Consider the following 121,295-nt stretch of genomic DNA (forward strand, 5'->3'; position numbering starts at 1 on the left):
GCCATCAGAAAAGATGAATACCCACCATTTGCTTTGACGTGAATGGACCTGGAGGGTATTATGCTGAATGAAATAAGTCAATAGGAGAAGGACAATCATCATATGGTTTCACTCATACGTGGAATATAAGAAATAGTGAAAGGGATTATAAGGGAAAGGAGGGGAACTGAGTGGGAAAAATTAGAGAGGGAGACAAACCGTGAGAGAATCCTAATTCTGGGAAACAAAAGGTTGCATAAGGGGAGGTCGGTGGTATAGGGTAACTGGGTAATGGGCACTAAGGAGGACACTTGATGAGATGAGCACTGGGTGTTATACTATGTGTTGGCACATTGAATTTAAAAATAAATAAATAAATAAATAAATAAATAAATAAATAAATATTAATGACTATGACCCTTCGCTCTCAAAGATCTCAATTAACAATACTAGTAGTTAAATCTTTTCATGTATTTAGGTCTACCTTAATCTCATATACAGCATATTGTTGTTTGACAGCATAAGACCTGGTGATTTTATTTTCATTCAGTCTTAGTTTAGTATGTTTTGCGAAACAGAATAATACAGCTTTGGAAAAATCAATGGCTCTCGCATGATCTATCAGCACTTTTCCTACATATGTCAGCTTCTGTTTACATGGTTCTTTACTGTTCTGGTTGTTTCTGCTTGCTAAGCAAATTCTGTCAATAAATAAATAAATAAGTAGTAACTAGGAAATAATAGGGCCCAAACCGAACTTGTTCATTTACTAAAAGTGCTCAGAGATTGTCAAGTACAGCTATTTATTTCAAAGAAATTCTGTTGGGGGAAGATTTTCTTTATAAGGACTATTTAGCTCTGAGATAGGTTCCCTAGAATAATGTCAAGGGAAAATTACTTTTTAGTTTACTTATCTTTTACGTAGAGTGAATACATCTAGTGTTTGCTTGGATAATGTAGTTTGATAAACAATTTTGCACAGGAAACACAAACTTTAAAAAGTGAAGTTTTCCTGGTGTGTGGGGTATTTCCAAAATCTGTGTTTCTGCATGTGAGGAACACTTGTACCTTTAGCTCCTGACAAAGTCCATCAACATGTTTTGTGCATATTTACTCCTACTTGCCAGAAGCCTAACTAGGTAAAATTCCTATATACTAGGAATAGGGGCAGTGCTTGAAACTACTTTTGGGAGAATTTCTTATTTTATGTAAATTTCAACATCCGAGTGATGAAGTTTTGGAATATAGGTGAGGTCTGGAGCCGACGACCAAGAAAGAATTCTTGAGGTGTCTTTGGTGCAAAATGATGGTTTTATTAAAGCCCGGGGAAAGGACCCGTGGGCAGGAAGAGCTGCTGCCCTGGGCCTGGGAGGGGTGGCTGATTATATACCTGGGAGTTGGGGACAGGGGTGGGTGTTTGAGGATAGCATACTCTCTAAAGAATTTTGGAAACAAGGTTTCCAGGACCTTAGGGGGCTAGCTGTTGTTGGGAAAAGGTCACTTATTACCCTCTAATAAAACCTGAGGGTCGTGAGACCCTTCAGATGTGTTTATCAGTGGGCCATGTGGTTGAAGGATGATTGCCAATGTATCTTGGGGGTTTAGAGATAAAGGAAAATTCTAAAGGAATTTTTATATGTTAAAGTAGACTTACAGGCTCCTGGGGGTTGCAGTAAGATTGCCTTTTGCCCTTAGCAAAGTATTAACGTGGAGGCTAGAGGAATGTTCCTTTGCCTGTTTTAAGGACTCTGCCTGTGTCTCTCATGAATAAATAAAATCTCAAAAAAAAAAAAAAAAAAGAACTTGTCAATTGTCAATGTGCTGCCTGCCCGAGGCTCGTACCTTATCCTCAGCTACCCCTGTTCCTCATCAATAGAATGACTTCTCTTAAAAAAGAAAAAACAAAACTATACTCATTCTAGCTCCTGTCTTCCTTCTTTTAAAACAGCACTTTTTTTTAAAGATTTTATTTATTTATTTATTTATTTATTTATTTATTTATTTATTTATTTATGAGACACAGAGAGAGAGAGAGAGGGGCAGAGACACAGGCAGAGGGAGAAGCAAGCTCCATGCGGGGAGCCCGATGCGGGACTCGATCCCGGGACCCCAAGATCATGCCCTGGGCCGAAGGCAGGTGCTGAACCGCTGAGCCACCCAAGGATCCCTGCACTTATTAACTTTATGTCATTTGCAAAACTAATACAGACTCAACGTGGAATAGGGGGAAGATTCAGTAAAGTATAAACATTTTGCTTCCACCATCTAGAGGCCGCGATGAACATTTTTCTTTAAACGGTAGTGGAGTGTCGTGAACTGTTTCGTAAACTGTTTTTTTTTCCCCTGGTTTACCATTTTCGACTATTTTTACCACGACTGCTGTCCTTGTCCACAGTCGGTCGCAGGCCCCGCGGGGGGGTGGGGGGGGCGCTTATCTCTCCCCGGATCTCCTTCCGCAGCAGGAGGCTGCCTCGCTCACTCTGCAGCTGCGCGGCCGGCGGGGGCGCGGTCCCTTTAAGGGGCGGGCACAGGGCGGGGGGGGCGGGGCGGTCCCGGCGCCGATTGGCCGAGCTCCGAGCCACGTGGCCGTCCTGGCTGCGCAGGCGGCGGCCCGGCTCCGGACGCAGTGTGGGTGCTCCCCGCGGGGTCCCCGGGAAGGGGCGCGGGTTGACCCATGTGCGTGAGGAGGTGCCTGGTGGGCCTCACCTTTTGTACCTGCTACCTGGCTTCTTACCTCACGAACAAGGTGAGGGGGCGGGCGTGGGGTGGCGATGGCTGCACGCGGGAGAGCTGAGTCCGCACACCGACGGGGAGCTGATGCAGCCTCCCGCATCCTGGTGGCGGTGGAGAGGAAGCCTACTCTGTGGCATCCGCAGGTGGAAATAGGATGTGTTGAACCGTGCCGGCCCTGCCTGCTTCCCGTCCTGTAAAGCATCCCTTGCATCTGCAACACCGAAGTTTTTGATTGGCGAATTTCCAGGAAATTAATTTGGGGTTGTGCATACTACCTTTTTTTTTTTTTTTTTTTAAGATTTTATTTATTCGAAATTGAGAGAGAGAGAGGCAGGCAGAGGGAGGAGCAGCAGGCTCCATGCAGGGAGCCTGATGCGGGATTCGATCCTGGGACTCCAGGATCACCTGGGCCGAAGGCAGGTACCCAGCCGCTGAGCCATCCGGGGATCCCCTGCATACTACTTTAAAGGGAAATAAAGCAGTTGGTTCTTGTCCTCTCGGGGAAGGCGGAGTAGAAGAAATCTGACAAATCTGTCTTCTTTTTCTACAACATACCCCTGCTCCTAGAAACCCACAGAGTTCAGGAAGCTTTTAAAAAGAAGAGATCAATCAATCCATTTCCATCTCCATCTTTCCCTCACACCACAGACTCCCAGACTTTTTCTTTTTTTCTATGTCTCCATCCCAGACACTTCCAGTATATTCAAGAGGTTTTCGTGAAAATATTTTGGAAAATAAAATGTGAAATTAATTTTATTTAAAGTAATGTCACGTAATTCATCTTAATGAAAAGGCAGGTAAGCAGTGGTACCATGTTTTTATTTTGTTAGGAGGGGGAAGCTGGCCTTGGATTTAGTACCATGCAGGGAAATGTTGGACCCCTGTGGGGTAGAGTGGGGCAGCTCCTCCTGTCAGGGACATTGGGCTGGACACCAAGGTAAAGTGGTGATACCAGGCCCAGGATCACCTCCCACCATAAGGTCTCCACGCCCCCACCCCCACCCCCAACCTCAAACCCCTCATGCTTTCTGGAAATAAACTATTAACAAATAACATTTCCTTATACCTGTTCTCTTAATGTGAGTAGCTATCTTCAGGGCACTCAGAGGATGCTCCAGAACCCTCTTTCCCCATGTCCAGTTGATTTTTAGTTCTAATGATGAAGATCCATAAATAGTACCTTCCTGGGAGGCAGTGATGGGTTTACATCCTGGCTCCACTCAACTTGATCTTTGGGACTTTAATTTCTCTAAACCTAAGTTTTTAAACTTTAAGGTAGGATTAGCAAGTCCTCTTCAAAGAGTCGTTCATTAATGGAAATTACGTTAGTGAGGTGGCTGGACAAGTGCCCAACATCATAGTAAATTAGGTAAGTGGTAAATACTCTAGAAGAAACGGAAGAAAGGAAAGACAGTCTTTTGCTTATGGTATGATGCAGTAATTATTAGCTTTTAACAGATTTGTTTCTTCCTCATTGAATAGATAGCTAAAGTAAAAGGTTTATTTTAGCACCTTTTCTGGAAGATGTGAATTTGTGAAATCCTGGCCTTTTCACTTTCATATTCTAATTTGTCTAGTTAACCTGATGAATATATTGGTAACATTTCACTTAAAAACAGAATGACCTTCCTTTTATTTTCATATAATCATCAGAAGGGAAGAGTGAGAAGTCTTCATGAAAACCCACAAGCAGCATTATTGGTTAACAAAGGAAGTACCCAAGTAAAACAGTCCTGCAGGCAGATAGCATTTAGTTCATAGCAATTTATACCCTCTCTGGATGCACATTGCATCTATGGAATTATTTTCTATTTACTGGGGCCTCTCACCATTTTGCAATCAATGTAATAAAGACAGTAGTACATTCCATGTGCATCATGCCTCAAGGTGCTAGATAAAAAAACAAAAAACAAAAACAAAAACAAATTGTCATGTGTTTAGGAGAATCTGATTTGAGTAATAGAAATCGTAGATTCCCAAGGACCCTCAGAATTTCAATAATAAATCCTTTTCCATTTTCCACAAAGGTTTGGAGTGCTTTGGTTCAGGGCTCTGGGGAATGTCAGAGTAGATGGAAAGCAGAAGAACAGTAAAAGGCAGAGAGAAAGGGAGGTGAGATTATATAAAGGAGAAAGAGGAACTGGAGGCAAGAGTAGCAGAAAGCAGGTGTGAGGCCTGGGTAAGGTTGGGAGAGGTAGTCCTTCATAATGGGACTCTGGTAGGGACTTTGTAACTCTTAGATTATGCCATTGTTTCACCCCAGGACAGTCATGCTTCTTTCTGGCCTCCATGGTAGTTTGGCTTGGACCCAGTAGGGGCCAAATGAGAAGGAGCTATGCCCTGGGCTCCCCAGCACATAGTGACTGCCAAATGAATTTTCTCTTGAATCAATGAAGATTATTTTATGTTTATAGGACAGGAAACTCTCTTCCAGTTTTTAGTAGACTCTGTGCTGGTTTTTTTTTTTTTAATTCTCTATTTCTCAGTATAGTTTCATCTGCAAACTATCTCCCTGTGTTTGTAAAAAGAAAATTGATTAAAAACAAACAAAAAACCTTGTCTATTTTAGGCTTATTGCTTCTAGTGTTAAAAGAATGGTTGATTTTGGTTTCAACAGCAGGTGTTGTGGCTCTCTGGACCTAGTCTGAGTGACACGTTGCTCCAGCCTGTGGAGATTCTGGTGGTAACCAGCCCTGTGGGGCCCAAGCAGCTACTGGTCTTTTTTCCTCTTACAGCTGTTAAGCTTTCAGCCTGGAGTCAAAGTCCACATCTGTTCTCCTTTCAAAGGCTCCCAAATTGCTCCTTCTTTTTCCTACGAAGTGCTCACGGCTGTTCCATTAAATAGCATTTTGCCCTGAGCAACACTTTTCAGTGACATGAAGAATTGCCGAAAGAATAAATATTAGGACTTAATTTCATTTTTCAGAGATTTCTTTTTTCACTCTTGTTTAACAAGGTAAGGTAAGAACTTCAGCATTTTCTATCTTCACCCTCAGTATCTATGACAAAGTTCAGCACACAGTAAACTAAATAAATATTCATTATCTTCATGAAGGTTTTTTTTCTTAAAGATTTTATTTATTTATTCATGAGAGACAGAGAGAGAGAGAGGGGTGGAGAAGCAGGCTCCATGCAGGGAGCCCGACATGGGACTCCATCCTGGGACGCCAGGATCACGCCCTGGGCCGAAGGCAGGCGCCAAACCGCTGAGCCACCCAGGGATCCCCTTCATGAAGGTTGTTAAGGGTGATGTAATGCATGGCCCAGATGCTCACTTTATCCTTTCTCTGTCTCTGTTTTTTTTTTTTTTTTTTTTAAGATTTATTTATTCACGAGAGAAAGAGAGAGGCAGAAACACAGGCAGAGGGAGAAGCAGGCTCCATGCCAGGAGCCCAACGTAGGACTCGATCCCAGGACCCCAGGATCACGCCCTGGGCCAAAGGCAGGTGCTAAACCGCTGAGCCACCCAGGGATCCCCTGTCTCTGTTTTTTTTTTTTTTTTTAAGATTTTATTTATTCATGAGAGACACACAGAGAGAGGCAGCAGGCACCCTGTGGGGAGCCTGATGCAGGACTTGATCCTGGGATCCCAGGATCATGCCCAGAGCTGAAGGCAGATGTTCAACCACTGAACCACCCAGGCATCCCTCTGTCTCTGTTTTAGAATGAAAATATCAAGGAAGAGTGGGGAGGAGCATACTGAATTATGTGAATAAGTAGATTTCGGAGAAGAAGAAGGTCCATCTCTAGTGAATATTGATCAGAGCACAGCAGTTAGCCGTAATTGTGACATTTAGGAGCTCATACTAGAAGGCATTGGTGTAGTTTAAAAACAAGTATGTAAATTTGCCCAACCCCAGTCCATTCTGTTTTTTAGATCATGTGAAGAATCAGTAGAGTCCTTGCCTAAAGCCTTTAATGGTTTTTAAACTTTCCAAAAATTCTTAGTGTTCAATAGTAGGAAAAGATACCCAGGAAGACAAAACATAGTCCCCTCATTCATGAAGTGTTGTAAAAGACAGACTAGAAATACAAGTTGACCTTGGTCAGGTTGGTTTGAAAAAATCCTTAAAATGCTAAAGCACAGAAAAAATTAATGATACCTACGCAGAATTAGCTAAAAAGAAAAAAAAAAAAAGGATCTTTAGAATGCAAAAACCAAATTCTCCCAAATGGAAGAAACATGAAGGAAACAGAGTATGATGCAGTTCTTCCTTGAAGAGAAACAAAGGAGGGGTTTGGATTTTTAGGTAAATTGGGCAGTAGATAACGTGAATACTTTGAGAAAAGAGACTGTGTCCATTTTTCTTGAGTTTCTGCAGCTCCACCATGGCACTTCTGGGGTCTGGAAAGAGGCTGAATGGTTGGGCATCCACAGCATCAGACCCAGCTGCTGGGCATCCCAATTTGCTAATGATTCCAGTTCCATACCCCAACTGAGAGGTGGTCAGGCTTCTGATGAGCCTGCAGAAAAACAGACCCACTCTTTCTCATATGACTTGGAAGGTCATTTTTTAATTTTTGCCCAGTATGTGATTTTGAGGGGAGAAGGATAAAAGTCTTTTTGAAATTCGAGTGTACTTAGGTTTCTTCAATAAGAATTTCTTTCATTATATGATCAGTTCTCTATAATTTGTTCATTACTCTGGTATTTGTTTTTCAGTATGTCCTGTCTGTCTTGAAATTTACCTACCCTACATTGTTCCAAGGGTGAGTATCTTTTATGCTTTTTGTACACATTTGTGGGACATGTCCAACCAGCATCATTAGCTGTACTTTGTACTATTTTTAGGGGTGCCTGAGTGGCTCAGTAAGTTTAGTGTCTGACTCTTGATTTCTGCTCGGGTTCTGATCTCAGAGTCTTGAAATGGAGCCCTGCTTTGGGCTGCGGGCTCAGCAGGGAGTCTGCTTGAGATTTTCTTTCTCTGCCTCTCTCGGCTCCTCCTTCTGCTCACGTGCTATCTCTCTCCAATAAATAAATCTTTAAAAAAATGTTTTTAATGACTATATAGATTTTCTTTCTTTTTTTAAAATCAAATAGACATACTGTAATTTATTTAACCATCTTATTAATGGGCATTTAAATTGTGTCCCATTTTGAAGGATAAAAACAATAATATTATCAGACATTTTTTTGCATTCAAATCTATCAAATTTCTAGCTATTTCTTTGGGATAGATTCCAATATTAGAAATTTGGGTTAAAGCATATGAACTTCTTTAGTATTCCTCTTGGATATTAAGTTCTTTTCCAGAAATGTGTTACCAATTTACATTGTCACCCAGCCTCTATATGAAAGCTTCTATAATATTGTACTCAAACCATGACTGTTTTTTTTCTCTCTGATGATTTCATGAGTCCCAAATGGTATAACACTTTTTGTCTTATCATTTCATACATTATTAATGAAGTTGGACAGTTTTCTTATGTGTGTTACCTACTTGTATCGATATTATCAGTGAATTGTCTATTTGTGCCTTTTCTCCTTTTATTTTTACTGGGGTGTTAGTATTTTTTCTTATTAATTTAATGACTTCCTCATATTTTAAGATGCCAACCACTTGTCCATCACGTTTATTAGAAATTTCTCTTTTTTTTTGCAGTTTGCCCTTTGCCTTTCATTTTGTTCATAATTATTTTGATTTTTCAAATATATTTTTAAGTAATATCATAGAGAATTTATTGCTAAAACATAAGAAGGAAGTAACAGAGAAAACTACAGATAAATCTAGCATGTGGTCTTATTTTTTTTTTAAGATTTTATTTATTTATTCATGAGAATATGCACAGAGAGAGAGAGAGAGAGAGGCAGAGACACAGGCAGAGGGAGAAGCAGGCTCCATGCAGGGAGCCCGATGTGGGACTTGATCCCCAGTCTCCAGGATCATGCCCCAGTCAGAAGGCAGGGGCCCAACCGCTGAGCCACCCAGGCATCCCCCTAAATTGTTTTAATTATTATAACATTTAAATATGTCATACAGCATGACATCCTTCATTCTTTTTTTAAAAAAATATTAGACAATTGCAAACAAAAAAGCAGGGTAATGATCTTTGCTAGATGAGGTTCAGGACAAAAAGCACTAAACACATGAAGAAAGATGTGTTATGATGCTAAAGCATGCAGTTAAAAATGAAAAGACATGTTATGGGGCACCACGGTGGCTCAGCAGCTGAGCATCTGCCTTGGCTCAGGACGTGATGCCAGATCTCGGTTCTGGCTGTACATGGATCTGCAGTGGCAAATTGGTACAGTATCTGTGAGTGACACTTTGGCAATATGGGACACTATTTCAACAGTCTGAATCCTTCAATTGCACGATTCCACTTCGAGGAATTTATTTGAGAGATTTACTTGCACTCACATAAATGAAATACGTATGAAGATGTACATGTGAAATGTTGCAGCTCTTTGACAGCAGGCATTTTTAAACAACCTCATTTTCATCTCTACAGACCCCATTAAATAAATTATATTATGTCCTTAATGGCAAATGTCAAAAAATAATGACACTCAGGTGCTGAAATAAAAAGATTTTCAAGGGCAGCCCCAGTGGGTGGCATAGTGGTTTAGCGCCGCCTGCAGCCTGGGCTATGATCCTGGAGACCTGGGATCGAGTCCCACATCAGGCTCCCTGCATGGAGCCTGCTTCTCCTTCTGCCTGTGTCTCTGCCTCTCTCTCTTTCTCTCTCTCTCTCTCTGTGTGTGTCTCTATAAATAAATAAATAAATAAATAAATAAATAATAATAATTAATTAATTTTCAAGATACATTTAATGGGGGACAAAAGCAAATCTGTTACAGGGTAGTACAGTACTATCATGTAGAATAGTGTGTGTATGTTTTCCTTATTTAAAAAATAAAGGTGGGATCCCTGGGTGGCACAGCGGTTTAGTGCCTGCCTTTGGCCCAGGGCACGATCCTGGAGACCCGGGATCGAATCCCATGTCGGGCTCCCGGTGCATGGAGCCTGCTTCTCCCTCTGCCTATGTCTCTGCCTCTCTCTCTCTCTCTCTCTCTCTGTGTGTGACTATTGTAAATAAATAAAAATTTAAAAAATAATAATAATGGTGAAGAAATTACCAAGAGTGGTTACCCATAGGAAAAGGTGGAAGCTGTGCAGAGAGGGGACAGGCAAGGGAAGAAGACTTGCACACTTCTGTTTTTATGCACACTTATGGATTTTTGTTTTTTTATCATATCACCAGTACATTATTTCAGGTGAACTTCAGAATTACTTTGTCAGGTTTCCCCCTACTATTTCATAGCAAAACTTTAAAAATATTGTTTATGATCATGTATACAGTAGTCCCTCCACATCCGCGGTTTCTCTTTCTGCGGTTCTGATCACCTGTGGTCACTGTGGTCTGGAAGTAGATGATTCTCCCCTGACTTATTATCAGGGGTGAATGGTAGCCTAAGGCTCTATCACAATGCCTACATCATTCACCTTACTTCACCTCACCATCTAGGCATTTATCATGTCACAGAATCGCAAGAAGAAGGGGGAGTACAGATATTTTAAGAGAGAGACCACATTCACATTACTTTTATTACAGTATATTGTTACAACTGTTAAATTTTATTATTGGCTATTGTTTTTTTTTTTTTTTTAAAGATTTTATTTATTCATGATAGTCACAGAGAGAGAGAGAGAGAGAGGCAGAGACACAGGCAGAGACACAGGCAGAGGGAGAAGCAGGCTCCATGCACCGGGAGCCCGACGTGGGATTCGATCCCGGGTCTCCAGGATCGCGCCCTGGGCCAAAGGCAGGCGCCAAACCGCTGCGCCACCCAGGGATCCCCTATTATTGGCTATTGTTAATCTACTGTGCCTAGTTTATAAGTTAAACTTTATCATAGGTATGTGTGTGTAGGAAAAAACATATTTGGTTTGGCACTATCTCCAGTTTCAGGCATCTGCTGGGGGGTCTTAGAATGCATCCCCCCACAAGTAAGGAGGGGCCCACTGTATTTCAGTTAGTAAAGCTGGGATATTGTTTTCTCTGTTAATGAATAGGAATCATTTCTTGGTCCTAACTGTCTTGTAGTCCTTCCAGGTTGAGACTTAGGGAACTTAGGTGGGAAAGAAGGGTCTCTAGATCTGGATTGCTTTTTCCCCTGTGTATCAGTGGATATGACATGCTGACTTTTGTTCCTCCAATGGACTGTAAGGTCTACAAATGGAAGACTTTTAAAAAAATTGGTCTTGCCACTGGAGTGTGACACCCCAGTGCTTAGAACAATGCCTGGCACATAGGAGTTACACAGTAGGGCAGCGTAATTCATTCTATAAATCCTTATTGGGTGCATACTATGTGGCACTGTTTTAGACATGTGGGGTACATCAGAGGAGAAAGCAAAGATCTCTGCTGTTGTGTAACTTTCTTTTCTCTGCTGCCTGCCCCTTAAATTTACTTGCTGTGAATGGTACCTTCTATCTAGTTGCCCAACTGAGAAACTCCCAGAAACCTGGGAGTTGATTCCTTTGTCTTCTTCATCCTTAACATCTAGTTAACCACCAGGACACCCTGAACATCTTCAGAATCTGTCCTCCTTCTTCATCCAAATAATCCCTTCCTGGGCCACTGTCATCTCTCAAATTACTATTGACATTTTGGGCTGGGTAATCCTTTGTTATGAGGCTGTCCTGCACATTGTAGGATGTTTGGCAGCATCCCTGGCTACACTCACCAGATGCCAGTAGCACCCTCCCTTCTCCCACCACAGTTGTGACAACTAAAAATGTCTCTAAATACTGCCACATTTTCCCAGGGGAGAATATCCATATGGTTGAGTGCCGCTGCTCTAGATCATACTGTTGGAGGGCATGACCCATATCTGTCTGCTCTGCTTGGCTGGGTCTGTGAAGGTTTCACAAAGAGGCATAAAAACTGGGTCTTACAGGATGAGCAAATGTTCACCAAGACACAAGGAAATGGGAGAATATTATGGGTCAAGAGGACAGCACATGGAAACTCTTAGAAGTATGAAATGACCTGGCACATCCAAGGCTGTGGGTTGTTTAGTATGGCTGGAATGTCACTGCCCATGGCAGATGGACAGGAGCTGATCCTGGAAGGGGGAGAGTGCAAGTCTTGGAAGGCTTGTGTGTCACACACCAGTGACTTTATCCTGTAGGCCAGCCAGTTCTCAACTGTCATGTCACAACACTTGGGTGTGTTGTAATCGCTTCTGAGGTGAGGTGTCTCAAGTCATAACTCAAAACAAGGATTTTAAAATCAATAAAGCAATAGAGTGAACCAAGGTGAAGTTATGCCTGTAATACCATCTCACTCATTTTGAATTTTGCTGTACTTTGTGCGATGGCAGGGGCAGGGGTGCTTAATTTACAACCTGTGCTCCCCCTGTACTCTGCATGCTGAGGAAGTGTGTCTCACATGAATTACATGACCCCGAGTGCGTCGTGGCAGAAAAGAGGTTGAGAACTGCTACTATCCACCCAGGAAGAATCAACCATTTTTAAAACGAATGAGTGAACAAAATTAAGTTAGCATTCTGGAACAAGCCCTTTGGCTGAAAGGTAGAGAATGGATGTTGCAGGACCATCCTGGGGATAGGGACACCAGTTAGGGCACTGATGCTGGGTTCAGGTATGTCACAGTGGGAGTCTGCTTGAGGCAGAGGCAGAAGAAATGAAAGTACTTGAGAACTGTTAAGGGTTTATGCTTAATAGGATTTCATGAGCAGATGAGGGAGCTGAGTGAGGAGGAAGAGCTAGGATGACATCTAGGCTCTAGTTTGGCTGATTAGGGATGCAGGAGCCGATCAGGATGGGGAAGGGAAGTTCAAGATAATGTTATAGGCAAGTTATTATTGGGAGCTTGTGGAGTATCAGGGTGGCGGTGTCCAGGTAAGCACAGTTATTATTGGGAGCAATGGGAGAAGTGGAGACAGTTGTTGAGATTGGTCAGGAAAAGTCTAGATAGAATAAGAAGACTATCAGTGTCAACCCTGGATGGTACAGCTGGACTCAAGGGTAGTACAGGTTGAGAAGGACGGAACTGGGAACTGGGATGCCAGCTAGGAGAGAATGGGAAAAGAGAGTTGGGGGAAGGCTTGGATGTGTATATTTGTGTCAGCCAATGGGTCTGCAGGGGCTGGATGGTGTTTGAGCCCATGGCATTCTCTCAAATTCACAATGGCCCTTATCCTTTCTAGGTGGCAGACACTAATTGGTGGACTTCTGCTTCACGTGTCATGGAAGCTGGGCTGGGCCGAGATCAACAGCACTTCAAGGTAGAACTACCTCTTCTTGCTTGATTCATGATTCATACCCTGCATTCTTTTCACATTATTTGATTTCTTCTGGTGTTACGTTGGGAAACACGGATGTATATTTGAGTTGCTTGATCTCTTAGTTCCTTTCTGAGATTTTAATGCTTTTATAACCGTATAGAACTCAAGGAGTTTTTAATTTAATGCTTTTAATGATTTTAATGCTTTTATAACCGTATAGAACTCAAGGAGTATTGTCCTGGTTAGTGATGTTACTAATATAATATTAGAATTAATTGAGATACATAATTTATAACACTGTATTAAGTGAGCTTTGTGTTAGGTCATAGGAGCACAGTATATGGGTTTCTAAATCAATTTAAAATTTTTTTGTAAATTTTTAATTTTGAAATTATTTACTACTTTACAGAACAGTTAGAAATAGTGCAAAGAACCTCTGTACCCTTTACTCATATTCCTCAATTATTATTTTACCTTGCTTCTTCCATCATTTTCTCTTGAGATAAATATATATAAAATATATATATATATATACATTTTTTCCTGAACTGTATAAGTTACAGATTTGAGAATAAAATGCCTGTTTTCTTTATTTCTAAATTCTTTAGTGTGATTTTTCTTTTTTTTCTTTAAGAATTTATTTAAGGGAGAGAGAGAGAGAGAGCGTGCACAAATGAGAGGGGCAGAGGGAGAGGGAGAGAGAGAATCCCTAGTGGACTTGGTGCTAAGTGCAGAGTCAGATGCAGCGCTTGATCCCATAGCCCTGAGATCACAACTTGAGCCAAAACCAAGAGTCGGTTGCCCAACCAACTGCGCCACCCAGGCACCCCTTTAGTGTGTATTTTCTAAGAGCAAGGACATTTTCTTACATGGCTGCAGCTCAGTAATCAAAATCAGGAAATTAATATTGATGCAATACTATTATCTACAGACCAAATTCATAGTGGAAGAAGAGATTGGTCAACAATGCATTAGAATTTTTAAAATATTTTATTTATTTATTCATGAGACACACAGAGAGAGAGGCAGAAACACAGGCAGAGGGAAAAGCAGGCTCCCTGTTGGGAACCCGATACAGGACTCCATCCCAGGGCCCCAGGATCACAACCTGAGCCAAAGGCAGACGCTCAACCACTGAGCCACCCAGGCATCTCAAAATTTACCATTTAAAACAATTTGTAAGTGTACAGTTCATTAGCATTAAGTGCATTCACAGTGTTGTGCAACCGTTACCACCATCCATCTGCGGAAATTTCCCATCATTCCAAACAGAAATTCCATAACAAACAATAACTCCCCACCTTGCCTTCCCTCCCACCAGCTCCCAGTAACCACCTTTCCATTTTCCATCTCTATGACTTTGCCTACTATAGGTACCTCATTTAAGTGGAAGCATACAGTATTTGTCCTTTTGTCAGTCATTATTTCACTTACTGTCTTCAGAATTATCACAAGTAAAAAAAAAAAAAAGAATTATCACAAGTATCAGGATCTCCTCCCTCTTTGAGGCTGAATAATATTCTGTTGCATGTATACACTGCGATTTGTTTACCCATTCATCTGTTGGTGGAATTCTTCTTCTGCCTTTTTTTTTTTTAAAGATTTTATTTATTTGTGAGAGAGGCAGAAACACAGGCAGAGGGAGAAGCAGGCTCCCTACTGGGAGCCCAATGAGGGACTCCATCCCAGGATCGCGGGATCACGCCCTGAGCTGAAGGCAGATTTCAACCACTGAGCCACCCAAGCATCCCCTTCTGCTTTTTGAGGGAGGGGAAGGAGGAATGACTTTAAACTGGATAAACTCAAAGATTCTTAGGTTCTTTGCCCTGGAAGAAGTGATCTTTCAATGTTAAAAATTTGAGACCCAGTAGACACTGTTGTCCCTCGAACTTACGTGATGCTGGGCTCTACCCATTGCAGATCTGTGGTCATACCCTCTTTCAGTCCCCCCTGCTAAATTCTCAGTGACCATCTCACTTCTGTCTCCTGGACTTTCTTAGGTGGCTTCACAGCCTTACACATGATGTCGGCTCAGTTAAGCTCCTGTCAAAGATCTTAGCATCTTAGTTTGTAGTGGATCTCGTGATTAATGACCGCTGGCACAGCTCAGGATTTCTAGTTGCCATGGACCCTTGGTAGAAGGGAGTGACCAGGTGGCTAGCAGCAAGGACCTGGCCCCAATGTTCCTTCGTGTGTTGCCAGGATAGGTTTGTGTTTGCCACGGTTGCGTTTCCTACTGGGCTTGGCTTTCTGATTGTATCAGTAGAGAACTGAAGCCCAGCTTTGCTGTGTGATTGTGCACTTAGGTAGAGATAGCAGAGGTTGGACCCTACTAAAAATAAAAACAGCAGCAGGCAGACAGCTTGGAGTTCCCTGAGGTCATTGCGGAATGGGGATTGTACCAGTGGGTGGTCCTCAAATCAATATTTAATAACATATGCCACGAGAGCTCATTTAGACTCCTTATAGCCTGGAGTATAGGAGAATCCCAGATTCCTTCTTAAAACAAGTCACAGAACCTGGCATCACATTTCCTACTTTGCAGAGAGGCCATATCTGCTGTGTTGGTCAATCTCTGGCCATGTCCTGTATTGACTCCATTGAGTGACCTGATGGAATCAATCTTCTCTAGGATTTTTACTTGGCAACCGTGATCACCAAGTGTTGGATGACACCCTGAGGCCTTCTGTCTTTAAAGAGATAGCACTGGTTTTTAGGCACAAGTTTGTCTTTATATGGCAGCTACTGCCACTGCCAGACAATCAGACAGTTGCAGAACAGCAAAGTGATTTTTCTAGCAGATGTTGAAATCCTGTGCTGTAGACTCTGTGTTTCCAAAACATGATCCAGAAAACTGACCAGACATCTGGCAGTGAGACCACGGCATTGGTTACTAGAGTCTGGAACCATTGCTTATAGAATCAGGTGTGATTTCATTGGAGACTTTTCATACCATCCTTTGGCTCCTTTATTACCAGAATACATTTTTTTTTTTAATTTTTTATTTATTTATGATAGTCACAGAGAGAGAGAGAGGCAGAGACATAGGCAGAGGGAGAAGCAGGCTCCATGCACCGGGAGCCTGATGTGGGATTCGATCCCGGGTCTCCAGGATCGCGCCCTGGGCCAAAGGCAGGCGCCAAACCGCTGCGCCACCCAGGGATCCCACCAGAATACATTTTTAAATAAAGATATTTTGAAAGTAATGTGTACATACTACTTTTTTCACTATATCTAAAACAGCAATTTTTTTAAAAGATTTTATTTATTTATTCATGAGACACACACACAGAGAGAGAGAGAGAGAGAGAGAGAGAGGCAGAGACACAGGCAGAGGGTGAAGCAGGCTCCATGCAAGGAGCCTGATGTGGGACTTGATCCCGGGTCCCCAGGATCACACCCTGGGCTGCAGGTGGCGTTAAACCACTGCGCCACGGGGGCTGCCCTAAAACAGCAAATTTTTAACTCCCAAGTTTTCAAGTATGAGAAGCTCTAAGTGAATAATTCTATGCCACAATTCTTTTGTGACCAGAGGTTTCTAACAGATGAAGAAGAAAGCCCCACTCCTTAATTTTCCACTGAGAATCTTTGCTGGAGAACCATAAAAAATTTCTTTGGTAAAACCTCCAAATTAACTCAGTCCTGTCCCTAAAGAAATGAACAGTGAACAAATCAATTAGGATAGTTCTTTTTATGATTGATTTTTTTGTTTTTAAGTGAAATAGCTCATCTTCATCAAAGTTACCAGTGGTTGGAGTTTCTCAAATATGTCTTAATGTGTTGGCATTTCATTTTGAGTGATTCTTAACAGTTTTATGAACAGTTACCTATGCTCAGAGAGGAAAATTAACACTCAAATTCTTATGTTTTGGATATTTTTTCGTTGTTTTTTTTCCCAAGGAATTCTTTATGTGTATATGTAGGAATTACTTTTTGGGAATGATAAAACCAGCTTCCAAAGCGTTTTCAGGAAAGATACAGAAAGCCACTGAAGAGACATACTATTGAATAAAATCTGATTAGTGTTTGTGTGGTGATTATGGTAGTTCTCAGGTGAAAAGCCCATGAGACCAGGGAATGGCAGAAGGACAAGATTTTTTTTCAGCTTTATTGAAGTATAATTGCCAAACAAAATTGTAAGATTTGTTTTTTAATTGTAAGATGTTTAAAGCATACATTATGGTAACACAGTATACGTATACATTGTGAAAAATTCCTTCCATCTAGTTAATGAGCATATCCATCACATCACATATTTATTTGTTTGTTTTGGTGATAACATTTAAGTTCTACTCTTTTAGGAAACTTCAATAATATGACATAGTGTCATCAACTATAATCACCATTTTATGTATTAGATTCTGAGACTTTATCTTATAGCTGAAAGTTTGCACCCCTTTATCCACTTCCTCTATTGACCCACCCTCAGCAACCACCTTTCTTTTCTTTGTTTCTGTGAATTTGAGTTTTTGTCTTTGTTGTTTTTTAGTTTTTCCTTTTTTAAAGACTCCATGTATAATTCTTAATACCATACGGTATTTTTCTTTCTTGGGATAGGAGTTTTGGACCTTCAAATTTTATAATGGCTGCAGGTCATGCCCATACCACCCAATGCGAAGGAATCTACTGAACTCACACTTTAGTGTCGACCACACTTCATATTGCTGCTGAATCCTGTCCATAGAGTGTTTTGCAACAACTTAACTCTACCTTTGTAGCAGGAAAGCCACCACAGACCGCATAAATAGATGGGTGTGACTGTGTGCCAATAAAATGGTATTTTCAGCAACAGGCAACAGGTGGGATTTGGCCTATGGGCCATAGTTTGCTGACTCTTATTCCAAGTTATGCACTGTGAAAAATTGTATCATCACAGGGTTCTTGAGTTCAGGTAACATTAAGGCTGAACTTTGTCAAGGGACTTGACCCGCTATGAGTCAGAGGAAGAATAAAGAATGAAGGAGGAAATGTCTAAGAATAGTAGGAAATAGAACATTGAGTAAAATTCTTGGAGAATCATATTCACCCATAATGGACGCCCCCGCCCCAAAATGAAATTTAGGCATCTGCTTTAAGTAGGGAGTTAATATGTGTAGAAGTCAAAAGAAAATGAAGAAGAATGTATGCAGAAGTCCTTGTACACTGTAAAGCAAATATTGACTTTACAGTTGTGAAGTATTACTGTTATAGGTAATGCCAATAGTCTACTTGAACCCATCTTGTGGCCTTGGTATTTTTGTGTTTGGAATCTGTTTTTAGCTCCACTAGGTGTCAGCATAACGCAGAGAATTTTTCAGAACTCAGCTCAAGGAGCCATTTAGGCACCCATGAACAGATAAACTTCTGAGTGTTTTGAGGGAGCAGATGTTCCTTCCATAATGCATGCTCTATTTGAAAAACAAGTGATTTAATTTAATTAGCCTTCATCTCAATAACAACAGTTTTTTAATTCATGGCAACAGACTATTGTTAGCTTCTTGTGAAATGCTTTATTCATCAGGGCTCACAGGGACAGAAGAGTGTGCACAAAAAGAAAAACAAACAAGCCCAAGACTCAAACAAGATGCCATACTTGTGCTTGTAAATCATGTAAGAAAACCTATGTATCTCCACAACTTTCAAAGCAGATCCCAGGACAAATAGTCCTTTCCCCCAGGAGTTACTGTGAGATGCCTCCCTGCGCACACAGATACACACACTCCCTGGCTCAGCAGCTCCCCAGAGGTCCTCATGCTGCAGAGACCCAAGATTCTTTCAGGGCATCTCAGGATATAATTCCGTCTTGCCCCCTTTGTTGGCACATAGACAATGAAAGAATAAACCAGCATGGGAGGCCCAGGTGGTGCCACCTTATAAATTACAGATGCAGAAAAGATGCATTCAGTGGTATGTGCCTGGTTTGTTCCCAATATGCAGGTATTTGGCTATTGTAGAATCTTAGAGTTGCAGTGGTTGACTTTATATATATTATATAATATAGGACTATATATACAGATAGTCTTAGCTCAGGCTGCTATAACAAAAATATCAGAGATTGGATGGCTTAAACAGCAAACATTGATTTCTCACAGTTCTGGAGGCTGGAGGTCCAACATCAGGGTGCCAGCATAGTTAGGTTCTGGTGAGGACCTTTTCTTGTCTATTTTGTTGTATCCTTCCATGGTGGAGGGGGAGGGGAAGGAGGGAGGAAGAGAGAGATTGGGGGCGGGGAGAAAGCATGGTCTTATCTCTTTTATAAGGGCACTAATCCCATCATGAAGGTTCCAACCTCATGACCTGATTACCTCCCAAAGGCCCCACCTCCAAATTCATCATGCTGGGGTTAGGAAGTCAACATACGAATTTCGAGGGAACACAAGCATGTAGCCCATAGCAGAGAGTGCAGTCAGGGTAACTTCTTTGGAAGGCAGTTTTGTAACCCATTCTGCACTTTGAGTCATGTATCTTTGAACAGCAATTCCACTTCAGGGAATTTGTCCTGATAGTGCAAAAAATGAATATGAAAAGGGAGTATATTCAAGGATAACGGTCATTGCATTAAAATAATGAAAAGAGGATTAACTTCAGTATGCAGCAATAGCCTATTAGGCAATTATTGATAATTCAGTGATGATTTTTTGACACAGAAAGATGTTAAGCAGATTATGGAACCCAGTGTACAGCAGGATCCCATTTTTGTGGCAGTGTTCATGTATGTGCATCTGGGCACTGTTTGGAGGGAGACCTAACAAGGTATTAACAGTGGTTATTTTTGGGTAGTGGGGCTGTAATTGTAATGTTTTTCTTGATTATCTGTATTTTGAAAATTTTCTAGCATGGATAAGTATGACTTTTTAAAAAAGAAAATGAGACAAATTATTATAGAAAACAAAATGACTGCCTCCATACAAGTTTCTGAGTTCATGTCTATTGAAAAAAACATGTTTGTTTCTCAATTCAGTTAGTTTCCCGTTGTCACAGTTATAGGTTACAACATGATTATTAGAAACGTTTACTGCAGGGCACCTGGGTGGCTCAGTCATTAAGCATCTGCCTTCAGCTCAGGTCATGATCCCAGGGTTCGGGGATAGAGCTTTAAAAAAAAATCCAATAAGCCAGATAACATTAACAATTGAACTTTACAAAGAAAAACTGTCAGAAAGTAAAAGGAGGAGATGAGGCACCTGGATGGCTCAGTCAGTTAAGCATCTGCCTTCGGCTCAGGTCACGATCTTGGGGTCCTGGGATCAAGCCCCACGTTGGGCTCCCTGCTCAGTGGGGAACTTGCTTCTCCCTCTCCTCCCTAACTTGAGCTCTCTCTTACTCTAGTGCTATCTCTGTCTCTTTCTCTTAATAAATGGATAAAATCTTAAAAAAAAAAAAAAGATTATTGCTTATTGTTAGAATTCCCCATTAGGGCCAATTCAAAGAGGCAAATGGTAGGATGTACGTACTTTTTGCTTTCATCCCTGCCCTTAAAAACCCAGTAGCTATAAACACTGGCAATTCTGTTCAGAGCAAAGTCTCTGTAGGGCTTAAGAAAAGCATAGAAAGAAATGTGAATTAGGGTCATGCCTGGAGTATTCTGGTATATTTTGTTACTGTTGTTTTCCCTTCTATCAATCTAAAGAAGGAAGGGGAAATCTCTTTTTAAATTACAAAGTAATACGTGATGATTCCTTCAGCATATATTTGAGTGTCTAGCATATATAGCAGACATTATTCTTGGTGTGTAGGGGGGTGTGTACAGTGAACAAAACAGTCAAAAACCCTTGCCCTCATAGAGCTTACCTTCTGGTTGACAAGAAACAAAGGAAAATGGAAGTACATGATATGTCAGATGGCAGTAAGTTTAGAGAAAAATGACGCCAGATAGGGGAATAGGCATGTGTGTGGGGGTGTGTGTGTGTCTGAGTGTGTTCTAGTGGATGGGAATGGGGGTGGTTACTTGACTCACAAGATAAGATAAGATAAGATAAGATAAGATAAGATAAGATAAGATAAGATGACTTTTGAGCAGAGGTCTGGTGATGTGAGAGAGTGGGCCATGCAGGTGTCTGGAGGGAGAGGGTTCCGGGTGGGGAAGCAATAGCAAGCCCCAGGGTGCTTGGCACACTTGATAACCAACCATAAGGCCAGAATGCAGTTTTATTTTCCTTATAAATGCAAACATCATTGTGGATAACTTTAACTGCCTTTAAATACTGTATAGAGTATGCATATTTTTAAAGCTTTTGGTAAGAGTAACAAAGTAGTATGTATGTGTGTGTGTATATATATATGTATATATATATATTTGTAACTTTTTTTTTTGGCTATTTGTCTTATGTGTGTGTGAGAGAAATACACACACACACACATTCACATACACATAAATACCTGGTTTTTGCCCACTATTTTTCTTTTATGGAGTTGATTTTTTTTCTTATTGAGTTGTAAATACTCATTACACATTAAGAATATGAAATTCCAGCCTGTTTTCTATGTTGCCAATAGTTGTTCCTAGCTTGTTAATCACCAGTTGATTTTTTTAAAAGACTTTTACTTATTTGACAGAGAAAGAGTGAGAGAGCACAGGCAGGAGGAGCAGCAGCAGGCAGAGGGAGAGGGAGAAGCAGGCTCTCCACTGAGCAGGGAGCCCAACATGGGATTCAGTTTCAGGACCCTGGGATCATGACCTGAGCCAAAGGCAGACACTTAACTGACTGAGCCACCCAGGCATCTCATCTCTTGATTTTCCGTATGGTATTTTTTGGCCAGTGCATTTTGTGTAGGTGGATTTATCAATCTTCCCTAATGGCTTCTGTCTTTGGAGTTATGTGTAGAAAAACCAGAACATTTATTGAGTATTGTGCCATGCACAGCTCTATTCTTGTGTGTCCTTCCTCTGCCCTCACGCATAGTGACCTAAGTGACCCTTAGGGGTCACCTACATACCTCCAGCCCTAGATGACCTGACCTAGAAGAACGGGCACAGCCCAGGAAAATGTGTGAAATTTGTCCATCCCTTAGAGCTCTTGACTAAAGTTTTTCAGCTGACTGCTGGAACATTCCTTGGCAGCAAAGAGAGCTCTTTATAATTCCCAAGGATCTGGATAACCATGTGCATGTTATAAGGTTATGCTCTTCAGTGCCCAGAACCAGGTATAATTTCCATCACTTAATCTCCCTGGAAAATAATCGTCCATTTTAGCAGAGTTAACTAGGATTTTAAAATCACAATTTCATTCTGTCCTGAAGAAATATTTTTTGTCTTTTAAAAAAGATTTTATTTGAGAGAGAGACAGAGCATGAGCATGGGGGAGGAGGCAGAGAGAGAGAAAGAAACAGACTCCCTGCTGAGTAGGGAGCCCAATGCGGGGCTCAATCCCAGAACCCTGAGATCATGACCTGAGCTGAAGTCAGCTGCCCAGGCTGAGCCCTCACAGGCCCAATATTTTTCTAAAACTATTTCAAGGGGGTGCTTGGGTGGCTCAATCAGTTGAGTGACTGACTCTGCTTTAGCTCACATCATGATATCAGGGTCCTGGAATCAAGTCCCACATTGGGCTCCACTGCGAGTCTGCTTGGGATTCTCTCTCTCCCTCTCCCTCTCCCCCTCCCCCCATTTGTGTGCTCTATCTCTCTCACTCTCAAATAAATAAATCTTTTATTAATTTTTTTATTAAAGATTTTATTGGGGCAGCCCGGTGGCTCAGCGGTTTAGCGCCTGCCTTCGGCCCAGGGCATGATCCTGGGGACCCCGGATCAAGTCCCATGTCCGGCTCACTGCATGGAGCCTGCTTCTCCCTCTGCCTGTGTCTCTGCCTCTCTCTGTTTCTCATGAGTAAATAAATAAAATCTTTAAAAAAAATAAAAATAAAGATTTTATTTATTTATTCATGAGAGACACAGAAAGAGGCAGAGACACAGGCAGAGGAAGAAGCAGGCTAGGCAGGGAGCCCGATGCGGGACTCAATTCTGGGACTCCAGGATCATGCCCCAGGCCGAAGGCAGGCACTAAACCGCTGAGCCACCCAGGGATCCCCCAAATAAATCTTTTAAAAACAAAATATTTGGGATCCCTGGGTGGCTCAGCGGTTTGGTGCCTGCCTTTAGCCCAGGGCATGATCTTGGATCTCGGGATCGAGTCCCACATCAGGCTCCCTGCATGGAGCCTGCTTCTCCCTCTGCCTGTGTCTCTGCCTCTCTCACCCTGTGTCTCTCATGAATAAATAAATAAAATCTTTAAAAAAAAAAAAATAAAAAAATAAATAAAAACAAAATATTTCATGAGATGACAAAAGGACAAGAAAGCACTGCCTTGTAGTTCTGTCCTCACCTTGTCTCCACACAGCCTGGAAAAGTATGGGAAACTCAGTTGTCATGCATTTTATTTACCCCAGGTAACTGTTGCTAGGCCTGACCTGTCCATGTTACCATAGCATATTAACTGATAGTCGTGGAAACCTTGTGGGCCAGAGATCCCATTTCTGAATCCTGAAGCAGCAAGTATAAACTATTCTTCAAATTATGTTCACCTGCCCGTGGACTATACTCTCTGCAGCAGGTCCTCTCTGGGAGGGAGACAGCATGCACACCTGTGACTGCGAGTCTGTTTCCTATTTCTCCTTCTGGTGTGTAAATTAAACAAGATTGATGTTGCAAAGAATTTAGGAATGAATAGCTAGTGAAGAACAGACTTGTGACAAAGTCTTACTGAACCTCAAGAGACTTTTACTGCTGTGAGTAATGGACCAAGGTGGGAATGTTGTATCTCTTCTACTTCCCCACCCCAACCCTTTACCCACTTCAACTTTGAGGTTGTTTTTTTTTTTTTGTATAGATAGATACATAGATAGACAGACAGACAGATTGATTGATTTGAGCAAGAAAGAGCACAAAGAAGGAGAGGGAGAAGCTAAGCAGGGAGTCTGTTGTGGGGCTCAATCCCAGGACCCTGAGATCATGACCTGAGCTGAAGGCAGACGCTTAATCAAATGAGCCACCCAGGCACCCCTAACTGGGTTTTATCTCAAATATCACTTATTAGAGGAAGGTTTCCCTATCCTCACTTACTAGATCAGATACCCTTATGGTACAGCCTAGTCCTTTACTTTCCTTAAAACATTCATCCGTGTAACATTTGACTTTTATTTATATGAGCAAAACACACAGGACTCCCACCTTTGTGAAACTTACGGCTGACTTGAGACACATTAATAATATGTCTATTATATAGTATCTGGCTTTGATAATTAATGGGTTAATTGAAAGATAAATCAAGAAATCATTTTTGGATGAAAACACTCTATTTTGATTTAAGATGTATAAATGTGCACTAGTTTGCTAATCTCATGGAAGAGCTTTTTCATGGTGTATGGGTTGTCTACTGGGTTCCCTCGAGTGTTTTCTTGCATAAACTACACTTAACATGTACCCTGTGATTTTCAGTGGAAAGAGAACTTTGATACTTTGGAGCAATGTGAATGCACAGTTCTCAATTTTTAATTATTTTTCGGCCCCCGCCCCATCCTTTCACATTGGTTTTGCCCATATGTTTTGGCAGCACTGCCCCCAGTGATTCATATTTATTCCTCTCAATAGCAGCTATACTTTTTTGTTGGTGTGTGGAGGAGGGAGGCAGCTGTCTCTGATAAGAGCTCATGAGGGGCAAGACAGGGTCAGGCAACCAACTGCTTCTGCAGGCGTTGAAATTTCCCCATTAGTGCACGTTGCTTTGGTTCTGCCCACCTAGGTGAGTGCTGAATGAGGTGATTGTGGACAACATATGCATCAGTGCCCCTGCTCCTGGTCATAGTGCCATGGTTGAATCCAAATGCTCACACAGCTGCTCTGTAACATATCCCAGAAGTCTCTTTGGTTCTACTAGATCTGTGTTTGTTTTTTATAGTTAAAATCATTTCTTTGTATTTAGGGTAGAGGGTTAAAATACAATGTGTTTCCTTAGCCATGTTTTCTCTTTCACATCCATGGTCACTCAAATGCCCTGATGTCTCTTGGAGCATATGGTTGGGCAGGTGTTTTCTTTGTTTAAGAAGGAGCAGAGCACAGATGCCTGGAGCCTTACTGAGCTCACATCCCAGAGTACTGTGCCTGCAGCAGCTAGGCACACTATGTCACAAGTGCCCGACTTCCCTCCTTACCTGTGCTCCTCGTGGCAAGTGCTCTGGGCTGCCTTCTGGTGCTCAGCGGACCAGGGGCCTGGATCCAGTCTCCCTTGACCCTTGTGAGCTTTTCCTTCTAGGAAAGCCATTTCCTAGAAGAAGAGCAATTGGTTCAATGTTCTCCTTGACCCATTAGGAAAGAGAATGGCATCTTCCTTTTTCTGTTCGCCTTTTGGGTGCAAGTACAGACATGTCTTATTGCAGTGGCACTAGTAAGAACAGAGAATATTCCTTGGGTAATTAGCTGTTTGGTCTGCTACCAGAGCAAAATCATGCTGTGTTTTTAGCTTATTTTATATAGGTCAGTGTCTCCCATTAGATTATGAGGTCTTTGGGGGCAAAGTATGAAAGGGTGGCTTAAAGCTAGGGCTTTAGAGTCAGATGACCTGAAATCAAATTCTGGTTTTGCCATTACCAGCTTTTTTGACCACAGGCACATTATTTAAACTCTTTAGGCCTCAGTTTTCTGATTTGCACAATGGAAATAATGATAATATTTTCTTCATAAGGTTGTTGTGCTGTGTTTTAAACAAGCTCCATACCCAGTGTGGAGCCCAACGTGGGGCTTGGAATCATGACCCTGAGATCAAGACCTGAACTGAGATCAAGAGTTGGACACTTTACCAACTGAGCCATCCAGGCATCCCACACTGTGCAGATTTTTTAAAGACACAGCATAGAAAACATTTAGCATAGTGCCTTGTTTGTGGCAAGTGCTCAGTAAATGTTAACTGTGATGCTGCTGTTAATAATAATTCTGGTGCTGTCAGCACCTTGCAAATTGCTATAAATATTTGCTGAATGAATATATTCAGGAAGTAGGGTTTGGAGGCCTCAGTAGAGACTAGAGACATTTTAACACCAGGTTTGCTGGGAAGCGTACAAAAGCAGGTCTGATCACAGATGGAGTGCCTGCCCATGCTAATAAAGTTAATAAAGAACATTTCTTGAACAGGCACCATCCCAGGAGAGTGGTTCATTGAGTTAGCTGGGATTATTATGTTAAATTCTGCTGGAATGGTCTCATTTATTTCTATCTATTATTAGAATAACTCTAGGGACCAAATGCGTCGGTGACGGATGGGAGTGGCAAGTTGCAACCTCCGTGATCAGGGCTCTATGTAAAAACTGGAATTTTGCTTTTCTTCAAGAGAGCAAGAATCTAAACTGTTTTGAGAAAAGCAGTTTTGGGGCCACAGCGGAATCAAAGAAATGCACCCTTCTGAAGTCCTTAGAGATTTCAGGTTAGCGGTGGAAAACGTCAGCACATGGCCACCCAGTTCGAGTTCTAGCATTCTTTTAAAAATTCTGTCCTTTGACATTTGCTTCCTTTTGTTGTAGTTCCATGGAGCTGTTTGATATATTGCCTAGGTAAATAGTCTTTTTAAATTTTTAATAATTGGGCGTGAGTTCAAAGCCCTCTGGCTACTTAAAATCCAAAGAATAATGTTCACTGCCCCTTAAAAAAAAAATCAGATTTGTTCTCTCTCCTGAACTGCAGGAAGCCCTCTTCCATCTCCAGCTTGTCTGTGCCCTGTCGTGGGACAGGGAACAGACAGGCTGTAGCTGGATAGCTTTGTCAGCCTTCCTCACTGTCAGTGGGCACAGACCATGTCACACTCCATGGGTCACTCAGAGATTTTAAGACAAGCACCATTGTCATATTTGGTGCATCCAAAGGGTCATGCCTTCCAACTAGGCCATTCGGACAGAAGATGACAGAAACATTATGGCCTCTTTCCCTCTTCCCAGATCTGATGTTTCAACGTGGCTTCCTGCTTCGGTGCTGTTTGTGGGTATAATCTATGCTGGTTCCAGAGCATTATCCAAACTGGTAAGTGTTAGAGACTTTTTAGAGAGACAGTTTCTCTTTCCTCTTCCCCTCTGCTTTTTAACTAACTGCACTTTGGATCAACAGGGGACAGAATCAACTTTCATAATGATACAGCCGGATTGGAGAGCAACATGGGGCCTTATGCGCTTCTCCCTGGATTGAGGATAACCAGATTACTGGGTTGGGCCAACTTGTTTTACAAGATGAAGAGGCATAAATGGAGGTGCAGGGAAAGAAAGAAGGGATACTTATGGAGCCTGACACAGACAGGGTTAGCCCACTCTGCCTGAATGCAGGCTGTCCTCGGGAAGCAGGGTGAGTAGGCTCAGCCTTCTCCGTGCTTCTGAGGAACTGTAATGTAACCCTGCCATTGCTGACATGGACTGGGGGTGCTGGACTCAGCACATACCCTGCAAAGCATGGGTACCCAGTACATGGCGACACTAGTAAAACAAGTGTCCCCCTGTTCTCCCACCGCAGCCACCCAGGTTTGAGCTTCCTCGAAGGAGGGAACTGTAAAGGATAACTTATTCCAGTTACATTATATGAAAATATGAAAATTTAGTTATTTTCCCATCAAAAGAAAATCCATTGATACTACCGTTGACCAGAGACTCAGAACGAGGTTTAAAAATCAGTTATGCCTCTTCCTGTCTTGTACCCCGACTGCTCATACTGTTTTTATTTCTGAGAAAATGATTGTATTCTGACTTTTGGAGAAATGTGAAATTTGTGAAGCAATTTAGACTTTTTATGCAAAGTTTGTTGTTATGTCGGTCCCTTAGGTCTCGGATACAAAAACACTAAAACAAACACAAAATCTGCCTACCTGCACAGCATTATTATTGTTAGGACAACCCTGAAGTTGCAAAATAGCAGTTGAGAGTTACAGGGGTAATTTCTAAATTAAATCATCATTTTTCTTTCATGATTCATACACTTGAGTCATTGGGATGATGTGTTCAATGGGAGAGAAACGTCCTGGGTGGGCCCAGCAAATGACCCACAGCACATATTGGTGCTCAGCCCAGAACCTGAGACTTGCCCCAGCTTCCAGCTGCCCCTTCTGGATTCTGTTGGCTTCTGGGTCTGCTGCCTCGCTTTATGCCCTCTGGCCCGTAGAGGGCGCTCCCCCTCGTGTAGCTGAATACACAGGTGTTCATAAAAACAATGCATTTTTAAAGTGGTTTTTTATTTATTTTTTTAGGATAGACATAGAGAGAGAGAGAGAGAGAGAGAGAGGCACAGGCAGAGGGATAAGCAGGCTCCATGCAGGGAGCCTGATGCGGAACTCGATCCCAGGTCTCCAGGATCAGGCCCTGGGCTGAAGATGGCACTAAACCGCTGAGCCACCCAGGCTGCCCCTTTTTTTAAGTTTTAATTTAAATTCCAGTTAGTTAACATACAGTGTAATGTCAGTTTCAGGTGTAGAATTTAGTGAGTAAACACTTGATAAAACACCCGGTACTTCTCACAAGTGCACAACTTAATCCCCATCACCTATAAAATCTACCTTCCCCACCTTCCTCCCCTCCGGTAACCAGCCATATGTTTCTTGGTTTGCCTCTCTTTTTGTTACCCCCCTATGTTCATTTGAAAAACAATGTATTTTTGTTCAAAGGCTTTTAAAATTTCTTATAGGAACTGGATAATTAAGATGCCAGAATTGTAAAGTTTGAATAACTATTGTGCTAATAATAACAATATTTTTTGTTTGTACGGTGCTTTTTTGAATGTTTCCATAGTGATTTCCTCTGTATCTTTTTATGTGATTCTCAGTCACCTGACAGGCAACGGATGAGGCAAATGTTAATCACCTGACAGAGGAAGGGACTCAGGTGTGGAAAGTCTTGGTAACCTGCCTCTGGTGCCAGCTGGTGGCAGCTCCTCTGACTCCAGACCTTTTGTCTTTTCAGATTTGGCTCTTGGGCCAATGCATATGGATTTTAGAAGAGTCCAGGGTAATCAGACATAACTTTAGACTCTTTTAGTGACAAGTTATAGAAAGCTCATAAACTGTTCTAAGCAAAAGGGAAACTAACTGGTTCATGTAATTGAAAAGTTGTAGATCAGGCAAGGCTTGATCCAAAGATTCCAATGACATGCTTAAGAAGCCAGTTTCTGTCTCTCTGTCTTTTAGTTCTGCTCTGTCTTTGCTCCATTTCATGGCCAGGCTCTCATGGGTGTTGTTGATTCTGGGCTCACATACTTATAACATGAAGTCTAATGGAAAGAGACCTTTCCTTGTAGCGCCTGCAGGAGTCCCAGGATTCACCCTAAATATACATCAGCTGGACATCTGCCCTTCCTAGGTTGGAAAGCTAACCAGGAAGATGGAATTATGCTGACTGGTTGGCCCTGGATTACGGTCTTCCAGAACCATTCACTGTGGCTGCAGAGATTCAGAGCACTGTTTGGCCAGCCCTGGTCATACAGGATCCCTGCCCAGATCCTGTAGACTGAGAGAGGGAACAGCAGATCCTTGATATTGGGATGCCTTACCAAAAGAAGGGATAAGGATGATAGGTAGCCTCTGAAGTCCATTGTAAGGGTCGGCACAGTACATTATCAGGCAGATGAGGAGTTCTGTAACCAAGAACAATGTTTCTCGAAGTGTGATCCACATGTGGTGGCAGTCTGTGAGCTTTTTGTTACCTGTCCATAAGAAGATTGTGCCAGAATGTACATCAACTTTGGCACTAAACACACTGTTTAGTTGAGCTTTTTTTTTTTATAGCAAGACTTTTTTTTTCTTTAAAGATTTTATTTATTTATTCCTGAGAGACACAGCGAGAGGCAGAGACACAGGCAGAGGGAGAAGTAGGCTCCATGCAGGGAGCCCAATGCATGACTCTATCCCAGGACCCTGGGATCACGCCCTGGGCCAAAGGCAGACGCTCAACCACTGAGCCACCCAGGTGTCCCCATAGCAAGACTTTTTGAAGAAGGATGAGCGCACTGATGTACCTTTTGGTTCAAGCTCCTTATTTTGACTGGTACTGTCATTGAGTGGCACTGGCCTAGAGCACAGCCTTCTTCAAAGGGTAAAAAGAAGCTGCTGCAATTCAGTCTTTGAGCAAAGGGAAACAACCAAAACCCAAATATACCCAATTAGGGTGGGAGGAGCAAAGGAAAGAGACACTCATTGTTTTTTAGTGAAATAATAACCCAGCATCTCTCCTTTGTTTTCTGATTTTTTTTTTTTTTTTTGTTTTTTTTTTACATAGTTGCTTACAAATTCATAGAGTGGGTTAAACACGAGGCACTCATACAGCTTGTGTTAGATAGAAAACAGGCATCAATATGCTGGTGCCAAGCTGTCAGTTTAATGAGTCCACAAGGAATTGGGGGAAGGTGCTCAGTTAAAAGCCGTGGGTGTATTGTTATGCAGAACACTTTCGAGGTAGTTCTGCTCCATAAAGCCCTCCTTTATCTGACAAGATTTTGAAGCTCTGTTCTTCTGATGTGCAACTCCTAAGAGGAAGCAGATTTAATTCTGTAAAGGCACAGCAGAGAGAATTCTTTACTGATTTTTTTACCTCACAACCGAATGATATAAAGAGTTAAGGGAAGGGGTTATTCTCGTGGCTATCCATTCAGCAAATATTTGTCAAGGATCTACTTTGTACAAGGTGCTTAAAGACAAATAAGGTATGGGTCCTGACCCTGAGGTGTTAGTATGCGTTGGGCACTTTCCATTGTCCCTCTTCATGACATATGAAGCCAGACTTAATTACTCCCACTTACAGATGAGGAAACTGAGATCCAAATTATTTGGCCAAGGTCAACAACTCATAAATGTTAAAGTGGAGGTGCAAACCCAAGCCTGTCCAAACACAACAGTTCATCTTGAAAAGTTACCCTCTTTACCCCATAAATCACATCAGCCAGGGGAGATCAGCCCATGAGGACTGAGTTGAGGGGAGTGGAGAGGAAGTGTGTATTTGCTGTCCCTTCTACTTGGGCTAATTTGGGTCAGTTTCTCCAGCTATCCTATGCTGAATAAGGTCACAGTGATGATGGTTCTGATGGCGTGAGTGTTGGTCTTTGGAGGGTCAGTATGACCTTGACCGGTCATTAATACTCTTGTTGTAATTTTCCAACCAAAGCCTGGCCATCTAGACACGATTGCCTCAAATCCTGTGGTGGTGAGTGTTTAGAACACATGTGCAAAGTCAGACGTTATGAGCTTGCCAGTAAGAGGCCATCCTGGTGTTGGTGATCTGGCTGTGCAAACCATGTCGTTTTCTTGCTCAGGGCAAGCCAAGGTCAGTAGTTGCAGGACTTTGTAAACTTAAGTTAGGGCATCTTGACAGGACTGCTCCTGGTTTCTCACCCATCTCTTTGATCTTGGTCCTTTCCTAACTGCTTGTCAGGGTTTGTCTTCCCTGGGCACAACATTCACTCCACACGTTGTGATGGAGATTGGATGAGGTGTTGGTGAGGAAATACACATGGATAATTAGACCCAGATGGAGCAAATTAGTTAAGCAAACTGGAGCCCATGAGTCCCCTCCCCATTTGTTTGGCTCTAAAATTACAGAAAGGAACTTGGATCTGCAAAGGAAAAGAATGTCATTGTTGATGTAAAATGCAGACTCTTCCTCTAATGTTCCATGTTACTGACCATTTGAGGCAGCTCTCCTCTTTCACGTTGTTTTCTTACCAGAGCTCATTTGCAAGGGCCAGAGTCTGTTTGCAAGGATAACTTTTTAATGTGTAGGCTCAGTGGCAAAATAGTAAACCCTTACTCTGGATTTTAGTTATCTTCTTGCTCCATCTAAAGATGATGTTCTCTGGATGCCTGGGTGGCTCTGTGGTTGAGTGTCTGCCTTCTGCTCAGGTGGTGATCCCAGGGTCCTGGGATCAAATCCTACATTGGGCTCCCAGGAGGGAGCCTGCTTCTCCCTCTGCCTATGTCTCTGCCTCTCTCTCTGCCTCTCTTTCTGTGTCTCTCCTGAATAAATAAATAATAAAAAAATAAAGATGATGTTCTTGGGGTTGCCGGGGTGACTCAGTCAAATATCTGACTCGATTTCGGCTCAGGTCATGATCTCAGGGTTGTATGATTGAGCCCTGCAGCAGGCTCTGCACTTAGCAGGGAGTCTGCTTGGGATTCTCTCCCTCAGCCCTTTTCCACTGCTCTCTCTAAAATAATAAATAAATAAATCTCTAAAGATGATGTTCTCCATAACCCTTATAAAATGACTTATTAAAACAGGGCTCTGAGGGGGAAAACTTTAGATTTGGCAATAATTCCTTGGATACGGCACCAAAGACACAGGCAACAAAAGAAAAAATAGATTGTTGGACTTCATCAAAGTGAAAAACTTTGGTGCATCAAAGGCCACTATCAACAGAGTAAAAAGGCAACCCACTGAGTGGGAGATAGTATTTGCAAATTACTTATCTAATAAGGGATATTGAAATATATTTTTAGGCTCAAGATGGAGCTCCTCCTTTCTGGAGTGCTACATCAGCAAGCCAAACTTTAGTATTCCTGTAAGTGCTCCACTTGACCAGAAACAGTACATCCAGACCTCTAATCCCCAAATACCAATGCAACTCTGGGTTCTGTACTTACTTCCTTGTTCCTTGATCTTCCTAAATAAAACCAGATATGCAATCCCAGCCAATCATACCATTTCCCCATTGCCACTTCTAATGCTTCATAAAACTCATTCTTGCCGAGCACTCCTTGGGAAGAGTGCTCCACTGCTTCTGAGGCACCATACTCTCCTAATCTAAGGATTGTTTTCCCTTGATTAAATGACATCTAACTTGTTACTAAATTGTTTTAGTTCTATCATTCTATAGGGATTAATATCCAGAATCTAGAGATAGGCCCTCAACTCATCAATGAAAACCAACGCAATTCAAAAATGGCCAAATGACTTGAAAAGACATTTCTCCAAAGAAGATGCACAGATGGCTAATAAGCCCATGAAAAGATGGGCTTTTTGAGCTCAGTGTTATTAATCATTAGGGATATGCAAATCAAAACTATAATGAGATACCACTTCACACCCCTTAGGATGGCTGTCATCAAAAAACCGGAAAATAACAAGTGTTAGTAAGGAAGTATAGAAATTGGAACTCTTGTGGACTGTTGTTGGGAATATAAACTGGTACAGCTGCTATGGAAAACACTATGATGGTTCCTCAAAAAATTAAAAATAGACTTACTGTATGATCTAGCAATTTCACTTCTGGGTTTGAAAGCAGGAGTTGAACAGATATTTACACATCCCTATACATAGCAGCGTTATTTACAAGAGCCGAAAGTTGGAAGCAACCCAAGTATCCATTGATGGGGAAATGGATAAACAAAATGTGGCATATGCATGCAATGGAATATTATTTGACCTTAAGAAGGAAGGAAATTCTGACATATGTAACACTGTGGATGAACTTTAAGGAGATTATGTTAAGTGAAATAAGGCAGTCACAAAAGGACAAATACTGTATGATTCTACTTCTATGAGGTGCTTAGAATGATCAAAATCAGAGACAGAAAGTAGAATGGTGCTTGCCAGGGAAGACGGAGGAGAGAATGAGGAGTTAGTATTTAATGGGTACAGAGTTTGAATTTTGCAAGATGAGAAAGTTCTAGAGATAGAGATTGGTGATGGTTGCATAACAATGTGAATGTACTTAATGCCACTGAACTGTACACTTAAAAATGGTTAAAATGGTAAATTTTACCTCAATTAAAAAAAATGTATTTATTTTAAAAACCCTGGACTCGGACTCTGATAGAGGTTTTCTTGAGGATTTATGAAGAGGAGGGGATAATAGGTTCTCACTTGCTTCACTCAGAATTTCTTTGTGTGTTGTAGGTATGCACATTTGGTTTAACTCATTCATTTCAATGCACTTGGGTAAAAAAGTGTGAGAAAAATAACAATTCACTGAGAGCAGGCCAGCCTGCTCTCTGTTCTGGCCTGTACATTCATGCCCCCAAGGGAATGAGCTGGAGCAAGCTGCTGTCCCTTGGGCCTTCTCTTATTCCCAGGCATCTCACCAAGATGAGGAATCCCTGGTACTTTAAAATGTCCATTTCTTATACAACAAGGCCCCTAGGACCAAGGCCAGCTACTTTATGTGATGAACAAATGAAGGACAGAGATGGCCTCCAGACCCCTACTGGAGATACACTGGCAAGAGGGGAGTCTGGTCCTCTGCATTCGGGGACTTTGCCGAATAATGACAGAATAGTAAAATTAATGTAAATAGGAGCACCTATTTACAGTGGTTGAACATCTGCCTTCCTCTCAGGTCACGATCCCGAGTTCTTGGGATCGAGTCCCGCATCAGGCTCTCCACAGGGACCCTGCTTCTCCCTCTGCCTATGTCTCTGCCTCTCTCTCTGTGCCTCTAATGAATAAATAAAGAAAATCTTAAAAAAAAATTAATGTAAATAAACACTTAAATTTAACTTATGCAAGTCAACTTGTGAATGTATTCATGTATATGTACATATACTTATTCAAGTACCTCACCATCTTCCAGAAAGGATCAATGGTGGCTTAAAAGAATAATTAAAATAAGAAAGATATATATATATATTTTTTTAAGTATGCTCCACACCCAGCATGGAGCCCAACCTAGGGCCTGAACCTACCACCCTGAGATCAGAGTCAGAGCTTAACTGAATGAGCCACTCCCCCAAAATAGATATTTTTTTTATAAACAATTTTTTCTTAAGATTTTGTTTATTCATGAGAGACATAGAGAGAGAGGCAGAGACATAGGCAGTGGGAGAAGCAGCCTCCCCATGGGGAGCCAGATGCAGGACTCAATCCCAGGACCCCAGGATCACGCCCTGAGCCTAAGGCAGATGCTCAACCACTGAGCCACCCAGGCATCCCTATAAACAGAATTAAAGAACTAGATGAGGCCAGAGAAAGACTTAGCATATAGAAACCTATGCTGTGGTAGCCTACAAAATAAATACAGTTGGGCCCTGAATTCAGTTTTCAGCATTCTGTAGCCAAATAAAAAGGTTATAAGACTTGTAAGAGGGATCCCTGGGTGGCGCAGCGGTTTGGCCCCTGCCTTTGGCCCAGGGCGCGATCCTGGAGACCCGGGATCGAATCCCATGTCGGGCTCCCGGTGCATGGAGCCTGCTTCTCCCTCTGCCTGTGTCTCTGCCTCTCTCTCTCTCTGTGACTATCATAAATAAATAAAAATTAAAAAAAAAAAAAAAAAAAAGACTTGTAAGAGTCCCTGCTACACCTGTCATGAGCATAGCATAACATAGAGCAATGTTGACTCACCCAAAACTAATGTAACATGGTGTGTCAGTATCTTCTGATTGAAAAAGTCAAAAGAAAAACAAGAGTGAAGTCATTGCTGGAGAACAGCAAAGTTTCCCTCAGGTTCTGAGTCCTCAATAAAAGGTAGACTAGGCCATTTAGTGAGGCAGGCTCTTCAACAACACCCTTATAACAAACACAGCGACAACCTAGTTTCTAGGATTCTTACAACATTTTGGATGCATGATGAAATAGATCGGTTCAGTAGGAGCTGTTGTCTGAGGCTAAAACTGCTACCCTGCTTATCTGACTCCCTTTGCTCACTGCCCTGAGGCAGCCCTCCAGGAGCATTGTTTCCAGCCTGCAGGATTTTGATAAAAATTGGGTAGCCAGCAGGTCAGGCCTGGAGTGCAGTTATCCTGTCTTGTAGATTAAGCCCACACCTACATATTTAAAAATCGCCCCCCCAAAAAAAAAATCGCCCAAAGGGAAGATGGGATTGACATTCTTTCACAAACATTCAGAAGCTGACCCAGGATTCCTGCTTGAAAAAGGGAGGCATCTGTGTCTGCAGAGTGACCCAAGGCCGTGCCAGTGCGCAGGGCCAGGATTTTCTATAGGAAACTGTTCTCACTCAGGCCCAGCACCTGAGCAAATAATAATCAAGGCCTCAAAATTCCATTCTGGAAAGCATGGGAATAATGAAAGACTTTAGGTAATAGATACCAGTTTCTCTTCACAACCAGAGAAAAATTTCCAGTAGTACACATGGAAAAGATGTTGAATTTTAAGCTAATGGAGTCTAAGGATAAATTAGTTGCAAACTGTGCCCCTAAGTAACTAAATGAATTGGCCTGCAGTGTACTTGAATTTGATTAATTACATTTTATGTAATCTTGGCCATTTTTCCTGATGAAGGATGGTAGGACCTTTTGTTGTTGAGAGCATTCCTAGAGTCCCTGACAATGTGGAAAAACGCTTATTTTTCTGTTCTATTTAGCAGCAAACAAATACATAGATTTTCATAGATTCTCATAGATTTTCATAGATTTTTCTGGTTTTCAGATTATTAAGAGGTGGGTTAAAAAAGAGAACCAAAATATATTCATCCATTTTCTTGTCTGCGTAATGGGGATGTTAATAGTATCTACCTCATAGAGTTATTATGACAATTAAATATGCAAAAGCAGTTAGAACAGCAGCTAGCACATAATAAGCATTCGGTATATCTTAGCTATTATTGCTATTATAATTTCTCAGAACTTTTGTCTGATTGAACAAAATTAAGTCCTGCTGAACCTCACTCCATAAGATAATAAACGGCAGGTTTTCTTTTCTTTTTTTTTTTTTTTAAAGGACAGGTTTTCTAAAAGAATCAGTCACTCGTGGGTCTCCTGAACTGATAGCATAGATCACAGACTGGGACTTATACAGAGTTAGAGGCTGAGGAAAATCAGTAATCAAAGTTTGTGAATTGCATTAATTGTTTTTTATATACCTCTATGGAGGCTGAGATGGTCAATTATAGAATTACTGTTTCTAAAGCCTGCTAGCTTCTCAGTAGAAAAATGGCTTGAGAAATCCAGATTTTTTAAGGTAGAAACGGAAGCTATCTTTTAAAACATGTCACAGAGTTTACTCAGAGTTCATGCATTTTATTTTATTTATCTATTTATTTATTCATGAGAGACACACAGAGGCAGAGACATAGGCAGAAGGAGAAGCAGGCTTCCTGCAGGAGCCTGATGTGGGACTCCATCTCAGGATCACGATCTGAGCCTAACGCAGATGCTCAATCACTGAGTCACCCAGGTGCCTCAGAGTTTATGTATTTTAGATCATACCAGTTTTCTTACTGGAGGACGCAGACTGGCAGGATTTGGAACACACTAGTCCTATTGGACTTTGGATAGTTGTAGGGCCAGGAAGATTACCCTTGGGGCTTACTGTAATTGAGGTATCATAGCATTGAGGTTAGGGGCATGGGCTCTGCAGTTAGAGAAGCCTGGATGGGAGCCAGGGTCTGGCCCTGAACTAGCCATGAGCACTCAGCAAATTGCCTCATCTTTTAAGCATCAGGTTACTTGTCTATAAATCAAGGTAATAGCACCCACTAAATGAGTTGTTGGAAGGAGATTTAAATAAGAGAATGTAATTAAAATAATTAGTACTGTGTCCAACACATTGTTGGTAGTTATCTTTAGTGTACTTGAAAATCAATTTGGTGTGTATTGATAGATCCTTTTCCAGAATGTGATCAGAGCAGGGCCTAGGAAGATTGAAAAACCTAGTCATGGTTTATAAAATTGAGAAAATTAGCCTCCTTGAGGAAGGCTCAATCTGGTCTCCTTGCTGGTTTTATAGTCAAGGAGACAAAAGCATTTTTTAAAAGGTCTTAATTTTAAGCAAATAGCATCCGGGTTACCCTTTCATATTCATTTTCATGTACACATAATTAACTTGTCCCAGATTTTCTTTGCTATCTCCTTAAGCCAAGAACTGGAAGGCCAGGCCCTAAGTTTGCCAAACATAGGCCTAATGAATATAGCCAGTTAAAAAAAGATCTCTTTAACAATCTTAAAACACATAAGAATTCAAAATATAAAAATTTGGGACGCTTGGGTTGCTCAGCGGTTGAGCGACTGCCTTTGGCTCAGGGTATGATCCTGGGGTCCTGGGATCAAGTCCCACATCGGGCTCCCTGCATGAAACTTGCTTTTCCCTCTGCCTGTGTCTCTGCCCCTCTATATATCTCTCATGAATAAATAAATAAATCTTTAAAAAAAACCCAAAATATAAAAATTTAAGAGGAATAAAAAGCACAAAAAATAAATGAAAAATTAGGAAACAATAAAAATAACGTATGATTTTTTTTTAACTTCACTTCTTTTTTTTTTTAATTTTAATTCCAGTGTGGTTAACATACCATGTTGTATTAGTTTCAGGTGGACAGTAGAGTGAACAGTTCTTTACATCACCCAGTGCTCACCCTAAATTCACTCCTTAATCCCCATCACCTGTTTCCCTCGTCCCCCTATCTCCCCCCTCCTCTGGTAACCATCAGTTTGTTCTCTGTAGTTAAGAGTGTTTCAGGATGCCTGGGTGCCTCGGTGGTTGAGCGTCTGCCTTCAGCTCAGGGCGTGATCCCCAGTCCTGGAATCCAGTCCCACATCAGGGTCCCTGCAGGCAGCTTGCTTCTCCCTCTGTCTATGTCTCTGCCCCTCTGTGTGTGTCTCTCATGAATAAATAAATAAAATCTTTAAAAAAAAAAAGTCTGTTTCTAGGTTTTTGTCTCTTTCTCTTTTTCCCTTTATTTTGTTTCTTAAATTCCACATGAGAGCAAAATCATATGGTATTTGTCTCTCTGACTTATTTTGCTTAGCACTATACTCTCTAGCTCCATCCATGTTGTTGCAAATGGCAAGATTTCATTCGTTGGTATGGCTGAATAATATTCCATTTGTGTGTGTGTGTTTGTGTGTGTGTATCATCTCTTCTTTATCTATCCGTCAATGGGCATTTGGCTGCTTCCATAATTTGACTATTGTAAATAATATTGCCATAGACATCAGGGTACATGTCCCCCTTTGAATTAGGGTCTTTGTGTTCTTTGGGTAAATACCCAAGAGTGTGATTGCTGGATCATAGAATAATTCTATTTTTAACTTTTTGAGGAACTTCTGTGCTGTTTTCCACAGTGGCTGTGGGAAACCAACAGTGCGTGGGGGTTCCTTTTTCTCCACATCCTTGCCAACACCTGTTGTTTCTTATCTTCTTGAGTTTAGCCATTCTGACAGGTGCAGGATGATATCTCATCTTGGTTTTTGTTTGTTTTGTTTTGTTTTGTTTTCATCTTGGTTTTGATTTGCATTTCCCTGACGATGAGTGATGTCGAGTGTCTTTTCATGTGTCTGTTGGCTGTCTGCAGGTCTTGAAGAAATGTCTGTTCATGTCTTCGGCCCATTTTTTAATTGGATTATTTGTTAAAGTATGATTTTGTTATTATTTATTTATTTATTTTTATGAAGTATCATTTTAAAAGGAAAAAAACAGTTTGAGTTGCACTCTTAAGGAAAGATAAATTAAGACTAGAAAACCTTACAAAGGCAGGAAAATGGAAGGCAAGAACTCCAAAAGAAATAAAACAGTGCAAGTTAGAACAAAATACTAAAATAGGGCAGAGCTACAAAGTTATAAGTTTTAAAAACAAGGTAAAAATATACCCTCCAAAAAGATAAAGAATAGATCCATCTGGAAGTAGGCGAGCGGCATGATCTTAAGTGGATCCTCCAAGCTGGAACAATTTCTCTGCCAGGGTCCTATGTCGAGGCTGCTGAGGGTGCGCTTCCCGTCAACTGATCACCTTTCATGCAGTGCTCCCGAACCACTCACATAGGTCCTTTACCTATATGTCTATCATTCCTTCTGGGTACTCTGGGTCGTAGGTATTGTTCTCCCCATACTGAGGAGCAAACTAAGGTTTGCATAAGTGCCCTGCTTCACTGGCCCCTTCTGATGCTAAAACCCATGCTTATTCTTGGTCTTTTTCTGCTTTTCAGGAAACATTATCAACCATCATCAACAGCAGAGACAATAACAAAATCCTGTGCCCTTTAATCCTTCCTGCTCACTGGGTCAAGATTAGCCATCAAATTAGGAGAGAAAGCCATTCTTCGCAAACAGCCCAGTGATAGTAAATGTGTAGTGGGTGCTCTTATGCCTTAATAACCCTCTGGAGTGTTATTTTTTTAATGTCTTTTCCCCTCCCTCCTTTTTTCTTGGTGCAAAGTTGATCCTGGTTATTCAAATATTTACCCCAGTTCAGTTTCCTAAATATTTCCTTAATGTGGATGCTCTCCATTTTCAGTGCCACTTCCAAGTTCTGGCCGCCATCTTGGCATTCCTTGGGTTAGTTTCCCATGACCTCTGTAACAAATTACCACATATCAAGAGGCTTAAAACAGTGGAAACTTACTCTCTCCAGTTGTGGAGGCCAGAAGTCTGAAATCAGTGTTACTGTGCTCAATCAAGGTGTGTCAGCAGGGCCACACTGCATTCCAGAGGCTCCGAGGACCCCCTCCTTGGCTCCTGTAGCTTCTGATGCTGCTGGCATTTCTTGGCTTGTGGCCACAGCACTCCAGTCTCTCTGGCTTTGTGATCACGTCCGTCACCTGTCGCCTCCTCCTCTGTGTGTGTCAGATTCTGTCTTTCTCTTAAAAATACATGTGTTTGCTTTAAGGACCTACCCAGATAACCTGGGGCAAACTCCTCATCCCAGGGTTCTTAACTTAATTACAATTGCAAAGATCCGTTTTTGCTCTGTAAGGTGACATTCACCGGTCCCAGGGATTAGTGTGTGACTGTCATTTGGGGGTGAGGCATCTTTCAGTCTGCTACTCTGCTAAACTTTCGTACCATCTCTGCCTTCTGCCCTCTACTACCAAGTTCCTTTCAACATGCAGATCAAATCACGTCACTGCCTTACAACTCTTCAGGGGCTTCTTGGCTCTTGGTGCTGTCTTGACTCTGTGATGTGTCTTGATGACCTCTCCACCTTCCTCTCTCTGGCTTCTCTCTTTACAGTCCACCGCTCAGCCGCACCCCCACCCCTATTCACTCTCACCCCTGCTCTTGTGTGTTCCTCTGCCTGCAGTACCCTCTGCCTCCTTGTGTTGTTTGGCTCACTCCAGTTTGTCATTCCGTCCTCATGTAGCCTATGGACTTCATTTCCTTCCTGAAGGCTTGCTCTCCCTGGGCTAGGGTAGGTGTGCCCCTTGGTGTATCTCATGAGAGCTCTTACCTGATAGGGACAGTCTCCCTATCATAGATCCACCTTTTGCACAAGCTGTGTTTCCTGCACCTGGCTCGGTGCCTGACACACAGTAGGTGCTTAATAAATATGTGTTGGGCCTCTACATCCGCCACACCAAGAATAATATTACAACAGAGAGCGCTCATCCACGCAGAAGAGTTTTTGCTGGAGAGGATTGTATATGTGAATGCCAAAAGTTCCCACGGATCTTTATTTTTAAGCAGAAATCAAGTATTATGTAATTACGGGATCAAAGAAAACATTTTCATGCTTATTACATTCTGTTTTCTTTCAGGCCATTCCTGTGTTTCTCACTTTGCATAATGTAGCTGAAGTTATCATCTGTGGGCACCAGAAGTGTTTTCGGAAAGAGGTAAATGATAATGCAAAATGCTAGTTTCGCTTCCCTTGCTTTAAATTTCAAAGGTGCACCTTGTTTTATGGCCCAAATTAGTGTCTACCTTTTCCTGCCATCTGTTTCCTGACAGTGGTCAAGACTGCCTGGCAGTCATCACTAATTTCAAGGATCGTGTTTTCGACATCCTTTCGCATCACCAAACATATGTGGGAATGCTTGTTGATCTGAACGGCCCTCGGCCGCAGGTCAGGGCACAGCAATCACTTTGGGATACAAGGAGGAATTTACCTCAGGCTGAGGTGTGGGGCCTGGGAGGCAGCGTTCCCACCCGCAGCTAATCCCAGGGCCACCAGGGAATATATGGCAGAGCTTCACATAGGGTGCTGAGAAGAGCAGTAGCCTGCCCTGGGGAAACTGCCTTCTCTTCCCAAGCCTAGCTCTGGGTCACATCAGTTGGAGCAAGTGTCTTCACCTCCTTCTGGGAAAAAGCGGGTAGTAATGACACCCAGCTCATACAGTTGTTGGGAGGACACAGTGACACGTGTTAAGTGCTTCCAGCAGTTTCTGGTGCACGGTAGGTTCTCTGTATGTGTTTGCTATGTTTATTAACCTTATTAGTGGTGGTTTTAATTTGGTTCCTCTTTTGAGATTTCTTTCTTTCTAACACCTACCCATTTGAAATGGTTTCATATAAAAAATTGGGAACTCTTCAACTAGAGAGGCTAGGTGGCCATTCAGACAGCTCACTTACAAGTGTGCAGGGGAGAGAGGTGTCCTTCCCATGGCTGGGACCACTCCGTACACGCGGGCACCCTGTCATCCCCACTTGCTGCTCGCAGGCAGCTGCATGGACTACCTCTTCTGTCCTGCAGAGTTAACCTCTCTCCCTCTCTGCAGCCTTTCTTTCCTCAGCCTGTAGACACTCTCAGTGCTCCCAGTCCACTGAGGAGAGAGCAGACCCTGGGGGACCCACTCACACTAACCTGGCTCTGAAGGCTGCGTGTCCCAAACCAACACTGGCCAGGCACGCCAGCCGACTCCCTTGCCTGAGCACACCCGCACCTCCGCCCCGCCACGTCCTTGCCCTGGCCCAGCACCATGCCTGAGGGAGGGCTGGGTTCGGAGCTGCCCATGGCCTTGTGTCCCTCTCACCTCCAAGCTGCTCCTGCTTCTGCCCCCACCGTCACCCCGAAGCTGCTCTGCCTGAGGTCACTTATAAGTGCATTTCCACCACTGTTGGCCTTTTACACCGTTCATCGCCAGGTTCATTGCTGCCTTTCCTGGAGTCTCTTGGCCCCCTCGACCTGCTGGTTCTCTTCCCCAGTGTCTGGCTCCTCCTCCTCTTTCATTCGTCTACCCCGCAGGGTCTCCGGGGGCTCTGTGTCAGGAGCCCTTTGCTCCCAAGCACACACTCTCTGGACAGCCTCCTCCACCATCCTGCCTTCAGTTCACTGGTGACTCCTGTGTCCCATCTCCAGCCCAGGCCTCTCTCTTGAACTCACATCCCCATTGCATGCTGCTGCCTCTGGCTCTCCACATACCTGCTCCCCGGGGACATGAAATGCAAAGGGACCAAACGAACTGCTCTGTTTTTGCAACCTGCTTGTTGCTTGGTGATCCTCATCCTGGTCATTACCACCCATGGCAGAAACACTGGGATCCCCTTAGAGCCCTGGTCTGGTCTTCCCACACACACACACCCTATTTCTGAATCTGTCCCCACCTCTCCATTCCCACTCTTCTGCCACCTTGGTTCAGGCCCTCATCTGTTTTTCAGAGGTCAAATGAGATCTTGCTCCCCTGAGCCCTTGGGCAGCCAAGTAGGGCCTGGGGTGAGCAGTCCTGGCTTACATAGTTATTGTGTTCTGTGTGCACCATCACCTGCCTTCACCTGCCAGATGTGTGGTAGTGCCTGGCTGGTTTTCCTGCCTCTGCCTCTCCCCACGCTCACCTTCCTCCACATTGCACCCAAGTGACCTTTTGAAACTGATCCGATCATGTCCCCCCATGTACATGGGGAGGGCTCATGACCTCCATGGAGGCATGCAAAGCCCATAACCACCTAGATGCCATACACCTCTTGGGTTTTAGAAAATCCAGCCACAACCAAACTTCTTATTTTTCCTAGACCATGTCATGATGTTTTCTTTCCTCTGATTGGTCAGAGAACCTCTTATAAGCACTCTTCATTCATTCTGAGTATTTTTATGTACCTGTGTACCGCCCACCGTGCCAGGCTATAAGCCTACAGTAGTGAGGGAAGGGCATGGTCTTACTGCTCTGGGCAACTCTTATGGAGCATCAGCTGAGCAAAGGAGACACAAATATGACACTCCTCTGCTGGATTATATGGCCAGAGAGGCCACTATGGGGAAGTGACATTTAAACACAGATAAAGGGGGCACCTGGGTGGCTCAGTCAGTTAAGCATCTGCCTTCAGCTCAGATCATAATCTCAGGATCCTGGGACTGAGCCTCACATTGGGCTCCCTGCTCAGCAGGGAGTCCATGTCTCCCTTTGCACCTCCCCTGCTCATGTTCTTGTGCACTCTCTCTCTCACTCAAATAAATAAATAAAATCTTTAAAAAAAAATAAACACAGACAAAGGCTGAGCAGGAGTTCTGCAGGTGGGGTTAAGGGGAGGGCTCCTGGGAAGAGGAAGCAGGAGATGCAAAGGACCAGATGTAGGAAGGGACTTGGCAGGAGTCACTCCGGGCTAGTGTGGCTGGAGCTTGGTAAGAAAGAGAGAGGGTGCCTAGGGATGAGGCTGGAGACTTAGGACAAGCCTTTGAGGCTGAGCTAGGAATTTGGGGGGTGTGCTGAGTGCAGTGGGAGGCCAGGGTTGGCTGAGAAAGCCCAGAGAGACTGATCAGATTTACTGTCTCTGGAACTGTCTCTGGAAGGGACAAGAATGCAGGAGGTGAGAGGGGACTCTGGTGACTCTCAAGGTCTCACGAGGGAGGCTCTCAGTCTTTTAGGCTGGTCTGCATGCAATTGGAGCCTTCCCGACACCTCAAGGAGCATGAGCACCACTCTCTAACCTTTTTTTTTTTTTTTTAATCACACCATTGTGTGATTTCTGTATTTCATCAATTCTAACACGTGCTGCTTTTTCTCACGTTAAAAAAATTTTCACTACCTACACTTGTGATGCTTCTACAATCAGTGGAATGCCCTGGTCAAATGCTTTCTTTCTTAGTAATATATAAAGAATGAGAGATTTTATACTCAGTGGTACCTAAGGTTCAATGAACCTTAGGTGGGAGTTTCTCTGGGTCTCTGCCTGCTTCCTCTAAGCCGCCTCTTGGCAGGGACCATATGGTTGTTGTCTTCATAGCTCCAGAGTCCTGCCCTAGAACTGCTGCCAAGCCGAATATTCACTAACTAATCACTGAGGTTCAGAAACTCACCAAGAGCTGCTGAGGTTCTCGGAGACTTATGCTTTTGTGTGTGAATTGAAAAATTAAGATTTATTGGATCTGGAGAAGAGATCCAGGCATCTCAACAGGGTACTGTTTCCTGATGGATAAGTCGGGGTAGAGTAGGAAACAGGGTTAGAGCATCCTCAGAGCTATTTCCATCAGGCAGAGACCAGGGGGTAGACTTTTAGGCTGAGAGGACCTGTCCTTGGAAGAATAAATTGGATGATAAATACCAAAATATTTTGAATCTTCATCTCCATTTCATCCCCAACACTAAACATCATTTCTCTTTTTAAAAATTTTAATTCCAGTATAGTGAACATAGCATGTTATATTAGTTTCAGATATTAAATATAGTGATTCAACAATTCTGTACCTTACTCAGTGCTCATCATGATAAGTGTACTCTTCATCTCCTTCACCTATTTCCCCGTCCCCCCATCCACCTCCCCTCTGGTAACCATCCGTTTCTTCTCTATAGTTACGAGTCTGCTTTCTGCTTTATATTTTTGCTATGTTTGTTTTGTTTCTTAAATTATACATATGATATTTGTCATTCCCTGACTTATTTCACTTAGCATTATACTGTCTGGCTGCGTCCATGTTGTTGCAAATGGCAAGATTTCATTCTTTTCTTTGACTGAGGAATATTCCTTTCTGTATATATACCACTTCTTTATCCATTCATCTACTGGGACGCTTAGGGTGCTTCCATAATTTGGCTATTGTAAATAATGCTGCTATAAACATCAGGGTTTATAAAGATATATATCTTTTTGAGTTAGTGTTTTCATATTTTTGGGTAAATACCCAGTAGTAGAATTACTGGATCGTAGAGTAATTCTATTTTTAACTTTTTGAGGAACCTCCATACTGTTTTCCACAATGGCTGCACCAGTCTGCATTCCCACCAGTGATGCACAAGGACTCCTTTTTCCCCACATCCTTGTCAGCCCCGTTGCTTCTTGTGTTTTTGACTTTAGCCATTCTGACAGGTGTGAGGTGATACTTCATTGTAGTTTTGATTTGCATTTCCCTGATGATGAGTGATGTTGAGCATGTGTCTGTATGGCTGTCTATATGTCTTCTTTGGAGAAATGTCTGTCCATGACTTCTGTTCATTTCTTTTTAAAGATTTTCTTTATTTACTTGAGACAGTGAGTGTATGTGTGCATGTGCACACGCACACACGAGTGAGGGAGGGGTAGAGGAAGAAGCTGACTCCCTGCTGATCAGGGAGCCCCACTCAGGGCTTGATCCTAGGACTTTGAGATTGTGACCTAATCATGAAGGCAGATGCTTAACTGACTGAGTCACCCAGGTGCCCCGACTTCTGTCCATTTTTAATCAGATTATTTGTTTTTTGGGTGTTGAGTTGTAGAAGTTCTTTATATATTTTAGATATTAAATCCTTTATCAGATATATGTCATTTGCTAGTATCTTCTCCTATTCAGTTGGTTATCTTTTAGATTTGTTGATTAGTTTTTTATAAACAATATCCTTTCTTGTCAGGGCAAATGAGGAAACAGTTGCATGAATTATATACCTATTTAGTCATTTTTAAAGATTTTTCTTTCCTTAAGAATGTAATAAACTATAATAAGTTGTAGAACATGCAGAGGAAAAACGTCTCAAATCAACTGTGATCCTACTTTGCATATGATACTACTATGTTCTATCAGACTTTTTTTCAGTACACGTATATAGACATACACAAATGATATAATATATTCTATTTTCTGTTGATCGATTTGTCAGGAATCTCTATTCGTGTCCTCATTCCACTCCACATGGAACATGATGTGTTTTCCTGTTTATAGACTTGTAGGTGGTTTCTAGTAGGTTGGCATTAAAATCTGCTCTGTGATGAAGATTGGCTGTGATCTATTCCCATATGATTCACTTTCCTGATCCTTTAGCCTGGAGCTTCGACAAGGTGACCAGATATTACTAGGAAGACAACTGTATGACACTTCTTAGGCTTTGCCTGTGACTCATAGTGAGGCCTCTTTTGTCTATTATGTGTCAGGTTTCACCAGACTCAACTCTGGAGAGGAAAGTTGACCTCCTCATGACCTTGTTCCCAGGTTATAAGGATAAACTCTAATTGGAACTGTGGTTCGTTGTCACCATCCATGATTCTTTGTACATGCATGTGCAATCACACGCACACATATAGTTTGACTATAAGATAATGTGTGCCTTGTGAAATTAGTCCCGTTACCTTGCAGATATACTTGTCACAGTTAAACATTAGAATGCTGCTATTCATTCTTTTGTTCATTTGTTCAACATTGACTAAATCTACGCTATATATCAAGCATCTGGCTAGGCCTACAACTATGGAGATATACACGACACCTTGATCATCCTCACAGAACTCAGGTAAACGGAGGAACCAACACGTAAACACATTCTGTGATGTTCATAGAATGCCATATGGGTTGGAACAAAGGTATGGGGTAGATGGAGAGTCTGCTTGGAAAGGCCAGGAGGCAAAATTTGAACCCAGACCTGTGGATGGTAGGAATTTTCAAAGTGCAGGGAGAAAGAGCACTCCAGGCAGGCAGAGGAAGCAGCAAATGAAGGTAGTCTGAAAGGGCTGGCAGGTGTCACTGCAGGATTGGCAGGCTGCTTGTGTCAGAATAGCATCGTAAAGGATCAGGCTCCAGAGCTAGATCACCTGAGCCCAAACCCTGTGAGCTTGGGCAACTTTACTACTTTCTCAGTGCCTTGGTATCTGCATCTCTTGCACATCCTGAGACTTAAATAACCCATAATGAAATAAGTCAATACATATAGAGGCTTAGAACAACACTGGCATAGAGTAGGGAGTCCTCAGAGTAAGTTAGCTGACCTCCGGTAATATTAGTTGTTTATTGTTCTTTTTGGCGATGTGACTTTTGAGAAGTTATGCTGACTCATTCAGAACACTGAGACATCATGAGGACTTATCACTGGGTGACTTTTGGACGGAGGAGCCTCAAAAGGTGAACACCAGACACTAACTCCTCAGTTGTTTGTGGAGACCTGGGAAGCAGAGGCTCCCTAATGCATTTATTGCTTGTTCTAATCTCTGTATCTCAGGTTCTGGATCCTCGGGCCAGAGGCGTTTCAAATAAAAAAGCAGTCTCTCCTCTGTGGAATGAGTGAACTGTCTCGAGCTCTGTATTGATTTGCTGCCCTGTGACAGAAGTCCCCAAACAGTTGCTGGATGCACGTGTTACTACTCATGGAACAGCTGGGCCATGCTTTTCATCTCTATCCTGTCTGTTCCTATTTTTCTGCCAAACTGTTGATATGTTGATTACATTTAGCCCAGAATCTTTCAGTGACACATTTTCCTGTGATAGGGCAATTCTCCAGGTGCCCAAAGTCAGGTCACCTTTTTGGGTCATCCTTCCTCTACTGAAGGGATGTGTCCCCCACCAGGTGGCAGTGGAGTCAAGGTTGGCATGGCCAGCTGAGGCGGATTCCACAGAGATAAGATTTAAGGATCTAAAGATGCAAGCCACTACTTTGCTCACAAACATGATCTATTTATTAAAACAAGGGCAAACTAGATTATTTAGTAATGCATGAAAACTGAAGATAGCCTTTATAGCAAACCATGTTTGTCAGTGCTTTACATTTTAAAAAAATTGAGATATGATTGACATATAACATTATATTCGTTTCAGGTGTCCAGCATAATGGCTTGATATTTGTGTATCTTGCAAAATGATCACAATAGGTCTAGTTAACATCCATTACCATATGTAGTTATACATTTTTTTCCTTGTAATGAGTACTTTCAAGATCTACTCCCTCAGCAACTTTCAAATCTACAATACAGACTCTAGTCACTGGAAGTTTGTACCTTCTGAGTGCTTCATTTTTTTTAATATGATTTTTTAAAAAATATTTTATTTATTTATTCATGAGAGAGAGAGAGAGAGAGAGAGAGAGAGCAGAGATATAGGCAGAGGGAGAAGCAGGCTCCATGCAAGGAGCCCTATGCGGGACCCGATCCTGGATCCCAGGATCATGCTCTGAGCCAAAGGCAGACACTCAACCACTGAGCCACCCAGGTGTCCCAAGAGTGCTTCATTTTTAAACAATATGTTCATACTTCACTTTCATGAACTGGAATCAAAGCACTGTAGTTTGTCCCCAATTAGCAAAGTAATCCTTTTGAAATGTCCAGAATTAATCTGTTATTTCTTCTATCAAATATAGAAAAATCTTGCTTCTTCCTGCTAGAACTTTATACCTGAGTGCAAAGAACTCATTCCCTTAAAATGACTAATAAAAAGGAGAGGATAAAGGTAGGGTCCTCATTAGAATTTCTTCATTTCGGGGAGTTTTAGAATGCCAAATTTTGATTTCCCCAATCCGCCCTTTCTCTCTCTCTAGCAGTGAGAGAGAGAGATTTCCCTTCTCCTTTTTCCTGTTTCTTCATTTATACATCATCCCAGAGAGTTTACAGCACTGCTGAGAGTCAGAGCTGGATTAGTGAAAGGCAAATGTAAGGAGATGGACTGGAATAGAAGTTGAATGAGAGCTTGAATTACCTTCTTACACAGGTCACATCAATTGCTCTCTCTCCCTTTCTTGGTGTGTGAGATACTTGAAGGCTTGGCCCTGGCATCATTTTGGGGTTTTGTGAGTAAACACAGTTCCAGAGGTGAGGGTAGTAAAATTGCACACCCAGAGTGCTTTGCCCAAGTGACTCAACTTGGCCTCTGAGTCATCCTTCATGTGGTCCAAGCAGGAAAAGCCTCAAAAAATACTGAGGTGCAGCCCGCTCTTAAGCCCCCAATAAGCTTACTCGAAATTTATTTGCCTCTTGATCTAAGTATTTTATTTAAGGGGAAAAGAGAATTTTTAAGACTAACTATATGTCTCTTTTTTTCATACAGAAAACTTCTCCTGAAAAGATCTGTAGGTAAGTTTAAAGAAAAAGAAAGCAAAACCCAAAGCCCTCTAAAATAGAAGATTTAACCTGATTTTAAATGTTGATGATAAACTGTTAAGATTCCTATTTGAGATTTGACAGAATTTGTTATCAACAGCTACATTCCCCCATTTTGTGTCTTATTCTAAATTTTACTATCTCTTTCTCTCTCTGGTTTTCTTCCCTGAAATATTCTGTTCCTAAGGGGAAAATAATCTGTAGATTTCATCACTGATGCCCAAAACTTCACTAAGAATTGTGCAATACTGATGGGAGAAGGACAATGAAAAACATGGAAAATGACTTCAAACTTTTAAAATAATGTTTGCAATTTATTGAGTCTTTATGATTCCTATGGTGGGAAAAGCACTGCCTGCAAGGTCAGGGATCTGAGTCGTGATCTTGGGCCACAGCAGAGTGACTAAGGGCAGGCTTCATTGCCCTTCGAGCCTGGTCCCTGGGGCGGAACCATGAGCTGAGCTGGACTCTCAGGTCCCTGGGCCCTCGGTGTGCTGACCTGTAACCCTGTTCTCTGGCTGCTACCTGCCTCCTCTGCCATAGCTCTGAAGCTCAGTCCTGAGGATAGAGAACCAACAGAAATGCTTTGACACATGGATTTAGGACTTATTGTTTCAGATATTTCTGGGCTTTCATCCAGTCTCTTATTTTGCTTTATTACAGGCTGCTACTTGCGGAAAAAACAAAACAAAACAAAACATAACACTCTCAGGACTTATCCTCTCGTTTAAAAGATTAGCAGGTGTTAAAGAGAGGAATTAAAACCCACTAATACCTGATATAATCATGTATTGCTCAAAGCCAAGGTTGGTGGGAAACCAAGTGCTGTCTCACACCTGGCAGTCCCCCATGTCCTATCAGCCTCGAGGGGCTGTCTGTTTGAGAGGACCTCTAACATTCATTGCCTGTGAATGAGGAAGCATCCTATATCCGATACAGCCTTCTACTCTATGCAGACACCAAATCTATTAGGGTTCTCGTTGTCTCCCACCTAAAACCTACCTAATCCTGTGCAGTCCCAGAAACCCTTCCCATAGCCTCTCCCCCATTCACCCCACCCTTTGCCTCTGAGTCTCTTGGCAATCTGCAGCCATGGAGTCTTTTCCGGGCTTTTTGTACATGTGTCTTAAAAGTTGGCAAGGCTATAGAAGGGGGGTGGGCTGACGTGGAGGACCTTCCTGTGCCTCGGATGTCCGGTGTCGTTCTGGGGACCCACAGCCCTGTCTTCCCAGGGCTGTGGGTCCCCAGCTCTGAGCCCACCCGGCCACACTAGGTGCATTCTGCATATTTGACAGAAATGCCACACGAATGACAATGACATTGTGCCCTCCTCAGTATGTCATGTCAGAAGGCTCAGGATGTAGGTCTGTCCTGTCATTGGAGCTGTTACATTTGATCATTTGGTGAGGATTATGCACAAAAGATTTTACTATGCTTTACATGGTGCTTTCTTTTTCCTGAGAGGTGGATCTGCAGTCTGATTAACCAGTTTTTTTACTAGTGTATTTTTGGGGATCTGCAGTTAAAAAAAAAAATCTCTTATTATCTGTTTCATGGGCATCATTGTTTTTCTTGCATGAGCCAGCCATGGTTTTGCAAATGTCCTGCAAGTGCCCGTGTCCTGGGAAATGGCCAGCTGAGCCCCAGGGAAGGGACTCTCTGGTCCCTGGTGGAGCACACAGTTGGAAATGGCCTAGGTAGTGGGGTTCTCAGAGGAGGAACAGGGGCACGGGGCTGGGTCTCACAGGGTGTCGGCCTTGTGCAAGCGCCTCCTGATGTCTTCCAACCCCCATGCTGTCTGGGAAACCCTTTGATGTTGAAAGGTGAAGCTGCCTGTGTTCTCTCCCTTTGAACAGCACCCTCTTCCTTCTGGCTGCCGCAGGATGCCTTCCCTTCAATGACCCCCAGGTAAGTCCAAGGGCATTCATTTTGCCTTCCAAGTGTCTTCTACTCTCTGCAGCCTGCGTGTGTGAGCAGAACTCCTAGTCCTTCCTTCAAGAATCGGAAGAACCCCAGCCTGTGCAAAGGCATTTAAAAGCTTCCGGGCTGGGTACCTCTTGGCCAGCTCAACACCTTTTCTGCAGGACTTTACCTTCTCTCCAGGGCTGCAGCAGAATGGCAGAGCTCTGGCCTCTGGGTGCCGTGATGGGTGCCACTAGCCCTCAGTCTGTGCTGGGAGGACCCACAAGCCCCAGGCCCCCAGGTTGAGTACCCTAGCCTACTGCATGGAGGCAAAGTTGAGTTTCCCTCTCATCCCCAAAGGCCTCATCTGCAGAGTGATTTTCGCTTGTTCGCCTGAGTTTTTCTTTACTAGGCCCTGAGGACCCACCCCTACCCCCCAGTAGTCATCTCGCGGTGGGTCTGTTTTCTCTCTTTTCTCTCCCAGCATTTATTAAGTCCCCATCAAGTGTCAGGCACTGAGCCAGGCTCTGGGGACACAAAGAAAAATTATCCTCTTGCAGGCAGAAGTCAGAGTCTCATCAGAGCAAAAGGGAGGAGGACAGATGAGAAATAGATTATTATAACACAGGGAAGCCAGGGCTCTGTCCTGGGGAGATACGGGACATAGTGAGGCACTTAAGAAGACTTGGGGCCCAGGAAGTAGGAAGAGCTAGCAATTATAAGGAGCTAGCTATGTGCCAGACTCTGTGCCAGTGCTTTACGTGCCTTATTTTATTTAAAATCTCATAGTTTCACAAGGAGAGGGACTCTTATTGTCTCCATTGCATAGCTAAAGAACAACGAGGACCCAAAGATCACCAGCCCACAAATAAGTGGGGGTTTCAGAATTTACATAGACCTTTCTAATGCTAGAACCAGACTCTGCTCTCTGGACCTAAATCTTGAAGGGTGAGGAGGTGATGGCCAGGAGAAGAAAGCAGGTGTGGGCACAGTCATGGAGTGTCCTGTATTCTGTGATTCAACTTTAGTGAGCACTTACTGTGTGTGTAACCCTGTGCAAATTCCTGCCCTGCTGGAATTTATAGGCTAGTAGATGGTGGAGAAAGAGGTGACAAATGAAATGAAATGTGTCAGATGAGATAAACTTCTACAGAGAAAAATAAGAAAGGGAAGAAGAGAGGGAGTGCCCCTTGGCTGAGTTGATGGGGGAAGTGTTTGGGCTTGGGGAAGTGCAAGGTGTGACTTTCCCTGGAAGGGGTGCAGTAGATGGGACTGGTGGGGTTGACAGGGGATTGTCATAGAGATCCTAGGGTGCCATGAGTTTGGATTTTATCCTGAAGTCACTGGGAGACTATTGAGTGATTTTAAGCAGTAGGTGACACCATGGGATCAGTGTTTTAGAGATGTGGTGTGGAGAATGGGAAAAAGGGGTGCTGGAGGCAGAGAGCCCTGTTAGAAAGATGTCATAGGCATGAGGGTGAGAATTGAAGATGAACTGGCCCAGGCCCCAGAGTCCTGTTGTGGCACCCTTGGTTGGCACTATGCATTGACAGTTAAGGTTTCTGGTTGTCACACTAGATCCCATTTGCCTCTTCTTATAGCTGTTTTATTATTTTTTTAAATCCTGTGTTACAGTTTGATCCCAATGGATATTTCTGGGCTGTAATTCACTTATTCTGTGTAGGTAAGTTTTAAAAGAATGCTTACTTAAAGAATTGAGGCTTATTACTTAGACCTTCTTATATATCCACTTTTCGGTAATCCTGAGCAATAGGAAAATTACAGATAAGGTGTCAAGGTTGAAATTAAATGAGGATTTTCTGATCTGGTTCTCCTGAAATGTTTCCGTTTCTGACATAGTCTCCTCTTTTTCTCCACAAATACTAACTCACTCACCACGGCTCTGGCCCTGCTTGCTCAAGGCAGAAGCGTGGATAAGTGCTGGTTGGTCTTCTCTCAAAATGCTGAGAAGAGATCCAGAAGTTAGTGTTGGAAACATTGTCTTTCAGCAGTATATGCAAAAAAATGTGAGCGAGTGAAATAAAAGGGCCATTTGACTTTATTTCACATCATACGTTTGGTGTTTCCTGCCTGTGGTCTTAGGGGGAAAGCAGGGCCCTGATTGTGTTACACAGGGTTCAGAAATGGAGCAGCCGTGTTCCTTTCTCCTGTGCATCCTGCAGAGGAGGTTGAAAGCTTCCTGTGAATTGTATCCTTCTCTGATCATGAGCCCTTCCAGCCCAGCAGCATTCTCTGTACCGAGTGGTTATCACTGGGGATGACTGCGTTAGCATCCTGGACATCCTCCAGAGTGTTGTTGCGCCCCCTGTCAGCCGTGGGTGACCTGTGTGGGAAGAGCAGCCTTCCTCCATGTGGATTTTGTGCTTCCCAGCAGGTGCGGGCAACCCCTTACGCAGGATGTCCTGTGCCAGTAACACCCACTGCTTCATTTTCAGGGGCTTATAAGATAGTGCAGAAGTCCCGGAAACCCAATGCCTTAAGGTAAGCTTCTAAAGTGTGCTGGGTTGTTGTTTGGTTAAAACAAAGGGATGAGACCCAAAGTGTCTTGAGCTTGTTCTGTTCAGCCAGAGACTGTGCATATGTGGGTTGTGGTGAGGGCAGCAGCCAGGGGCCCCTGAAACCTTTTCTCCTGCTGTTGGGTCATTCCAGGCAGGATCCACTAGCACCTGATCCTACTGGTCGTCAGCAATGTGCAAAGAATAGGGGGGGGGGCCCTCTGCCCTCTTACTTCATGGGCAAATTTTTACACAACAGTTTTATAAAAATTGTGTGACCCGCTGCTTAGGGGGCCCTGGTTTACTTCTTCCAGTTCAGAGGCCACCTCATTTCTCTTGTTTCCCTAGCCCCTTCCTAACTTGACTTTGTTTAGATCCAGAATTTCCTGTCATGAGCTCTGTGCTGGGGTAAAATGAGGCCTCTGTTGTGGGCAGTCAACGGAGCAGCCTTAGCAAATGTAAATGAAAAAGAGAGTGGTCGCTGCATGGGTTGTGCTGCAGCTGGACTGGTTTGCTGGCTTCTGGGGTTTGAGGCCCACCAGAAGGACCCCTGGGAGAAGGTTATACACTTGGAGGCTGTGACTTCAGGTCCGTAAAACACCTCTTGTTCCTTTAATGAAGTGTTTCTGCAGCAAGAAGCCAGTGGAGTTGCCAGATAAAATACAGGATGCCCAGTTAAATTTGAATTTCAGATAAGTAGTGAATCCTTTTTTTAGTGTAACTATGGCCCATGTGATATTTGGAATATACTTAAACATAAGTCTTTATTTGAGATTCAGATTTATTTGGGTGTCCTATATTTTTATTTGTCAAATATGGTGGCCCTAGAAGTTGGTCCAATGGCCTGAAAGAGTTGACACTCCTCTCCCAGTGGCAGATGTAGGAGCTAATCTGCCACAGGTGAAAATGTGTGTGCTACTACTAAACTAGGAAATGTTTTTTAAAAATGAACCAGGAACAAGTTTCGAATATAAAATACCCTTCATACCATTTTTAAATGTAGAAACTCAGCCATAGATATAATTTATTAGTAGAATATAATCTCCCTTTTGTGTATGTGAAACATTTCTATTATTTTACATGTTTTATCTTTTTCTTTTTTTCTCATTCCTTAGCGACATTGAGCAGCAGTACTTAAACTATATGTTCAGGTAAAATATAATTTACATTTTCAAAGAACAACTCATATCTTTCTAGAGCTAATGGATTTTTATTTCCCAATAATATTTCGATTAGGGGGTGCTGAGCCAGTATGCCTACCAGAAAGGCAAGCTAAATAATTTGTAAGATGACTAGAAGTTGAGAAAACCAAATAGCAGTTCGGTACATAGACCAGGCAAAAGGGACCTCTTTCTGACTCCCCATTTCAGAACATCATACCTCTCTCCATGAAGTATGGAGTCTATAAGGCTAAGAGGACATTTCTTCCCAGGGCCCACAGTCTCTCTTCTAATTCTAGAATTCTTCTAGAATTCTCTGCTCAGGAGGTCCTGAGCTTGATTCCAAGGTTTCCTATCTTTCCAACTCATTCCTAGACCCAAGCAGTGTCCAAAGACAGGCTGTTAGTAGGGGAGGAGGTGTTCATGGAGGGTGGACTTGCAGGCCAGTGTGCCCACACACAGGTGTATGAGGCCTCAGGATGGAGCCTGGAGTGGAGAGAGAAGGGGGCTCATTGGGAACCAGGAGCCAGGGGTTGAAACTGTCCATGCCACCATGTTCTGACATGAACCTCCAGTGACTCCAAGAATTCTAAATCTTAATCTAGACTTCCAGGTTGTTTTTGAAGGTATAGTTATTAAGGTAGGATGAAGTTCGAAGTTTGATTTATAACATTTAAATGTAGTGTATGGACTGCTGTTTGTACCCTTGCCCCAAGCCAAACAGAGGATAGAGCTCTGTCTACTAAATAGAATAGCTGCAGAGGAAGAAGGGTGGGATCTGCTGCTGGGAGCCCCAGCTTGCCCTAATGCATGACTGCTTGCAAAGATGACCCAGGCTGGGGATGTGCTGCTCAGCATTTAGTCACGCTGATTTTTGCAGAAAGTTCATCTTAAAACGTTCAACATGAGCCATATTCTTCATCTGCAGATAAAGCTCATAAATATTGTAGTTTATTAAAATGCCTTTTTGAAAGGACCCACCGCAAGCATGGCTGTGGGCCTCTTTTGTACTCTGCTGAAAACAATCATTAGTTCTACTCTGGCCAGACACACCAGTTGCCTTTTTAAGATGCGCTTCTGAAAATGCAGAAGGCCCTTGATGTTTAACATGTTCCCATAACATCAGAACACTTTGGGCAGTTCTTCTTCTCCATAGAACTTAGAGTCCACTCTAGCGGCAAAGGAATAAGAGGATGGAAAAGTGAGCCTCTGTGACCCCTGACTCATTCTCCTGCCAGCCCGATTCCCTACCACCCTCAAGTGAGGACACCCACTGCCCTTGAGCCTGGTGCTCAATGCTTCCTGGCTGGGCCTGCCACACACCTGGCTAAAGCCACAATTCTGTTTCCTAGTCTTCTTTCAGTACCTGTGATGAAGACGTGTGAATCAGAACGAGGGCCGCCATTCAATTTCCCCTGGCCATGGACACTGAGGGGTTCCTCAGATCCATGCAGCAGATGTGCTGGTTGCTGCCAGCCGGGAGCTCTGCCTGCCGGGGCCAAGAACTAATTTGGTCTCCATTTTTTTTTGAGAGAAGCCAGTGGTTGAGTGGTTCTCTACTTTGGCACATACAACTATTTTCTTGAGGGTGTATTTGCCCCCTGACGCTGACCTTCCCTGTTTCTCATATAAACAGAGGTCTAAGGCCCAAGGCAGATGGGAAAGGCTGAAGGAAGGAACAAAGGAGGAGGTTGTATCTGGGGCTGAAAATAATGTGGGCTTCACCAGCATTTTAAGAAATATAAGACATTTATAAGGAATGATTATGGGATGTATGCCTAATGCCATTTCCTTTTAACATAAGCAGACATTATTAAATATTAAATAAAAAATTATCATATGTTCCCTGCTGCTACCCCACTTTCTCATTTTGCAGGTGAAATTGTGTGTGTGTCAAAGGGAAATAGACAGGAGTTCTGTGGGGGGTATGACTTTGACTGGACTTCAGCCTGTGGAGAACATATTTTTCTCCTATTTTCCCATTATATTTCCTATAGAGGAAATATAGGAAATAGAGGAAGGCTTTCTGTTTTGCTCATTGCCATATTCCCAAATTAGAACCGTACCTGGCACTGACCAGGCATTCAATAAACAGCTATTGAATGCATTTTAAAAGTCTGCTGTTCATGTGTCATGATATGCCTTTTATATGATTTCTTCTTTAGAGTTTACATGTCACATACAGTCTTAGAAATGTAGGGGGCTTCAAGTTACACTTCTCTTCAAACATATGCCCGCCACAAATAATCATAGAGGCGATTAATTACAATTCCAAAAACCTACGCAGTGCCTGCTATATGTCTGGCCCTGCTGGGCACCTGGAATCCAGAAAGAATAAAAGGTGGCTCTTGCCCCCTAGGCGATCACAGCGTAGGAATTAGGAGTGGCATGCCACTAGATTTGCAAAACTCAGACAGAGATTAGAGAACTCATTTAATTATTTCTCCTTATTTTTATACCTTAATATTTTATTTTAGGGACATCCTTTGGGATGATGCCAGTGATGGGATTTGGGGTACCATGGCAAGCCCTCGGAGATAATATTGGGATGGAGAGGGGCCTCTTCTATCCTGCCATTGGAGTCATAACTTCTGCTGCGGAAGTTATAACCAAAAGGGGACTCAATGAGATAAAATAATGGAGTATATACAGAGTCTGTGTTTGCCAAAGAAAGAATAGATGGCAAGCAAAGGACAGAAAGTCTCCAGTCTTGCTTGTAGTGTGCGTATTTTTTGTAACTACATGTCAGGCCTGTCTTATAAACCTACAACTGCTTGAATGACCCAACGTGTGGCTCTTCTTTATTGCCTCTCTCCTGACCCTCCTCCCCTCCTGCCCCTTTGCATGATGCCACTTCTTGGAGCCATCAGACAACCAGTACTACAGAGGCAGAGCAGAGAAAGAGATGGAGAAAAACAGAAGTGGTGCAAAGAGTTAACCCAGGGGCAGGGAGGGGCAGAGCTGTCAAGCTCACAGTGGCTTCCTTGTTCAAACTGTCCTCTACACTGCCTCTAATGTCACCAACTAGGGACTTTGCTGGTTCTCCACCCCAGTGCCTTTTAGTGCACCCGGGGGTGTAACAAATGAAGACAACTGATGCCTGGATCTTGCCCTTAGAGATTCTAACCAGGGTGTTAGCTATTCTGATGCATAGCCAGTATTAAGAACTAGAGTAGTCTGTCTAGCATTAAAAATAAAAAAAATCCCCTCCTATCGTATGGGACAAAAAGTTGTATTCCTAACCTCTAACCAGGTAGCTGCTGGGGTGGCATGGAGTTGCAATGGAAGAGGTGTAGAAGGTGAGCCCGGGGCAGTGTGAAAGTGTGGTAGGCAGGTACTAGGAGATGGGAGAAGCTTCCAGAGAGGAAGATGGGACAATACCAAGGACCAATATGACCAGCATCAGAACACTTCTCCTCCTCTTCATCCTTTTCAGCTTCTATTGCAAATCAGTCCGGGTAATTTCCAGGCACATGGTTGATGGAATGGATCATTTTATGGGCTGTCTTCTTGAAAATTTAACTTAACCTCCGAGAGAATTAATTTTATGGCAATGGTAGATTTAGCTCATGCTTGACAGCTTGTTTTTCAGTTGCAGCCTATGTGTAATTCAGAGTTCGCTTTGTTTAGCTTACAAATACTCTTGGCAGATGAGGTGAGTGTGGTAATAATCGGCCATACAGCTGGCCTCGGAGCGAGGTGTGGGTCCTTGGTCCGTCCTGGAGTACAGTCCACCAACCCTCCTGCGGTTCCCAAACCTGAGGCCTCTCAGGAGATCTCACCCTCTCGCTGATGAGTGAGACCATTCGGTGCCAATAGTCTGCTTTTAGGCAGATCTCCCCGTTTCGGAGAACTAGTGGCAATGTACATTGCTGTTTTCTCGGTGCTGGGGAGGACTTCCTCACTGCTCTGCTGTTTCGTTTTCAGCGTGGTGCTCCTGGCAGTCGCGTCTCATCCCACAGGTAAGCCCGTTTGTTTGTTTGATGCTGCCCATTCCACCCAGTGCTCTGGCCCAGTTGTATCTGTGCGGGACGTTCTAGAAGAGAACACGGCTTGCCTTCCAGGACGGGAGCACAGGGCTTAGGCATCGCCCACGTACTTGAGATGGGTCTCAGTGACCCCTTGTGGGTTTACTGCCCGCGAGTTTATTCTCACCCCTTCTTGAATTTTGTCGTCTGTGTTTTCATCGGTGCGGTCTCAGCTGTCCAGACAGGTTTGTTATCTGCCCGACGAACGAGTGGAGTACTCTTCTCTTCTTCTCAAGCTCCTTCAAACATCTAGAATTGCTCTTCAATCCTAGTGTGAAAGGATTTGGTGAGAAAGTTCCGATTCATCCTACTTCCGACTGACATTCTTTCATACATTTTTATCGTGTGTGATCATACACTATTTATAATTGCAGATTAAGGAAGTCGAGGCTTAAAGCTTCCCTTTGGGGATGGTAGGTGGCTCAGCGGTTAAGTATCTGCCTTTAGCCCAGGACCTGATCCTGGGGTCCCGGGATTGAGTCCCACCTCGGGCTCCCTGCATGGAGCCTGCTTCTCCTCCTGCAACATCTCTCTCTGCCCCTCTCTCTGCAGAGTCTCTGCACCTCTTTCTCTGTGTCTTCATGAATAAATAAATAAAAATCTTTATAAAAGCTTCCCTTTGCCCTGTTGGCTGCCTTGGTGACTCTAGAATTGTTTTTCAGATTCAAGAATTGCCCACAATACTGTGTTCCATTGTGAGTTTTTTTTTTTTTCTTACTCTGAAAGGTTTTGAAGTTGATGCCAAAGATAACAACATCGTATCTGCGTGTGGTATGGCTGGAAATACACATTTTATTGGTCATGCTCCTTCAACTCATGTCTGTTGGCCATTTGCAGGGCAGAAGGCCTTTCCCGAGCCCTCAGAGTCTCAGCTGAAATGAGAAAGGTGAACTGGGCTCTTTGCAAAGCCCTTTCTAGCTCCTGTTGTGCCCTGAACAATGATTGCTCTCTGTTGGTGCCTTTAGCTACTTCAGACTGTTTGAGCTAGTCTCCTGAGGGAACTGTTGATAGTGATTCATTGTTTCTGGATTGTATATGACCCATCTGAACCCATATCTCATGAGGATAATTTGAATTATTCTTTTTTCCAAGCGTTACTCTACACTGGCCCTCACTAGGCACATGTGCTGTTTTCTGCCCATGCCCACAGCCTGGTGTTATGTCTGGACTATGAGGTTTGGTGCTGAGCGCCCTCTGCATTCTCATGTGTTGAAAGCCTATCCTTTGTAAAATAAAAATTGTATGAAACCCATGGTGTGAACCCTACCTGTTTTTGCTCACCCGAGCTGGTGCTTGTCTGCTTCTAAGTATGCCTCTTGTCATTCTTTCATGCAGCCAGGAGGTTGCCACCCAAGAGACATTCACAAACCCCTTAAGCACCCTCCTCCTTTGAAATGTGTCTTGGTCAAAGCCTTTGGAAAATTCTCTGCTTCTCCTTGGTTTGCATGCTCGTTTGCTCCCTGAGTGACAAGTGGTAGATTTTGGTGAATGATTCTCCCCTAAAGAAATCACTCTGCCTTTCAACTAAGAGGTGATGTTCGTTCGTTCATTCCTCATGATTCTCAGAACTAGAAGGAGCCTTAGTGATTATCCAAGGTGCTGCTACATTTTACAATTGAGGAAATTGAAGCCCAGAACAGTTAAGGGACGTGGCCAAGATGGTGCAGGGGAGGTGAGTAGTAGAGAGAGACCAAAGTTTAGGTCCTGACCCTTCTCCCAGGTCATTCCCCACACCTGTACTAGGTAAGACACAGTAAATCCTTCTTTTCAAAGGCTTCTTTTTCAGTGATCCTGCAGTTTATTATAAAGTTTCTGGAGTGAATGAATACTTTTATACAATGTTACTAAATTTCCTTTTGGAGCTTCTCTTGGCTTTTGGTTTGGTTTGGTTTTGAGAGAGAAAGTGTGTGCATGTGCATGCAAGGGGGCTGGGGAGGAACAGAGGGAGAAGAAGAGAGAGAGAATCTTAAGCAGGTTCTACGCTCAGCTTGGAGCCTGATGTGGGGCTCAGTTTCACAACCCTGAAATCATGACCTGAGCCGAAATCAAGAATCAGATGCTTAACCAACTGAGCCACCCAGGGGTCCCTGGAGCTTCTCTTAATTTGAGGAGCATTTGCCTACCAGTTTCTAAGCACCGTGATGCTGGTAATAGTTTATACAGTTTGACCAACATTCCCACATTTCACCTTGAGTTATTGCTAAACTTTTAGGCTAATGCAAGAATAGCTTGGGAACTTACTCTCTGGAAACACCAAGTAGTCAACAGCCTATAGTTGTAGAATGGTCTAGGCAGAAGAGTAATTTAAGATAGGCCTCAGGTTCTTTTTGAGGTGATGAAATGTTCTGGAATTCCATAGTGGAGATGGTTGTGTAACTCTGTTAATATGCTAAAAACCACTGAATTTTTAAAAATGTATAGGGGATATGAGGCACCTGGGGGCTCAGTCAGTTAGGCATCCAACTCTTGATTCCAGCTCAGATCATGATCTCAGGATTGTGAGAAGTTGTGCAGTACACAACCTGAACAACTGTAAGCAGTGGCTCTTTGCTTCAAAAAGCACCTGAGTACGGTAAAATGGTTATATTTTTGGGGGTAGAATAGATCACTAAGGTAGATAGATATTAAGGTAGAAATTTGGTATGAAAAATGATGAAAGCTCAGAATTTAGAAGAGTACTGAGGGATCAGTTTTTCTCAGCTTTATAAAGCCAAATCAGTTGATGATTTGGCTCAACTCTTTGATGGATCCTGGAGATGTTTTCTCATAGCAGTATACAATTGATTACAAAGTTTCAGCAAATAAAACACCTGAGGAAATCTCTGTCCTCCAGAAATACTCAAGGACTGCTGTCATGGGGCAGCCCCAATTCCTTCCAATTTGTTAGCTTTCTCATTCGACCCATGGGTAGTCTAGCCTGTTTTTAAGTTAGAACAATCCTTTATTCTTCCCAACTTGCTTATTACACTTTCCATCTAGAATGTCCACAGCAGAGCCTTGTATCAAGGAGAGTATATTCCTGATTCCCCACACCTGTACTAGGTAAGACACAGTAAATCCTCAAGGCCCAGGGGTGCAGTGTTTTTATGAAGGTTCTGTTAACAGTTTCTGGTTTCTGGCACTTTATTTCTTAATTTTTAAAAGTTTTATTTATTTAAGTCATCTCTACACCTAATGTGGGCTTGAACTCACAACCCTGAGATCAAGGGTCACATGTTCTAACCACTGAGCCAGCCCCACAATTGCTGACATAAAGCAGGGCTTTATTCCTTTTTGTTTCTTTTCACCTCTTCTTTTTTTTTTTTTTCACCCATATCTTAATTATTTAGTAGGACTTTTAAAACATTAAAAAGTTGAGGTATAGGGGTGCCTGGGTGGCTCAGTTGGTTAAGCATCCAAATCTTGATTTTGGCTCAGGTCATGGTCTCAGGGTCATGAGATCAAGCCCCTGTGTTGGGCTGCACACTGAGCATGGAGCCAGCTTAAGATTTTCTCTCTCCCGAAAATGAGTGAAAATATCAGTGAGGGTGACAAAACACGAGAGACACCTAACTCTGGGAAATGAACAAGGGATAGTGGAAGGGGAGGTGGGCAGGGGATTGGGATGACTGGGTGATGGGCACTGAGGGGGGCACTTGGTGGGATGAGCACTGGATGTTATGCTAAATGTTGGCAAATTGAACTCCAATAAAAAAAATAAAAAAAGATTTTCTCTCTCTCTTACTCTGCCCCTCCACACTCCCTGCTTGCACGCACTCTCTCAAAATATTTTTTTGAGGTATAATTTACATATATGAAATGCACCTGTCTTATGTATACAGGTTGATCAATTTTGACAAAGGTATACACCTTTGTAGCTTACACTCCCATTGAGAGACCATTTCTGTCACTAGTTTCCTCATGCCCCTTCCTCATTACTCCCTTCTCACCCACCACCAAACCCACCATGGATCTGATTTCTGTTACCATAGATAAGTTCTGTTTATTCTAGAGCCTTGTATAGCTGGAAACAGGCAGGAAATACTCCTTTGTATCTGGCTCTTCATTCAATATAGTGTTCAGAGATTCATCCAGGTTGTTGTATGTATCATTAGTTGATTCCCTTTTATTACTAAGTAGGGTGCTATTGTATGAACATACCACCTTTTGTTTATCCATTCACTTGCTGATGCTCACGGGCACTGTTTCCAGTTTTTGGCTGTTATGAATAAAACTTCCATGAACTTCCATGAACGTTCTCTATTTTTAAATTTCTTTTTTTTTAATTTCTTTTTAAAGATTTTATTTTTTTATAGCAGCAATGTCCACAATAGCCAAACTATGCAAAGTCCAGATGTCCATTGGCAGATGAATGGATAAAGATGTGAGATACATATATATTTTATATGTATATAAATATATATAATATATATGTATATACATACACACACACACAGTGGAATACTACTCAGCCATCCAAAAAAAAAAAAAAATGAAATCTTGTCATTTGCATGGATGGAACTAGAGGGTATTATGCTAAGCAAAATAAGTCAATCAGAGAAAGAATTATTATATGATCTCACTCATGTGGAATTTAAGAAACAAAACAGAGGATCATAGAAGAAGAGAGAAAAGAATAAAATAAGACAAAATCAGGGAGACAAACCATAAGAGACTCTTAATCTTAGGAAACAAACTGAGGATGGCTGAAGAGGTAGTAGGGGGACAGGGTAATTGGGTGATGAACATTAATGAGGGCATGTGATGTAATGAGTACTGGTGAATCACTGACCTCTACCTCTGAAACCAATAGTCTGTTATATGTTAATTAATTGAGTTTAAATAAAATTTTAAAATAATAAAAATTAAAAATAAAGATTTTTATTTTTAAGTTCTCTCTATACCCAATATGGGGCTTGAACCTACAACCCAAAGATCAAGAGTCACATGCTCTACTGACTGAGCCAGTCATGTGCCCCACCCCCGCACCCCCAACCCCTGTCCCGCCATGAACATTCTTATACAAAACTTTTTTGGGGCTTATATTCTCATGTCTCTTGGATAAATACCTAGGAATAGAATTTCTGTGTCTTAGAGCAGATGCACATTTAAGTTTTAAGAAAGTACCAGTTTTCTAAAGTGTTTATACCATTTTATACCCCTACTCAGCAATGTCTGAGAGTTCAGTTGCTCCACAGCTTCACTAACATTTGGTGTTGTCAGTCTTATTTTAGCTAGTCTGCATGGTCTCTTGTTAGTGCTCGAGCTGTCCTTCTCACTCATTCCTGAGTGACCAGAAAGTGTTTCTGTAGGAGGAGATGATGACCCTTTGGGTCATAACCTTTAGAGTGCATTGGAGATGGTGGTAGGGATCAGATGGATAGTTCTCTTTATCCTGAGTGCGGACCCTGCCACTTTTCCCCCTCGGGGCACTGCATTTGCTTCTTGGTAGGTGCAATCTACCTTGCCATCTTTATCTTTCAACCTCATGATTCACACAGAGGCTTCAAGAGTTTTCGAACCTTGTTTCCCCTTGGACCATTTTAAGCAGTAGTAAAGAAGAGAAATTCTTCCTCTGTTTGAAAGTTTGCATTTCCTGTTTGTACCAGGTCCCTCTGTTGTGTGTTCAAGAGGGAAAATTTCCAGGACCCAGAGAAGAGAGAGACCCACAGGAACCGGACCCAGAAATGACCTTGTTACCTGGTTGTGCCTTTTGTTCATATGTGATTTAAAGCAAGTACTGCTTGGTCTTGGAACCAACCTTCCAGTTTCGTGCCGGTTCTGAGGGCTAAAATGTGGTGAGAGGATGTGATGTTCAGATATCAAGCAGTCTTGAATGTAGTAAGATTGGGCTGCACTTTTCACTGTGGTGATTTCATGCTCTGATCTTCAGATAGATCGGATTCCTTCTCTCGCTCAGAAAGTCAGCAGAATTTTACTGTGGCTCGGGAAGGGTAGGGTCCTGCTGTGATGGGCACTGGGTGATGTCTGCAAGTGTTGAATCACTATATTGTCCACCTGAAACTAAGATTACACTTGTATATTCACTAACTGGAATTGAAATAAAAACTTCAGAAAAAGGGAAGGCCTAACCAGGGCCATGGTGCAGAAGGCTGCACGTTGTTGCCTCAAAACGTGTTTACAACTTGTGCATTCCACAATACCTGGTGCAGGAGCCTTGTCTTTGGAGCATCTCTACAAGGTTTTTAGGTTCCTAGATTTAGTTCTCACGAGTTTGGGCTGGCCAGCCATTCGCTGTCCCATCTTCGAGCATGGTCAGTAGCCTGTGCTGTGTGGGGGCTGGCTTGCACCCTCCTTGCTGGTGGAAGAGAAGCCAGGCTGAAGGCATCGGGGAGGGGTGGTGGAAGCATTTGAGACAGATTTGAAATTAAGGATCAGCGTAGCCAGCTTGCTTCCCCATTCTCTGCAGGGGAAGCAAGAGGAGTTAGGTGTTTCAGGTACTCTGGGTTCAGTAGTGCTTAGCCTAATGCACTACTGATGATCCTAATGCAGTGGATAGGAGGTGAGGAAGGGACAGTCCCTCCTCTCAAGGACTGGCTGGTTTCAAAAGCAGAGACAGGCATGGGTCCACTAAGTACTGTGTGAGAGACGTGTAGAGGTCTTAGAAATGGCTCAAAGATAAGAGTGAGCTCTTCTCTCTCTCTCTCTCTCTCTCTCTCTCAGTAATTTATAGGATGAGTTTTTTAGGATTTGGGTGAAGGTTATCACATAACTGGTAAATTCCCTAGGACCATGGTTTCATTCCTTTGTCTTCCTCTCTCCCAGCCCACCTCTGACCATTGCACTGCCCGTCAGAGCCCCTCTGCAGCCCACGCTGGGCTGGGAAGGCTGCCCATGCCCCAGGAACCCCCTGCTGGTGAGAGCCTGGGCAGGGGGGGGCGAAGGCAACACCCCAGGAATCTCGAGGATCCTGCCCCTGGCTTATCTCTTCTCTGCCCTTCCTCGTCATCACACTAACTGCACTGCAGTTTCCTTCACACCTTCAGGGAAGTTGGAACAGGGCCCAGGACCACAGCTGGCAGAGAGACAGAGCAAACCCCACATGGACTGTCGCTTTGCCCACCTGCACAGGTCGGGGGGGCTCTGGCCGCCCTCTGGGGCTGGGGTGCCCAGGGTCACCTCACTGTTGCTTGTGTGCAGGAAGGGACCTCCGCAGAAATTGTGCTGTTCATGCACTAGACACTTGAGCCCGATAGTGTCATTTGCAAAGCCTCTCCACCAGTGTGGGTCTGTGTGGACGGTGCAGCATTCCGGTGGAGTCGTGGCAGGAAGAAAGCGAGAACTCTGAACCGCTCGTTGGGCTGCCCGAAAACCGGATCCCAAGAGACCCTTCCCTTTGTAGTTAAGCACACACATATATGCACAAATGAAAGAAAACAAAACAATAGTTGTGATTTTTAAAAAGCAAAAACAAAACCTCTAGGGAAGTGGAATTCAGGACTTTCCTTCCCATGAGGTGGTTGAATTATTTGAAATCGGTTAGGTCTCTGAGGAAGGATAGCAGCCCAGTCTGTCTCGTTCTGAAACTCTTGATTAATAAGTGCAGTGATGTAGGAACTGCTGCCTGTATGTTGCACTGCACACCTAACATACTGTGAGTCCTTAGGAAGCTCAGCCTTTCTTGCCCTGGTCCATCCAGATGTGAGAGACCGAGGCCTGGGGGTCTGGAAGGTCTGGCTCCTCCAGAGTCTCAGAAACTCCAGATTTGGGAGGATTAGGCAATCTGCTGTAGAAATGCTTAATTCCTTTTCTCTGGACATTTTTGGAAGGCTTTCTGCTTATTTAATCTCCTGACTTCTTGTTTGTGACCAAGTTCAAATTCCAGAGGGGGAAGCAGCCAATATGTGTGATTATTTCCTCTTGCACCAAGTGGAACTAAAAGAATGAACTTACTTCACTAGAAATAAATGTACCCTTTAGACCTTAAACCCAAATGAGTAAGCACGGTCGGTCTGGCCTCTGTGCCATTTGTGCAGTAATTAAACACAAAATGAAAAAAAGATGTCAGAGGCATGCATTCACAGTCTTTTTTTAGACATAAGGCAGAAAAGAATAGAACAACCTTTTATACTCCACCTTGTGCAGGGATGGCTGCCTGATGAGGAGGAAAGATTGTAAGGGGCGCCTGGGTGGCTCAGTGGTTGGGCATCTGCCTTTGGCTCACGTCATGATCCTGGGGTCCTAGGTTCGAGTCCCGCATCAGGATCTCCACAAGGATCCTGCTTCTCCCTCTGCCTGTGTCTCTGCCTCTCTCTATGTCTCTCGTGAATAAATAAATAAAATATATTTTTTTAAAGTAAAAGAAAGAAAGATTGTCGAGTTTGGAGTGAGTGGGGTGTACCTTCTGGCTTCACTGTTCAACAGTTGTGCAATCCTAGACAGATCCTTTAACTTCTCAGAGCACCAGTTAAATGAGGATATTAAAACACCACACACAGAGTTATAGTTATTACAAGGACTGAAAGAGATGTTATGCTGTATGTAGAGGTTTTAGCATAGGGTCCTGCACGGGACAGACTCTTGCTGAAAGAGCATTATGATCATCACACTATTATTTTAAGACAGTGCCACTAACACACAGAAACCCTTGGAATGCCAGAGTGAGTTCAGTGCTGGGCAGCTCAGTGCTCAGACGGCTGCTGTGCTAAAGACCCTTGCCTGTGTTTTCTGGGACAGCTGGGGATGGGGGCACGTGTGGTCATTGTCTCACTCTTGCTGTGCCCCTCAGGTGATCTCTTCAGTGTCCTGGACTTTCCATTCCTGTATTTCTACAGATTCCATGGCAGCTGCTGTGCCAGGTAAGCTTAACACCCAAAGCCTCTGGCTCTAGTAATTTCTGTGTGTCTGTGCTACACTGTCTTCATCAAGTCCAGGGTCACTACCAGTTATCCAAATGAGAGGCATAGGAGAGTGGTTGTGAGGCAGGTCTGGGGGCAGCTCCCTCAGCTGTCAGCAGGTTGTCATGAGCATCCTTAAGGGCTCAGGGCCAGCCTGCGGCCTTGGGGACCTGTGTCCTGCGGAAGTTCCTTGGTGAGGGCAGTGCTTTTCAAACTTGCAGAAGAGCCAAGAACCCTGCACTGTGTTTCTCTCTATGAGCCATTCCTTTTTTTTTTTTTTTTTTTTTAAGATTTTATTTATTTATTCATGAGAAACACACACACACACACACACAGAGGCAGAGACACGGGCAGAGGGAGAAGCAGGCTCTATGCAGGGAGCCCCATGTGGGACTTGATCCCGGGTCTTCAGGATCAGGCCCTGGGCTGAAGGCGGCGCTAAACCCCTGAGGCCACCCGGGCTGCCCTATGAACCATTCCTAAACAGAACTTCAATGTATAAAACAATGTATCGGGTTCAGTTCAAGGGAAGATTTGGGTTCAGAATTGCCCCTGCTCAGCTTCCTCCTCGGCCCCTGCCTTGTCCCTAGAGGGGAACCTCCCAAAAACCTTGGCTGAATCCTAAGACCCTGAGAAAGAGGTTTTGGAAACCAGTGACTAGGAAACACCTAGACAACAGAGTGACCCTTACTACGTGGTCTTGGGAGGTACTCAGACCAATGGGATGGGTACATATAGAGTTTCATACCCACCCACTTCCCCCCTTTCTTGCCATGATTCCCATGTTCACTTTATCATGCTGAGAGATGAATGGAAAGGCCTCTGTGGATGGTCTCGAAGGGTGTATTTTGATAGGGTGGGAAGCCCAGTCTTGTGTTGAATTCCAGCCTTGCTGCTTGCTAATTTGCTCACTCTTTGGACAAGCTGTCCTAGTTTTCCCGAGCTTTAGTTGAGTTTCCTTATCTGTAATGTGGAAAGATAATACCACTCTAGGATGATTGCATATACTAAATAAGATGTGTAAGTCCCGAGCATCTCAGCTGGCCCAGTAAATGATGGCCATTACTATTAACTGCTCATCTGGACAACAAATAAAATGTTCACAGACCTTGAGCAATTACGAAACCATACCACTTCTTCCCACACATCAAAGGTTGTACCTTGTAAGGCAGTGATTCTTTACAAAATAAAAAAGCTGGTGTATGGCTGTATATTGTGTTTGATAGAGGTATGTTAGAACAAAAAAAATCAATATTTTGCAGGTTGCTTTTGTGGTTTTTGTGTGTGTGTGTGTTTTTAAGATTTTATTTATTTATTCATGATAGACACATAGAGAGAGGCAGAGACACAGGCAGAGGGAGAAGCAGGGAGCCCGATCGACTCGATCCCGGGACCCCAGGATCGGGCCCTGGGCCAAAGGCAGGCACTAAACTGCTGAGCCAGTCAGGGATCTCCTACAGTTTGCTTTTGCATTTGAGCTTCAGAATGACTTATTTATCATCCTCAGCTAAGTTTCGGGAAAATACTGTCAGAATTCATCTTCTCAAGATGAGTCCTTATCAGTTTGGTCAGGCCTCGTCAGCTGCCCGTTACTAGGATCAGGGGGACATGGGTGTCAGTGCTGCTCTGGTGCCGGTGGACTTGTTTCCCCATGGGTCTGGTTTTTGGCAGTGTCAGCCAACAGTGAGGAGGGGAGGGCAGCTATTGTTCGATTATTTGAAACAGAACAACACAGTTCACAGCCCGTTGGTGCTGGCTTCGTGGGGTGATATTTTAGCTCCACTTCTGCCCCCTTTAATCTGTAACTTTCTTACAACCCAGCATGAAAAATCAGGGTTTTATGCTTAAAAGAGTTGGAAATCTTTGCTTGAATTGATGTGACCCTCTACCATGTTCTAACCTCACCAACCCCGCTCCAGTACAAAGCTTGACCTTTTAAGAACGTGTCAGTTTTCCCCACAACATCTCATGACTCCTGCATGACCATATCTCAGACTAAGAGTTGTCACCTTCAGAGGCCCTGGAGAAACTCAGAAGGAGTCATGGAGGCCTGAGGGGACGGTGGGAGCCATGACCAGAGACACATTAACGGGGAGCACAGGTTCTTTTACTTCTGGGATCCTCGCATTGCTTTTAAGGTCTGCCTCCACAGCGAGGGGTAGAAGACCTGAGCATGGAGGGAGAAAGAGAGGGGCCGTGAGTTAGAAATGATTCACAAGCATACCAGTCAAGGGATGGGAAGGAGTCGTGGATGCTTTCCCAAGCATGTTGGGCACAGACTGGGAGTGGCTCTGTTCTAGCAAAGTCTGTGCTGAGGGGAAAGGGGACATGGATCATGCCCTTCCTCTAGCTGGAAGTGGGGGAAGTGGTTTGGAGGGGGTATGGGAGACAGCACAGTCACCTGCAAAGTTATTACCTCCCTGGAAGCAGGGGTAGAGGCCACCAGGAGGAGCCCTGGAGTACCAGCCACCTTATCTTCCACTCCCAACCTCGCAGTGGCCTCAGCCACCTGCAGCAATCGCTTACTATCTTTGGATCAAGAATGTATCTTCATGGTAAAGTTTGAAGCACTGCAGAAAAACCCTTGAAAGAGCGAGGAAACCTGGATTCTAAATGTGGCTGGGCCTCAGTTTGCTTGTTAATGCAGTAAGATTTGAGGCTAGGGAGGCTTTCTGTTCCGAAAGTCTCTGATTTCCATAGGATAGGATGGGAACCACTGTGCTTATTCCTGCTTTAACAACACAGAACCTAAGGCAATTAAAAAAGAGATAAAGGGGGTTTAGTCAAGGTCATGAGGGTCAGTACGCCTAGCCTAGGTCACTCAATTTCCAGCCTGCTGCTTACCCACTGAACTTCCTTGCCTTTTGGGTGTGAATGACTGTCTTTATCCGTAGCTGCCCGGCCTCCCATGACTGCAGATGCAAATCTGAACAAACTTTGATGGCTATCAAGGTCCAACAGGATGAAATATACACAAGAGAACCCTCATCCCTCATCTCCGTCTTTGGTTCTGTCCCAGGAACATGGCCATGAACTAATCTAATGAAGCGAAGGCACATGTTTCTGTGAAATTTGGCCTTACAGGTGTTTAATTCAATCCAACCTGCTTCTAAGGAAACCTATCAAACATTTATGTAATATCTACTGTGACCAAAGCACCATGTTTGGCTCTGTTGGGGAAAACACAGAGTAGCCCAAGGTTGTGCCCTGCCCTGTCAGAGCTCATGATCCAGATTGGAACCCCACAGCAGTGCCTATAATAAAGGTGAGACAGCAGGATGGCCATTGAGGCCCTGGAGGTACAAATGAGGTACAGCTCATAGGACCGGTGGTTTGGGGTACAATGGCAGTCATATCTCTTGCTTTTCAATTTCTAATAAAAGTCACATATGAGCCCCCACTTGCATATTATTTATAGGAAGTCAGCTCTATCATGGAGTCTCTCAGCTATACTCTTCCCCAATTGCCCCGCCTCCAAATGCAAGGAAGAGTAACTGTTCTGTTGAAGTGCCCTTTGCTTTGTCCTTGACCACACAGTGATGCTTTCAAAAATGGTTCCAGCACAGGCCACTACTTCCTTATCCACCTCTATGCCAGTGCCTTGCACTGCTCCAGACTCTAGAGCTCCCATGGGGCGTAGTCTCTCAGGTCATGCACATGAGCTTAGGCATCATTCCCAAAGTATAACTTCTGTGTAGCTCAGCCTGGTTTGGGGGATATCTGCTAGTGGAGCCAGCCCTCTACTTTAGATTTTTACTTTGAACCCAGGAGTCGGGCCAGACCCTCTGTCCCCATATGGTAAGTTTTGCTTTGGAAGTCTTTTTCTAGCAGTTTGTTCTGCTTGAAAAAAAGTTGAAGTTCTACCTTGGCAAGCACCAAGCTCCAGAAATAATATGAGAGGGAGCAGGAGGTATTGTCCTCCACACTTTTCTTCTTTCATGATTTAGCCAGAGACTTCCCAAGTTTCTATACTCCTTCCCCCACTACCCCCTACCCAGTGGAACTCTCTTATCATAGCTCCTTAGGAAATTAGAGCTTCATGGATTTTTAAATATTTGATATTTTTATACAGAGATGACTAGAAAACCAAGACAAGATACAGGTTCTCTAATAATTAGAAACTGGCTGGTAAAATGTAACGGAAAATAGCTAGCTATTGGCTAAAAGAAGAGAAGCCTCACTAACAAAAGAATATTTTCTCCTTCCAGTGGATTGTTAGGATTCTTTCTCATGCTCAGCACAGTGAAGCTGAAAAACCTTGTGGCCCCAGGGCAGTATGCAGCCTGGATTTTCTTTGCTAAGGTAAGAAAGAGGGAAGGAGTGAGAAAAATCAGTCTCAGGAACCTTTATGTCCAGTGTTTCTTGGAGCATGGATAACATCAGGTTTGAGCTTCATGATATCATTTCCAGGCAAGGGCTCTGAGCCTGATCCTTCAGTCATTCCGATGACAATTTCTGAGGTCCTCTGCCTATTTTAGCAGCATGATACAATCTTTGTCACACTCCTGGAAGGGATAATCCCTTTAACTTCCCTGAGCCTTAATTTCCACATCTGAACATGAGAGGTTTTGCCTGCAGAAATCTCTAAGTCTTCTCTGGTTCCACAAGACTAGATTCCTGGGGATGCCTGGGTGGCTCAGCGGTTGAGCATCTGCCTTTGGCTCAGGGTGTGATGTCGGAGTCCCAGGGATTAGGGATCGAGTCCCACATCAGGCTACCTATAAGGAGCCTGCTTCTCCCTCTGCCTATGTCTCTGCCTCTCTCTGTGTGTCTCTCATGAGTAAATTAAAAAAAAAAAAAAAAAAGATTTTTTTTTTACTGGATACGTGAGGCAGGTCTTCTCTTCCTTCCTTGGGGCTGTGAGTGTGTCCAGAGCCCAAAGTGACTTCCCTGAGAGATCTCACTCTGTCAGGGCTGGTAGAGAGAGGAAAACAGACAAATAGCCAGGTAGGAAGACTTTGGTGAAGTCTTCAAACAAGACTATTCTAAGAATGCCCATTGCATATCTGATGATCATGGTTGAGGCATAAGATAGAGAGGTGGAAAAATAAGGAGCAGAAAAAGCAGCTGTGGGATGCTCATTCGTGACTGAAACGCTTTGGAACCAACTTTCTTCTAGCGGAGCATTTCATTTCTTTCCTATCTGCAAAGAAGTCAAGATGCTGGGCCCTATGTGCTGCTTCTGAGAATGAGCATTCTTAATTTAGCTTAATGAAATCATTGTTTAAGCTCGTACCTTTTATCATCTTTATATTTATTGGTTGATGTTTTTCCCCCAGAAAACAAAAACAAACATTTTTCTTAGAAAACAACCATTTCACCATCATATTTTCACCTCCATGGGTCTGCTTTTTAACCGCATTAATAAAGTCTAATTACAGTAAAATGTAAAGAGTGGCTAAGAGACTGGCTTCCAGCATGACAAAATGAGGAGGTTGACAAATCCTCCTCCCAAAAAGTAACTGGGAAGCTGGAAAAAGATTGTCAAAAATATCTATTTCAGCTCTCTAAAAATTGACCAAAGGCATACAACAAACTGAGAAGCAAGCATTTGTTCGTGAAAACTGCAAAACTTTGGGTAGGAGCAACGTGAGCGTATGGCAGTATTACCTAAGGTTGCTCCCATCCCCTCCTCCTCAGTTCTGTTGGTGTGATATTTCAACCAGAGCAGGACAGGCTGTGAAAACCAGCAGCCTTGCTGCTGCTTCTAGAATACTCCATTTGGAGTATGTTTAGTTAAAGTGGCCATGTCAGTGGTAAATAAGTAAGAAGAACCAGTAGCCCCACTATCTTGAATTTACAGTCCTCTTTGGGGCAAGCAATGGACCAGTGGTCTAGCTGAGGACTTACTAGGTAGTTCAGGGATATGAGACAGCCAGCAGGGGCTTGATAACTCTCCATGTGTCCCAAATTGACCGCAGTCTGTGTGCACGAGCAGCAGAGATGGAGTGTGCCCAAAACACCCACATGTCCCTGGCCAGCGGAGCCTGCATGCACACACAGAGGAGATGGGAGAGAGCCAGCAAAAGCTGGGGCAGACATGAAAAACTTCAGCCTGAAGTTTGAGTGTGCTCCCTAGCCCACACACAGTCAGAGGCACAGAGAAGAAGCCTGGCTGAAGGTGTTTGACCAAAACCTCTGACTAGTCTTTGCTAGAATACTAAGCTATGCAGACATGGGGATGACTTCTAAAAAGCCAGAAAAAGCTTAAATGTAAAAACAAAAAGAAATTGAGTAAGGGACCTAATATGGGAGACTGATTTCATAGACTTAGTCCAGGCAAATTACTAAACAAGCAAAGCAATAGTACCAACAACAGTGCTCTGGGGAAAAGTAAGAATCCAAGGTTGCTGCCATATGTTATCTAAAATGTCCAATATTCAACAACAAAAAGAGTTAGGGACATTCAAAGAAACAAGAAAACATGATGCATACACAGGGGAAAAGCAGTTAATAGGAACTATGCCTGAGTGTCCTCAGAGGTAGGATTTAGCAAAAAAAAAAACAAAAAACTGCAAAGCAGCTATTTAAATATGTTTAGAGATCTAAAGGAAACCATGTTTAAAGAATTAAAAGACTCAATGAATACAGAATCCCAATAAAGAGATAGAGATGATTTAAAAAGAGAGACCCAAGTAAAAATTCTGGAGTTGAAAAATACAATGACTAAAATGAAAAATTCTCTAGAGATACTCAATAACAGGTTTAAGTGGCAGAAGGAAAAATAAGTGAATTGGAAGGTGGAGCCCAAGAAATTATTCAATCTAAAGAACGAAGACTTTTTAATAATTGGAGAAATATGAGCAGAGTCTCAGAGACCTGTGGGACAACATCAAGCATATCAACATATGTATTATAAGAGTTCCAGAAGAAGAGGAAAGTGGTGTAGAAAAAAAAAAAATACAATCAGTGGATGACTTCTCTCTCAATGGGGACCAGAAGGCAATAGGATAACATATCTAACATGCTGAAAGAAAAATCTGTCAATCAGGAATTCTACATACAGCCAAACTGTCCTTCAAATATGAATGAGAAATAGACATTCCCATATGAAGACTAAGGGTTTTATTGCTAGCAGCTCTGCCAACAGTAATATTAAATGTGAATAGACTAAATATTCTACTCAAAAAGCAAAGATAGACTGGATAAAAAAGCAAGATGTACCTATATGCTGTTTACAAAGGACACACCTTAGATTCAAAAACACAAATAGGATAAATGCAAAAGGATGGAAAAACGTCACCATGCAAACAGCAAGCCAGGTGTAGTGACTATATTAAAATCGGGCAAAATAGGGATCCCTGGATGGCTCAGCGGTTTAGCGCCTGCCTTTGGCCCAGGGCGCAATCCTGCAGTCCCGGGATCGAGTCCCATGTCGGGCTCCCAGCATGGAGCCTGCTTCTCCCTCCTCCTGTGTCTCTGCCTCTCTCTCTCTCTCTCTCTCTGTCTATCATAAATAAATAAATCTTTAAAAAATAAAATAAAATCAGACAAAATAGACTTTATGACAGAAAATGTTACTAGGGAAATACAAAGACATTTATTAATGATAAAAGGATTGATACACTAGAAAGATATGACAGTTATAAACATATATGCACCTAACAACAGCACCCCAAAATGTGTGAAGCAAAGAGTGACAGACTAGAAAGGAGAAATAAATTATTCAGCAATAAGAGAAGATTTCAGTCCTGCACTTTCAAGTTGATAGAACAACTATATATAAAAGCAAGGATATAGAAGGTATAGATGACTTGAACAACACTATCAACCAACTTGTCATAACCGACATATAACATTCCACCCATTGACTGCAGAAAATATATTCTTCTCAACACACATGAAACATTCTTCAGGATAGATGTTATGCTGTGTCACAGAACAAGTCTCAGTAAATTTTAAAAGATTGAGATCATTTAAACTATGTTCTCTGGCCACAGCAGAATTAAATTAGAAATTTACAACAGAAAAAAATCTAGGAAAAAAAAAAACATCACAAGGGAAAATAAAAATAACCAAATGAAAACAAAATCACGCAGTATGTCATAACTTAAGGGATGTAGCTAAAGTGGTGCTCAGAGGGAAATTTATAGCTATATTTACCCATATCAGAAAAAAAAGAAAGGTCTCAAATCATAACCTGAGCTTCTACCTGAAGAAACTGGAAAAGGAAGAGCAAATTAAACCCATAGCAAGCAGAAGGAAGGATATGATAAACTTTAAAGTGGAAATTAATGAAATACAAAACAAAAAACAATAAGGAAAATCAGTGTTGGTTCCCTGAAAACACCAACAAAATTGACAAACCTCTGGCCATCTGACTAAGAAAATAAGACAGAAGATACAACTTAAATAATTAGAAATGAAATGAGGGACATAACTACTGATTCTATAGAAACTAAAAGGATTATATATTATGAATAACTTTCTTCATTCTATTATGCCATCAAATTAGACAATTGAAAGGAAATGGACAAATTCCCAGAAAGGCATAAATTAGGAAAATTGACTCATGAATAAATAGAAAATCTGAATAAACTCCTAACAAATAAATAAATGTAAGTAGTAATTAAAAATCTTTCCACAAAGAGAAGCTCAGGCCCAGTGGGTTTTATTGATGAATTCTATCAAATATTTTTAAATGAAATATTTTCTCTTTACAAATTATTTTAGAAAGCAGAGGAAAGAGAATAACACCCAATTTATTCTATAAGGTGGTTACCTGGATACTAAAGCCAGACAAAAGTAAATCATAAGAAAACTATAGACCAATATTCTTCATGAACATGGATCTTTAACAAAATAGTAGCAAATTGAATATGGGAATATATAAAAAGAATTTTATGCCATGATCAAGTAAGATTTGTCAAGGATACAAAGTTGGTTTAACAAATGAAAATTAGGGCAGCCTGGGTAGTTAGCGGTTTAGTGCTGTCTTCGTCTTCAGCCCAGGGCGTGATCCTGGAGACCCGGGATCGAGTCCCACTTTGGGCTCCCTGCGTGGAGCCTACTTCTCCCTCTGCTGTGTCTGTGCCTCTCTCTCTCTCTCTCTCTCTCTCTCTGTGTCTCTCATGAATAAATAAAATCTTTAAAAAAATGAAAATTAATATAGTACCTTTGTATTTATAAAATAAAGAGCAAAAAATGTAGCCATATCAATAGGTGCAGGAAAATCACTTGACAACATCCAATGTCCACTCATGATAAAGACTCTCAACACACTACTAATAGAAGGGAATCTTCTCAACCTAATAAAAGGTATATGTGAAAAACCTGTACTTAACATTATATTAAATGGTGGAAGACTGAATACTTTCCCTCTAAGATTGGGAACAACACAAGAATGTTTGTGCTCCCCACTTCTATTGAGCAGTGCAATTAAAAAAAAAAAAAAAAAAAAAGGCATCCAGATTAGAAAAGAAGAAATTTTTTTAAAAAGATTTATTTATTTATTTATTTATTCATTCATTCATTCATTCACGAGAGACACACAGAGAGAGGCAGAGACATAGGCAGAGGGAGAAGCAGGCTTCTTACAGGGAGCCTGATAAGGAACTGGATTGCAGGACCCCAGGATCACACCCTGAGCCAAAGGCAGATGCTCAACTAGTGAACCACCCAGGTGTCCCAAAAAGGAAGAAATGAAATTGTCTGAATTCACAGATGATATTCTCCTATGTGTAGAAAATCCTAAGAAATCTATTTAAAAAAATTAATTGAACTAATAAGTAATTTTTCAAGATCTCAGGATACAAGATCAATTTTAGTATATGTGCTGCCGAAGCGAGCACTCAGGATACAAGATCAATGTACAAAAATCAATTATAGTTTTATATATTGGTAATGAACAGTTATGTTCATAAAGTAAAATTAGGAAAACAAGTTCATTCAAAATAGTATTACAATTAGGATCTTAACAAAAGTTCAAGACTGAAAACTGTAACATCTCTCTGAGGGAAATTTAAGAACTCAATAAATGGAGAGATTCAATGTTCAAACGGAAATTCTCCCTAAATTGATCAATAAATTCAACATAATCCCTCTCAAAATCCCAGCAAACGTTTTTGTACAAATTCACAAACTGATCCTAAAGTGTATTTGGAAATTCAATAGCCAAAACAGTTTTGAAAAAGAAAAAGTTGGGATTGAAAACTCACTATAAAGCTAGGATCATCCAGACATTATGGTATTGGAAAAAGCATAGGCATTTATGGTCTGTTGACTTTCTATATAGATGCCAAGACAATTGAATGGGGAAAGTATTTTCTTTACAACAAATGGTGCTGGAACAATCAAATATCTATATGCCAGAAAAACAGTACTGAGACCTTCGTCTCACATTGTCAACTCAACCATGGATCATAAACCTAAATGCAGGCACTAAAACTAGAAAACTTGGGGCACCCGGGTGGCTCAGTGATTGAGCATCTGCCTTCAGCTCAGGTCGTGATCCTGGAGTCCTGGGTCAAGTCCCAAATCAGACTTCTCTCGGGGAGCCTGCTTCTCCCTCTTCCTATGTCTCCGCCTCTCTCTGCTTCTCATGAATAAACAAAATCTTTTAAAAAATAAAATAAAATAGAAAACTCTTAGAAGAAAACAAAAGAAGTCTCACTGACCTTGGTTTAAGCAGAGTTCTTAGACACCAAAGCATGAGTCATAAAGTAATTGGTAAATTAGACTTCTTTTTTTAAATATTTTATTTATTAATTCATGAGAGACACAGAGAGAGAGAGAGAGGCAGAGACACAGGCAGAGGGAGAAGCAGGACTCCATGCAGGGAGCCTGACCTGGGACTCGATCCCGGGTCTCCAGGATCACGCCCTGGGCTGATGGCAGGCGCTAAACCGCTGAGCCACCCAGGGATCCCCCTCAAATAAATAAATCTTTAAGAAAACCCTAAAAACAAAAAAAAATGGTCAAAAGATGTGAATACATATATATGTATATAATGGAATATTACTCAACCATAAAAAGAGACACCTTGCCATATGCAACAACATGGATGGAGCTAGAGAGTATAATGCTAAGCAAAATAAATCGGAGGAAGACAGAAACTATATGACTTCACACATATGTGAAATTTAAGAAAGAAAACAAATGAGCAAAAGGGGGAAAAAGAGAGACAAACCAAGAAACAGGCTCTTAATTATAGAGAACCAACTGATGGTTACCAGGGGAGAGGTTGGGAGGGGATGGGTGAACTAGGTGATGGTTATTAAGGTAGACACTTGTGATAAAAACCAGGTGATGTATGCAAGTGCTGAACCACTATATTGTACACTTGAAACTGATATTATACTATATGTCAACTAACTGGAATCTGAATTAAAACTTTAAAAAAGGAAAAAAGATGTGGATAGACATTTCACCGAAGAAGATATATGAATGGTTTATAAAGTCCATGAAAAGGAACTCAGCATCATTAGTCATTTGGGAAATGCAGATTAAAACCATGATGAGGATGGCAGCCCGGTGGCTCAGTGGTTTAACCCTTGCTTTCGGCCCAGGGCATGATCCTGGAGACCCGGGATCGAGTCCCACTTCGGGCTCCGTGCATGGAGCCTGCTTCTCGCTCTGCCTGTGTCTCTGCCTCTCTCTCTCTGTCTCTGTCTCTCATGAATAAATACATGAAATCTTTAAAAAAAAATCATGATGAGGGACACCTAGGTGGCTCAGTGGTTCAGTGGTTAGGCCCCTGCCTTTGGCTCAGGCCATGTTCCCAGGGTCCTAGGATTGATTCCTGCATGCAGGGAGCCCGCTTCTCCCTCTGCCTGTGTCTCTGCCTCTCTCTTTCACTCTGTGTCTCTCATAAATAAATAAATAAATAAATAAATAAATAAATAAATAAATAAATAAATAAATAAATCTTTAAAAAAATAAAATAAAACCATGATGAGAGTGCCTGGGTGGCTCAGTCAGTTAGGTGTCTGGCTTCAGCTCAGGTCATAATCCCAGGATCTTGGGATAAAGCCACACATATGGCTCCCTGATCAGTGGGGAGTCTGCTTCTCCCTCTCTCCACTACTTGTGCTCTCTCTTGTGCTACAGTGGGGAGTCTGCTTCTCCCTCTCTACTTGTGCTACAGTGGGGAGTCTGCTTCTCCCTCTCTACTTGTGCTACAGTGGGGAGTCTGCTTCTCCCTCTCCCCCTACTTGTGCTCTCTCTCAATATCTCTCTTTCGCTCAAATAAAAAAGTCTTTTTAAAAAAACATGGTAAGATATCACTACACACTCACTAGGATGGCTATAATAAAGAACTATAGATGATGTAAGTGCTGATGAGGATGTGAGGAAACTGGGACCCTCATAGATTACTGGCAGGAATGTAAAATGGTAAAGCCACTTTATTATTTTTTTTAAGATTTATTTATTTATTTATTTATTTATTTATTTATTTATTTATTTATTTATGAGAAATACAGAGAGAGAGAGAGAGAGGCAGAGACACAGGCAGAGGGAGAAGCAGGCTCCATGCAGGGAGCCTGATGTGGGACTCAATCCCGGGACCCCAGGACCACGCCTTGGGCTGAAGGCTCGCTTAACCGCTGAGCCACCCAGGCCGTCCCTAAAGCTACTTTAGAAAACTGTCTGCTAGCTTCTTACAATGTTAAACATAAAGTGACTATACAACCCAGCAATTCTGTTCCTAGACATGTGCCCAAGAGAAATGAAAATAAAAAGACTTTAACATGGACACTCAGAGTAGCATTATTCATAATAGCCCCAAACTGTAATCTAAGTGTCCATCAGCTGGTGAATGTGTAAACAAGATGTGCTATGCACACGCAATGGAATACTCTTTGGCAGTAAAGAGGAATGGACTATTAATACATTGCTATACCACAGATGAATCTTGAAAACATTATGCTCAGTGAAAGATGCCAGTCGCAAAAGAATACATATAGTATGATGCCATTTCTGTGAAATTCCCCAAAAAGGCGTATTTATAGAGACAGAAAAGCATAGTGATGCTTTCCTGGAGCAGAAATTGACTATAAATAGGCTCAAGGAAGTTTTTTTTTAGGTAATGGAAATGTTCTAAAACTGGGTTTTGGTGATGGTTGCACCATCATTTAAATTAATTTCTTAAATGTGTTCATTAAAAATCATTGGATTTTACGTTGAGAGTGGGTGAATTTTATGGCATGTGAGCCATCCCTGAAAGCTGCAGAGTGCTCAAAGAATAGTACTTGAATCTTGTCTTTTAGGATTAGAGAGGATATTTTTCCTATGTGTATGGGTTTGCCTGTTTGGCCACTACTTTCATGAGCCTCCTTTTTATTTATTTTATTTTTTCTTTTCCTCTTAAACTCGGAGGAAGGTTTATAATTTCCTTCTCTGTAGTTGACTCTAAAGTGGAAGGATTTTTTTAATTGGCTGCTGTGGTTTAATGCTAATCCTCCTTAAATGTGGAAGATTGGATTAGATGAGCCACTAAGGTCTTTTCCAGCCTTCGTGCTTCAAGGCATCTCTCTTTTTTCTCCATCCCCTCCTTCTCCTTTCTCTTTTCTGTGTGAAAATAAGCTCTGTTACCCTCAGTAGCAGAATATTTACCCATTCTTTGGGCCACCTACACATCAAAATGTGCTGACATTTGAAATACAGCATAATTGTTCTTAGCAATACAACATTTCCCCATGACGTCATTATGACTCTACTGAGTGCCAGCATATTCAGAAAGTGACTCAGAAGGATGTTCCATTGGCCCCAGAGGAGAATTTAGATTCTGTGGAAAAACTCAAGATACTCAGAAAGAGAGGTCATTCAGAAGCAGCTGAGGGTACTTCTTCCGTGTACCCGATGGGCCCAGTCTCTACTCTTTTCCAGGGAGTTGTCATGTGAACTTCATCCCTTCCAAGGCATCCATGCTTCTCTCCCGTCCTTATCTTAGTGCCTTCTTTAGGTCTGAGAAATCTCAGCGTGGGAAAAAAGTGCCTTCTGAGTCACTTTATATTGTTACCCCTGTTATTGTTTTTTTTTAATCTGTGAATTTAAGAAATATTCTAAAAAGCTAAAAATAACAGAACATTTAGCAACTTTTTTTTTATTCCTCCTTTCAATTTGATAACTTCGGGTGTGTGAAATCTAACTTCATCTTCATAAAATCTTGGAATCCCTTCCCACTCATGAAGCATCGATACAAGAAAAAAAATGAATGAATTTAACAGGAAAGCAATGAAATGTATAGACATATAAGAAAGATGGGGCATGCTAATGGGTTTCTCTAGGAGATTTAAGTTCTCATGTGAGAATTTTTCCTGGATTGAATAGTGCCTTGTCTCATCCTTATTAACTTTAAACTGACTGGTGTTCTCAGCATCCATTGGGAAGGAGCAATTGAGGCCAGTGTGAGTTTCTGTTGAGGATGAGCCAGGAGAGAGCCGTTCCCAGAGAGCAGCTCCGCCCTCTATGGTCTTTAGAATCCAGTGTTTGCTCCCCATTTCAAAGCTGCCTCCATAAGAATGCTTTTTTCCTTTAAGCTAATGCTATAGTTGCTGCTGCCATTTTGTCCTGAGTCAGTGGTAGACCAGCAATCCAAGTTCTAGTTTATTCTCTTTATGGACCTGGGAAAGATTTTTTTGTAGCTTGTCTAGGATGTGTCTTTCAGTTTGGTTTAGTTTGTTTGTTTGTTTGTTTGTTTGTTTGTTTGTTTTGATTGGTAGTCTCATCATTCATGTGCACAGGGTGGAGATGAGGGTGGACCTCACTCTCAGGGCCATGCAGTGTGGGGTCAGCACCAGAGAATGAGTGCCTCCTTACCTAATGCACATCCCTTCCCTGACACTGTGCCGTGCTTGCCTGAGAGAGCTGTTAATTCCATGGGATTTTAAGATATACTAGATTTGTACAATTTGGGTGGTATATTTTGCTAAGATTTTATTTTTAAAGCAATCTCTATACCCAACATGGTGCTCAAGCCCAGAACCCCAAGTTTAAGAGTCACACAACTCACTGAGCCAGCCAATGCTCCTAAATGGAAAGCTTTTTTTTTACCCCAAGTAATCTCTGCACCCAATGTCAGACTCAGACTCACAACCCTGAGATCAGATCAGGAGTCACATGCTCTACTGACTTAGCCAGCCACGGGCCCCCTTGGTGGTATTAAAAATGCCTTATATCAAAGTACATGGTCTCTCTTTGAATGGCTTTCTTTCCAGACATGATTTTACCAATCAGTCAACATTTATTAGGGAAGTCTTTGGAGTCCAGGGTGAGGGAAGTACATTGGTGTATGTACAGTGCCAGCCGAAGGCATTTTATAACCAGAGGAGGAGGTAAGAGTGACAAGGGTGAGACTATTAGAGTATATTGCTGAGCAGGGTGGTATGACTTCAGGGCTGGGAGAAGGGAAGCTCCGAGTGGGCTGAGATAGTGGAGAGATTGAACTGGCCCTGCAAGCCCAGCTTTCCTGGGAAAAGTGAAAAATGGAAGAACGACTTTCCAGGACGAGTGGCAGGGGCCCCAAGGCAAGATGTGCAGATGGGGAAGCATTAGGAAATAAGTTTGACCAGACCAGGAAAAGAGTGTGGAAGTGTGAGGGAGAAATCAGGCTCTGGGGACGCCTGGGTGGCTCAGGGGTTAAGCGTCTGCCTTTGGCCCAGGGCATGATCCTGGAGTCCTTGGATCGAGTCCCACATCGGGCTCCCTGCATGGAGCCTGCTTGTGTCTCTGCCTCTCTCTCTCTGTGTCTCTCATGAATAAATAAATAAAATCTTAAAAAAAAAAAAAAAAAAAAGAAAGAAAGAAACTAGGCCCTGAAGAGACAGATTAGGAAGCCCTAAAAGTTATGCCCCAGAGACCATGTGAACTTCTGAATGAGATAAATCGTGTTGGAAATGAGTTCCAAGCGTTTTGAAGGGAAATGAATCAAGGTAGTGAGAGAAGGCAACAAGGTGAAAGGTCAACCTGGCTGATAATCTGAAGCAAAATAAATTGTAGTTATTTAATCGACCATGTAAGTGTTACTTGATGTGATCAAAGAATTAGGTAACAAAGCCTCAGATCCTTTTAGAGCAGTAAGGGGTGTGTGACAATCATCTGGGTCCAGGGAGTGTTATATAGGGAAGATCACAAATGGCTCCAGGGTTTGTGGCTCAGAACTTGAGAAATCCATGGCATGACAGTCACAAATGGGTGGGAGAGATTATGGAAGAACGCCTTTGGGGAGGAAAGCTGGTGAAATATGTTTTAAATGTGTATGGTGTGTATGGTTTAGTTATAGATGTTTTAGATGCGTATGGTTTAGATTTAAAACATCTAAATGGAGTTATTTTGTGTTGGAAACATGGGGTGAAATGTAGGGGAGAGCTCAGGGCTTTGTGTGTCCGTTTGGACTTCTAGAGCAGTGGAGTTGGCATCAAGTGCATAAAGAAGTAGATGAGCTCGCTGAGGGAGTGAGAGAGTTTGACGGAGCAGAGCAAAGGGCTGGGACTTCGCTTGGGAGATACTTTGATGCCAGAGATCAGTAATGTGCAGGAGAGAGAAGTAATAGCCAAGGGGACCCCCGGAATTTCTGTGTAGGGAAAGGAGTAAAGCAAAATGCCACCAAGAGGTCAGAGAGATCCAGATTGAGAAAAGACTAGAACAAGGACATCACTAGCCTTGGAAGAAACAGTTTTAGTAGAAGGGCAGGGTGGGAGGGGGTTGAAGATGGATCATAAATATCCAAGAATACACAAAACACAGGAAGGAGATTGTGACTGGTGGTGGGAAGAGGGATGGCCAGATCTAGTGAAAATAACTTATTTTCTGGGGAAAGAAGGACTTTGGGCATGCTTGAAACTAGAAAAGAAGACACCAACCATACACATATTTGGAGATGCTGAAGAATGAGGGAAATTGGGAGAACAGTTTTCAGTGGGAGATGGAAGGGGTATGGGGGCTAGCTTTAGAGAAAACAACCTTTTTTCCTGAGCCTCAGTAGAAGGGCAGAGATAGATGGGAATGAGGCTTTCCCAAGAGATGTGTGGTAGGGGACTGGGATTTCAGGGGACAAGGAAAGAGCACTCACTGGCTTTGATCAGATAGCTCAGAAACGTTTCGACTCAGGTGAGTTCTGGCAGTGTTGATGTGTCTGATATTTAAGACTAAATGCTGATGACATGATCATTGATTATCAACGCATACTTCCTAAAACATTTGCCAGATTTTGAACATCCTTAATAGAATCCATTCAGAATAAAGTAGGAAACCACTCAGCAATATGACCTTCCATCTATATTACCAAAGTCTGCCTTCACTCCAGTGTAAATGCTACAGGTGGTTAATTGGAATGTTTGTCCCTTTTTGTATGTTGTGTTTGGACAGTCAAAATCCTTGCTTATTCAATGGGGTTTCATGTCCCATTGCTGCTTAGGAAGACACTTCTCCCATAGCCCGGGTAGAGAATGGGGAAACCTTCCTAGAAGTGGTCCCGTGTGAGTCTTCAAACCTGGAGTCTGTGGTGGGCACAGAAATGGAACAGGCAAAAATCAAAGAAAACTATATTGCAAAATTACAAAATTCTAGAACTGGACCCAGTGTTTCAAGACACAGAGAATATATGAGATAATGTATGTGAAAATAGTAGCTGGGGAGTGACACTGTGCTACATATGCAAACACAGATCATTATTACGTAGGGTCCTCTAAACCTGGATGGACCAAGTCTGAAGTTTGACCTAGTTTTGAGTCCCAGGTCTGCCACTTCCTAGCTGGGTGCTTCATTTTGTCATCTGTAAACAAATATAATAATAATGTCTACTGTACTGAGAGGATCAAATAATATTTAGACAGCCCTTGAAGAGTGAGTGCCGACAGTTGGCAGGTCCTCCCTGGCACTGTCAACCACTAGTTTAATTCTTTCACCAAATTAACTGGTGACTTCCTGCATCTGAATTTATCATTTGTATTCCGTAGTTCTAGATAAGTGAATTTAGCTGTGGGCAGCCTACTCTAGACTCTACTGGAAATTCAGCTTGCATGAGAACAAGGACTCTCACACATATTTAATCAGACATTGTCCAACAAAAGAAGCAATTGATGCACCATTCACAATGTTTTTAAACCTATATAAAGAGTCATTGATTCAGAACAGTTGCTAGGCCTGTGAAAATGTGTGTTTGTTGGTTTCCATGGAGACCACCCTGCTGGCTGTTCTGTGATCGGAGCCCTAATTATACACTGGGATTGCCAAGGAGCCTTCAAAGCTGTCTCTATAACAACACCTCCTTGTGTAGTAACACGACCGCCATCCTGAACTGTGTTTCCCATATAGGAGTTGCTCTTAAAAGAGAAGAGAAGTTCTGCTGGTTAAGTTTCAGCCTCCAATTGATTTATCCTTATGAAGATCCCTTAAGTGGGTAAGAATTTTTCTGAGTTTTGACTGCCTGTCTCTCTGGGTTTTTTGCCAGATCTTGGAGCATGGCCTAATAATGTCTTTTCTTTTTTCAATGACATGTTGACATTTCTCTTGACCAAGATATTGAACGAAGAAGGAATCTTGGCTATGTCAGTTTACTAGATAAAATTAAGCCTGTTTTACATATAGGATGAATTTGTAAAAGCAGTGTCAACAGATGCTGTTAGGGTTCAGTGTTTGGAATTTTAAAATGTCTCTAAGACTATTGATAAAACTCTTGAGATTTCTGGTAGAATTTTTTTTTTAAAGGAATAAGTAGCAGCTTAGTGTCCTTTAAAGATTTTATTTATTTTATCATGAGAGACACACAGAGAGAGAGGCAGAGATGTAGGCAAAGGGAGAAGCAGGCTCCATGCACAGAGCCCGATGTGGGACTTGATCCCAGGACCTTTGAGCCAAAGGCAGATGCCCAACCACTGAGCCACCCAGGCATCCCCTTATTGCCCTTTAATATGGAATCATACAAATTTTATGCCCTCTAAATAACATAATTGTTTACTCCACTTAAATTTTTTTAGGTGTATTTGTAGTACAGAATTTTCAAGACTTAATTTTGAATCATATCTTGAACTTTTGAGGAGGTGACGAGTAAACACATCTTTCAGGTTCAGAAATCAGATGTCTTAGGTTCAATGTCCGGCATGCATGTGTATGTGTGGCGCGTGCGTGTGTACCCACCCACCCTCACACACACAAAGGACAGACTATGGGAAAATCCTGAGAGCAGAGTTACAATGCCCATCACGTTTTGCTCTCAGTAGATTGTCTGTGCTTAACAGAGTGTTAGTTCTCTTCCTCCTTCTCCTTCCTCCTTTGTTCCTACTATTACTCCTTCCCCTACCCCAGTTTTATTGAGATATAATTGACATATAACATTGTATTCCCTTAAAGTGCACCACATAATGATTTGATATTTGTATATATTGTGAAATGATCACTGTAATAAGTTCAGTTAACATCCATCACCTCACATAGTTACAGCAAAGTAGGGAACGCTTCATGACATTTGCATGTCATCCTTGTGCGGGGGCCACGCTAATGGTCTCAGTATCGTTCTAATTTTCGTATATATGCTGCCAAATTGGGCACAATTACTTCCTTGTAACCTCATCATTCTTGTCCTCCTCACTGTTGGGTGTGGAGAGTTCATCCCCGTCTTCCCACACTTCCTGCATGGGGAAAGGGAATCAGGGAAGAGGAGCCTCCGCACCCACCCCTTCAGTTCACCATATGAATTTCTTCCCTCTTCTCAGCCTAAGACTCCACGCCTTCTTCCTGTAACCTTGGGAAGTTCATTCGAAGGGGATCACTTTTCTCATAGCGCTTAGCATTCCTTATGTCTTCCTCCTCTGGTGGTTATTCAGCACCATAACGCATCAGGCATGGTCTGATGAAAATTAATTATTAAACTCAATGAAGCTGTGCTGTAGAGTGACTTTTATGTCGAAAGAGTGTACTTAAAAATCTAATGACGGTTATGACCTAATTAAATCCTTTTTCTTTTTCACAGCTTAAGCAGCTATGGCAATGTGAATAACTTTTCATGGAAAATTAAAACCTAGAGGCAGAGCCTGATTTCCTTTACAGTCTAGCTGGGCAACAAAAACAGCATGTGGATGTCTTTCCATGACATCACTGTTGAAGCGACAGGAACTTGAAGTGGCAAGCTGGGGAGCTGCCTTGTTATTGTTGAGCTGTATGGAAACAGCAAAGACGTTAGTTATCTGGGAATTCTTCGTTTATGAATAAGGTTTTCCCAGAGGGCACGTGGGAGGGGAAATACACTTGTGGATTAAAGAAAAAAATTAAATTCCATTTCCTATTGTCAAAATAATTCATAGGGAAGGGAGTGATGCTAACGGATATTTTGCTATTTTGGATAAGTTTGTTATTTTCTTGTTTCCAATTATGCACTCCTAATTCTTTTCTGGGCTATTTCTAGTGCCAGTGACCATCACAGTGTTCTCTGCTGCAAAAATATGATAACAATGCTGGCTTTCACAACTTTTGGCCTGGATGAATTTGCATCAGTTCATTTACTAAGGAAATGCCTCGAATTTCTATAAATTTCCTGGCTCCGAGGTTGATGTATAATTTGAAATAACTAAAATTAAAGTGATTTTTACAACAGAAAGTCCAGTTAGTTGGGGACATTTACCAGGCATCTGTTGAAGGATGCACACTAACGTGGACCTAGTTCACTGTAGGACAGTATTGCGTAAATAAGAGTGCTGAGCGAGTGCCTAAATATGCCGATCTTGTTTTACACAGCTTTACGGGTTTGTGCCCTCATGTCAGACATAGAGAAAGGTGGAATTCTGCATGTACCTCATCAAGTACCTCCCACAGCCCCCAATAATGTTCTTGTAATGCACACATGCCTTTCTTTGAGTGTGCCATTGTCTCCTTCTAAAGATCTCTCCGGGGCACCTGGGTGGCTCACGTTGTGATCCTGGGGTCCTGGGATGGAGTCCCACATCAGGCTCCCCAGAGGGAGCCTGCCTCTCCCTCTGCCTATGTCTCTGCCTCTCTCTGTGTGTCTCTCATGAGTAAATAAATAAAATCTTTAAAAAAGAAAAAGATCCTCTCTCCGTGTCACTAAAACTAAGTTTCCCAAGGTGTAATCGAGCCCAGGGTCATCAGCAAAGAGCTCTTCAGCCCCTGTACATGCCCAAACCAGAGGGCAGGCTGTGGGCAGAATTGAGTTGGCTGTGCCATGAAAGAAGAACTGCCATAACCAAAGCTAATAAAATGAAACAGTTCTTGGGAAATCCGAGGGAGCAGACGTTTATTATGGGAAAGCTGAGTTTTGACGCATGATAGAAAGGAATGACATGTGGATGTGAAAGACTTTTAGTGGTGCTGTTTTTGTTTATAATTGTGTCTGACTATAAGGCCAGGCAGCTCCATACCAGCAGGTTGTTATATTCAACAAGCTTATAGGATTCCAAAATAGCCAGTCAGTCAAATATGCAGCAAGAAAAGTTTTTTTCAGTCACCAATGAATTACCTGGTACCATATAGACACAACTAGTATTAGACTGTGTGTGTTGATTTTCTTTTAAGATTTTATTTATTTATTCATGAGAGACAGAGACAGAGACATAGGCAGAGGGAGAAGCAGGCTCCCTGTGGGGAGCCCGATGTGGGACTCAATCCCAGGACCCCGGGATCATGACCTGAGCTGAAGGCAGATGCTCAACCTGTGCAGCCCCCCAGTCACATCCGCCTCCAAGGAAAATTCTATCTTGTTTCTTTTCTGCCTCACCTCAGGCCATTCATTTCTGCACAATTCATTTCTGCACAATTTTCCAGGTGTGCACAATGTTTGGCCCAGATTGTGGCAGGTGATTAGTCAAGAGTTGATAAATAAAATACCCAGCACTTTCCCTCACCTCCATGTTGGGAGAGGAAAAATAAGGGCAAGCATCAGGCTAATTAGAAAAATCACAATAATCGGGTCACTCCTTCCCAGCCAGCCACCTGGGTGTCATCCTGTGAGCCCAAGGAAGGCAGGGCACATCTTACTCAAGGTTATATCCCTGACACCCGCTGAAGTGCCCAGATCTCCATAAATATGCCAAAATAATGCATAAAGGGTCCATGTTTTCCCAGATGCAGAATTTGAACTGCAAAGAATTTGGTGACTGTGAAAGCACCTCTTGTATATTTTAGCGAAAATGGAATTTGGGGCCATTGTTTTTAAGTCTCTGATTTGTCTTTTGTACAGTGATTACCACCCACACCCCACACCCCACACCCCAAAAAAGAAGCAAGATTTTACTTTTTTTTCACAGTGGGTTAGGTTTATCTTCTTGGAATTAGAACACTTTGGTTTCAAGGATCCCATCACCTGTTAATGATCTCTGCCCCCAAAAGGATTTTCTCCAGGAAAACAAATGTTTTTATTCAGATGAGCGTAAAAGATGTTCTCATGACATGGGGCCCTGCATTCTCACAGATCTTTACCTTACGAATCCAGCCGTAAGCATCATTGACACTGCTATCCCAAACTGCCAAATGTTTGTGACATTTGGCTGTGCTGTTCAGAACTCTTCCTTCTGTGTGCCTTAAACTGTTAGGATTTGGGAGCTCAGCACTTTGGGAGGGAGGGGTTTGGCAGTGATTCGGTGTCACCTTTCATCGGCGTATGCTTTGTCAGTTTTGTCTTTCACGGATGGCTAGAACTCTTGAGAAATTAGAAAAGGAGTTCACTCCAGAGCACTGGAGGGAGTGGGTGCCGTCTCATACCCCCCCAGAGCTGAGCCCATAGCCCAAGATCAGTAGTAGATACCTCATGAAAGTATTTCCTGCCCCAGCATCAGAGTTGAATAAGGCAGTGTGAACCACTTGGATCTCGTTACGTCCTGATGTATCTTCTGTCAAGTCAATGATGGTTCTTCTTTTCTTCAACTTAGTCTCAGGCCGTTGACTGTTCACTCTACGAATTATGTAAAACCTACCTGGCTTTAGTACCCATGCTTCTTATGAGGTTTTCTTTTCCCTGGAGAATTTTTTTCACTGTGCTCTGTTGGAACATGTTATATTCAGCAAGTTTATTCAGCAGAGATTTATAGAGTGATGAGACAGTAGAGCCTAGTGACAGCCCAGCTCTTGGGAGACGGAAAGACCTGGATCAGAATTTCACTCTAGCCTTGTAACCTTGGAAAGATTACTTTGCCTCTGTATGTATCAGTTTTCTCATCTGTAAAATGGGAAACACCATTATGACTTCATGGAAATGTTGCAGGAATTGTATGAAGTAATGTGTGTTGAGCATTTTACATTTGCTAGTGTGTTATTACTTGAAAAGAATGAGCCTTTCCTTCGCAGATGGAGAAATGTTTGAAGTGCTGTTTGCATTTGGGGTTCAGCTACAATTTGAGAGCTGCTGATCTGGGTTGATAGAGAGCCTTTATTTCTGCTTGGTTCTATTTTGCCATTCTAGTATTGAGAGAAATTTAAAATGTCCAGATCCAAGTGACACCATAGGTTACAAAGTGCTTTTTTCAATTTTTCAAGTAACCCAGAGAACCTAGTTAATCATTTTGGAAGTTCTACACAGGTGTTTATTAAAAAATTGAAGAAGAGAAAAAGAAGTATCAGCCCTAAAGATTGTTGGATAGGGTCTTCTGTAGGGAAATTGCGGCTTTTGGCCTATACTAGGTTAGGTGTAAGAGAATGGGGAATTGAGACAGAAGTGGTATCAACCACACACCCATCAGATTGGAACCACACACCCATCAGATTGGCTAAAGTTCTAGAAACTGACAATACCAAGTTTTGGTGAGGATGCAGAATAACATTTCGAGCTTAGAAAATACTACAGCTAGTGGTGCCTGGGTGGCTCAGTTGGTTAAATATCTGCCTTCAGCTCAGGTCATGATCCCAGAGTCCTAGGATGGACCCTGCATCGGGCTCCCTGCTCAGCAAGGAGTCTGCTTCTCCCTCTCCCTCTGCCTCTTCCTCCTGCTTGTGCTCTCTCTCTGTCAAATAAATAAATAAAATATTAAAAATAAAATTTAAAAAACTAATAAATTTGGAAAACACTACAGCCAAACAAGGTCTATGTAATGATGGAGGAGGCCCACCCCTGGCATATACCTGAGAGAAATGAAGGCATAGATGCACATGTGCACTTCATCACTCTTATCTACTTTTAATCAACATATTTTGTCTGTAACCACTGTATTTTTAAGCTTCTTGAAAATTCTTACTGGAACAAGTCAGGGAATAAATAAAATCCCTCATCCCCTTAAAAAAAATGTTTTAAGTGAAAGACTAAAATTGAGTTCCTGAGAAATACTTTATAGCTGATTTTTTTGTTTCTTATAGAGGGGAAAACTTAAATCCAGAGAGGGGAACTGGCCTGAGGCCCCCTCAGTGAGTCTATGACACCCAGGACTACCTGACTGCTGGCCTTACAAATCCAGCTGTAAGTATCAGACACAGGCACAAACACAGGCACAGGCGCAAAAAGAGATGCCCACAAGATTGGCATGGTCTCTTCTGAGGTCCAGTCCACGGTCACCCCTGGCATGCTGATCAAACCATGTGCCCCATCATCCTAGAACCAGCTGCCCATCATCCTTTAGGAATAGGATTCTCCATGGGATTTTTTTCAGTACCTTGCTAGGAAAAAGGGGTTCCCAACTATTGTTTCTCTCTCTGTCTCTCTGTTTCTCTCTCTGTCTCTCTTCTCTCTCTCTCTCTCTCTCTCGGTTTTCTTTCAGCTTTAAGGGTGACCACTACTCGCCTGCCTTCGGCCCAGGGTGTGATCCTGGGATCCGGGATCGAGTCCCACATCGAGCTCCCCGTGGGGAGCCTGCTTCTCCTTCTGCCTGTGTCTCTGCCTCTGTCTGTCTCTCAATCTGTGTCTCTCATGAATAAATAAATAAATCTTTAAAAAAAAAAGGAGGGGGTGGCCACTACTCACCTCACACTTTGTGCTCTGGTCAATACCCAGTGGCTTGGAGTTTGCTGACTTGTTGGTACTGTTCCTTCTATGTCGAAAGCCCTTCCCCAACTTCCTCTCTGGGTAATTCTTATTTGTCCAACATGAACACAGGCATCATCTCGAAGTTCCATTGAAACGACTCCCGTGGTGGCCTCTAGAAGCAGCTGGCCTACACAGGGCTCCGTGAGGGCAGGTTCTGGCCTGTCGCGCTCTCCTCCCTGGTGCCTAGGGAGGTGTGCAGTGCGTGTCATTCAGCCTCTGCTTCATTCCAGCAATAACTCAAAGCCCTTTTCATTTTTCACTTCTGATTTGGTGAGAACTGCTTCTGAAACAGTTAGTCATTGTTTTTTTAACTTTCACTTTTTTAAACTCTCCAAAAGAGCAAGGAATAATGTCTCAGCTTGGGCTGCCATTACAAAATACCACTGACTGGGTGGCTGGAGGAACAGATATTTATTCTTCACAGTTTTGGAGGCTGCAAGTCTGTGATGAAGGTGCTGGCAGGGTTGGTGTCTGGAGGGAGTGCTCTCCCTGGGTTGCAGATGGCCACCTTCTAGCTGTGTCTTTACACAGCAGAGAGAGAGGGAGAGAGAAAGAGGGAGAGAGAGGGCAAGCTCTGTGGTCTCTTCTTATAAGGTCACTAAGCCTATCATGAGGACCCCCCCACTCCACCCTGTCATGACCCCATCCAACCCCAGTTCCCTTCCAAAGGCCCCAGCTCCATATACGATCACATTGGACATTAGGCTTCAACATATGAACAGGGAAGGCAGACATAGTTCAGTCCATAGCAGAAGAGCTCACTGACATTTTTTCAGTGTGTGCCAAGCTTACAGCAAGAGCTGAAAGCCTTCGTGGTTTGTGTAAATCCCTCAAGCGGAATTGAGCTGTTGGGATGACTCTTGTGCAAGCTTTGTGCATTCCTCAGGAGTTCTCACTCTCAGGTCTTGCAAAACTGAGTGTGACCAGACCTGGAACCAGGACACAGCCTGTGACGTCATGGCCTCACTTCTCCCAACTGATACTTCTCCAGGAATTGTTGGGCTTAAGGAAGGAGGCAGGTTTAAAGCTGCAAAGAGTTTTTTTGCAAAATGGGCGCTATGTTTCTTTAAACACTGCAAGGAGGTCTTGATGTATATCTGCTGGCAAATCTGTTCTTTCCCTCCATTATTACTAAGGATAACAATAGTATGAATTGAACTTATATCAAAAGGAGATGAAAACATCCTCAGGCCTTGGAGTAAATATAATTATGGTGCCTTTCTTTAAAGCTCCTTTGAGCTTCAATTTATTTCATTTCTAAAAATAAACTGCAGAGATTAGATCTATCCTTTGAGTGAATCCAAACAACTCAGAAAATTAAACACCTTAGCCACATCCCTTCCTTTCCAGAAGCACAGAGCACTGTTTAGCTTGGGAGACATAAAACTTCTCAATCAGCAGGACAAAATTTTAAAAATAACTTTGGCAGAAAGCAGTCATTTTAAAAGTAAGTCTGTCAGTAGACGAGTACATTTACTGAATAAAATGAAACTGAGAATGTTGAGAAAAAAGTACCAGGATGAAGAATCTATTGACTCTACACCAAGCTGTCTCTGAATTGAGTCTGCGACAAAGTTAGGGTAGTCTCAGATTCTCCATTCATCTTCAACAATCGGATATTCTAAGGATGACAGCATTATTTTGCTCTTTATATTGCTTGGCAAAGAAGCAGTACTTGGCATATTTACAGCCTCTTTACTTAAAAAATAAGTATATGATAGGAAATCAGATAAACCAGGTATTTTAGGATGAGCTGAAATGGAATGCCCATGAAGAGAAAAGGATAAACAAAACCCTCCAAAGGTGCCAGGAAGCACATCGGTGCACATATTAACCTGGCCGCTTGAGAAACGTGAATACTGAAGAGAAAAGTCTGACACCCAGCCTGGGGAAGAGCTAGTACCTTGTAAAACTGTGCCGGGAAGTTGCAAGTCCAAGAGCAAAAAAATGTCCAAAGGGCCACAGATATTTGAAGTTATAACCAAAGGACTAGAATTGGATGGTATGACAAGACACATGGGTATTTTCAGTACATAGTGTGTGTTGGAAAGTTCAAAGTTTTGATACTTAAACTCTACTGCCCACTCTTCCCTTTTGGGGATGTAGACTAATAGCATACATACACAAGGAATAGTAGGCAAGTGGGGAAATAAAGTTGAGCTGAAAATGTTAAGCTCAATGAAATGTTGAAAATGTTTAGAGACTTAAGGCTTTCTGCTCCTTATAGGAGGCATGGTTTCCACCCCATCTTCCATTCCCACCACCAACAAGTGGAGACAGACTCCAGGGAATTTTACGCATGGATTCAAGTGAAGAGAGATACCATGTAGAGTCTGGGGTTTGTGTGTAAAGCACTAGAATCCCACTAACTAGTGTAGTGAGCCTCAGTAAACATATAGCAAGATGAGTAGGTCTTCCCATCAGAGTGAACTTGGATGAGAATAAAAAGCCAGGAGGCAGAAGAGTTTCCTCCCCCCATGGGCAGAGAGAATCGTGAGGAAGAACCTTAATGTTCCTCTCACCACCAGCTGCCTAATTAATCCTCATCAATTGCATCATACCTGAAACTATCTGAAGAGAAAGTGATTGTGCCTTTGAGCAAGTCCTGTTGCCCCAGGCTGATTGTGTGTGTGTGTGTGTGTGTATGGCAAATGTGTGTGTGTGTGTGTATCATATACATATATATGATCCAAGTATATGTATATATGCATATACATATATATATGATCCTAGGCTATGATAAAAGAACAAAGGTAATTAAAATTATAATGAATGAGTTAATAAGATTGTCACTGATCAGGAAAATGTTCAGAACAAGTCAGATAAAGCCTCCCCACCTTGCCTTACCATGACATCCAAGGAGGCTCTAGGGAAATAGTGGTTAGCCAAGCTTAGTTTGAAAACCAGTAGCTTACCATTTCTCTGGGTCTCAGTTTTCTTATCTATGTAATAAATGGAAACCTTTCACTTCAGAGTAGAATGTTGTACATTGTGACAGGCCAGCATTCAACTGAAACAACTAGGGGGGGGAAGCAAATGAATTGCAAGAATCATGTTTTTTAAGGAAATCAGAGGGGTACCTGGGACGCTCAGGTAGTTAAGCATCTGACTCTTGATCTCAGTTCGGGTCTTGATCTCAGGGTCGTGAGTTCAAGCCCTGTGTTGGGTTCCACACCAGGCATACAGCCTACTTAAAAAAGAAAAGGAAATCAGAGACCAATGAAAGCAATGAGAGCCACAGTAAATAAATTTCCAGAGAAGGAAGGACTCTTCCTAGGTATACTGAGAAGCACAAGCTCTTTTCTTCAAGGTAGTTGGGGAGGGGGAGGATACTTGCTGATTCTGGGTGGGGGATAAGGATCTGACTTGGCCCAAGAAGAGGACATATTCTATGGGAAAGGGAAACTAGCAGAGCATTTGCAGTCATGGAATTGGTGTGATGGATTGGAAACTAGAGGAACCCCCAAAGGCAAGTCCAGTATTCCCATGAGCCATTTGCTGAGTTCTGATCAGCTCAGGAGGCTGCAGGCTGGCCCAGAAAGGCAAAATGAAAACTCTCATGGTATTGGGGTGCTTATGAGACAAAATTCTGCTAGAAGTAGGAGCCCATAGCAAATAATACGATAAGTCTTCCCCTAAAGACAGTTGCTGGGTTTTGAACCTATGTGGGATGGGAAGCTCAAATGCTAAGGCCAGAATTTCTGAAAGGCAGTACTTTCAGGGACCAGGAGATAGAGATCCACCAAGCTCTTAAATGCCATCCCTGAAGGACTATATAAAGTAGAGCCTTAGTAGAGCTTCAGCCCACCTCATTGGATTGAGCCCTCATCCTAGAAAAGAGGACACCACTTCCTGGTGGAAGCAGTCATCTGGAGCCTCTACAGTTCCTTTACACACTGTCCAAGACACAAAGTTATAGACAAGTGAGGAGGCGGGAAACCTGACTAATAATCAAGTGGGAAAAAAACCATAGGAACGGAGCTACAAATAATCCAGATGTTGGAGCGAACAGTAACTTCAAGATGACTGTGGATACTAGGTTAAAGAAAAGAAAACATGAATAAAATGATTGGAGAGTTTCAACACAAAATTGAAACCGGTGAAAAGAAAGTTTTTATTGGATGTGTGAAATTATTAACATATTGGATGGGTCTAAGAGCAGTTACAGCCTGCCTTTCCTTGGAGATGTGGCAGTGCCAAGCAGTCCTGTACCAGCTGGACAGAGTAGTTCTTGAGCCAGCGCTGGAGTTGAAGAGTGTAATGCAGAACTCCACGTTTGAATATGAAAACAAGTCACCTGGCTCTCTGTTCAAATGTACATGTTGTTCAGTAGCTCTGGGGTGAGGCCTAATATTCTGCATTTCCTGCAGGCTCCCAGGTGGCATTGGTGGCAAGGGCATGCAAGACATCTGTTCTTCTGTGTGCCCAGCACTTTCCCTCTTTCCTCCAAGAAAATGTTCCATCCTTCATTCCAACTATGAAGTTCAAGGGTGAACTTCCACCTTCTTTCATTATTCTGTCCACCCCACCCCCATCCCCACCCCCTCCCCGGCCATGGTCAGTTGGTCCAGGAGACAATCAGAATCTTTCCTGGTATTTTTGGTCTTGGAACCTGAGTGAGCTAGTTGCAAATCCTCCCCCGCGGAGCTCTTTCTAGACTCTTGGAGGTAACTGGGCAAAGAAGCAGAGATGAGGAGCAGAGAGTGTCTCCAGTCTGGGTTCCAACTGCCCCTAATATATGAAAAGGGATTTAAAAATAAACAAGAGTGTCTCCCAAATTATCATATGATCTCACTCATATGTGGAATTTAAGAAACAGAACAGAGGATCATAGGGAAGAGAGGAAAAAATAAAACAAGACGAAATCAGAGAGGGAGACAAACCATAAGAGACTCTTAATCATAGGAAACAGAGTGTTGCTGGAGGGGATGGATGGGGTGGCATGGACATTAAGGAGGGGGCAGGGTGGGCAGCCCAGGTGGCTCAGCGGTTTAGTGCCCTCTTCAGCCCAGGGCGTGATCCTGGAGACCCGGGATCGAGTCCCATGTTGGGCTCCCTGCATGGAGCCTGCTTCTCCCTCTGCCTGTGTCTCTGCCTCTGTGTGTCTGTGTGTGTGTGTGTGTGTCTCTCATAGATAAATAAATAAAATCTTTAAAAAAAAAAGGGCACGGGATGTAAGGAACACTGAGTATTCTATAAAACTGATGAACTGACTGACCTCTACCTCTGAAACTAATAATATACTATATATCAATTAATTGAATTTAAATACAAAAAATATAAAAAATAAAAATAAACAAGATTATGACTTATCAGCTCGGATAACTACTGAGTTCTGGAAAATGTATCAGCCACTTACCATATGTAGGTCTCTGTTGGTAGATCCTCAACATACAAAGATGAACGGCGCCCGCCTGGTTGGGGAGACCACACGTTTCCATAGTTTGGTGTGTGCAGTGCCAAGGGGTATGGAAGCGACTGGAAGAGGTGCCTGATCCACTCAGATGTGTGGAAGGAGTGAAGGGCAGGTTCAGAAAAGTTTTTAGGGGCGCCTGGGTGGCTCAGTCGGTTAAGCATCCAGCTTCTGACTCTGACTCAAGTCATGATCTCAGGGTCCTGGGATCGAGCCCTGTTTCAGCTTCCGCGCTCAGTGGAGAGTCTACTTGAGGATTCTCTCTCTCTCTCCCTCTCCCTGTACCCTTCCCCACTCACGCTCGTGTGCATGCTCCCCCCTCTAAAATAAATAAATCTTAATAAAAAGCTGTAAAAGATTTCTAGAAATGGATTTTCAAAAAGTGAGCGGGAATTGTCTGTGGAGGCCTATGAAACTGTTCCAGGCAGAGGGACTTTGTTGAGCAAACATGACGGTCTAAAACCGTGTTTGGAACCCTACAACTAGCTTAAGCAGGAGGGTCGGGCCTTTTCTATGTGCTGCGATCCATCCCTTTCTTCTTAAGTCGTATGTATTTAAGCAACAACAGCAAAGCAATAACAAACACCAAGCCTGACTCTGATCCCCCCTCACCCCAAATGCACGACTGTCTGGCAGGTTCCCACCAACAACCATTCCCCTTTCTTCTTCCCTTAGACAAACAGAAAATTTGTCTTAGGATCTAAATGAATGTTTAAAAAACAAGCCTGATCTGCTTTAAATACCAAAATCTGCTTCAATAACACAGAGGTTGTGACATCCGTGGACAAAGCCAGGAAGTTCAAAGCCCCGCTGCCCGACACAATGTATTGAGCTCTGCTGTTGTTGGCATCTCTCAGCCCACGGCTGGTCCTGGTGTTTGTTGTTCAGATCTGAGTGTGCGACGGAGACATTCCTCAGACCACAGGACTCTTTCTTCTATGGGGAAAAATGTGTGTTTTTAAACGTGCTTTCTGAAAGCAGGAACAACAATTGCTAGGAATGGCTGCTACTGAAGTCTCTTGAATGGCAAGTGCCAAGAGTAATTCAAAGTCTAGAGCAGATTTTAGCTGTTTTAAAGGGTTAAAAAAAAAGTTTACACATTTACTGACATCCAAACCCCGAACTTTTTCATCATCTAAAGCTGAAACCCTGTCCCCGTTAACACTAACTCCCCACTTCCAGTCTCCCCCCCTCCCCCCCCTCCAGCCCAGGGTCTGGTCACTTCCATTCTACTTTCTGTCTCTATAACTGTGACTACTCTAGGTAGCTCATGTAAGTGGAACGCTACAATATTTGTCCTTCTGTATCTGGCTTATTTCGCCTACTATAATGTCTTTAGAGTTCTTGTGTCCAAATTGCCTTCCTTTTAAAGGCTAAATAATTATGCACCACATTTTGCCTGTGCGTTCATCCATTGATGGATACTTGGGTTGCTTCCAAATTTGGGCTATTGTGAATAATGCTGCTATGAACATGGGTTTGCAAATATCTGTTGGAGTCCCTGCTTTCAGTGGATTCTTTTTTTTTTTTTTTTCCAAGAAAACTATATGGAGGGGTGCCTGGCTGGCTCAGTCAGTAGAGCATGTGACTCTTGATCTCAGGGTTGTAAGTGCAAGCCCCACATTAGGCATAGAGATTACTTAAAAAATAAAATCTTAAAAAAAAGAAAGCCGTATGGAGGTGATGTGGATGGGCCCTTTCTTGTTTTTGGCTGTGAGAGAAGGCTGACCTGGGAGGCAGGGCGTTGGTTCTACTCCTCACTGCTCTGAGGTCCCAGGCCCCTGGGGCCTCTATCTCTTAGCCACAGGTCCCCCACCCCTGATCTTGGGGAGTCCCTTCCACCTCTCAGGTCCTTCCCCTAGGTAACCACGTGTAGGACACTCTGCACTCAGACATGCACCCTCAGCTACTTCTGGCTTTTGTTTGTTCCTTGGTGGAACTGGAAGTGGAATGGACCCTTGGCATGAGCAGGTGTATCATTCCCACTTTGGAGGATTCTTGAGCAGCCTTGATGGCCCATGGCATATAGAAATCTTTCACTTTGCTGAGGCATGAATTTGAACCTCACACATGGTGAGGTTGGTGTGTGGGTGCAAGTCACTTAGTGGGCAAGTTGGCCTGGCTGACTGCCCAGTGTCTGCCTCTCGGTGAGGCGTTGCTGGCCGCTACTAATCCCATCTTCAGCAATGACTTTTGTGAAGAGGCAGAGCTTTGGTGAGTGAGTGTGTGTGTGTGTGTGTGAGAGAGAGAGAGAGAGAGAGACACGGAGGGAGGGAGGGAGAAAATGCCTCTAATGCTGACTGCTTGAGCTGGCAATGGAAGCAAAAAAAAGTAGAGAAGCCTATGATAGAAGCCTAATGGTTCCTACTGAATAGATCACAAAGTGGTCCGTTGAACTTCACAGTAGCTCTGTAGTGTAGACAACTTCACTATACATTCACTATAGCAGTAAGACACACCTATTTGTGAAATTTTAGTGAGTGTCTCAGCCAGCAGAAAATGTGCTCATTGAGAGATAAAACTTTAGAAAAGTTTGAAAAAGTGCCTCAGGAGAAAAGCAAGAGACTGTACAAACATTTCCAGGAAGCAGCACATGGCAAAGGCACCAGTGTGGCTCCTAAACCAATCTTACTTTCAAGTAAGGGCTGGTTTGGAAGTTTTAAGAAGTGTTTTTCTTGGCAAAAGGTGCAGTTAATAGGAATAAGCAGGCCAGTTGTCTATCTCACGGCAGACAGGATTAGTCCTGAGCTAAAGAAGTGCACAGAGGAAGGGAGGCGCGTGTCCCAGGCTGTGAGGACTCCAGAGTGTGTGGGGGGTGGCGGCCTCACACGCCAGATGGAAGCTGTGGAGAGATTCAATCAGAGAATAAGGAATGAGTCCATCAGAGAAGGCCTTGAAAAGCTGGTATAAAGGGGCAAAGGGCCTAAAAACAATGGTGAAGAATGAGGAAAGGCCAGTTGAATCCTTCATCAATTTAGTGAGGTGTTCCGTTGCACCAAGCTGCCAACATCACGGCCATCCATCAGAACCGAGCCTATTTCAGCGGTTCTAAGAAATCCCCATTGGCTCCATCCCAGGAAATATCCAAGAAGCAGCAAAAGTAAAGAGGGATTAACAAACTTAACTTTGGTTAAGACTAAGGAAGGAAAAATAAAAAAGAAAATGACAATAAAAATAAGAATAAAACATAAGGTAACAAACATGGGTGCAAATGAGAAAAAATAGTATTGCTTTCCAAATAGCGAAATGTGAATGAGTTAGAAAACCTAGATGAAACACATTTTTGGAAAAAGTGAAAATGACAGACTTGAATCAAGGAAAATGGAAGATTTGGTTAAGACAGTGGCTGTTAAAGGCCAGCCCCAACTAGAAGGTCCATCCAGGTCCAAAGCATTCAAGTCAGAGTTAACATCCTCAGTAAAGATCACCTTCATCCTTTATTAGGAAGGGAAGCAGGGAAGCGGATGCACTAACTTGATGTGGTCGGTATAACCTTGTTCCCAAAACCCGACAGTTGCATGGAAAGCTAATAAAATTTTGAGATCCTTTCAGTTATGACCATAGATGCGAAGGTCCTAAGTATAATGTTAAACGAAATGGGGGAGGATAGGAGAAGAACAGCTGCCACTCACCCTGTTGTTGAAGATACCTGCCCCCCACTCCCACCCCCAGCACTTTGATAAACCTCTTTCTTCATGCACGTTCTTTGGGTTTTGCTTTGCAATTGTCTCACTGACCTGGTCGCCACCTCATTCTTGTTCCTGAAGAAAACACAGGTCTGTTTTGCTGTCGTGTTTTTTTGCTGTAAATCAGTAAAAGAAGCAAAGAGAGAGGGACCTCAAGTGGGTAAATTACACAGGTTCTACAGCCTCACAGAGTTTCTGTACTGAAAGTTCCTGGTTTATATTTGCAGACTTTTTTTTGAAATGGTAAATGAATGAGGGTGAGACTCATTAAATGTACTCCTTCCTTCTGACCACCTGGTTGCTGCCTGATTCCCAGCTTGGAGACCCTAAGAGAGGCCTCTAGGACAGCATGAGTCCCCTTGAGTGAGGTGGCATTTCACATTTCCCAGAGTGTCCAGCCTGAGGGACCCATTCCATGATGACTCCCTGCTCCTTCTCACTGCAAGAAAGCATGTCCTTAGGCTCACCTTCCCAATGGAAGCCAACTCGCATTTTAGAATACAGAATTCTGGGGAAAAAACATCTTTTCCTGAGCAGGCATTCCAAGTGGTGACAGAGTTGGGTCTTTGGTTCACACACACTCTTTGTGCCAACCGTTTAGTGATACTATGGGAGTGTGAGTCCCTTTAATGCCATTCCTAAGAGACTTTTCTGTCATTTCTAGCTCTGAGAGATGCAGGGATAACCTCTTCCCTCTTTTGGCTTTTAGGTATTTGCAAATAATTTTTTAAAGTTTATTTATTTTTTTAGTAATCTCGGCACCCAACGAGGGGCTCAAACTCATGACCCTGAGATCAAGAGTCACACGCTCCTCTAACTGAGCCAGCCAGTGCCCCTGCAAATAATTTATTAATGATTTAATTGTTCCCTCCCCCAGGCAGCACCTGGTTTCTTGGAACTTATATCATGGGCCAGAAAAACAGAGACATTGGGACAGGGGGAGAGATGGTGCTGTGAGCAAAGGCAAGGTGACAGCTAAGTTTTTATCTGGAGGATGTGGGAACAGATCAATGAGCAAAACTGGGCTTGGGGATTATTTATGCACATAAAGACAAGATGGAAATGCATATTCTTATTCTCCGCCTGCCCTAGAGAGAGATGGGTGAGATGCTGGCTGTGTGCCTCTCTTTTGAAGAGTTTGTAAGTTAAGTGTTTCTATGAAGATATTCACCTCCCAAATAGACTAGGACTTAGCATTTTCTCCACCAAATGCTTAGCTCAGAGGAAGCACTAAATACAGGGGCCTAGCAAGTGTGTGGGGAAAAGGACATGAAGTAAAAACAAGTGACATCTGGAATCTGAACTAACATGAATTCAGCTTGTAAACAAGGGCTCTGGAGAAGGTTACCGAAGTCCTGCTGCTCTAATGCCCTTTTGTTGAAATTATTTCTGCAGGTCATCACAGCTGGCTTGTCAGTATTGCTGTTTGATATGATCCTGACCAATGCAATGGTGGGATGGTAAGTCTTTGGCAAAGAGAGAGGAAAAGCAAATTCATTGTTTGGGTTTTATCAGGCTACTATTTTTTTTTCCCTCTTAAATGTTGAAGAATGGGTTTTTGGGGTATATATTTTATTGACCTGTAAATATACATTTTGAGAAGTGCATATGTCATGAATATGCAACTTGATGAATTTTCACAAACTGATTATACCGAACCTACTATAACCAGCATCCAGATTAAGAAATAGAACATCACCCACACACCTTTCAGCCACTTATCCACACAAGCATAAGCACTGTTGGTGAACTACTAGTTTTATATATATTACGTGATGTTTCCAAGATTTTATAGCTACTATGACTAGACAAGGATTCAAAACCAGACCTATGTGTGCCCAAGACCCCATAACCTTACTGTTCCTCCTTAAACCTGACTTGGCAAACACCAAGGATTTACCCACAGTATAGACAGTGTCTAGGTAGAAGTGGGTCATAATGGAGATACAAGAGAAATTGGCCTTGTGTTCTTCTCCCCCCAGTATGATCATCTATAAAGAACTTCTAGATAATTCGACAGCAACACAGAAGGAGCATTACTCAGGACAAGACAGCTCTATTTCTTGTTGAGGGTCTGACATGGTGAACTCAGAATGTCCAGTGGAATGATTATAGAAAAAAGATCTCATTGTCTTAGTTAATACCATAAACTATAATTCTGTCCGTTAGCTGAAAGTATTTATTGTGTGACTGCTGCATGCAAAGACATGTCAGCGCTCAAGGAGGGGAAGGGGCAGGGAAATCATAAAGATAATTTGTGGGATAAGACAGTCATGGTTTGAATGCACAGCAAATGTGAGGGCTGAAGGAAGGAGAGGGGATGGACCATCAGGAAGGCTTTGGAACTGGCTTGAACTGGACCTTATGCAGAATAGAGAGGCTTAGCAAGGCTGCGGGTGGAAGAGGATTTGGGCCTTCTGGCCCCGGGAAGACCAGGAAGGATAGAGAGGCAGGAGGTGCCAATGGTGAATGTTGGTGATTTGGAACCGGAGCTGCGGCTGTGGGGAAGGGAGCTAATTCCATGCTCCCCCCTCCTTCCCCTGCACCTGTCCTTCCAGGAAGGCATGACGCCCACAGTGGGTGACGTCCAGAAGCCCAGCTGCCAAGATATCCTGATACATTCTTGAGACTTGTCCCCAAATGTCAATGTCTTCACCTACATAGCAGTAGTCTAAATTCTTGATGGTGTTTTTCTTTCTCACAAGTAAACTTCCGACTACTGTATTTTGTACAGAATTTCAGAATGAATTTTAAAAACCCAGGTGTTGAGCCGAGTGTGAGAAATAGAGGAGTGAGATTCCTCCAGCAGGGAGGAAATGCTAAGGCTGACTATCACAGCAGCAGTCTGTAAGAGGCCAAGCCTGCAGGCTCTTTCATGTCCTGTGAACTTGATGGGTATGCCCTGAACAAAATGGAAAGAAAGCCTGTGTGTACCCAAATCAAGGAAACAGCATGTGTGATTATTGCAAAAGGAACCTTGACTTTGGAATTTCCTGATTTTTGAGAACTCTTGAGTTTAAGGATGGTGTGTTTTCAGCCCCAAAGAATTTTCCAACCACAAAGTGAACCACCAGAGGAGGAGTGTCAGGCTGTATTTCAGATTTCCTGTCTTTTGCACAGAACTAGTCTGCACTGTCCACAGACTGGTGTGCTCAAGCTGAGCCTGGCTGACCGGCTCTCAGAGCCTGGGCGCCGGCAGGGCTGTCCTCTGTCTTGCGGGAGCTTAGAACTGATCAGAAGTCACAAAGGGCAGGGACTGCAGAACTGTTTTGTTGGGACCTCCTGTGTTTGCCTGTATCGTCGTTGTTTCTTGTTTGGTTTGCAAATTTTAAATTGGTTGACGTTGAGAAGTCAGGTGATTTCCCCATAAAGGTCCAGGTTTCCAGATTCTTTTGAAAATACGGAACAATGGCTACTTTGGGCCTGTACTTCCACATGGCCCCAGCTGCTGGAATAGAGACTGCCCCCTTACAAGGACATGGACTCTTGAAGTCAGCGCAGCCTCCACCACACCAGGCTGGCTGAGACCAGACGACCCTGTATCAGCTACGTCTGAGAGCCTCCATTTGCACATATATTCGTTCATTTCACAAAAGGTGTTTGGTGGGCTCTGAGGCTACAGACACAGTGTGTGGCCCCAGCGAGGTCAACCATCCAGGAAATGAGTGCATGACGTGTCATTATCTACCTTTTGGGGGTGTGGGGGGGGGGGTTGGCTGGCAGCTTAGCTGCACGAAACATCATCATCTGAAGTAGGGTTTTTCACCTCAGCACTGTTGATATTTGGGGCCAGATAATTTGTTGTAGGGGGGTTGTCCTATGCCTTATAGGGTTATTAGATGCAAACCTGAGCCCTATCCCACTGGATGCCAATAGCACCTGCTCCCCTTGGGAGCAGAACTACCCCAGTTGGGAAACAGGGATGTAAAGGTTTGCGGTGGTTAGTGGAGAAAATGCCATTTAAAATTTCGGCAAGACTTAGCAGCTTGCTTATCTCCTGAGTTAGAGATTTGGTCAACCCGTGTGTCTGGTTCTCAGAAGCCCCTCCCACCCTCTCTGTGTGCAGCACACACCATGCTAAGTGACAGGTAGATGTGCACACCCCATCTTCCTGTGGCTGTGAGCTCCTCCAGGAGGGGAACCACACTCATGTACTTGTGTGGCTCACCGCCTAGCCCTAAGGACTGAATAAATGAGTGGCCAGTCTTCTACATCCCATACCGAGAAAAATTATAAACCTAAGTACCAATGTTGGTCAACTTTTTAAAGTCTTTTCTTAAAAGCAATTGCTCTTATCCGACAAATTATCTTGTTTTTATTATAAAAACAATCTGTTGCAAGCCCAGAATTTAAATACCCAGATGAATATTTAATTATTCACTTTTAGCCAACAGAGTTTCATGCTACATATCAATATGTACTCCTCTATTCCAGAATTTCAGCAAAGCGGATCCAACACGTACAAAAGAAAAAATTCTGAACCGTGAGCAATGTCCCTGTTGAGTAGAATTAGTTGTGGGTGCCCCTTCTTTGAATCCTTTTTAGAGTAAGAGAGACTCTTACCTTTGCAAGTATTTAGATACAAGAAGAGAAAACAAATAATCCAAACACAACCTCTTTGTTCTGAGGATTCTGTGATCCCTTCTCGCCTTTGCCTTTGCTGATCGTTCACGGAGCCCGCCATTGATCATGAGTTACCAACATGCTGGATCTTAGCACAAGCCTCCCACACACGATGTCTTCTGCCTTTATTTTCAGACACTGCACAGAGACTGCCCAAGCCTCTTTATAGGAAGAGTGAATTCAGGGGTGAAGGAAGTACTACTCCCCCCAACACACCCCAGAGTGCAGCTAGGATCACAGTGATGGAAATTGATCAGTTTTCCATTTTCGTTAAAAAATGCAAAAACTCTAAAATGCTAAGAAGGGCCTTCTAGAGAACTGTCCCTCATTACCTCTCCACACAGAGTAATTTATCAGATTGTGAACTGTCCCCCTCAGCAAGCCTCCAAGGGAGTGGCACATTAGGCAAATAGCTTTTCGTGGAAAAGAAAAAAAGCCAAAATAGTTTGGAACATGGATGGGAGCAGGGGGAGCAAGGATAAGAATTCATCATCATTCATGGAAAAAATATTTATTAGGCGCTGCATGTAGTGCTGGGCCCCCAGCCAGAAAAGGGTACAGGCTCTGCCCCATCTCATGGGGTCAGTAGGTGCTTGAATGAGCACAATAATGAATGTACAGTTGAGGCCTCTTCTGATGGGCAAAGACTGGAGGGACCCTGAAACCCCACACCCCCACACACCCCAAAGAGAAGCTAGTGATGGATGTTTCTGGCTGGGTAAGGTCTACAATCTGGTGCGTATGCCTTCGTTAGATGAAGTGTGTTGACTTCAGGAATGATGGGGATTACAAGATTTGCCAACAGTTCAGTGAGGCCCTGACTTAAATAGTTGTAATGCTATTAAGATTCCTGCGCCCTGTGTCAGCTTCTCCTGCTGTTTAGAAAACAACATCAAAGCTTACCTCCCTGGCTCTCTTACCAGTAAACTTGAACCAAGGTTTGTTTCCTTCTGAGCATTCACTAAGCTGCTTTGGTGTTTCATGAAATAGCTAAGCCCAGCGGATGAAATGCAAGGTTATTACACTTCGGCATTGTTCTAAGGCCGTGGGGGGAGAAGGGGCAAAGAGCCAGCCCGTAGCCTATTCTTCTCCCTGGTGACTGCGGAGGATTACTGGAAGCTGCAGAAATGACTGAGCCCCCCGTTACATTTGCAGAAATAAGCCCCTCCCAAGGACAAAGGCCCGTGCAGCCTGTGCGCCAGGTCACAGTGACTCTGAACTTGCCTGGGGGTGCTGGTGGGGGTGGGGGGTGTTAAGAAGACGTGTGTGTGTGTGTGTGTGTGTGTGTGTGTGTTCTTTAAGGGATGTTGAAAAGAACAGTAAGATCTGTGTAAAAGGAAAAGCCTGGCGTTCAGGGCTGAGCCTCTGGACCAAAAGAATGGCTTCCCGTTCAGTTACTTCTTCATCCAAAGAGATGTCCCTGAATTAGACCAGGCACCAGCACAAATGGGTCGTGTTTCCACATATGGTCTTCTGGAACTTGGACCCCAGTTTCTTACAGAAGCAATCCTTTAAACGATGATTATAGGGATCCCTGGGTGGCACAGCGGTTTAGCGCCTGCCTTTGGCCCAGGGCTCGATCCTGGAGACCCGGGATCGAATCCCACGTCGGGCTCCCAGTGCATGGAGCCTGCTTCTCCCTCCGCCTGTGTCTCTGCCTCTCTCTCTCTCTCTCTGTGACTATCATAAGTAAATAAATAAAATTTTTTAAAAATTGTCTTTAAAAAAAAAAGATGATTATAGATCTAGGAAGGTCCTCGGGCATTTGTTTCACCTCTAACGTAAATGCTAATTTCAGTTGCATTATTATGAGTTAAATGTGCATTAAAGAGAATTTAGGGACTTATTGCCACTATTCATAGTATTTCTGGGCAAAGAAGAAAGTACATTCCAACTTGGAGCTTTGGAGACCAGGCATCCATCCCCCTCACGCTCTCACCTTTCCATCCCAGCTGTTCCCCTCCCTGGGGGGTGGGACACCCTCCTGGCCCCGTCCCCCAGTGACTGTCTACCTAACGAGTGCCTCTGCTCTCACTCAGAGGCCTGTAGTCACCAGGGAGAGGAGATGATGGTGGTTTAGGGGCTTTTCCCTCTCTAGGGTTGACAGGGGGAAGGGAGTAGATTTGTTCTCTGTTGTTCTAAAAGGCAGAACTGGGACTCACAGGCAAGGTTGTAAAAAGCAGCTGTTGGGTCAACCTGAGGAAGGACTTCCCCCTGGAGGGAGGAACCATGTGCCCAGGGTCTTCCATGAGTCAGAAGCCCATCGACACCGGCTTGAACCCTTTGCGCAGTGGGATGTTCCCCCCAGGTGAAGTCTTCAAGCAGCATCAGGAAGCCAGCTCTGAGGGCCAGTGAGGAAGACACTGCTGCCCTGGGAGGACAGTCAGCTAGCCGATAGGATAATATTTTATCACTTGTCCATTACAGGCCAAGTGTGGGGGTGATGGCTTCATGTATACCCTTTCCAGCCTCACAGAGATTGCTGGATGTGACGTCTCCCGTGGCACAGACGAGACGAAAGCTGGATAGCATGCACAGGGTCACGTAGCTGGTAAACACCTGAGCCACAGTTTGAACTCACTTTATTGTTTTAATAGTCTCACACTTAGTTCATCCCTGTGCTGAACGAGGTAAATGGTACAAGTTTTCTTTATGTCAGAGTCACTCACATAGGTGACATTTCTCACTGGGAATGTTCACAGCCACCATGTGTCTCATATATTGGGTGCCCTGGGTGTGTGTTGGACATGTAAAGACGCCACGGCCTAGGTGTGTGTGTGCTGCATGTGGGTACATGGATGGAGGCACACATGGAACCGAAAGGCCATTGGCACCTCTGATCCAGAGCATTTCATCACCAGGGACCTCCCATCATAATCCTTCAGTGACGGCCCAGCCGGTCCCCAGAAGTGCTTTTTGGGAAGAATTTGAGGATTCAGACAGCAGATTATCTGCTGAGAAGTTTAAGATAGAAAATGTACAGACCTCTGGATGTATTAAATGTGAGGCATGTGGGGACGCCTGGGTGGCTCAGTCGGTTAAGCACCTGCCTTCGGCTCAGGTCATGATCCCAGGGTCCTGGGATCGAGTCCTGCATTGGGCTCTCTGCTCAGCTCTCTTCCTCTGCCACTCCCCCTGCTTGTGCTCTTTGGATCTCCCCTCTGTCAAATAAATAAATAAAATCTTATTAATTAATTAGAGGCATGTTAAAATAGTCAACTCCTCCTTCTCACCGTCTGCAGTGTTCCCACTACCTTTTCATTTTCAAATCGCTGACTATATTTCTTTCTGCTCTGGTGGGAAATTCATGATTTGCCGTTAGTATTTTCATCTCTAACTGTTCTGTTAGTCTCAGTGAAGTAGCAGGGTGCAGAGACTGTCACTTCAGTCACGGTAAGATTATGGATACCTGCATGGTGTCGTCCTGTCATCAAGCCTCCTCTGCAAAAAGGCCCCCTAGCAGCTGTATGGGAAGCCCTGTCCCCTCTGCATCTGCTGCAGAGCATTTGCGGGAGTACAGTCTCCTGTGCCGGGTCAGGATGAGCGGGATACCACCCCTGCTTCCCAGGGAGAAAGGCTCCAACCCCACCTTGCAGCCCTCTCCCCTCCTGCCACACAGCTGACGTTTACTTGGGATCACCAGGCCCGACCTGACAGCAGGGCAGGTTAGGCAGGGGATGAGAAGGTCTCTGCCACAGAATGAGGGACCCCTTGCCCTGCTGCAGGTGGGCACTGGGCAGCTCAATGGGTATGCAGCCTCCATACTCGAGGGACCAGAAAGCTAATCTCTTGCTATTTCTTGCAGCCTCCTGCTCGGTGGACTTGGAGAGGCCTTGCTGGTTTTCTCGGAGCAGAAGAGCTCCTGAAGGCAGGAAGAGTAGACTCCCAGGCTGCCAGCTGGAGTGAGCAGCCCCTGAGCCTTGGAACTCCCTGTCGCATGTGTCAGGAGGAAGAAAGCAGGGACACTGAGGCCCCCACTTCTCAGGGCATCAAGGAGAGCTCTCTCCGGGGGTCTCCGGGCTGCTGCAGAGAATGCACTGGGTTGTGTCTTCCTGCTTCAAGAGGCTCACTCGAGCCCTGCTGACCACGCCATGTAAACCCAGATGCAGGGTATGTGTATGGGGAGGTCCCTCCTGGGGATGGCTCTGCTCACTTGATTGACACACAGGCCTCCGTATTCAACACCGGCCGCCAAAAACTGCTTTGACCACCTGGTGGTGGGTTCAAGGTATTTCACTGCACTTTTTGTGTTGTGTTGTGTTTTATATCTTTAGAGACTCATCCAGGGGGTCGTCCTTCCTTTGCTCTCGTGTGCTGCCTGGAGCCCACACTCACCCGCTTATGAGCACAGATAAAATTCCTTGGGAGGGCTTCCCCTGGGGGCTGGGGCAGCAATGAGGGGCAAACACTAGTAAGGACACTATCACTCCAGAGTGGGTGCTGAAGCCTTTTTTTGTGGCTGTGTGTCATGTTGTGTTGACTTCATACATTCTTTTTTTTTCTTTTTTTTTTTTTGCCCACTATTAGGTTAACTTGCTCCTACATGATCATCAGAGGGAATAAACTTTATAATTACTGATGGATATGCTCCCTGGACAGTGAAACAAACAGAACCTATGTATACACACAAGCACACACATTTATATTCATATTCCTTAAAGCTTTTAATCCGTCTAATTCCCGGATGGCTCAGAGGAGGTTTCAAATCATTGAACACAGAAGTATATTTTTCATCCCAGATTAAAAATTGGATTAAAAAAGTAATAATAAAAATAAATAAATAAAATAAAAATTGGATTAAAACTCTAAACCTGGCCTATGTGGGAGTCAAAAGAAATGAATATGCATGAAGTAGTAACTTGATTCTGAACCCACCATGAAGGTTTAAGAGAATAATGTGTAACTCCCAATATTTCTGCTGATGACAGGTATTGAATACCTGATTGTCCCGCCGGGTGTCGGTTGTGGTCATGTCGAGATGTAGGAGGTAGTGAAGCTGCAGCCACTGCTCCCCAGGCAGGAAGCCAGCCTTCGGTGTTGGACGTCCGCGTCATGGATGGAGAACCATCTTTAGCATCTGGGAACTCAGCTCTGGGAAGAGTAAAGTTAGCTCAGTCAGGGGCCATTCTTTCTGCACATTCTCTCCAATTTATTGAAAAAATAAACAGAAAATGAAACAAATGGGAATGGATTAGTAGATTTGGAACTTGAGTACCTTCAGTCCATTTCCTGGTCTTTTCCTGGTCTCTGTGTGTCATTTAAGGTAAAGATGTTCAGAGTGACCTCTATGCAGATGGAGTTTCAGTTTGCTTTTTGTTCTTCATCAGAGGTGTTAAACTTTATAGAGGCTGAGGATCAAATAGAAAAATGGGTTTAGAATTGCCCTTGTTCTTCTGCTCCCACAAAACCCTCTTTGTAAAACTCAGTTCTTCATCTGAGTGGCATCTCACCAAATGAGTGGCATCTGACCAAATGTCATCTTAAGCCTGTCTTTCCAGGTGTCGTCCATGCAAACGGAGATTCCTAAGTCTGGAAAGAATCATGCACAGTTAATGGGCCCATCTCCTGTTTCCAGGAGATCTGTTCTTCTTTTTTTTTTTTTTCTTTAAGATTTTTTTTTAATTTTTATTTTATTATTATTTTTTATTTATTTGAGAGAAAGCGTGAAAGCCAGAGCACAAGCAGTGGGAAGCGGTGTGGGAAAAGGGAGAAGCAGACTCCCCACTGAGCAGGGAGCCCACTCAGGACTGGATCCCAGGACCCTGAGATCATGACCTGAGCTGAAGGCAGACACTTAACTGACTGAGCCAGCCAGGTGCCCCAGGAAGACCTCTTAAAAAAAATCTCTACCAAGGATTTTTAAATTTTTTTCGTTTGATTATTTTTTTAATGGCATTCCAGGGTCCCATTGTTTTTATTTTTAAGTTTTTTATTTTAATTTTTTAAGTTTGAGTAGAGTTGACACATGTTATATTGATTTCAGGTGCACAACTTAGTGATTTGACAACTTTATACCTTATGTTCTGCTCACCACAAGAGTACCACCTGTCCTCATACATCACTATTATAATATTGACTGTATTCCTTACACTGCACTTCTTACTCCCATGCCTTACTCATTCCATAACTGGAAGCCTATAGCTCCCTCTTCCCTTTGCCTGTTTTGCCCATCCCTGTACCCCCTCCGGCAATCATCAGTTTGTACTCTGTAGTTGTGATTCCACTCTTCGTTTATTCATTCTTTAAGATTCTGTTTGTTAGTGGAGTCATATGGTATTTATCTTTCTCTGTCTGGCTTGTCTTAGCATAAGATCCATCCATGTTGCCTCGTGTGGCATGACCACATCCTTTTTTATAACTGTATAATATTCCATTGCATATATATATATATATATATATATATATATATGGACATATATATCATATAGTATTTCTATATATATGTGCATTGGAATATTATACAGCCATAATATATATAATATTCCATTGCATATCTATATATCACATTTTCTTTACTAGAAGTAATCTATCAGTAGACACTTAGACTACTTCCATATCTTGGCTATTGTAAATAATGCTGCAATAAATATAGAGGTGTGTATGTCTTTTTCATATTTTACTGTTTTCATTTTCCCTGGGTGGATACCCAGGGGTGGAATTACTGGATGATATAGTATTTCTATTTTTAATTTGGTGAGACACCTCCACACTGTTATCCGCAGTGGCTGCACCAGCTTGCATTCACCCCAACAGTGCATGAGGGCTCCCTTTTCTCCACATCCTCACAACACTTGCTGTTTCTTCTCTTGATTTTAGCCATTCTAACAGGTGTGAGGTAATAGCTCATTGTGGTTTTGATTTGCATTTCCCTGAGGATGAGTGATATTGAGCATCTTTTCACGTGTCTGTCAGCCATCTGGTTGTCTTCTTTGGAGTAATGTCTGTTTGGGTCCTCTGCCTATTGTTTAATCAGATTTTTTTTTTTTTTGTATAAGCTCTTTATATATTTTGGATATTACCCCCTATTGGATATATCATTTGCAAATATCTTCTCCCATTCAGTAGGTTGTCTTTTTGTTCTATTGATGGTTTCCTTTGCTGTGCAGAGCTTTTTATTTTGATGTCGTCCCACTAGTTTGTTTTTGATCCCCTTGCCTCAGGAGACAAATCTAGAAAGATGTTGCCACAGCTGATGTCAGAATGAGTACTGCCGGTGCTCTCTTCTAGGATTTTTATGGTTTCAGGTCTCACATTTAGGTCTTTAATCTGCTTTGAGTTTATTTTTGTGTATGGTGTAAGGAAGTGGTCTAGTTTCATTGTTTTAAAATCTCACATCTTTTCTTACTTTGACATTAGCAGGAGGCAGAGGATTAAGGTGTTTCTTCATTATACCACTCTGTTTCCTTCAACCTCCATCTCTTCTAGGGCTTTTTTCTCCACCCCCACCCCCAAACCTTAACTTCTATGTTTTATGCCCAAATTTACATGCTCAGCTCTGAATGCAGGTGAGCCCAGAGGTCTGTAGAGCCAGGGGCTGGCCCAGATTAGTGCAACCTCAGTTGTCATTATCTGTGGCTCCCTGGGCCCCTCTCTGGGTGGGGATCTCCAGGCAACCCCAGCACTCCCTTCTGTGGAAGATGATCCATTTCACCATGTCCTGTCTGGGTCCTGATGGTCCCTGACCTTGCTGGCTCCAAGTCAAAGCCATGGTGCTTGTTTTTTTTTTCATTTGTACAAATAAAGAGTATGCTTTCCATTAGGAGAGGCAAGGTTCTGTATGATTGTGTATTGTTCCTAATTTGCTATGGATATAAAGAAAAATAAACCATTTGTTTTCATGGTAATTTGCCTTTCTTTTTCTTCTCTTCAAACTCAGCTGGAAAGTATTGTAAAAATAGTTATTATCCTTGGGGGTGGGGGCTGTGAGGGGAGGGCTCTTGCATCTTCAAGACAGGCCGGATTTCTGCCAACATCCAGGCCGCTTAGCTCTGAACAGGGAGGGCCACCCAGCTTATTCTCCTGGACCTGTGCCATCCTGTAGGCTGACCCAGCATAGCCACACGTGGCCATTGAGCACCGAAATGGTATATGTCCAAATTCAGATGTGCTGTAAATAAGTGTAAGTATATGCTGATTTCAAAGATTTCATATAAAAAAAAGGATGTAAAATATTTTGTAATAATTTTATACTGGTTATGGATCGAAATAACATTTTGATAGATTGGATTAAATAAAATATGTTATCAAAATGAATTTCTCATTTCTTTTTATTTTTTTTAATGGGCTTGCTAGAAAATTGCAATCTCTACATTTAGCTCACATGATGTGTCTGTTGGTCAGTGCTAATTTGGAGCGATTCATCTACACTGGGCCAGGGAAGTGGCGAGGAGACGGATGTTGGCAGCAGCTGCTGGGGTTACCAACCCCATAACAACATCTAAGACACTCAGTTGCTGAATGCTTATCAAATGCCACACTATGCTAGGTACTTTCTGTGTGTCCCGTCATTTAGTTTTACCAGTGGTGAGGCAAGCAACATTCTCCTCCGTTTTACTAAGGAGATTCGGGGAGGTTCCATGACTTTTCCAGGGTCATCCAGCTAGGGCTCGAGCCCAGGTCTCTCTGATTAAGCCCGCTCATCTTCACCTGAGAGAGTTCTGTTGTGAAGGAGGAACATTTTACAGGGAGTTATCAGTTCTGCGCATGAGTGCTTCCATGTGGATTCCTGACATCTGTGAGGCCACTTGTCGCTTTCTCCCTGGAGGCTGTGTCTTTGCTAAAAGGTGGGGTCTGTGGCCTGCATCCCAGCTGCCCACCAGCCTCCCCCCTCGGGCTGTGTCTGAGGTCCACCCTGCACAGGGTTGGAGCAACCAGCAGCACTCTGGGAATGGCACTGCTCCCACCTGAACTATAGCTCGTAACGTTTCCAGAACAAGCAGCCACTGTTGAATTCTCAGGCTCGGTTTCCCAGGGACTGGCATTTTTCAGTGGCTGAAGGATTTGAAGGTTGAAGAGCCTGGGTGACTGACACTTAGGTCTGCAGGCCCACCAGCGGGTGTACAGCTACAGATCCGGCTGAGACACATAAGCATGTACAAATACAATAGGTGGTTGTGAACGCTTGGAACATGGTATCTTTTTTGAGTAGTTGACTTGGGCAAAGTATTGAAATAGAATATGGAATCATCTGGAAGTTCAGGTGGTTGGGACTCTTTGGGAGTTACTGGTCCTTTGATTCTTGTTCCTGGGAAAGCCAGTCAAAGGAGTGAGGCTCTTGAGCTTCTCCTGGCCCTGCCCTCACTTCAGGTTCTGTCCCCCAGCCCCACGCAGAGGGAGGCTGTGCCAGCTTGTTCCCCCGATGCCTGCACCACCACCCAAGGGTATTCACTCTCCTGTGAAGTTTCTTGCCCTTTCTCTTGAACCTGCGCTAGCTCTGTGACTTGCTTGCTACCAGTAGAACACGGTGGAAGTGATGCTACGTGACTTTCAAGGCCGAGTCAAAAGTAGCCTTGCAGCATCTACCTTAGTCTTCTAGAGCAGCCTCTGGGAGCCCTGGGCTGACATGTGGAAGTCTGACCACCATGGGGCTTCTGTGCTGCAGAGACCAGGTGCAGGCACTCCAGGAGACAGTCCCTGCCGAGCACCCCCTTCTAGACATCCCATCAGGCTACCAGACTGTGAGGGGAGCTGTCCTGGAGCCTCTCGACCAGCCCATCTGCCAGCTGGCTGTCATCAAGTGACCTCAGTTGATGCCACGTGGAGCAGAAGAATCGCCCGGCCCAGCCGCACCTGCATGAATTCCTAACCGCAAAATTATGAGATAAGGTAAAATTGTTTTAAGCCACTAAGTTTCAGGGAAATTTGTCCCACAGCAATAGATAGGAGACAGAGGTCCTAGAATTCTGGTCCTCTTTGGTGGCTCCAGTCTGTGCTCTGAGCCCCTCCGCAGAGCAGACCGTTGCTCGGGAGAAGCGGTCCCTGCTCCAGCTGAGCTCTGGCCCCAGGAGCAGGGCCCCGGCGGGCGGCGCCAGGCTTGCCCTGAGCCCCAGTACAGGCCAGATCTGCGCTTTGCGTTGCAGTACCTCCTTTACACATTTGTTCATTCAAAACATATCGAGAGTCCGCTTGGCGTCCGGCTCTGACCGGAGCAAGACAAGCCCTCCTGGAGCTTGCTTTCCAGCGCGGATAGAGACAGACAAGGAAAAAGAGCATTTCAGGGAGTGAAGGGCTTTTCAGAGAATAAAGCTGGGAAAGGAAGCACGGACTCTTCTGAGCACCTCCTGAAAAGTCAGGAACTTCTCTTCCAGAACGTGTGGTGTCTCCCACACACTTCAGCGCCGAGTTAGAGATGTACGTGCCGTGTGGCAGGCCCCGGTGTTGCTCCAAGTGCTTCGCTCCTGAGGCATCTCCCTGTAGCCTCCCAAGGAGCCTCTGGTAGAGGAACTGCTTGTGGCCTCGTTTTTTGCAGAGGACGTGGCAGACACAGAGAAGGTGAGTAACTTCCCCGAGGCCAGTTCCAGGGGGTGGCAGGACTCGCAGGAGGCTGCCTGAGCTCTCAGCCCACCTGTGGGCCCTCCCCTCCCATGCGAGGGGCCAGGGAGCAGGGACCAGTGAGCAGAGTCGGAGGCAGGGAGGCCTGACCACGCTGGGGAGTGGCAGCCCAGTGCCAAAGCCGAAGCCTGTGAGAGGCCGGGAGGTAGGTTGGGTCTGCCCGGCTGTGGCTGTGATTTAAATGCTGGGAAGGAAGTGCTCCTGGTGCTCTGTAGGGGGTGCAGGTGCAGGTGCTCCCAAAATGTTTTATCATTAACTCTTTACAGTCCTGAAGGTCCAGCCTCTAGATGAGGCCTCGGAGACTCTGACAGGACAGGACACCTCCGCGGGCTCCCTGCTCCGTAGCCCAGAGGAGACCAGAGGAGCTCCAGAATGTTTTCACCACCCGTCTCCGTGGCCCCTGCCCATGCTATGGGTTGTCCACGGGCATTGCCCACTCACCTCATCCTCCCGCCCCAGATCACTGGATTCTGAGCGAACCAGAGGAGACAAGCTCCCCTCCCCCCACCAACTGGTGGCCCTCACTGCCAGGCATCACCACCCGGGTCCCTCGCAAGCCACCTGCTGGGCAGCTCCTGGGTCCTCCAAACCACCAGGAAGGCCGAGCGCATTCCAGAACCTATACAAGGCTCTCTCTGTCCTGGAACCTTTCAGAGCAGCGGACACCCCAAGCTCCCCGTGAAATGAGGGATTCTTTGCTCCTGCAGGGAGCTGATTCTCTGCAGCCTGACCAGCAGCGTCCTGCCCTTAGTAAAACAAACAGTGGTGTATGGAGCTTTGTGTGGTTCCATCCACGATCCACTGGGGAGGGGTCTGAAGGAACCGCGCCCCCTTCCCCCCCTCGGCTCCCCGCCCTTGGCAGCTGAGAGTGGAATCCCATTTCAACAACTGCCTGAGCCAAAAGGAACATTTGAGTCATTTATTTCCTGCCTGCGGTGCAAAATGGCCCACAGGGCTGGCAAGGCAAGGCTTTTGTGCCCATTGTCTTCACACCGTCACTCCGAAGGAGCCTCAGGGAGTGCAGCGGAGCCTTGGAAGTGCAGGGACTTAATCCGGCCCCCCCACACCCCCTCCGTCCCCAGGGCCAGTGGGTCTGCTGGGCCCCTGGAAGTTTCGGGGATCTTGGGGAAGAGGGCGCTAAGTCCGAGGTAGAATCCTAGGGGCTCTCCAGGCTCTCTGTGTCCTGGCAAGTGAGGTCAATCATTCCCCAATCATTCCTTCACTTTCTCCTCACCCCTTCCCTCAGTCCACTCGCACAGTGAATTCCCCGAGGCGGGGTGAGGGGTGGGGGGCTCGGCTAGGTTGCAGGTGCTTCCGTTTGCTCCAGCACCAGCGACTACGTGGACTACGTCGCTGAAGGTAGGCCTGCCTCCTCACATCCGTGAGGCCCACGCAGATCCTCCTCCCAAAGGGAAGCGTGAGGCTGTCCCCGGGCAGATTCTCCCTTGTTCTGGCAGGAGCAGCTCCCTGTGACTTTCTTTTTTTTTTTTAATTTTTTTTTTATTTATTTATGATAGTCACAGAGAGAGAGAGGCAGAGACACAGGCAGAGGGAGAAGCAGGCTCCATGCACCGGGAGCCCGACGTGGGATTCGATCCCGGGTCTCCAGGATCGCGCCCTGGGCCAAAGGCAGGAGCCAAACCACTGCGCCACCCAGGGATCCCTCCCTGTGACTTTCCATGTGATTGTAGGTGGAAAGCAAATACAGCTGACCCTTGACCAACACAGGGGATGAGGTGCTGACTCCCCCACCCTTGCAAGTCAAAAATTCACGTAGAACTTTTGACTCCCCAAAAACTGAACTACTAATAGCCCGCTGTTGACCAGAAGCTTTACTGATAACATAAACAGTTGATTACATGTGTTTTGTATGTTACTTGTATTATATGCTGTATTCTTATAATAATTTAAGCTAGAAAAAAGAAAAATGCTATTAAGATCATAAGGAAGAGAAAATGCATTCGTAGTATTTTAGGTATATTTTTTGAAAACAGTCTGGGTACAAGTGGACCCGATTGGTTCAAACCTAGTTGTTCATGGGTCACTATATCCATTCCCTGTTCTCACAGAGGTGCTGAGCCTACAAGAAGACCGCCGACAGAGCTTTGTTTTAAAAAAGCAGCTTTTCAGAGATATAATTCACATGTCCCAAAATGCACCCATTTAAAATGTGCAATTTGGTGGATTTTAGTATGTTCCCGGGATTCTGCAACCATCACCACTATCTGATTTTAGAACATTTTCATCACCCCAGAAAGAAACCCTGCACTCATTGTCATTCCTCCCTACTCTGCTCCGGATGACCAGGCAATTCACTTTCTACATCTGCAGGTTTGTCTGTTCTGGAGATTTCATGTGAACAGGGATCATGCAATACGTGGCCTTTTGTGTTAGACTCAGGTTTTTAAGTACTTCATAAACTGCTATCAAAGGCTGCTTCCCAGAGCAGCCACATCTTTGCCTGGGGTAGGAGACCTGAACATGGGGCATGGAAAAACTGGGAGTGGGGGTAGGAATGTGGGTCCCCGGCACCTGGAGGTAGGTGAGAGAGTTCAGGAGACAGGTAGCAGCAGGGGTCATGGTGGGTCAACACTTCCAGAGCCCTGGGAGCTCCGGTCCTAGTTTATTTTTCAGTGATGTCCCATTTGATCCTCAGGCCTTCAGTCAAGTCTCTCATTGCAAGACATTCTGGTGCTGGTTGTGCTTTGGGGAATAAAGGGTCCGGGTCTCCCGTGTGTGGTGGAGTTGGACAGGGGAGTGGAGGAGGGCTCACCACTCCCGGGGCAGGTGGTGACTCTTTAACCGTTGAGCTCCCAGCAACTGTTCTCTTTCACTCTGGGGCTCTTGAAGGTACAACCAAGTCAAGCCTGTGCTTTATGTTTGTGTTTCTGTCAGCTGCTAGTCATGTCTAAGTGAAGCCCCCTGTCCTGGGCAAGAGGGAAAAACAAACATGGCCAATGGAGGAGTTTGCGCCCTGACTGAACAGATTCATGTGCATGTGACGTGAGGACATGGACCGGAAGGCAGGGAATGGAGAGCATCCCTGGGAGCTGCCACGTCCAGGTTCCCAGCAACAGCCTTGGTGGAGGCCCCGTAGAGGCTTGTTTGTAACCTCCCCTCAGGTGAGGGGAATGGACCTGATGGAGGAAAGCTGTTGGCCTGTGCTGGGGTTGGTTCCCACCTCTGCAGCCCCCCACCCCCATCCCTGTCTTCACCCCCTGTTCAAGCTCACCATGGTCTGCCTCCCCCACTGGAGCCTTGGAGCTGGGAGGCACAGCTCTAGGATGCTGGCGTGGAGACCGCTAACTGCTTACCCAGCGTGCATCCCTTCTTCCTCGCTGTATTTGTTAGCAAGGGTTACAGTAACAGTACCACAGACCAAGTGGCTCAAACAACAGACATATATTGCCTCACAGCTCTGGAGGCTGGAAGTCAGAGACTAGGTTTTGAAGGGGTTGGTTCCTTCTGAGGGCTGAGAGGGAACAGTCGGTTCCGGGCGTCTTGTCCCCGTGTCTCTTCACATGGTCTCCTCTCTATGCATGTCTCTGTGTCCAAATTCCCTCTTTTTATAAAGACACCAGACATGCTGGATTAGGAGCCACCCTGAAGACCTCATTGTGACCAGATCACTTCTGTAAAGATCCTATCTCCAAAGAAGGTCACATTCTGAAGTGCTGGCAGTGAGGACTTCAGCATACGTTTTTGTGGGGGCCACGATTCAACCCCTGACGCTTCGTAGTAGCAGTGATAGCAGTCAGTTTTACTTGAGAGGCTGTATATGTGGCTAAAAGGTGCACCCCTGCCTCCTGTACAGCCTGTATAGCTTATTTGAGTGGGTACAGGCCGAGCAGAACTTGGTGGGTGACACTTGGGGACAGTTCCTTCAAAGAGCTCACGTGGGTAGACCTCTTGCCTTCTTGCAGCTT

General features: G+C 43.5%; 1 protein-coding gene and 1 non-coding gene across 15 annotated transcripts; one reads left to right on the plus strand and one right to left on the minus strand.

Annotated features, from left to right (window-relative positions):
- The first annotated feature begins 2,566 nt into the window (after window positions 1-2,566).
- On the plus strand, window positions 2,567-112,515 carry TMEM241 (transmembrane protein 241). 14 transcript variants are annotated; one of them, XR_005362566.1, is made up of 16 exons: window positions 2,567-2,725; window positions 7,376-7,422; window positions 12,893-12,970; window positions 26,869-26,950; window positions 41,316-41,393; window positions 49,703-49,728; window positions 51,612-51,663; window positions 54,050-54,159; window positions 55,289-55,324; window positions 59,261-59,295; window positions 68,090-68,159; window positions 72,407-72,500; window positions 92,433-92,532; window positions 103,591-103,655; window positions 106,630-106,678; window positions 110,624-111,628. XR_005362566.1 is itself a non-coding variant. In XM_038543659.1 (15 exons), exons 1-15 carry the CDS (start codon window positions 2,654-2,656, stop codon window positions 110,682-110,684), a joined length of 891 nt encoding a protein of 296 aa, XP_038399587.1. In that variant the 5' UTR covers window positions 2,567-2,653; the 3' UTR covers window positions 110,685-111,628. The 14 variants fall into 14 exon arrangements, 7 of the variants coding, with proteins under 7 accessions (XP_038399587.1, XP_038399590.1, XP_038399589.1 ...); XR_005362562.1 differs by lacking the exons at window positions 92,433-92,532; window positions 106,630-106,678 and adding an exon at window positions 111,747-112,515 and having other exon boundaries at window positions 110,624-111,046; XR_005362564.1 differs by lacking the exons at window positions 92,433-92,532; window positions 106,630-106,678 and adding an exon at window positions 111,747-112,515 and having other exon boundaries at window positions 110,624-110,928.
- On the minus strand, window positions 87,579-87,686 carry LOC119872712. Its single transcript, XR_005362747.1, has one exon. It is a non-coding gene; the product is annotated as a U6 spliceosomal RNA (small nuclear RNA).
- Window positions 112,516-121,295: the final 8,780 nt, after the last annotated feature.

The sequence above is a fragment of the Canis lupus genome, chromosome 7, assembly GCF_011100685.1.
Source record: "Canis lupus familiaris isolate Mischka breed German Shepherd chromosome 7, alternate assembly UU_Cfam_GSD_1.0, whole genome shotgun sequence".
Classification (NCBI taxonomy): Eukaryota; Metazoa; Chordata; class Mammalia; order Carnivora; family Canidae; genus Canis; species Canis lupus.

Excerpts from the sequence above, each read along its gene's own strand:
- TMEM241 (XM_038543657.1), top strand. The coding sequence starts at position 2,654 with ATGTGCGTGAGGAGGTGCCTGGTGGGCCTCACCTTTTGTACCTGCTAC. Across the intron at positions 7,423-12,892 it reads TACCCTACATTGTTCCAAGG|GTGGCAGACACTAATTGGTG; the intron begins GTGAGTATCTTT and ends TATCCTTTCTAG. Across the intron at positions 103,656-110,623 it reads ACCAATGCAATGGTGGGATG|CCTCCTGCTCGGTGGACTTG; the intron begins GTAAGTCTTTGG and ends TATTTCTTGCAG.